General features: G+C 39.4%; 1 protein-coding gene across 1 annotated transcript; it reads right to left on the bottom strand.

The window, feature by feature from the left end:
- Nucleotides 1-46,693: 46,693 nt before the first annotated feature.
- Nucleotides 46,694-99,549, bottom strand: LOC140793736 (centromere/kinetochore protein zw10 homolog). The gene is made up of 15 exons (XM_073145412.1): nt 98,872-99,549; nt 98,647-98,784; nt 98,315-98,488; nt 95,020-95,178; nt 91,811-92,041; nt 91,597-91,716; nt 78,474-78,566; nt 70,673-70,768; nt 66,486-66,614; nt 66,306-66,383; nt 64,342-64,500; nt 64,104-64,260; nt 63,924-64,006; nt 47,282-47,351; nt 46,694-47,178 (listed from the first exon to the last, which is right to left on the bottom strand). Exons 1-15 carry the CDS (start codon nt 99,436-99,438, stop codon nt 47,171-47,173), a joined length of 2,262 nt encoding a protein of 753 aa, XP_073001513.1. The 5' UTR covers nt 99,439-99,549; the 3' UTR covers nt 46,694-47,170.
- Between the last annotated feature and the right edge of the window lie 32,420 nt (nt 99,550-131,969).

Here is a 131,969-nt window from a genome sequence, read left to right on the forward strand (position 1 = left end):
TTGAATTGTTATTGAAATCTAATTATATTAAAACTCATCTGAAGTATTTTATGCCTTCTAACATATATATGAAAAATAAAGTTTATGCAATTCAAAAATAAGTACATTTATTCTACTAATTTGCAGAATGATAAGTCATGTCATATGATTTTTTCTATTGGGTTGATCCTCCTCAAAGTAATGAAAGTCACAAGAATAAAGCTACTAAGAAGACGGAGAATGATCTAATAGATTTGATTAAAATCTACAATAAGAGAAGCAAGAATTGAAAGCAAACCTATCTAGGTTGGAGGAAGCTAATTATAACATTCTCAAGAGGAATGAAGAATTACAAGTTTATATTAGAAACAAACAAAAAAAGCACATGAGAGTTTATATCTTTGATTGTTGTATGATTATTGCTTTATGTTTACTTATTTATTTTTGTAAGCAATCAAACACTGTATTTAACCTTTGTAAGCAGTAAAACACTAAAAATCTTTACTTACTTTGAATAGAAATCAATTAAATATTATAAATCTTTGTAAGCACTTAAGCACTTAAACCTTTGTAACAACATATCTAGAACTTTGAAAGTAGTCAACCTATTCACCATTCTAAGTTATAGATCTTTGTAAGCAGTCAAGTAACAAACATGTCTAGAACTTTGTAAAAATCCAGAACATGTCTAACCCAAAACTATTTAAACATACAAATAATATGTCTAAAATATCTGGTCAGTATCAACTTAAATATACAAACAACATCTAAATACAACAAAACACATCTAAAACATGTCCAACCGAGATTGCTATTAATATGAACATCAACATCCAAGACATTGTCTTAAACACATCTAGAACATCTGGTCAATGTCAATCTAAGTCATATTTTTAAATTGTAATGATCTCCTTTACCATTGTAACGATCACCTTCCTAAACCCCAAAATCACCTTCCTAACCTCACAATCGCTGCAAGTCTAAGTCTGAAGACTAAACTAGATTCTGACTCATGTAGAGAAAGTTAGGGTTACCGTGGATCTCCAAAGTTAAGAGTGAACTAGAGATCCAACGGTTGGATGGTAGAATACTTTTTTGGTATTGAGATAGATTCAGGATGGAGAACGAATCTATTAGGATGGATTGTGGAAAGGGGAGGCCGAGGAGGCATGGTGGTGAATGACCTAGATTTATGGTAAGAAGATGGACATGACAATGGTGAAAGTCAAGGTAATCGGTAGAGAAGGGATAGAGAAGAAGTAGGGCCATTCCTTATGGTCAAGAGGGTGTGGCCAAATAAAGAGGAAGGCAGCAATAAAGATCGTCAATGGTAGCTAGGGTTCCAAAGCTTGGAGGTAGTTGAATAAGGAGGAAGGAGACGATCTTGCAAATTAACTTCAATATTTCAAGATGACTAACTAGGTGCATACCACATATATTTATAGGTGGCTCCCTAGCTTGGCTAGACTTGCCAATATAATTGAACAGGCTAATGTCCTACTGCCCAACATAAGCAAAAACTCATAAAAAAATCTCCTAGACTTGGGCTTCTCGTCGTCGAGAGTTCGAATGGCCTTGAGGGCGTTCGAACCGCCTAATTAATTTTTTAACTCTCAAGTGAATGCATTTGAATGATCTTGAGGGCATTTGAATGTCTAATTAATATTTTGACTATCATGTAATTGCATTTATACAACTTTGAGGGCGTTCGGACGCCCAATCTCGAGACTTGCTCCTTTGACTGATTGGAGCCTTTATTTCTTCTACAAACAAACTAATAGATAATTGTTACATTCCATCATCATTTAAAGCTCCCATGTCCTCATTAGCATCTTCATGGCCATCTATAGCATCATGCTTCCCATTATCTTTGCCATCAGTGGCTAGGTGTGAAGCGCTCGTCATAGCAAAAGCATATACTCTTTGCTCGTCGCTCCTCTACCTGCACAGGTGTGAGAGTACAGACAATAGATAGATGGCTTCCTTTCATATGAGCTAAAGGCTTAAGTAGAGCCTTAGGGCCTAGAATACCTACTGCTGGTCTCGATGTTGTAGCCTACTCACTTGTAGTCACTGATGGCCCAGCAGATTCATTGTCATCCAATCTAGGCCATGTTTCTTGGTTATTACTCCATAATTCTTTGTGCTTCCTCTCCATTAATATAGCATACTAAAAAGCATTATCTAAGGTGGCTGGACACGTTGGTTGAATGCGCTTCCTCTCCATTCAACCAAGTTAGGTTGCATCTATCACTGATATTCTCAAACTCCTCTTGCTAAGAACTAACTATAGTTCGTTGAACAAGCTCGTAGTGGAGGGCATCAAAATCCTCATATCCTTCGGCGCTAAAACGTCAAGAAATTCCAACACTAAATTCCTCCCAATGCTCCAATTTGTCATTAGATCGACTTGTACCAATAAACGATAGACCCTTCTAAACAAAAACTTGCTAGCAATATCTTAGTGTCTTCCTCCGTCCATTGGAAGACAAAAAGTTGCTCAACATGGTACAACCACTCTACCAGATCTCTGCCCATAAATTTGGGAAAGTCGATGCTTGTCATTTGGGTGCGGATGTGTAACACCCCCGATCGGCATGGCCACGTGCACGTCCACATGCCCACACGGCACATGCGGCGCATGCGATAGGTCGGGCAGGATCTGTCACACACAGATACACCCCTGTGCTCAAATAATCCATCACCAAATAAATTATACTATCAATCCAAATAACCTTATTACCATATGAATATCCAAGTCCACAATAATATATGCTAGACCACAAAATAAATCATGACATCATCAAGTTAAACCTATTAACAAATCCAAATCTATATCCACAACAACCATACTAAACAGCTACATAATCTGGCAGGACCCACACATGCTATGACAAACCATCAAGATACAACTTATAACCATTGACACATGAGTATAATATAATCTGACTTGTATTATACAAAACATCGTCTAATATAATGGAGTACAAATATCAAATAATTGTACAACTCAATTTCTATATAAACTATCATCTATACCATCTTGCATCTATAGCTTACCTCATCATTGCTCTTGGGAAGGGGGGGAGTTAGAAAAAAAATAAAGAGAGTCATGAGCTAAAGGCTCGGTGAATAGATATTACCCCGAATCAGTGATGCCAAATAGAGAGTAAATCATGTACTGAATAGTATGAATTAGAAAGAAACATGATGTCATGTATGAGCATGTATATATGTATCCTCGATGGCATAAATATAAATGAAATTAAAATTATCTTATGAATGAGAATATTATATCCTCAACTAAAAACATATCTCATGATGAAATTATAATATAACATCACCAAATGTAACAACATATGATATATAACAATTATGATCTAGTGATACTTGTCACATCAATGATGATGCATGATGCATGCCAACTACTAGATAATCATATATATTAGAGCTAGATATAATCCACATATCTCTTAGTATCATAACCATCCGTCTTAACTCTGCATATCAACCACCAAGCTAGACCACGGTACTTAGACCCAAACTCGAACTGGTTCAGTTTTTCTTCTATGGCCTAAGACTCGAACTGGTTCAGTTTTTGTAATGCCCCCGCCAGGCACGGGCACGTGCATGCCCACGTGCCCACACAGCATGTGCGGTGCACGCGACAAGTCGGGCGGGGCTCGTCACGCACAGATACTCTCTTGTGCACACATAATCATGACATCATCAAATAAAACCTACTAACCTATCCATGATCACATAATCCATCACTAGATAAATCATACTATTAACCAAATAAACCTGTTTACATATGAATGTCCCCGTCCACAATAATATAAATTAAACCATTACATAATCTGGCAGTACCCACATAGGCCACAACAAACTATCAAGATACAACTAAAACGACTAATACAAGGGTACGCCATGATTCGACCTGTATCATACAGATCATCGTCTAATACAAAAGAGTACAAGGCGATATCACGTACCATAATATCTGTGGAGGTTAAAAAGAAAGAAATAAAGAGAGTCATGAGCAAAAGGCTCAGTGAATAGATCTTACCCCGAATCAGTGATGTCAAATAAAGAGTAAAATATGTACTAGATAATATAAATCAGCAAGTGCATCATGTCATTAATGAGTATATAAATGTATCCTCAATAATATATAAATAAAAAGTAGATAACATGTCATACCTGATAAAAGTATATAATCCTCGACAATGAGTAAAAACATCTCCATGTCATACTATCATCATCACTTTCTCTCAAATATGACACATGATGCATGGCGACTATGACCATGCTATGATATCAAATGCAACCATATATGATGTATATTGACCATTCGATAATCAAGTAATCAAATGATAATGAAATCATATGCATTTCTCAACATCACAATCATCACTGACATCTTGGTATAATATCATCATACTAGACCATTTCTCAACACCCGGTACCCGGTCTCAACATCATGTCCAAAGGCTCAAAGCATACTCTGCGACCTGCAAGAGTTTCTCAAATATAATCATACCCTGCCACCTGATAGAGTATCAAAATCCATCCAGACTGGGCACCTACAGTTGATAGAAACCTCGTGAGGATAACTCGCTACATATGCCCTGGCAAATGGCATGTGTCTGATTGTCTGTGCGCACAGACTCAATTGACCTCAGACATGGGCCACGAGATATCGCATATCAGCGACCATAATCATCACTCCAAGCACCCCTAACCCTAGCGCCTACTCGGGTATCCCCACGCTTTTTATCAACTATCCTACCAATCACATTTCATGTTTTACTTCAAAATGCCAAATCACATTCATATATCCAGTACGATAACGAGTCAATGCATAATGAGAATTTAGGTGGAATAGGAATCAAGAGAAAAATGATGCAATGTAGACTCCAACCATGTATCTAACACATGCATACTCCTGCTAGTCTATCACATGCACACTCATACTAGAAATCACTCCAACACAAAATCATAACAGTATAATCATCTCTAATCATTTGTATTTATCATCATCATACTCATATCCAAGATCAGTCTAATTCTATGCATGATAAAAATATGCTCGACAGTAATCATCTTTAGATAAAGTCATATAATCCTGCTAGAGGCCAAAACATGCATGTACATAATATATAATATAACCTAATTTTATAAAGGCATCTAGGGAATAAGACTACTCACTACCACTGCAAATACCAAACAACCACCCGTCCACGTTACTACGACAATGATCAAGCCTCGATAGCTAAGTCCACGGGATCTTGAATAGGGGGGTCAGAATCTGAAATTATTTAAGTAGTATGATGTTAGCCGTTTATTTGATTAAAATCCGTTCATGTAATATATGATGATTTAGAAGGTTTTAGAATTTCTACTTATCTTTATAACTAGCTAGATTTTTAATTACAAATAAAAATAAAAATAAAAATATAGATGAAAACCTAACTATAATTATATCTTGATTAATTAGAGATTACTTTATAAAATAATAAATACATACATAAGCCTAGTATATTATTTGTTACAAAAATAATAATATATAATAAATTAATAGAATTACTTAAAATGTATATCATAAGAATATTAGAATATAAATCTAATAATTATAATTTACAAATGTATCTATTAATCTAATATACATATAAGTAAATAAATAAATAAATATAAGTATTACGTATATTTATGTGTAATAGTTTATAACTTAATTAATCATCAATAAACTTTAATTAATAATAATGATAATGATGAATATGTATTATTATTAAAATAAATAATGTCTAAATCTATTTGTATTAATTAAGACAAAAATACCTAAATAAATCAATAATAAAATTAAAAAGAATAATGGATCACTATTGCAGAAAAATAAGAAGAGAAGAAGCAGTTGAGGAAGAAGAAGAAGAAAAGAAGAAGGAAGAAGGAAGAAGAAGAAGAGAAGAGAAGAAGGGAAGGAAGAGGAGCGAGGTGCGGACCCGGGCCGGCAGGAAGGGCACCGGCAGCTGGTGGCTAGCCAGCTGCTGGCCTCTCGCTGGCGGCTCGGCTCTGACGGGCCTGAGCCCAAAGTAAGAAAAAGAGAAAGAGAGAGAGAGAGAGAGATAGTGAGAGAAGAAGAGAGAAGAAGAGAGAAGAAAAGAGAGAAGGAGCTCACCGACGCTCGTGGAGGTGGCGGCGGCGGTGATAGGCCACCTTGGCAAGAGAGAGAGAAAGGGAGAGAGAGACAGAGAGAGACAGAGAGAGAGAGAGAGACCAAAAGAAAGAGACATTTAGAGGGAGAAGAGAGGCGGTGGGGGGGGGGGGGTTTGGCGGCGGCTACGACTGCTGGGGCCCACCGCAACCAACTGGGCACCCCCATGCTATGCCCAGCTACATAGGCACGACGTGGCCGGCCTCCATTGGTTGTTACAGAACTGCGCCCATAAAGCGCCTGAAAGGGGTCATGCCGATGCTAGAGTGATGAGCTGTATTGTATGACCACTCGGCCGATGGAAGGAATTTGACCCAATCCCTTGGTCGGTCCACTGCGTTGGTTTGGCCATCCGTCTCGGGCTGATAAGCTGAACTAAGGTTGACTCAAGTCCCTTGCAATCTAAAGAACTCGAACCAAAACTCACTGATGAAGATGCGATCTTGGTTTGACACGATCGTCCTAGGCATCCCATGCAAGCGTGCCACTTCCCGAACAAAAATTTCAGCAACCTTTTTCGTTGAAAATGGATGCGTCAATGTTATGAAATGAGCATATTTGCTCAGCCTATCCACTACAACGAACACCACCAATTGTCCTCGAACCTTCAGCAGCCCCTCGATGAAGTCCATAGAGATGTCCTCCCAAATATGCTCCGGTATAGGCAGTGGTTACAACAGCCCGCTGGGTTTGAGCGTCTCCGATTTGACTCGTTGGCAGATTTAGCATTCACATACAAATTTCTTCACATCCGACTTCATCGCTGTCCAAGTACAGTTTTGGGCCAACCACTTGTAGGTCCATAAGACCCCTTCATGGCCTCCTATAGGAGTATCATGGAAGTGTGACATCAATAGTCTCCGTAGCTCTTCGTCCGTGGGTACGTTGATTCGCCTGCGCTCAAGTACCAACCCATCGCGCTCCTCATGCTTTGGGTGGCTCGATGGGTTCTCTCTCAGCTCCTCCATGAGTCAGACCAGATCACTATCCTTTGCGCTAGCTCTCCGCATATTTGAGAAAAAGAGGAAAGTGGGTGCTGAAAAATAAGCGAGCTCACTTGCGTCCCCTATGCTTGGAAGTTCAAACATCGATTGCAACGCTGGTTATCGCCACGGTTGATTTCCATCCAACAACACTCTTCGGTCATTCCTCCAAAATGTTAGTGTGAAGTTTGTAAAGTCAAATATCACGGATCCCAAGTTTCTAAGCCATTGAGTCCCCAAGACAATGTTGGCATCTCGTAAGGCCAACAGATAAAGATCTAATGTGAAAATTTGGCCTTGCACCTTCAACTCTACACCACCACAAATAAAATCTGCCCGCAAGGTGGTGCCATCTCCAATCGTCACATCGAACCCATCCGTAGGTTTCGACTCGAGCCCAATCTTCTTAAGAAGCCTATTGTCAATGAAGTTGTGGGTGGACCCAGTGTCGATCAAGATTCTCACTGTGGTTTTCTTGACTACACCGTTCACTTGCAAAGTCTTTGGTGCGGCTGTCCTAGAATACTCATGGCATGGAGGGAGATCTCGATCATCATGTCCTCCACAGGTTTCTCCTCAGCTACTCCGCCTTGTTTTCCAGCCACGCCCTCATCTTCATCTGCAATCTCATCGTCAGCCTCCTCCAATTCGTCTATTAGCATCACCGATCCCATCGGTTTAGCGCAGCGATATCTGAGTACAAACTTCTCATCATAGCGAAAGCATCGGCCTTTGGCTCTTCATTCCTCCACTTGAGCTAGTGTGAGTGCTCGACTCGAACCTCTAGGTGCATACTTCACATCTTGAGAGGGCTTAAGAGGTGCTCGCAGAGGCACCATTGCAGCAGTAGTTCTTGGTATGCCATAACATTTACTACTATTATGGTAGGACGAACCGAATTGCGACTTTCTTGGCTCGTCCAGGTGTAACTTCATGGCTCGATGTTTGTCTTCCATGAGTACTACATCTTCAAAGGCCTTCATTAAGGTTCTAGGCCTTAAAGCTCTCACTTCGGCTTGTATGTCTCCCCGTAGTCCGGATATGAAAGTGCTGCAAAGTTGTTGATCCATCCCTAGAGGTTGGCATCGGCTACTTATCCTCTCAAATTTTTCTTGGTATGCCCCAACCGTGGTCCTTTGCACCGTCTTTGAGAGGAGAGCATCGAAGTATTCATACCCTGACGCTCTGAATCGCCGCGTGATATCGGTGTAGAAATTGGCCCAAGTTTCAATCATCTCATGGGTATTGGCTACTCCAAACCATTGAAGTGCCGCATCTTTAAGGTGGAAGCTCGCAACTGTCACCTTAAATTTTTCCGTTGTACCCTAGTATGTGAAGAATTATTCCGCCCTATACAACCAATCGATCGGATCACCACCTTTGAACTTGGGAAATTCGAGATGCACAATTAGTCCATGGATACCGTTGTCTCGATCCGGATCATATCCATGTCCTTGTCTAACCGGAGGAGAATGCACCATGAATGGTTGATGATCCCTCCTTCAGTTTTGGTTAATTCGACACGGCTCCAGTTTGTATTTGCCCGTCCAAGGATCTAGATCTCCAAGACGATCCTCATTTTGGTTCGCTCGTCGGATGAGCTCACCTGCAATTGGGCCTGGTGGAACCATCCTTGCTTGCCCTTGCCCATAGGGTTGTGGCAATAGAGGTTCTTGGTGGCGCAAATTCTGAATCGGTGGTTCATCGGGGTTGACTCGCGTCGTGGGGTCGTTGGTGCATTTTCGTTCACCATGGTGTTCGCCGTGGCTTCCCTTGCTCAGAAAGAGACCCAATTATGGCTTGAACACTAGGCTCTTTCGTATTCAAGTTTGGTTGGGCTATGGGACATCCTCCTTGCATTAGTACAGCTCCTATGCCAACTCTCGATGCATCACACTCCACAATGAACTCTTTGGTAAAGCCTGGTGGCGCTAAAACGGGCACCATCGTCATTGCTGTTTTTATTTTTTCAAAGGCTGTAGTGGCTTCATCCATCCATCTAAAAGAGTCATTCTTCAACGAAGAAGTGAGAGGAGCAGCGATCTTGCCATACTAGGCGATGAAGCGGCGATAATATCCGGTTCAACCCCAAAATCCTCTCAATCCGGTGGTGATAGTAGGAATAGGCCAAGCGATCAAGCATGCTACCTTTTGAGGATCCGCTGCTACACCTTCCGCTGAGATGATGTGGCCTAAATACTCCATTTGTGGTACTCCCCATAGGCACTTTCTAACAATCTGGAACTAAAAAAAAATTCTTATGGGCATGACGTGGCCGGCCACAGTGTGGCCGGCCTCGTGCCCATGCAATAGGGGAGCTGTCTAGGGGAGCCACGCACCCCCTAGCGTCGTCGTATCCATCCGACTGTGGCCAGCTGACCGTAGTGGGCCCCAGCGCTGCCACCAACCCCCAACCGCCTCTCTCTCTTCCTCTAAATCTCTCTCTCTCTCTTTTTTAGTCTCTCTCTCTCTCCCCCCCACTCGTTTGCACTCCTGGGCTTAGGCTCGAGCTCGCCGGAGCCGAGCCGCCGGCTGCGGGCTGGCCACCAGTGGCCGGTGCCCTTCCCGCCGGTGCCAAGTCTTCCTCCTCTCTTCCTTTCTTCCTCTCCTCTTCTTCTTCCTTCTTTCTTCTTTCTCTTTCTTCTTTTTCTTTCTTCCTTCTTCTTCCATTCTTCTTCTCTCTTAGCTCCTTCCTTTGCTTCTCGGATAGTGCTGGGCTCAGCCCAGCACTGTAGCAAGCAAGGCTGAGCCGAGCCCAACACTGGTGACATTGTTTTATTATCTACTTTATTTTATGTTTGTTTATTTATTTAATTCGGTATTACTTTATTAATTAATGCAGATAAATTATTTAGACAATAATTATTTTAATAATAATGTCTATTCTTCAATACGATGATTATTAATTATAATTATTATAATTAATGATTAACTAGGTTATAAACTATTATGCATAAATATAGGTAATACTTATTTTTATTTAATTATGTATTTATATTTCTATTAGATTAATAGATAGTGTTGTAAATTATAATTATTAGACTTATGTACTGATATTCATAATATATGCAATTTAAGTAATCTTAACAATTTATTATATACTACCGTGTGTAGAATAAGATACTAGTCTTATTAATCAATTAATTATTTTGCATAATTAAGTAAATACTATATAACTTCTAATTAATCAAAATAGACTAAGAATTATAAATTTATTGTAAATCGATCTTATCTATACTTATATCTCATTTATAATTATTTAGATTTTACTTTATAATTATATATTTAGAATATTATAAATAAAAAGAAACAAACCTTTCTCCTTATGTTATAACTAGCATTTTATGATAATAGTATGTTATAGAATTTGAATCGTACCTATAATGTGAATCTAGTTATGTACAAAATAAAAGAAGTAATTTTAAACCTAAATAAACCTTTATATTCTGCTTGAACTAATTCTAACTGGATAAACGACTAACTCATATTACTTGAATATTTTCAGATCCCGAACCCCCCATGGACTTTGCTAGCAATGAGTTGTCACTCGGTTGATTAGACTGTGAGTAGTCTCATCCGCTAGACGCCTTTCTTAAATTAGGTTATATTATATATTATGTATCTGTATGTTTTGGCCTCCAACATGATTATATGACTTTATCTAGAGATGATTATAGTCGAGCATATTTTATCATGCATTTGATTAGGTTGATCTAGGATATGAGTACATTGGTGATATATAGAGATGATGAGAGATGACTATACTGTTATAATGTTATGTCTAGTTGATCTGTAGCATGAGTATGCTATTGATAGATTAGCATGAGTATGCATGTGTTGACTATATGGTTAGAGACTACATTGCATCATTTTTCTCTTGATTTCTGTTCCACTTAAATTCTTGTTATGCATTGACTTATTATCATACTGGATATATGCATATGATCTGTCATTTAGAAGGAAAGTATGAAATGTGATTGATAGGATAGTTGATAGAAAACGTGAGGATACTAGAGTGGGCGCGAGGGTTAGGAAGCGCTTAATGGATGATTGATCGCTCGACATAGTCGCAATCGTGTTGGCCTTACGTCCCAGGTCGTTAGTCTGTGTGCGCAGCAGACATTTGGACACATGCTGTTTGCTAGGGCATATGTGGCAAGTTATCCTCACGAGATTTCTATCAGCAAGAAGGGTGCCCGGTCTGGATGGATGTTGATACCCTTAGTGGATGACAAGGTATGATTATATTTAAGATACTCCTTGCGGATGGTATGCTCTGAGCCTTCGAGCATGATGTTGAGACTGGGTACTGGGTGTTGACTGTGCACAGTGGTCTAGTATGATGATGATATATAGAGCGGACATTGATGACTGAGATGTTGAGAAATGCATATGATTTTATTATCATCTGATTATCTGATTATCTGATTATCGAGTAGTCAATATACATCATATATGGTTGCATTTGATATCATAGCATCGTTATGGTCGGCATGCATTATGTGTCATATTTGAGAGAGAATTATGATTATAATATGACATGGAGATTTGCTTATTCATTATCTATGATTATACAATTTATTAGTTATGACATATTATCTACCTTTTATTTATGTATTATTGAGGATACATTCATATATTCATTCATGACATGAAGCTATTTTTGATTCATATTATCCAGTATATGATTTACTCTCTGTTTGGCATCACTGATTCGGGGTAAGGTCTATTCACTGAGTTTTTTGCTCATGACTCTATTTATTTTTCTTTTCTAACCCCTCTTAGATATGTGGTACATGATAGCGACTTGAGATATCTTGAGAAGATATTTTAGAGTAGTGATGAAGTGAGTTATAAGATGCGAGATGGTATAGATAATAGTTTATATAGAAATTGAGTTGTACTAGTATTTGATATTTGTACTCTTTTGTATTAGACGATGATTTGTATAATACAGGTTGAGTCATAGTGTACTCTTGTATTAGTTATTTTAGTTGTATCTTGCTGGTTTGTTGTGGCCTGTGTGGGTCATATTAGATTATGTAGTTGTCTAGTGTATATTATTGCGGATTTGGATATTCTTATGTTAACAGGTTTATTTGGTTAATAATATGATTTATTTGGTGATAGATTATATGATCACAGATAGGTTTGCAGGTTTTATTTGATAATGTCATGATTATATGTGCATAGGATTATGGTACACTTAGTTAAGATCTTTTCTTATTACATTAGGTGTTTATTTTCATTAAAATAAAATTCATGTAGGTCACAATCGAACGCAAGTGGAGTCGCGTTTGAATGCTTGTGAACCCTTGTGAACACCTTGTGAACACTTGTGAACGTCTTGTGAACGCTTGTGATCGCCTTGTGAACGCATTGTGAACGCCCGCATTTGTGAACGCCTTGTGAACGTGTTTGTGAACACACGCATTCAAACGACTTGTGAACACCTGTGTTGCGTTTGCAAATCTAGAGAAGGGGCTTTTTGAGTGCGTTCGAACGTGATCGAGCGCGTTCAAACTCGATTGATGGGAATCCTCTAGAATTACAATTTCATATTGTTTTAGGACTTGTTGCCTAGCCTCTATAAATATGTGGATGGCAACCAATTTCATAATGGAATTGGATTCTTGATTTCTTGCCTCCTATCTTCTCTCTAGACTCCTCCCTCCTCCCTCTTCACCATCCTTCCACCTCTACAAGGTTTCTCCCCGCTTCTAATCTCCCTCGTCTATCGAATCAACCCTCTTCTTTGGGATTTCAACCACTTTGTTCCCTTCGTCTACTTCCCTTAATCATTTCCACAATCCACCCTCATCTCCATACACATCCATAACCCTAACATCCACTCCACCCGTCACCATCACCATCATCCACGTTATTCCGTATTTTCGTCCCTTCTACAGTTCGAATCTGTGAAGGGCATAAATACAAAAGTTGTAGATTACGAAGTCATGGATCCAACCCAATTTGTTTCATAATTTTCGAAATACTGGAGAATATCTGATGAATATTTTTTCTCAACTGCATGGACTGATTTCTGTAATAAATTCAGATCTTGAAGAAATCCTAGCGTAGTCTATCTTTGGTTCCAGATCTTATCAAATTAGTATCAGAGCCTAACAATTGGTATCAGAGCTTAACAATTAGTATTAGAGCAGACAAATCAAATCTCAAACCTCCATTAATGGTTGAAACAAGAAAGATGACATCAACAAGGAGACCTATGGAGAACACACCTACAAGGGAGGACTCAATGCACGATGATCCTAACCGTGAGGCCGATTCCTTTGGAGCGCGGGAATGCGATCGACAGGAATCCTCTAGAATTAGGATTTCATATTATTTTAGGACTTGTTGCCTAGCCTCTATAAATATTTGGATGGCAACCAACTTCACAATGGAATTGGATTCTTAATTTCTTGCCTCCTATCTTCTCTCTAGACTCCTCTCTCCTCCCTCTTCACCTTCCTTCCACCTCTACCATTGGCAAGATTTCTCCTTGCTTCTAATCTCCCTCGTCTATCGAATCACCCCTCTTCTTAGGGATCTCGACCACTTTGTTCCCTTCATCTACTTCCCTTAATCAATTCCACAATCCACCCTCATCTCCATATCCATCCATAATCCTAACATCCACTCCACCCGTCACCACCACCATCACCCATGTTTTTCCGTGTTTTCATCCCTGCTGCAATTCGAATCTGTGAAGAGCAAAAATACGAAAGTTGTAGATTAGGAAGTTACGGATCCAACCCAATTAGTTTCATAATTTGCTGACTACCTGAGAATATCTGACGAATATGTTTCCTCGATTGCGCGGACTAATTTCTGTAATAAATTCATATCTTATCTTATCAAATTGGTAACATAGCCTAACAATTGATATCAGAGTTTAACAGAGTATCTGTGCGTGACGGGCCTCGCCCGACCTGTCGCGTGCGCCGCACGTGCCGTGTGGGAGCGTGGGCGTGCATGCCGGGTAGGGGCATTTCACACTTGGACTTCTTGATCTTCAATTGGTTTTGCTTCAACAAATTCAGCACATCCTCCAAATGCCGCCAATGCTACAATTCAGTCCTGCTATATACCAAAATGTCATCAAAGATTACTAAGACATACTTTCGCAATAGAGGCCAAAATATATCATTCATGAGGCCTTGAAAGGTAGCTGGAGCATTGGTGAGACCAAAAGGCATCACTCGAAACTCATAATGCCCGTCCGGAGTCTGAAATGCAGTTTTGTGGACATCCACCGAGTGAACTCTAATTTGATGATACCCGGCCCTCGAGTCAAGCTTGCTGAATATGGTCGCCCATACAAACTCGTCCAGTAGCTCCTCTATAAATGGAATAGGTTACTGGTCCTTGATGGTAATACGTTTAGTGCCCGATAGTCAACACAAAAATGCCAAGTCCCATCCTTTTTTTCGCACCAATAGCACGGGGGATGAGTATGAGCTATGACTTGGTTGAATGAGGCATTGCTCCAACATCTCGGCTACCATCTTAGAGATAACTCCCTTTTGCACATATAGATACCGATATGGCGTCACATTCGCTGGTGTAGCCCCGGGCATAATCTCTATGCTGTGATCCACCGTTCTTCTTGGTGGCAACTCCTTTAGTTCCTCAAACAGTCCAACAAATTTGTCTAATAAATTAGAAAACTTGATGGTAATATCTAGACTCATTTGAGGCTCATCTCCTGCTGGTCCTAACTAAAGAAGATAGGCCAAATTACTCGCACATGGCAGCCCCACCATCGACTGTATCGTAGGAATCGGCGGAGATTGAACACCATCAAGCCATACATCTTTGTTTTCTTGCTTAAATTTTATCAACATGCTCTAGAAATCAAAAGTGACGGGTCCTAAGCTTTGTAACCACTAAGTGCCTAGTACAATGTCCGCTACTCGCAACGCCAACGGATACAAGTCCATAATGATGTCGTGTCCTTGCACCTGAATACCGACCCGGCAACACAAACCCCGTGGTCAGTTTAGCATCCAAACCCAATCTCCTCACTAACCTCTCATCTAGAAAGTTGTGTGTACTCCCGAAATCGATGAGAATGTGCACATAATGCTTTCTAATGAGTCCATCTACCCGTAACGTCCTCAGCGTGGAAGTACCCAAATATGCATGCGTCGATATTTCAGCTTGGATATCTTCCTCCACACCCTCCTCAACGACCTCTTCATGGATCTCCTATGGACACTCTCCATCATCAACAACCTCATCATCCTCCTCAAGACTATCGATGAGCATCACACTTCCGATTGGTTTGGAACGTTGATGACCGAGGGTGAAACGTTCATTGCATCGAAAGCAAAGACCCTTCACTCTTCGCTCCTCCACCTGGACAGGTGTGAGAGCTCGAACGAGGGGTCTTGTGCCTCCTCTAACACCAGAAGAAGGTCTCAAAGGTGGTTGTGTTTTAGTGCTCGCAGCCGCTATTTTTGAACCCGCATAATTTCCAACGAGCGTTCTAGGTGCAAACCGCCTATCTCGGTTGCCCCAACTTATTTTTGCTACCATCTTAAGAGCCTTATGTTTCTGCTCCATCCTCACGGCCTTCTCAAAGGCCTCCTCATGATTAGTACATAATATATAACATAACATAATTTGAGAAAGGCATCTAGAGGATAAGACTACTCACAGCATGATTATATAACTTTATCTAGAGATGATTACAATCGAGCATTTTTTTATTATGCATAGAATTAGGTTGATCTTGGATATGAGTATGATAATGATAAATAGAAATGATTAGAGATGATTATACTATTATGACTTTGTGTCGCAGTGATTTCTAGTATGAGTGTGCATGTGATAGACTAGTAGGAGTATGCATGTATTAGATACATGGTTGGAGTCTATATTGCATTATTTTTCTCTTGATTCTTGTTCCACCTAAATTCCTATTATGCATTGACTCATTACCGTACAGGATATATACATGTGATCTGGCATTTAGAAGGAAAACATGAAATATGATTGATAGGATAGTTGATAGAAAGCGTGGGGATACCCGAGTAGGCGCCAAGGTTAGGGGTGCCTAGAGTGATGATTATGGTCGCTGATATGCAATATCTCGTGGCCCATGTCTGAAGGTCGTTGAGTCTATGTGCACAGATAATCGGACACATACCGTTCGCTAGGGCATATGTGGCGAGTTATCCTCACGAGTTTTCTATCAACTATGTGGGTGCCCGGTCTGGATGGATATTAATACCTTAGCGGGTGGCGGGGTATGATTATATTTGAGATACTCTTGCGGGTCGCGGAGTATGCTCTGAGCCTTTGGACATGATATTGAGATCGGGTATTGGGTGTTGACTATGCACAGTGGTCTAGTATGATGATATTATACCGAGATGTCGGTGATGATCGTAATGTTGAGAAATGCATATGATTTAATTATCAACTGTTATACCTTATTATTGAATGGTCAATATGCATCATAGGTGGTTACATTTGATATCGCAGCATGATCATGATCGGCATGCATCATTTGTGTTATATTTGAGAGAGAGTTATGATGATGGTATGACATGGAGATTTATTTATACATTGTCGAGGATTATATATTTTATCAGTTATGACATAACATGTTATCTATTTTTTATTTATGTATTATTGAGGAACATTCATATACTCATTCATGACATGATGCTCTTTCTGATTCCTATTATCCAATACATGATTTACTCTCTGTTTGGCATCACTGATTCGGGGTAAGGTCTATTCACTAAGCCTTTTGCTGATGACTCTCTTTATTTCTTTTCTAACACCCTCAGATATGTGGTATGTGATAGCGACTTGAGATATCTTGAGAAGATATTTTAGAGCGATGATGATGTGAGCTATAGATGCGAGACGGTATAGATGATAGTTTATATAGGAAATGAGTTGTACTAGTATTTGATCTTTGTACTCTTTTGTATTAGATGATGAATTGTATAATACAGGTCGAATCATAGTGTACTCTTGTATTAGCCGTTTTAGTTATATCTTGATAGTTTGTTGTGGCCTGTGTGGGTCCTACCAGATTTTGTAGTGGTTTAATATATATTATTGTTGATTGGGATATTCATATGTTGTTAGGTTTTTATTTGTTGGCAATTGTGTACAAAATATTCTAACTATATTTATTCATGTATATGAGCTTTACACAAGTCTAGAATATCTCTGGTTTGAAGAATTGCAAGATTATTGGAGAAAAGCCGCCGAGTTCACACCGCGTTCACAAACGCGTTCGAACGCGGATACTGCGTTCACACAGACAGAGAGCCGCGTTCACAAACGCGTTCGAACACGGGTACTGCGTTCACACAGACCGAGAGCTGCGTTCACAAACGCGTTCGAACGCAACCTGAAGAATTCAAACTATCGCGTTCGAACGCACTCGAGCCCGTTCGAATGCACCAACAAAGTTTAAGAATATTGTACTTTCGTGAGTACGGATAAGATTAGGATTTGGCTCTATCTTGTACTTTTATGAGTGCGGATAAGATTTGGATTTGACTCTATCTTGTAATTTCGTGAGTACAGATAAGATTAGGATTTGGCTCTATCTTGTACTTTCGTGAGTATGGATAAGATTTGGATTTGGCTCTATCTTGTATTTTCGTGAGTACGGATAAGACTTGGATTTGGCTCTATCTTGGAGATCATATATAAGGATTGTGAAACCCTATCTCTAGTGGGGTTGAAGAAGCATTATTGAAGGAGACTTCTTGAGGCTACATCGATTCTTCAACTATCAAGGTTCCACTCATCTACAAAAGTTAATATTTTGTCTTAAGGGCTATTTAGACGAAAGATCAATATCGAGGGTTACTGCGATTGGACTTCAATCACGAGAAGCGGTGAATCGTGGGTTCTAGCGAGCAAGACTGAGAGGAACAAAGTCGTTTGGATCGACGAGTTGTTTTGTGAGTCAGTCTTGTAACTGCTACTATTCTAGTGATTGAGTTTTGATCCGAGTTTGGATCCGTGGTTTTTTCCCGCTTGGGTTTTTCCACGTTAAAATCTTGGTGTTCATCTCTACTTTCATTTTTAATGTTTCTTCCGACTTTTATTTAAGCGAACGAGCGAGATCATTGCCTAGTGTTTAGATACATACTTGTGTCTAGTGGTTTTTCAATTGGTATAAGAGCAGGTTCTCTCACCCTTTGAGAGAGATCAGATAGGCATGGATTTTCATAAAGATGGACCATCATCTATTAGACCTCCTATCCTAGATGGATCAAATTATGGATATTGGAAAGCTAGGATGAGAGCTTACTTGAAGTCTATAGATGAACGAGTATGGTTTGCCGTTGTGAACGGTTGGAGTCCACCAATGTACACGGTGGATAATAAACTTGCTGATAAACCAATAGAGTTATGGGATAGGTCAGACTATGAAAAAGTTGGATGGAATAGCAAGGCAATAAATACAATTTTTAGTTGTGTTTCCTCGGAAGAATTTAAAAGAATTTCTACTTGTGAGATAGCAAAAGAAGCTTAGACGATCTTAGAAACAACTCATGAAAGAACTATGGCTGTAAAACTTTCAAAACTTCAAAGGTTGGCTACTAGTTTTGAAACTCTACGTATGGAGGAGAATGAGACATTTGATGAGTTCTATGCAAAGTTGAGTGATATAGTCAACTCCAGTTTCAACCTAGGAGAGAAAATTCTTGAAAATAGAATTGTTCGTAAGATCCTTAGGTCTCTTCCAGAAAAGTTTCAGGCAAAAGTTACAGCTATTGAGGAAAGTAAGGACATCAATTCTATAAAAGTTGAACAATTGGTAGAAAATCTACAAACATTTGAGTCCAGCCTTTTAAAACCGAGGAAGTCCAAAGGGATGGCCCTATCCACAGTTGAACAAAATTTAGAGGAGCCTGATGATGAAGTTGATTTAGATGTTGAGATGTTGACTATATTTGTCAAAAAGTTTAATAAATTCTTTCGGAAGCCAAACAAGTTGAATACTGAAAATTTTGAAAAAAGCAAAGCCTTTGTGAAAAAGAAGAATACTGTGAGTTCGAATACAGGTGGTAGCAACAATAATGTCAAACAGAAAAATAAGAATTCTGAGAATAAAGTTCAATGTTTTGAATGTTCTGGTTTTGGACACATCGCACAAGAATGCCCTAATCGTCTTAAGAGAAAGGGTAAAGCTATGAAAGTTACTTGGGATGACTCAGATGAATCTGATGATAATTCTAAAAAAGACGAAGAAAACTTTGTAGCTTTTGCCTCTTCTCTACTTAATACTGACTCTGTTGTTGATACTGATAGTACAGATGATTTTGATATGTTACCAGCTGAGGAAGATGAATCTGAAATTCAAAAGGCATATAATGACTTGTACCTGGAGTCGTTTAAACTCAAGAAAAGCAATCTTAGACTACTTCAACGACTCAAGGTAATCGAATCAGAAAGAAATCAATTTGAGGAGAAGTACAAATTGGAACTTGAACGTGTTAAAGACCTTTCTGAACAACTTGACAATGCGAAAAATAAAATGAAGGCTGATGAAATTGAACTAGAGCAATTGAATAAGGAAGTGACATTTCTAAAAGGGAAGAACAAACTTGATGAGATTCTAAAAGCTCAGATCTTTGGAAAAGACAGGTATAGTGTTGGATACACTGGTAATTCAAATAATAATAAAACTGTCTTTGTTTTCGCAGGTATACAAAAGGAAGAATACCTGAAGCCATCAACCGCATTTACAAAGCAATCCTGGATGAATGCTTCTAAACTGAAGTTGAATCTACAAACTAGTGAAACTTCGACGGTACCAAAGGTAAACTCTAGTCACACTCCTCGACAAAAGGTGAGTAGAAAAAGGTTTGTTCCGACATGCTATCATTGCGGCATTCTAGGACATATTCGACCTCATTGCAAATTTTGCAAAAACTTAGAAGTGCTTTTATTTATGGGATGAAAACAAAGGCCATATGGGTCAAGAAAAGTGATTTGAAATGTTATGTTGTACATAATGCCTTGAAAGCTTTAAATTCTAACTTGTGGTATTTAGACAGTGATTGTTCAAGACATATGTCAGGCGACAAATCGTTATTTTCTAATCTTGAAGAATATGAAGGGGGAGTTGTGACATTTGGAGATGGTAACTCATCCAAGGTAATAGGTAAAGGAAAGGTAAGTACTCCAGGTATTCCTAGTCTCAAAAATGTTATTTATGTTAATGGCTTGAAAGCAAATTTATTAAGCATCATTCAATTTTGTGATGAAGGTTATGAGATAAAATTCTCTAAAAATGATTGTACTATTCTAGATCATGATGGTAATGTTATATGTTTTGGATCTAGAACATCTGATAATTGCTATGTTGTTAGAACTTCACATAATCTGAAATGTAACAAGACAAAACAATAGCACTAGAACATGTTGAGACGGAGAAACAGTTGGGTGATTTGTTTACAAAATCTTTGGATTTACAAAGATTTTAGTATCTTCGTACTTCTTTAGGGATTTGTGCTTTGGATTGATTTGTGTTTTAGTTTGCGAGTTTCTTATTATTTCGTTTCATTTTTTTAGGTTTTATTTTACTATGAAATTTTCTTTGGATTTAGTTTCAGATTTGTCGAGAGTTTTTGCTAAAAAAAAAATTGATGCACTCATAGATTTGATAATATACTCTTGACATAAAAATATGATTTTTCTCTTGATTATGAGTTATTATAGTCAATTTTGTCATCTTGTAGTATATTGTTTCAATTTTGATTTTGTCACTCCCTCGACTTCTATAATAATAAAAATTTTAATGCACTCATAACGTATGTGTATTATTGTGTGAGCATGATATCATGAATATTTTTTTTTAAATAGCTCACTATTAACTTTGATTTGCACAGTTTGACCTCATGCTTAGTCATAAAAAATATGTTCATAAAAGATCAATGAAAATGGCTACAATGAGTTAGTGTGAAAGCCATCTTGTTTCGAGTCCAGTTTGACTTAGTACATTATATGCAAATTCAAAAAAATATATGTGAATTTCTTCTTGCACTTTGTTTGATTTGAATTACAAGAAAAGTGCTACCTACTCATGTGTGAAAGCCATCATTGCACCTATTTTTTTTATAAAAAAAATACAGGAAAATTCCTGTTATGTTATGGAGAATAAGTCGAAAAGTGAAAAATTTCAATACTAAGTCGGTTTGACTACTGTGTTGCATCATTGTTTATATAGGAAAATTTGTTTAAGAAGATTGGTTCATGTTATCTATGCTCATCTTGCATATGCATATCGTTATGATCAATCAAGATTAATTTAATTTTGAGTGATGCATTAGAATTGATTATAATATGCTCTTGATGATTTGAATGATCTGTGTATGACTTTTTCATTTGATTGTCATATTCTATGTCTTGAATCTATTTTGAATTTTCTAGAACTGCATATCCAAAAAGATTTTTGATTTGTTTTAGTTTAAATTTAAAAAAAATCCAAATCCTCAAGATCTTCATCTTTTTCATCAAAATTTTCACTTCAAACCCTTTTAAAGTCTTTTGGCCGAAACTTCAAGATTTTCTTCACTTTTTGCGAGGTATGATCATTCATCAATTTTCTTATTTTTTATTCAATTAAGTCTCATGATCTTGATTGATTTCGTGCGGTTTCGAGTTTTGATCACGTTAAAGTTAATATCTTGATGTTTCTTGTGCGATTGAATGTGATATCTTAGCGTTTTCAAGTGAAAGATGGGTTTCATTTAGGGCCTTCATGGTTTCTTCATCGTTAGTTCCCTCCGAGTTCCTAGTCTTTGGCATTTGTGTCAAAAAGGGGGAGAGTGTCTAGTGTGTCGTGTGTGGTACGAGTTTAAAGTTTTAGAGTTTACGTGTGTAGGGGAGCATGGCAATAGGGGGAGTTTATTAGAGTCGTTCTGTCTTTCTAATCTTGCTTATAACTTTGCTTGGAGAAATTGTGAACTTTGTCTGTTTAAGTACTTTTGAACTTATGCTCCATGGATAACTTGTGGTTGGATTGTTTATTCATTTCAAGTTATTTTCACTTGATCTTGGATTGGTATATGTTTATTTGCAGGAATTGATGTGTTACGATCACACCTCTAGGGCTAAGGCTCTGATACCAGATTGATACAATCTTCTCTTTGGGGCTAAGGCTCTGATACCAGCTTGTTACGATTAGGCACGGAACTTTGAAACTAGATCTCGAAATATGCTGTCGTCGGATCGACGTGAGATTTCGATATATTGTAGCCTCGTAAAAGAGCTTTCCAACAAATCTAGTTACAGGCGAATCGGAGTTGAGGATCTCGAGATATCGTTTGTTTAGTGGATGAACGTCAGGATGCTCTATTTTGGATTCGTGGATGGAGGCACGAGATCCTAGGTAATGGTGGATGGTGGTGGACCGGCGTTAATGTGGTGGCACCGGTGAAAAGTGATGGTGGAACGGTTGTGGTTGATGGAAGGATTAGGGCAAGTGTTGGATAGATTGGACGAAGGGGGAGAAGAGGGCCATCCCTAAGGGACTAGGGTGATTAGCCGGACGAGGGAGGTTAGAAGCGGCGTCGCCGGGGATTGAGAGAACGGGAGTGAAGAAGACGAAGGAGGCAAGGCAAAACTCAATCTCAATAATCAATGATAATTTTGGTTGCCCTACACATCCTTTTATAGGCTAACCAACAACTCACATTAACCCTGAAACACAATTTTCGCCGACCGCGTTCGAACGCACCGAATTAGCTCTTCTGGACTTGCGAACGCGATGCAGGCGTTCGAACGCGTGATCGAACGCGCTGTCGGTATTTGCGAACGCGATGCGGGGCGTTCACGGTGCGTTCGAACGCACAAGCATTCTCTTCACCACGTTCACAACCCCGTTCACAAACCGCGTTCGAACTCACTCCACCCGCGTTCGAACGCGACTTACGTAAAACTTATTTTAATGGAAATTAAACACTAAAACATGAAATAAAAACACTCCTAAAGTGAATCCATGCTCGAGACGACGTCGGTGAAGTCCGAATCGTATCAATCCACCACGCTTCCGCAACCTTGTCCTCAAGGTTTGAAGTTTGGAAAGCGATCCATGATATCGACTCTAGCTCCCGTGGTAGACTCGTCGCAGATTTGCCCAGCCACTCAATTAGCACTTCCGTCTCTAATCTGGTCCCATGGCGTCTTCTCCTACGGTCTAATACTCGGACCGGTTCGGTGGGGCCATCCTCCTTCATTAGTTCGGGTAGGCCGAACCCACCACCCGGTTAGGCCCGATCCGGGCCTTCAATGCCGATACATGGAAGACCGGATGTATCCTGGTTCCTTCAGGTAGGTCCAACCGGTAAGCTACTGGACCGATTCGTTGTAGCACTCGGTACGGACCGTAGTACTTGTAACCCAACTTTTGGTTCAAAATTGGTCTCAATGTGGATTGCCGATACGGTTGAGCTCGAACGAACACCAATTGATCCACCTCAAATTCTCGCTCACGTCGGCCTTTGTCATGAGTTTGCTTCATGCGGTTTTGGGCTGTGGCTAGGTGAGTCTTGAGCAGTCTCAATGTTTCATCTCGATTAGCAAGCTCCAAGTCAAGCTCGGTCCTATCCGCCGCCGCGAGTCTATCATAGGCACGCAAGACAGGGGGAGTGCGCCCATAAACCGCCTCAAAGGGGGTCATGCCGATGCTAGAGTGATGAGCCGTATTGTATGACCACTCAGCCCATGGAAGGAATTTGACCCAATCCCTTGGTCGTTCTGCCACAAAGCACCGCAAGTATTGCTCCAGTCCGCGATTCACCACCTCGGTTTGGCCATCTGTCTCGGGGTGATAAGTTGAACTCAGGTTGATTTGAGTCCCTTGCAATTTGAAGAACTCGGACCAAAACTCACTGATAAAGATGCGATCCCGATCTGACACGATCGTCCTAGGCATCCCATGCAAGCTTGCCACTTCCCGAACAAAAATTTCAGCAACCCTTTTTGCTGAAAACGGGTGAGACAATGTTATGAAATGAGCATATTTGCTCAGTCTATCCACCACAACCAACACCACCGATTGTCCCCGAACCTCCGGCAGCCCCTCGATGAAGTCCATGGAGATATCCTCCCAAATACGCTCTGGTATAGGTAGTGGTTGTAGCAGCCCGCTAGGCTTGAGTGCCTCCGATTTGACTCGTTGGCAGATTTGACATTCACGCACATACTTCTTCACGTCCGTCTTCATCGCTGTCCATGTACGCTTTTGGGCCAGCCGCTTGTAGGTACGTAATACCCCTTCATGCCCTGCTATAGGAGTATCATGGAAGTGTGCCATCAATAGTCTCCGTAGCTCTTCGTTCCGGGGTACCTTGATTCGCCCGCACTCTAGTACTAACCCATCGCGCTCCTCGTGCTCGGGGTGGCTTGAGGGGTTCTCTCTCAACTCCTCCATGAGTTGGACCAGCTCACTATCATCTGCACTAGCTCTCCGCAGATCTGAGAAGAAAGGAAAGGTGGGCGCCGAGAAAGAAGCGAGCTCCCTTGCGACCCCTTCATTTGGAAGTTCAAGTAGCGGTTGGCTTCCATCTAGCAGCATTCTCTTGTCTTTTCTCCAAACGTCAATGTGAGGCTTGTAAAATCAAATGTCACGGGCCCCAAGCTTCGAAGCCATTGGGTCTCCAAAACAATATCGACACCTTGCAAGGCCAACGGATAAAGATTCAATATGAAAGTTTGGCCTTGCACCTTCAATTCTGCACCTCCACAAATAGAATCCGCTCGCAATGTGGTGCCATCTCCGATCGTCACATCGAACCCTTCCGTGGGTTCCGACTCGAGCCCAATCTTCCTAAGGAGCCTCTTGTCAATGAAGTTGTGGGTGGATCCGGTGTCAATCAAGATTCTCACTGTGGTTTTCTTGACTACCCCATTTACCCGCAAGGTTTTTGGCGCAGCTGTCCCCGAATAGGCGTGGAGGGAGATTTCGGCTATTATGTCCTCCACGGGTTGCTCCTCAGTTTCTTCTCCTTGATGTCCAGCCACATCTGTACCTTCAGCTGCAAACTCATCCTCCGCTTCCTCCAATCCATCGATTAGCATCACCGATCCCATCGGTTTAGCGCAGCAATGCCCGGGTACAAACTTCTCATCACAACGGAAGCATAGGCCCTTGGCTCTTCTTTCTTCTACTTGGGCTGGTGTGAGTGCTCGTCCCGGACCTCTAGGTGCATACTTCACATCTTGGGATGGCTTCAAGGGTGCTCGAGGAGGTACCACTGTAGCAGCAACCCTTGGTACTCCGGTAGTATTTCCCGCCGCTATGTTTGGTTGAGCTTGATTGCGGCTTCCTTGGCTCATCCAACTCTGTTTCAAGTGTATCTTCATGGCCCTATGCTTGTCTTCCATAAGCACCGCATCTTCGAAGGCCTCCTTTAAAGTTCTAGGCCTTAAAGCCCTCACATCGGCTTGTATGTCACCTCGCAACCCGGAGATGAAGGTGCTGCGAAGTTGCTGATCCGTCCATGGTGGATGACATCGGCTACTAATTTTCTCAAATTCTTCTTGGTATGACCCAACCGTGGTCTTTTGCACCGTCTTTGAGAGGAGAGCATCAAAGTCTTATTCCGATGCTCCAAATCGCCGTGTGATATCGGCGCAAAATTCAGCCCAAGTTTCGATAGCCTCAGTGGCATTGGCTGCTCGAAACCAATGAAGCGCTGCATCCTCAAGGTGGAAGCTCGCAAGCGTCACCTTGTACTCTTCCGCCGTTCCTTGGTATGCAAAGAATTGCTCCGCCCTATACAACCAATCGATCGGGTCGCCACCTCTGAACTTGGGGAATTCGAGACGCATGACTTGTCCACGGATGCCATTGTCTCATTCCGGATCATGTCCTTGTCTAACCGGGGGAGGATGCACCATGAAGGGTTGATGATCCCTCCTTCGGTTTTGATTAACTTGTTGTGGTTCCGGATCGTATTGACCCGCCCACGGATCTTGATCTCCAAGGCGGTCTCCATAGTGGTTCACCCGTCGGATGGGTTCACCTGCAACTGGACCTGGTGTAACCATCCTTGCTTGCCTCTGCCCATAGGGTGGTGGTAGCAGCGGCTCTTGTGGTTGCAAAGGCTGAACCGGTGGCGGTGGGTTCAAGGGGGTGGACTCGCGTCGTGGGGTCGATGGTGCTTTCCCGTTCGCCCATAGTTCCCACATCATCTCCATCATCATCTGGTTGTTGATGGCCAATTGCTCTGAAATAGAACCCAACATGGCTTGAACGCTAGGTTCTTCCGTATTCTGATTAGATCGGGCGGTTCCACGGGTGGAAGTCCTTGCAATCGTTTCTCCCTCCTCTATTGGGAGAATCTCTTCTTCATCATCTCGCCGTGCAGCCATGGATCTGGTTGTCGTCATTGGAAGCGCTTGTCTAAGGAAAGTTGGCTCTGATACCAGCTTGTTACGATTACACCTCTGGGGCTAAGGCTCTGATACCAGATTGATACGATCTTCTCTTTGGGGCTAAGGCTCTGATACCAGCTTGTTACGATCAGGCACGGAACTTTGAAATTAGATCCCGAAATATGCTGTCGTCGGATCGACATGAGATTTTGATATGTTGTAGCCTCGTAAAAGAGCTTTCCAACAAATCTAGTTACAGGCGAATCGGAGTTGGGGATCTCGAGATATCGTTCGTTTAGTGGACGAACGTCAGGATGTTCTGTTTTGGATTCGTGGATGGAGGCATGAGATCCTAGATAATGGTGGATGGTGGTGGACCGGCGTTAATGTGGTGGCACCGGTGCAAAGTGATGGTGGAACGGTTGTGGTTGATGGAAGGATTAGGGCAAGTGTTGGATAGATTGGACGAAGGGGGAGAAGAGGGCCACCCCTAAGGGACTAGGGTGATTAGACGGACGAGGGAGGTTAGAAGCGGCGTCGCCGGGGATTGAGAGAACGGGAGCGAAGAAGACGAAGGAGGCAAGGCAAAACTCAATCTCAATAATCAAAGATAATTTTGGTTGCCCTACACATCCTTTTATAGGCTAACCAACAACTCACATTAACCCTAAAACACAATTTTCGCCGACCGAGTTCGAACTCGCCCGACCGCGTTCGAACGCACCGAATTAGCTCTTCTGGACTTGCGAACGCGATGCAGGCGTTCAAACGCGTGATCGAACGCGCCTGTCGGTATTTGCGAACGCGATGCAGGCGTTCACAATGCGTTCGAACGCACCGCGTTCGAACGCACAGTACATTCTCTTCACCACGTTCACAACCCCGTTCACAAACCGCGTTCGAACTCACTCCACCCGCGTTCGAACGCGACTTACAAAAAACTTATTTTAATGGAAATTAAACACTAAAACATGAAATAAAAACACTCCTAAAGTGAATCCATGCTCGAGACGACGTCGGTGAAGTCCGAATCGTATCATGATGTGCAAAATATTCTAGTCTTGTTGATTGCTCATTTGAAGTCTATGTAATATCTTGTAACCTAGGTGTTTTGTCACAAATTGCCAAAGGGGGAGATTGTTAGGTTTTATTTGTTGGCAATTGTGTACAAAATATTCTACGTATATTTTTTCATGTATATGAGCTTTACACAAGTCTAGAATATCTCTTATTTGAAGAATTGCAAGATTATTGGAGAAAAGCCGTCGAGTTCACACCGCGTTCACAAATGCGTTCGAACGCGGATACTGCATTCACACAGACAGAGAGCCGCGTTCACAAACACGTTCGAACACGGGTACTGCGTTCACACAGACCGAGAGCTGCGTTCACAAACGCGTTCTAACGCAACCTGAAGAATTCAAACTATCGCGTTCGAACGCACTCGAGCCCGTTCGAATGCACCAACAAAGTTTAAGAATATTGTACTTTCGTGAGTACAGATAAGATTAGGATTTGGCTCTATCTTGTACTTTCATGAGTGCGGATAAGATTTGGATTTGGCTCTATCTTGTAATTTCGTGAGTACGGATAAGATTAGGATTTGGCTCTATCTTGTACTTTCGTGAGTATGGATAAGATTTGGATTTGGCTCTATCTTGTATTTTCGTGAGTACGGATAAGACTTGGATTTGGCTCTATCTTGGAGATCATATATAAGGATTGTGAAACCCTATCTCTAGTGGGGTTGAAGAAGCATTATTAAAGGAGACTTCTTGAGGCTACATCGATTCTTCAACTATCAATGTTCCACTCATCTACAAAAGTTAATCTTTCGTCTTAAGGGCTATCTAGACGAAAGATCAATCTCGAGCGTTACTGAGATTGGACTTCAATCACGAGAAGCGGTGAATCGTGGGTTCTAGCGAGCAAGACTGAGAGGAACAAAGTCGTTTGGATCGACGGGTTGTTTTGTGAGTCAGTCTTGTAACTGCTACTATTCTAGTGATTGGGTTTTGATCCGAGTTTGGATCCGTGGTTTTTTCCCGCTTGGGTTTTTCCACGTTAAAATCTTGGTGTTCATCTCTACTTTCATTTTTAATGTTTCTTCTGACTTTTACTTAAGCGAACGAGCGAGATCATTGCCTAGTGTTTAGATACATACTTGTGTCTAGGGGTTTTTCATATGTTAACAAATTTATTTGGTTAATAGTATGATTTATCTAGTGATGGATTATGTGATCATGGATAGGTTAGCAGGTTTTATTTGATGATGTCATGATTATATGTGCACAGGAGAATATCTGTGCATGATGGGCCCCGCTCGACTTATCGCGTGCGCTGCGTATGCCGTGTGGGCACGTGGGCGTGCACGTGCCCGTGCCGGTGGGAGCATTACAATAAGAGGGGATCATTGACACTCACATGTCGCCCTTGGACCTGTGGGGTATCGATTTGATGAGGTCCCACCGTTAGTCCTTCATGAGGCACCAATCGTCGTCGAGGAGATGACGAAGCCGATCGGTTCATGACATATTCCTTTAAATCATTGTGATCCTTTTGCATTGCGTCGACTCTATGCAGCAATGTTTGGAACATGCCCCTAAGTTCATCCGCCAAGCCCATATTCACACTCATGGATGTTGGTTGACTCGGTCCTGCCGTGGTCGCTCCAAAGGAATTGGCCTCATAGTTAGGGTTATTATGGGTTGCGTCTTCCCTTGTCAGTGTGCTCTCTATTCGTCTCCTTGTTGATATCATCTTCCTTATTTCCATTATTAATAGAGTTCTGACATTTCCTAACTTTGATACCAAATTGATGGGTTACAGTACCAAAGATCGGCTACAGAACGATTCTTTGTATGTGCGAACGCGATGTAGGCGTTCGAACACGTTCGAATGCACTTTTCGCATCCTCTGTATTTGTGAACCTGATGTAGGTATTAGCAAGGGCGTTCGAACGCGACCTACAGGAATTTTATTTTATTGAAACTAAACAACTAATGCAATAAGAAAAGATCCTAACTAAATGTATCATCTTGCCCAGCACGGGCACGTCCACGTCCATGCGCAGCACATGCGATTGGTCAGGCATGATCCGTCACGCACAGATACATCCCTATGCTCAAATAATTTATTACCAAATAAATTGTAATATTAATCCAAATAACCATGTTAACATATGAATATCTAAGTCCATAATAATATACAGTAGTCCACAAAATAAATTATGACATCATCAAGTTAAACCTGTTAACAAATCCATATCTATACCCACAACAACCATACTAGATAGCTACATAATCTGATAGGGCCCACACAGGCTATGACAAACCATCAAGATATAATTTAGAACCACTAACACACGAGTATAATATAATTCGACCTGTATTATACAAAATATCGTCTAATATAATGGAGTACAAATATGAAATAATTGTACAACTCAATTTCTATATAAACTATCATCTATACAGTCTCGCACCTAATGTATAGTCATCTCCAATCATCTCTATATATCACCAATGTACTCATATCCTATATCAGCCTAGTCAAATGCATGATAAAATATGCTTGAATAAAATCATCTCTAGATAGAGTCATATAATTATGCTGGAGACCAAAACATGCATATACATAATTATATAATATATCCTAATTTGAGAAAGGCATTTAGGGGATAAAACTACTCACATATAATCAAAAGACGCAAACCACGTATTCCTCACATCTGATTAGAAAACATGATAATTTGTTAGGTTTAGAATTTCTTCTTTTGTTTTTATTAAATGATTTGATTTATATCATATATTTAATTACAATAACATTAATATGTTATTATTCTAATTGTAGATTTATTTATAAAATCATAGTTTGCTAATTATATATTATGTATATAATAGTCAATCGTTTTTTATAAACAACGTAAAAGAGCTACATATACAATAATATAATTTAAAATACAAATACATATATTATATAATTATACTTTAATTATTTTTTGACCACTACTCTTACTAAACCAATGAAGAGTTGCATATAAAATAATCTTTACTTAATCATGTAATATAAATATTAAGTAAGCCTGCTATTTTATTACATGCATAATAATGTATAATAAGTTGTATATATATATATATAGACCTAATTATAAAGACATGCATTAATCTAATAAAAATATATGAAGTTAAAAATATATTAATGTACAGATATTTATAACTATGATTAACTAAAATTACACTAATTAGACTTATCTAATAAGTATGTTATGAAATATATGTATTCTTGAAAAATTAAACTAAAAATCTAATTTAGTTTAATTAAAGAAAATAAGTGATTTAGATAGGTGTCTTATAGTCAGAGAAGAAGTTAGATCGACGAGGGCAAGAAGTAGAGGAAAAGAAGAAGAAGAGAAACGAAGGGAGGGAGGCTCACCTCGACGATGGTGGTGGTGGCGGTAAAAATGACGACAGCGGTAAGCCGGTGTCGGTAAGAGAAGGAAAAGAGAGAGAGAGAGAGAGAGGAGGGTGAGAGAGAGAGAGAGAGTGAGAGAGAGCATGAGAGAGAGAGAGAGCTATAGGGAGAGAAGCGGTGAGGAGGGTGCGGTGACGGTGATGGCGATGGCGACAGCGGCAAGCCAACGTCGGTAAGAGAAGGAGAGAAAGAGAGAGCTCGAAAGAGAGAGGTGATTGAGGGAGAGAGAGGACGGTGAGAGAGAGCATGAGAGAGTTAGAGAAAGGGAGTTATAAGGAGAGAGAGGCGGTGAGGGGGGGTGCGGCGGTAGTGGCAGCAACGGCGGCGATAGGTCAGGTCGGAGAGAGAGAGAGAGAGACCACAAGAGAGAGAGACAGAGAGACGGTGAGGACATCGGCGCTGCGGCTGCGTGCCAGCCGGCCCATCGGAGCAAGATGGCCCGGCCTAGTTGGTCGGGGCGGCGGCTAGGGGTGCATGCCATTCGCAACCCACGCCACCCCAATAATGTGGTCGGCCATGTCGTGGCATCCTTTCTGTGATGCCCTCGTTGTTTCATATTTCCCCCACCACTCCCTCCTCATCTCTTCCAACATATGAAGGAGTAGCATGTTCGTGGAGGCATGTCTACGCTCCGATATAACATGGCCAACCGTGTGTGGTTCCGATTGGCTAGAATCGATTAAAGTATCCCCCAATCTTTCTTCATGGTTCACGGTGATCAGATCACTCTCCATGTTCACTATTTCTTCTAAAGACTTTCGAGATCTTGTATTCACCATTAATGGAGCTTCAAGTGTTATGAACTGGCCTTAGCTACTAGATCAAGCTCGGATGTAAGTAAGGATAGAGGAAGAAGAAAGGATAACACAATATTCATTGATAATCCCAATAAGGTTGCCTTCCACATATTAAGATGCTAACCTAATAAACAAAATAAACAAATGATAAACCTTGAAATAGTGCATTCTCACCAAGCCGCGTTCGAATAAGATCGAGCACGTTCGAATAGGCAATACGCATTTTGAAGAGATCATTCCGTAACCTATCACATCTATATGTGTGAACATATGTAGGCATTCAAATGCTCCATTTGAACGTGACCTCCCTACATTTGAATGGAAAATTCGTGTTCTCTGTATGTGCAAATGTATACAGGCATTCGAATAGGTCATTCGAACGCGATAGCCAAAATCCTTGTTCTTCAAGAAAACTAAGAAACCAAAATAAGAAAAGGGTCCATAGGTTCTATCCATGCACGAGATGATTCAGTGTGGTTTGAATCACATCACTCCACCATGCTTTCGCTCACTTTATCCTCAAAGTGCAAATCTAAGATAACGATCCATCAATGTGACCTTCGGTTCCCATGTGGCTTGATCTTGTGTCTAACCAACCCAAGTCACCAACACCTCTATGACTATTCTTCCATTGTGTTTGACCCTCCTTTGTGCTAGGACCTTCTATTGAGTGATCTTAGTTGCCTCCGATTTGGGCTCGGGTAGTTCTGTCGCAACCTGCTCAACTAGACCAACACGTGCTCTCAAGCTAGATACATGGAAGACCGTGTGAACTCAAGACGACTCGAGTAAGTCCAGCTTATATGTGACCACTCCCACCTTCCCTAGAATCTGAAATGGACTAAAGACGTGATGGGCTAATTTTTGGTTCTGAATGGGTCGTACTGAGATTTGCCGATATGATTGTAGTCGAACATAGACCCAATCACCAACTTCGTAGTTTCTATCCTGGTGTTTGTGATCATGCACTTACGTCATTCTGTTCTGTGCCATTGCTACGTGAAGCTTGAGTCACTTGCGCACTTCATCTCATTTTGACAGCACCTTATCTATGTCGAAATAGTCCGATGCGCACTTCATCTCATAGGATCACAATGTGGGAGGGCGGGGGGGGACATGCATCCATAGACTGCGTCGAAGGGTGCCATCCCAATAGCTGTGTGGTGAGTTGTGTTTTATGAGTACTCTTCCTAGGGTAGGTAAGCTAGCCATCTCTTGGGTTGCTCTCCAGTGAAACACCACAAATCTTACTCAAGGCAGCGATTAACCACTTTGGTTTGCTCGTCAGTTTGTGGATAATAGCTGAGCTCTTTTTGAGTTGAATACATTGCTACTTGAATCACTCTTGCCAAAAATGAACCATAAAGATTGGATCATAGTCTAAAACTATAGATCTAGGCATGTCATGCAACCAGGCTCTTTCTTTCACAAAACTTTCTACTACCTTCTTTGCGATGTACGAGTGCTCTAGAGATCAAAAGTGCGCACTCTTTGTTAACCGGTCGACCACCACCATTATCACTGTATGCCCTTTGACTTGGGGAAGTCCTTCAATGAAATCCATTGCCACATCTTCCTAAATCTAGTCCGGAATGGGTAGGGGTTGCAGCGGCCCTATTGGTTTTGTTGAGTCTGCCTCAGTGCATTGAACATAAAATAACACTTCTTTTCTCACCCCTGCCCATACACAATTTTGTGTTACCCTCTTATAGGTCCTGAATGTTCCTTCACGCCTCGCCATTGGAGTGTTGTGGATGTGGCGAATTAAAGTCACCCGCAGCTTGGGCTTGCTTGGTACCCGCACTCGCCCTCGATCTAGTAGTAGACCGTTCTTCACTTTTAACCTAGGATGGCTTGCTAGTTTTTTCTCTACTTTCTTCATGAGTTCCTTCATCTCAATATCTTCTAAACATGCATCCCTAATCTCTGAAAGAAAGGGAAAAATTAGGATTGAAATCATAGCTAAATCAGCCAGTTCGGGTTGCCGTGATAGCGTATCGACGACCTAATTCTCAGTTCCCTCCTTGTACACCAATTCATAGTCGTATCCCAGCAACTTTGTCGCCCATCGCTGTTGTGCTAGAGTGTGAATCCATTGTCCAAGGAAATAAGGAAGACTCCACTGGTCAATACGCACCACAACTTGCCGCTCAATGAGATATGGTCTCCATTTAGTGACGGTATGGATAATGACCAACATCTCTCACTTATATGTAGATATCATCTGATTCTTCATCGATCACGCCTTGCTTATGTATGCCACTGGCCTCCTTTCTTGCATGAGGACAGCCCCAACTCCATCCCCTGATGCATCACATCCCACCACAAAAGGCTTGGTAAAATTGGATAATGCCAAGACCGGTGCTATGGTCATTGCTTTTGTTGATGCCTTGATCCACTAGAACTCCCCCTTCTTCAGTAGTGATGTTAAGGGGGCAGCGATCTTGTTATAGTTGGCAACAAACCAGCAGTAATATCCCACTCCACTCTCTGCTTGCCCATAAACACTTGGACTCCTTCACCTTCAACCCATTGTCTTTCAAATTCTACAACATTTCGCAGAGGTGGAAAGATGCTTCTTCCATGAGCAGCTAGTTGTACACAAGGATGTCGTCAAAGAAGACAAGTATACCGCCTCAATAACATCCTAAAGACGTTGTACATCAACCCTATGAAGGTTTGGGGGAGAGAGGGCGTGTCATTAGTGAGTCCAAAAGACATGACCTTGAACTCATAATGCCTGTCATGTGTGCAGAATGCAGTCTTGTGCACATCCTCGAGTCTCAGAATGCGGTCTTGTGCACATCTTCCTTTTGCACAAATGGGTACCAATAGGATTGTACATTAGCCAATTCAGCTTCAAGATTAATCTCAATGTAGTGGTCTTGGGGTCGAGTCGTTGGCATGCCGCGTGGTTATTCAAACACCTCACTAAATTCCTTCAACAAGCTGGTCAGGTCAGCGAGTACTTCTTCTTCCTTTATTTGGTCCACTTAGCTTTACATCAGTTGCATTACAAGGCCATGGCAACCAGCCATTGGTAGGCCCACCATCGGCCGAAGTTGGGCTCCAAGTCGTAGTCGAATTCTGTCCAATTGCACACTTTTTCCACTTCGCTTGAAATCTATCCACATCTCTAAAAAGCCATAGGTCACGAGCTCAAACATTGCATCCATTGAGTCCCCAATACAATGTCAACCCCTCGTAAGGCCAAGGGGTGAAGATCCAAGGTGAAGGAATGCTAACTTCTGGTTTCGCATCAGACGCAAGGTCACCTGTCGATACTGTTGCACCCTCACAAACACCCAACTACCAATATTGAACTCCTGCTCCCCATGGCTATGATCATAAACTTGCTTCATGTAGTTTTGAGCAAGTTTAAGTTGAGGATGCAACCTCCTCAATGTGGCATCTCTGTCCATCAAAACTAAGTCCACCTCCATCCGATCTGTAGATGCCACTTGATCATAAGCGCGTAACGTCGGAGCTGTGCGCCCATACACCACCTCAAATGGAGTCATGCCAATGCTGCTATGGTAGGCGGTGTTGTAGGACCACTCTGCCCATGGTAAGAACTCCAACCATCGTCTCGGCATCTCTCCAACAAAGCATCCCAAGTACTGCTCAATGCCTCGATTGATCACCTCGGTTTGGCCGTTCGTCTGTGGATGGTAGGCCGAACTGAAGTTCAATCGATTACCCTGCAATCTGAAAAACTCCGTCCAAAAGTCACTCATAAATACACGATCACAATTCGAGACAATCGTGCGTGGCATGCCATGTAGCCGAGCAACATCTCTAACAAAAATTTCAGCCACTGACTTGACTAAAAATGGATGAGACAATGCTGAAAAGTGTACATACTTGCTCAATCTGTCAACCACCACAAAGATAACGGAATAACCACGTACCAGTGGAAGACCCTTTATGAAAAATATAGAAATGTCTCCTGATATAGAAATGCCCACATTCGAATGTCTACATCGCGTTCGCACATACAGAGAACGTCTTTTGTGTGTTCAAACGCGATCGGGCGCATTGGAATGCGATTGGCGGAAATCCTCTTGAATTAGGGTTACTTGTTCTTTATGGACCTGTTAGCTAGCCTCTATATATATGTGGATGGCAGCCAAATTTATAATGTTATTGGAATATTGACTTTTTGCCTATTTATCATCTTTCTACCCTAATCTCCCTTCTCCCTCTTTACCATCCTTTCACCTCTACCGTTGGCAAGGTTTCTCCTAACTTCTAATCTCCCTCGTCTATCGAGCCACCCCTCTTCTTTGGGATCTCAACCACTTCATTCCTTTCGTCTATATCCCTTAATCCCATCCAAAATCTATCTTCATCTCCATACCCATCCATAACCCTAACATCCACTCCACTAGTCACCATCACCATTACCCATGTTATTCCGTATTTTCGTCCCCGTTATAGTTCGAATCTACGAAGGGCATAAATACGAAAGTTGTAGATCAGGAAGTTACGAATCTAATGCAATTAGTTTCATAATTTTCTAACTATATGAGAATATCATGACAAATATTTTCCAACGGTATCCTATTTCGGTTATAGAGGAGCTGCTGGACGAGCTTGCAAGGGTGACCATATTCAGTAAGCTTGACTTGAGGGTTGGGTATCATCAAATTAGAGTACACCTATCAGATGTGCACAAAACTGTATTTCGGACTCCGGACGGGCATTACAAGTTCCGGGTGATGCCTTTTTGTCTCACCAATGCTCTAGCTACCTTACAAGGCCTCATGAATAATATATTTCAGCGTCTATTGCAAAAGTATATCTTGGTATTATTTAATGATATTTTGGTGTATAGTAGGACTGAATTGGAGCATTGGAGGTATTTAGAGGATATGCTGAATTTGTTGAACTAAAACCAATTGAAGATCAAGAAGTCCAAGTGCCTATGGGGAGTACCACAAGTGGAGTATTTAGGCCACATTATCTCAATAGATGGTGTAGCGGCGGATCCTCAAAAGGTTGCATGCATGACCACTTGGCCTATTTCTACTACTACTATCGGATTGCTAGAATTTTTTAGGCTGACCGGATATTATTGCCGCTTCATCACCGAATATGGCAAGATCACTGCTCCTCTCACTTCTTTGTTGAAGAAGGACCCTTTTAGATGGATGGATAAAGCCACTATAGTCTTTGGAAAACTAAAAACAATAATGATGACGGCGCCTGTTCTAGCGCTACTGGTCTTCACCCAAGAATTCATTGTGGAATGTGATGCATCGGGTGTTGGCAAAGAGCTGTACTAATGTAGGGAGGATGCCCCATAGCCTTTCTTAGTAACGCTATGTCACAAAAATCTCAGTAATTATCGACTTATGAGACAGAGATGTTGACAATTCTGCATACGGTAACAAAGTGGAGACATTATTTGATCGATAAGCGATTCATTATCTGAACCGATCAAAAGAGCCTTCCATACTTTATGGGACAGCATATACATACTCCGGCACAGCAGAGATGGGTCACAAAATTGCTGGGGTATGATTATGAAATCCAATACAAGAAGAGAACGAGAAATAGAGCGGTGGATGCATTATCGCGCCAACCCGATACCACCAAGCTTGTAGTCTATTCTTCTCCTACCTTTACCTTCCTTGATGAGTTGAGGTATGCATGTACATCTGAGGTTATTGTAGGAGGTGTTGGATAATACAAAGCGCTATCCAGAGTTGGAAAATCGAAGCGGTTTGCTGCTGGACCGCAGATGCATTCGAGTGCCCGCAAATGATGAATTACAATAGAAATTGTTGGAGCATTTCCATCAAACTCTAGAGGCTAGACATGAGGGTGTCTTGAGGACTTATAGGAGGATATCTCAGAGTTACACTTGGCCAGGATTGAGATGAGATGTAAGGAGTTTTGTCCGTGCTTGCGAAGTCTATCAAAGGGCTAAGGCCTTTACCTATACCGAACGTGTTTGGGAAGAAATTTCTATCGATTTCATAGAGGGTCTTTCATTGGTATGTGGTTATTCCGTTACCTTTGTGGTGGTTGACAGATTGAAGAAGTATACGCACTTTTCGGCATTGTCACATTCATTTTTAGCCAAATCGGTGGCTAAAAGTTTTGTTAGAGATATTGCTCGGTTATATGACATGCCACGCACGATTGTCTTGGATCGTGATCGTGTATTTATGAGTGACTTTTGGACGGAGATTTCTAGATTACAGGGGACTCGATTGAACTTTAGTTCGGCCTACCATCCACAAACGAACAGCCAAACCAAGGTGGTCAATCAAAGCATTGAGCAGTACTTGAGGTGCTTTGCTGGAGAGATGCCGAGACGATGGTTGGAGTTTTTACTAATGGTGAAGTGGTCTTACAACACCGCCTACCATAGAAGCAATGATATGACTCCATTTGAGGTGGTGTATGGACGTAGGCTCCGACATTATGCGCTTATGATCAAGTGGCATCTACAGATCGGACAAAGGTGGAGATAGCTTTGATGGATAGAGATGCCACATTGAGGAGGTTGCGTGCCCATCTTAAACTTGCTCAAAACCGCATGAAGCAAGTTTATGATGGTAGCCATCGGGAGCAGGAGTTCGACATCAGCAGTTGGGTGTTTGTGAGGATACAGTTGTATCGACAGGTGACCTTGCGTCCGATATGTAACCAAAAGTTAGCACATCGCTACTTTGGTCCATTTCGGGTATTAGAGCATATTGGTCCGGTTGCATAGCCGGAGGGGGTAGAGAGTGCATCTTGTCTTCTATGTTTCATTGCTAAGTAAGTACATTGGAGATCATGAGGTCGTTGGATCAGCTCTACCGGAGCCATTGAAGGAGATAGAGATCGTAAAGCCAGTTTAAGTACCTGCTAGGCGACGACAACGACATGGTACCAGGTTAGAGATGGAGATTCTAGTCAAGTGGCTTGGCAAGCCATCCGATGAGGCGATATGGGAGTTGGAGACTGATATTTTAGAGCATTTTCTCGACTTTTCACCTTAAGGGCAAGGTGGGGGAAGCGTGGTGCGCTAATACACTTTGTTAGAATATTTTCTTATTGCATTAGTTGTTTATTTTTATTAAAATAAAATTCTTGTAGGTCACGTTCGAACGCGGAAGGGGTCGCGTTCGAACGTCTTTGCGAACACCTGCATTAGGTTCGCAAATACAGAGAATGCGAAAAGTGCGTTCGAACGCGGTCAGGCGAGTTCGAATGCTTGCAGCACGTTCGCACATACAGAGAACATCTTTTGTGCATTCGAACGCGATCGGTGGGATCTTATCCAGATCCTGTCCAGATCTAAAATTCGGATAGATTGTGTGACACCCAACTCTAAACACGTGCATGACACGAGCCCACACGGCACGTGCGTAGCACCTGACCACTTGGTTAGATACCAACAATCAAATAAACCTGTAGCAACATCATAATTTTATCTACAACCTCTAAATTAAGAATAACTAAGTCTAACTGTCAATAGCATACAAATAACCATACATGGGCTCTACACAGGCCACAACACATCATCAAGAGCTTTTCACAACTATATATACACAACAGTAGTATATACATAATTATACAAGTACAATGTCACCTGCTAAAATATAAGACACGGATACAGATACACTTTAGAGGATGTCCATTAGTACATTGGATAAGATAACCCAACTAGCAGAAAATACTAACCACCCTCTACTCCTCACTCACCGGCAATACCTCTAAGGGAAATCAAATCTCATGAATGACCATATTATATCCTCAACCGAAATTATATAACATGATAAAATTACCATATAACATCACCAAATATAACACCATATCATGTATAATAATTATGATCCAATGATACTAGTCACATCAATGATGATGCATGATGCATGCCAACCACTAGATAATCGTATATGTTAGAGCCAGATATAATCCACATATCTCTCACTATCATAATCATCCGTCTCAACTCTGAATATCATCCACCATGCTGGACTAAGGTACCCGGCCCCAAACTCGATACACATCATGTCACAAGCTCAGAGCATACCCTGTCATATGCTAAGAGTATCTCTGATAAATCATACCCTACCATACGCTAAGGGTATCTCAGAAGAAAGTAATCATACCCTGCCATACGCTAAAGGTATATCAATGATAGTTGTACCCTGTCATACGCTAAGAGTACAATTATCAGCAATCACCATACTCTGCCATACGCTAAGAGTATGTCTAGTACCAGTCCGGACCAGATACCGTTCCAGCCATCACATCACATCACATCACATACACATGTACTTTTATGATTTCCTATACATGATAAATCATATTCATATATCCAGTACGACAATAGATCATGCAACTCAGGAATTTAGGTGGTAAAGAAGCCGAGAGAAAAATCATATAATCATGCTGGAGGCCAAATTATATAAGTATTGGTAATGTTTCGCCATCCACGAGTATAGAGTAACTTCAAATTTGCTAAAAGAAAAAGAAATTTAAATTGCACAAAATTATTAATTTAGACAACAATTCTTTTAGATGCGTATATAACATCTTGTGTGACATCAATATGAATTAGAAGTTATCTACTCTGATAAATAATTATGTTTGCGGCTCATCTATTTAAATACTATTATTATTTAAAAGATTATGAGACTTAGGCTGACCGTAGCTTAGACAAAGGTGTTAGACTTCCCTTATATATATATTAGTCAAATAAAAAATCTATATAAACTCTAATGTCTATGGGAGAAATTTGCATTATCTTGTTGGTTGATAGTTTTTCTGTTCATCACATAGCAGAGGTGGGCATAGCATTCATTATTCGGGTAAAATAAATTCTGCCAAACAAGTGTTTGATTTCATGCGGCAATGCCTCGTTATTTTATGCACCCACTTCCCAGTGTTCAATTATTGGCCTACAACCTGGCGAAAGATTAGTGGTCAGGCTAGTGGGGTGGTGGTGGAACTACACACTGGATCTGCCAGTAGTGCCACGTGGACAGATCAACAGTCCGTGTAACTATAACCATACCAATGAGAGAGATTTCATCCTTCTTTGAACCTCACATCTAACGATGATCTGGATTTTGGTCTCATGATTGTTATAAGAAAAGTTGGGTCTGAAAAGGAGAGATGTCGATGTGCAGTGCTCACCATGAGTACTAAATAGTACCTATGAAGGACCCTAAATTTTCTCATGAACTTTGATCTTTTTTTACCGATAATAGTAATCTGACACGAACTACCTTTCAAATAGGTATGATTTTAATATAATTGGATTTGGATAATAGATGGTTGGTCTACCTAAATAAGTTGTGTTTATGTTTATTTCTCTAATTTGTTTATGATCTAATAACTCAATTATAACTTGAACTAATTGATTATTACTCATATAACCTATTCATAACTTGTCTCGTTTGGCAACCTAGGATAAGAAGATTATTCGTGATAAACATCCTTTCTATCCCATAAATTGAGTGCCAAATTTATTTTATCATGCTGGGATAAAATAAATAAATAAAACAAAGAAGATAAACATAGTTTATCTAGTTATCTTTATCTCAATTTGTGGTTTCTCAATTTATGGTTGGGATAAAAAGAACCAAATTATCTAATTCGACTTGGTCATATTGGTTCCACTCACAATATTGGGTTCATTGGGATAAGCAAATTTATCTAATTTGATTTTTGCTTAACGAAATAAAAGATTTTTGTCGAGGGGTGTTTGAATGCAAGGACCGCGTTCGAACAAACCACGCGAACGCTTGCACGCGTTCACAAAAATAGAGGAGGTAATATCCGCATTCGAACAGCCTCGAGCCCATTCAAACGCGACCTTTCAAACGCCTACTCACGTTCGCAACAATAAAGAATGATATTTGCGCGCTCTAAGGCGATCGGGCCCATTCGAACGCACCGCAGCGAAAATTGTTGGTTTATTAGGGTTTATTTTGAATTGTTTGGTTAGCCTCTCATGGATGTGGATGGCAACCATAGAGTCATTATTGAAGAATTGAGTTTTGTCTTGCCTCCTTCGTCTTCTTCGCTCTCGTTCTCTCAATCCCCGGTGACCCGCTTCTAACCTCCCTCAACCGGCCAATCACCCTAGTCCCTTAGGGGTGGCCCTCTCCTCCCTCTTCTTTCAATCTACCCGACACTTGCCCTAACCCTTCCATCAACCATAACCCTTCCACCACCACTTTTCACCGGTGCCACCTCATTAACGTTGGTCCACCTCCAACGACCATTATTTAGGATCTCGTGCCTCCATCCACGGATCCTGATCAAACCCTCTGATATTTGTCTACTAATCGGACGATATCTCGAGATCCCCACATCCGATCCTAAAACTTGATTTGTTGGAAAGCTTTTTTTCGGGGCTACAACTATCTAATTTTCATGTTGATCCGACGGTGGTATCTTTTGGGATCTATTTACAAAGTTCCGTGCCATAGTCAGTCCGGATCTAAGAATTGAAAGAGATCGAACCTTAGCCAAAAAGGGAGATCATATCATTTGGGTCCTAAATGTGAGCATCTATAAATATGTGAAGGAAATCCTAATTAGAGTTTATCTGATAATTGAAACGACATTATGCCTTTATCTCCTTCTTTTTTGCTCTAGCCATCGGCACCCTCTCCCACCTCCTTCCTTCCACTGCTCAAGTCCTTGGTTGGTTTCCTCTAATTCCTAATCCCCCTCTTCTACAACAACTTCTCCCCCTTCATTCCGAAGAAATTAACCTAGCACCTATCTAGCTATTGAAGGGCTAACAAGCTAGGGTTCATCCAATCTTTGGCCACTATTCGGCCGCTATCTTACGATCTAGCCATCCAAATCTTGCGATTTTGGATTCGTTACAAAATCTCTTCAAGGGCAACAACATATCCAAAATTTAGCAAGATCCAACGGCTAAATCACCCGCAGTTATCTTCGAAAGACACGTTCTCAAACTAGTCCAAAATCGTTACGCATCGGATCGAGCAGGTTCATAACAACCGGTATCAATGCCAACATTCCTTAGACCATCATGGCTACCATAAGATCGAAGGCAGCAAAGTAAAACAGTGACCAAGGCTTGGAGACAAATCACATGGCTTAGTCAAGGTTGCCATCTCCACCTCGTCCACAAGATCCTATAGAGTACCTAGCCGATCTACCTCAAGCCTTGTGGACATGAATCAACAATGTCCAAGGCATACATCATACCCTACCACCAGCAGGGTAGATGGACAAGGCAGCCACCTAGAACCAATGCAGCCACCAATCCAGATCCACTGGTGCCCACAAAAGAACTGATGATTGCTACTGCTTTTGCGGCTCCTTCGCAAGCACCGATACAACCAGTTCGACACCCATTCCCTCATGATCATTATTGAAGACAAGAGGATCGTCCCTTACCACAAGATCGGGTCAAGCAAGGACCAATCCTGGTGGCAGCACCATGGCAGCAATGCGATGAACCGCAAGGGTGCCACACCGATTTGCCACCCTTGCACCCAAGGGCTCCTATGGCCCCATACTCGGAGGAGGAAGCTTGGCAGGAGTGGGAGAAGCCCTCATATCAACCAAGGGTCCAGCAACATGAGCCACTTTACTGAGGATGCGAGAACGGACGCGATCAAATGCTACAACTCTGAACCGCTCGAGTTGATTTTCCTAAATTCGGCGGGGGTGACCTGTTGGATTGGATCTATAGGGCGAAGTAATTCTTCACCTATCAAGGGACACCTGACCACCAAAAGGTGCTTCTGGCGTCAGTCCACCTTGAAGACGTAGCGATGAGATGGTGTCAGGCAGCACATCGCGCACGAGCCTTCATTACTTGGGAGGAGTTCTCTGATGCGCTGTGTACGTTTCGAACCCTCCTACTATGAAGACTTCCAAGCCACCTAGACGAAGCTAACCCAAAAGACCTTTGTAAGAGCCTACCAAGAGGAGTTCGAAAGAATTAGCAATTGAGTCCACGGGTGGTCGGACTCTGCTCTTAAAAGCATCTTCGTCTCCAGGCTTCGTCGAGATATCCAAGCGGAAGTCAAGGTGACTCCTCCTATCACCTTGTTGGAAGCTTTCTCAGCGGCTCAAATGATAGAAGAGAAGATAAGGGAGTTAAAGGCGACATATCATCCAGCTTGGAGAACTAGCGACCTGCGCTCTAACCTAGAAACGTCGGTCTTGGGTGTGGCACGTATGGGGTGGGTTCAGCCAAACCCCAATCGGCCACCCCCACCATGGACAGCCCCTGACCCTAGGGGATAGCCACGGATGATGGGTCGACGCCTCACACCAGTGGAGATTGAAGATCAGCGCTCAAAGCCTATGCTTTTATTGTGACAAGTGCTTTGTATCGAGCCACAAATGCTCCAAGCAGCCCGCTGCCATCATGCTCATGGAGGAGATGAGCAAGGATGATCCTATTGAAGATCTTGAGGTGCAGCAAGAGAAGGAAGGTAGATAGACTGAACAAGACAACCCGCTTAATCTCCAAGCTGAGCTCTCCCTTCATTCTTTTACCGGCAAGTCGGCTCTGAAAATTCTTTGGGTCGAAGGTATGATCAAGAAGAATAAAGTCCAAATTCTTATTGATTCATCAGGAAGCACTCATAATTTTATGGATTCTTAGATAGTGAGGCATTTCGGATTGGAGTCGGATCCTTCCAACGCCTTCGACGTGGCTATCGATGATGTCACCATGTTGAGAATGGAGGGCATATGCCGCAAGGCCAGCTGCAAATTTAGGGCCATGTCTTTCGAATTGATGTATATCTGTTGGCTCTACGAGGAGCCGACTTAGTGCTTGGGATGCAATGGCTTTGGGATCTTGGACTGTTCACCTTCAACTTCACCACCATGGCGATGGAGTTTAGTCATGAAGGCCAACCGATCCAGCTACTAGCCACATCAAGTAAGAAAGCCAAGGGAGCACTACAGTCCCTAGAAGGGTTGCCAAAACCAGGGTGCCGTGAGTTCCTCATGCAATTCATCGAAGAGGCTAAGGACGTGGACGATCCAACGCACTTACCGACTGACTTGAAGGCTAGTTTGTAGGAATTTGAAGATGTATTTCAACAGCTACATGGATTGCCTCCACCTAGGATGCAAGACCATCGTATCGAGATCATGCCTAGGGGGGTCCAGCAAATGTGAGGCTATACCGTTATCCCTTCATTTAAAAGGAGGCTATAACGAAGATGGTCCAAGAGATGTTGTCCAGCGGGGTGATAAGACTATGTCGAAGCACCTATTCTTCATTGGTCTTGAGAAGGACGAATCGTGGCAATTTTACGTGGACTATCGAGCTCTCAATTCCATCATTGTCAAAGACTAGCATCCCCTACCGGTGATCGAAGAGTTGTTGGATGAATCGATGGGTGCATGCTACTTCTCAAAGCTAGATTTGACGGCGGGGTTCTAGCAAATCAGAGTAGAATCCTTCGATATGCACAAGACGGCGTTTAGAACTCATGATGGGCACTATGAGTTCCTTGTTATGCATTTTGGTCTTACCAATGCTCTTGCCACCTTTCAGAGCTTAATGAATGATATTTTTAGGCCTCATTTGAGGCAATATGTGGTGATATTCTTTGATGACATATTGGTATACAGCCACACATGGGAGGAGCACTTGCGACATTTTCGGACAGTATTGGCCTATTACGGCAACACAAATTGAAGGCCAAGGACTCCAAGTGTTCATTAGGGCAGCGAAGGGTCGACTACTTGGGCCACATCATATCTAAAGATGAGGTGGAAGGTGACCTTAAGAATATCCAAAGCATGGTGGAATGGCCACTGCCCAAGACTACTAAGGAGCTACGCGGCTTCCTCAGCTTAACCGGCTACTACCGTCGGTTTGTGGTGAAAGGCAAGGTTGCGGCTCCCCTCACGGCCTTGTTGCAGAATGGTGCATTCACATGGACGGACAAAGCAAGGAAAGCATTTAAAGCTATAAAGAAGGCGATGATCTCAGCCCTGGTCCTTGCTTTAGCAGATCTTTCAAACCCTAGTCATCATTTTCCACCAACAGTCCACCACCACCTTTGACCGTCCGCCACCCTACGACGACTGCCGCAACGTCAATTAATTATCATTATGCCCTATTTGACCTTGCTCCACTATTTACTTAATATCTTTTCATTCAGACGTTGGATTCTCATAAAACTAGATTCATTAAAAGTCTTCTGAGGCTGCCTCCATTTAAATTTTCACAATTTTCTTACGTCCAAATTGTTCTAGATCTAGTTCATAACATATTTCTAATCTTATCCCAACTAATTTTGGCATATATTTTGCATTGTTGGGAGTAAATTCATAATCTATTTAAACATGAATGCAATCTATTCATTAAACTAGTTACATACATTACTCAGGTTTATATGAACTACTTGGGGCCATTTGATTGCTGGATAAAGAAAAATTAGGTAACTGTATAGAAGTTCAAGAGCATTTTATTGGAGTCACGGGCATTCGGTCGATGGCCTAAGTTGTTAATGAGGTCAAGGGTTTTTCAAGTTATTTTTCTTGCCGTTCTAAACTTGGTCTCCTCTGGAAATGCTCTTTAAAGGTATTGAGATGCTACCCAAATATCTCTAATATTAAAAGAAATAAAACCCAGAGACAAAGGAACAATAAGATCATATGTATTCGGGATAATTTACTTTACGGGAGCACTTTTCTTTTTCTTTTGAGAAAAATTCATTGTAGCAAAAATATTGCGAGATTTTAGTAGAGCTTCATTTATGTTTTCTATACCAATGAATACAACATCTCAATGTAGTGGGGCATGGGCGATACAAGTCGTATGACGTCAACCGGAGACAATATATATGTGTAAGTGTAATTTATTGCTCTCATGCGAGCAAGAGAAAGACTTCCGTCAATACTGAAGAAAGGGTAAAACCTAATTATATTAGAAGAAAAAATATACAAGAGGAAGGCGTTAGGAAGCATTAGAGATTACAAATGCTAGTGACATTCTTAAAAGAGAACACTCTTTCGCTAGGAATATCATTTCCCACTTCCTCCAAAAAAAAGCTACCTCAGGACCAAAGCTGGCTCGACTGACAAAGTTTAATACATTTATATGAAATTTGTGGTATTATACGATTGCTATTATATTGCACGCTTCTTAGAGCTACAATATGATCAGAACCCTTAAACACTAGTTGGTGCTGACTTGAGACAATAGTTGCTGTTGTATGAAAGAACAATAGTTGCTGTTTTTTTTTCTTTGTTCTTCTATGAAAGCACGTCTCTTAAATACTTGGTGCTGACTTGAGACACCTAACTATAATTTCTCAACAAAACCACCACCAAAGCACGGAATGTACATTTGATCTGCACAAATGCAGCCTACCACATTACTGACCTAAGGGTAGAATACACTTATACATGTCAGTATCTTAAAACAATAATGATACCCATCTTTAATATAGATGCAGCACTAACCCATGTCATCTATGAATATGTACCTCCAATCCTCCGTAAACACTCCTTCCTGAGAGGTGAGTCCGCAAAAGTTGCTTTGATGAAATTCTCTACCTGCATAAAGAAGCAGATCAGACTTGCAACAGGCAGCAAGAACCCCCATGCCAGACATGATTCAACTACAAGCAATAGCTTTTCAAGAACTTAAGTAATCAGAAAATGAGAGAACTTAATAGCAAATCTTTCCAGAGTCTAACAAATCAATTAAAACTACTATCATACTTCAAATTATGGCCACCTAATTCTCAATAAATGGGCAACTCAACTTGGTACAAGATATACTAATAATTGTATAGAACACACCCATTTCAAGAGAATTAGTTGCAAAGGAATTATTCCCTCATATGTCTAAGCAGTGACATCCCATCTTTTTTGGTACCATTAGAGTACAATTTGTTCTACAACATACAAATCATTCATATAAAGAACAAGTCGCTAACTAATATGAATGAATTCATGAGTTTACGTAAACTGGCAGTTACACTCTAAATTGCCAAAGTGGTTTACATTATCTTCATCAACAACGGCAAAGATAACATAATGTCACTAATTTCATGCTAGCAACAAAGCTCAGAATAATATACTGCTACTTTTGATATCATATCTATTCATTATTATTACTGTTGAGATATCTTCATGAAGCTTCAGTAAATTAACTAGTTTTATCATCTTATCATCGGCTTTCTCTCCCTTCAATTCATATTCATATATCATTATAAAGCTTATACCAAATAAAATGAGTATGTTAATTTTATGCAAAAAGTATACTTAAATGACTATTGAGAATCATTTTGTGGATGTAGCTGAGTGGAGAATCAAAATAAAGATATTGAACTATGAACTTTATATGTAATATGCTTGGCCAAGTTTGTACCAAATCTTTTTAAAGATAAATGCTCATTCATGATACAAAAACACCAACCCAGCTAACCTTCAACTCTCAATTTGAGAACCATAACTGATCCATAGGTTCTAGTTATCAGATATGGATTAGGTCTAAAGCAAGTTGAACATGGATGGACAATGGATTAGGTACAAATCAAAACTCTACTATGTCAAGAAAACGATCAGGAAGTATTCGTGCGGCAGCCATCATCCTGACCATCTTAGACATAGTAAATTTCTACAAATAGGTTAATAGCTAGGAGGAAGTGAGAGCACACAACAGAAAAAAGTAGGGAATACAATTTTGTTTTCACCCACCCATCATCTAATTTTTTTCATTGGTTCCGGGTGAAGAAGACCAAAGGTATTAATTTTTGTCCAATTGGTTTCTATCTTGATAAAGCTTACCGAGAAGTAAGCTCCAAAGACAATCAAATACCCAATAAAAACGGAAGTACTAATAGAGATCAAGCGTCAGATCTTGATTGCGTATTTGTCATCTGAAGAAATATCCAAGCCTTTGGATATGTTATGATGCATATTTTAATATTGAGTGGAGGTAAAAATGCAAGGATTTGATTTGTGTTGATCAATTCAATCCAATTGAGTCAAGAATTATTATATTAGGCTTAATTTCAACATTGGGTCAAGTTGGGTTTTGATTCGATTTAGAATTTGGGTTTGATTTAGAGTTTATTTAGGTTCATTCAAGTCAACTATAATTTTAATAGGAGTTGTTTGGTTTATTTGTAATACCCCCAGAATTGTTGCCCATTTCCATATAGACCTCCTAGTTTTTTTTTCCCGACACATTGACCTACTTAACTATGGGATCCTCCGTGATGCTCTTTTATTAGTCATCCGTTAGATTTTTTCTACTAAATATAATATACGAGTGTCAAGTGATAAATGTTAGGCTCTCTAGGGGCCTTTTTACCCTTATTTTAGAGGAAAGTAAATTGATCCTTTGACGTTTTTCCATTAACATCAGCAGAGGGGTGAGGTTTCCTATAGTTTAGGGGGTAAATGTTACTGAAATAAAATAAGATGCATTGGGAAATGAGCAATAATTTAGAGGGTCTTAGTGTAATTATCCCTTTGTAATAAAGATATTAGTTGAGGGCAAATTGATCATCAAAGAGATACTATATCCTATCAAATCCTATATATATGTATAGATCTACTTGTTATCTTTCTCTATATCAGGAATTGTAGACCATTATAAGTCTACACACCAAATACTGTACCAAATAAGTGATTTACAAAATTATTTCCCCAAATAAGTGACCTAGTCCATGTGGATGCCACATAAGTATGTCAAGGAGAATAGCTTTAAGAGATAGTGATTTATTTCAATAAAAATTAAATGATTGGTATAGAAATCACTAATCCATTACTTGATTTATTGCATACAAATGTTCTCATAAATCTATGCGTACCCAAAATCACTAGAGAAAGTGAATTATATTTTAAAAAATCACTAACTCAGACAATTTTTTAGACGTGTACTCATTATCTTGCACGGATTTATGTAGATCAAAACTCAATGTCAAGTAAATAAGTTTGTATCTAATCTAGTTAGGTACATTGTTTGGTGTGCAGATTAGACCAGTCAAAAACTCAAATATCGGCATGTTTTCTATAGGCTATGCCACATCAATTTGGTAGCAGAGCAAGTTCAGATCCATTGAACTTGAGTCCCATTATTTAGGAAATCCAATTATCAAATATGAAGATGGCTGAAAGTGATCACTTCTGATGCATAACTTGGAAAGAACAATGATGCAGATTGTGAACATATTGTCACTACAAGATTTGTACAGAGGAAGCAAGTGAAGAGAATTATTATTTAATTTATTTTTATTTTTGGATGTACTTTTAGCTACATATTTTATTTAATTTTTGAGCATCTTATTTGGTCAAAACTCGTCATATCTAGGAGATTCGGTGCTTAGTTTGCTTTAATATAAGTTTTCTTAGGATTTGGTTGGTTACTTTTAACTTTTAAGGGTCCTAATTTGGTTATAGATTAGATTAGGATAGGTTTTGATTAGTTCATATTGTGACTTGATGCTATCTCCTTGCCTCTTCATGTGGGGCTGAGAGTAGGCCCAAAAATAAGCAACTTAATCATGGAAAATTAAGTTTAATTTTGTGGAGGATTCAACATGCATCTTTTCTCCCCCGTCTCCTCTTTCTCTCAAGGTGAATTCCATGTTTTTCCTTCTTTTGTCCCCATAATATAAGTGGGCTTTCCTTTTTCCCCACAAGCCAGACGGGTAGATTTTCTTTCCCCTACATTGGTTATCTTCCCTCTTTTATATCTGCTAGTATATAAAAGATATACTCAAGACAGAAAAATAGATTCGTTGGTCTTATCTTTCTCCATGTGTCTAAATAAAGGGTTATTTGGATTTCAGTACTATAGCAGTTCTACTGGGGAGATGCCTCATGTCTATCAACTTCAGGACCAAACAATTCACCATGTCGATATGGACATCTCCTTTGTCAATGATACTACAAGGTTCACCACCCCCAAGAAAGATATGTCCAGTCACCTTTCATGGAATTGCTGAAAATGTCCTAAGACGTTGCACGGAAAGAGGCTCTTGAATTTATTACCCATGATTCAGTCTGTCCATCCAAAGACAATCAATGTCTGTGTTAGGTTTTTAATTGTTGGCAATTGTGTACAAAATATTCTAAGTGTATTTTTACATGTATATGAGTTTTATACAAGTCTAGAATATCTCTGGTTTGAAGAATTGCAAAATTATTAGAGAAAATCAGTTGAGTTCACACTGCGTTCACAAACGCGTTCGAACGCGATTACCTGCGTTCATACAGACCGAGAGTTGCGTTCACAAACACATTCGAATGCGGGTACTGCGTTCACACAAACCGAGAGCTGTATTCAAAAACGCGTTCGAACGCGGGTACTACATTCGAACACGGGTACTGCGTTCACACAGACCGAGAGCTACGTTCACGAACGCAACGTGAAGAATTCAAGCTGTCACGTTCGAATGCACTCGGGCCCGTTCGAACGCATCTGAGATCAAGTCATGCTGTTCGAACGCACCCGAGTCGCATTCGAACGCACCAACGAAGTTTGAAAATCTTAGACTTTCGTGAGTACGGATAAGATTTGGATTTGGCTCTATCTTGGAGATCATATATATGAATTGTGATGCCCTATCTCTAAGAGGTTGAAAAAGCATTATTGAAGGAGACTTCTTAAGGCTACATCGGTTCTTCAACTAACAAGATTCTACTCATCTAAAAAAGTTAATCTTTCGTCTTAAAAGCTATCTAGACGAAAGATCAATCTCGAAGGTTACTAAGGTTGGACCTCAATCACGAAAAGCAGTGAATCGTTGGTTTTAGCGAGCAAGACTAAGAGGAATAAAGTCGTTTGGATCGACGAGTTGTTTTGTGAGTCAGTCTTATAACAGCTACTATTCTAGTGATTGGTTTTGATCCGAGTTTGGATCCGTGGTTTTTTCCCGTTTGGATTTTTCTACGTTAAAATCTTGGCATTCATCTCTGCTTTCGTTCTTAATATTTCTACGGACTTTTACTTAAGCGAACGAGTAATATCATTGCCTAGTATTTAGATACATACTTGTTGTGTCTAGGGGTTTTTCAATTAGTATCACAGCAGGTTCTCTCACCCTTTGAGAGAGATCAGATAGGCATAGATTTTCATAGAGATTCACTATCATCTATTAGACCTCCTATCCTAGATGGATCAAATTATGAATATTGGAAAGCTAGGATGAGAGCTTACTTGAAGTCTATAGATTAACGAGTATGGTTTGCCATTGTGAACGGTTGGAGTCCACCAATGTACATAGTGGATGATAAACTTGCTGATAAACTGATAGAGTCATGGGATAGATCAGATTATGAAAAAAGTTGGATGGAATAGCAAGGCAATAAATGGAATTTTTAGTTATGTTTCCTCGGAAGAATTTAGAAGAATTTCTACTTGCGAGATAGCAAAATATGCTTGGACGATCTTAGAAACTACTCACGAATGAACTATGGCTGTAAAACTTTCTAAACTTCAGAGGTTGACTACTAGGTTTGAAACTCTACGTATGGAGAAGAATGAGACATTTGATGAGTTCTATACAAAGCTGAGTGATATAGTCAACTCTAATTTCAACCTAAGAGAGAAAAATTAATGAAAATAGAATTGTGCGTAAGATCCTTAGGTCTCTTCCAGAGAGGTTTCAGGGGAAAGTTATAGCTATTGAGGAAAGTAAGAATATCGATTCTATGAAAGTTGAATAATTGGTAGAAAATCTACGAACATTTGAGTCCAATATTTCAAAACCGAGGAAGTCCAAAGGGATTGCCCTATCCACAGTTGAACAAAATATAGAAGAGTTTGATGATGAAGGTGATTTAGATGTTGAGATGTTGGCCATGTTCGTCAAAAAGTTTAATAAATTCATTCGGAAGCCAAACAAGTTGAATGCTGAAAACTTGAGAAAAACAAAGCCTTTGTGAAAAAGAAAAATACTGCGAGTTCGAATACAGGTGTGAGCAACAACAGTGTCAAACAGAAAAATAAGAATTCTGAGAATAAAGTTTGTTGTTTTGAATGTTCTGGTTTTGGACATATAATACAAGAATGCCCTAATCGCCTTAAGAAGAAGGGTAAAGCTATGAAAGTTACTTGGAATAACTCAGATGAATCTGATGATGATTTTGAAAAAGACGAAGAAAACTTTATAGTTTTTGCCTCTTCTCTACTTAATATTGATTCTGTTGTTCATACTGATAGTACAGATGATTAGGATATGTTACCAGCTGAGGAAGATGAATCTGAAATTCAAAAGGCATATAATGACCTATACCTGGAGTTGTTTAAACTCAAGAAAAGCAATCTTAGACTACTTCAACGACTCAAGGTAATTGAACCAGAAAGAATTCAATTTGAGAAGAAGTACAAATTATAACTTGAACGTGTCAAAGATCTTTCTGAACAACTTGACAATGCATAAAATAAAATAAAGGCTGATAAAATTGAACTAGACCGACTGAATAAATGACATTTCTAAAAGAGAAGAACAAACTTGATGAGATTCTAAAGGATCAGATCTCTGGAAAAGACAGGTATGGTGTTGGAGACACTAGTAATTTAAATAAATATAAAACTGTCTTCGTTTCTGCAAGTATACAAAAGGAAGAATTACTGAAGTCATCAACCGCATTTACAAAGCAATCATAGATGAATGCTTTTAAACTGAAGTTGAATCTACAAACTGGTGAATCTTCAATGGCACCAAAGGTAAACTTTAGTCACACTCCTCGACAAAAGCTAAGTAGAAAAGGATTTGTTCCGACATGCTATCATTACGGCATTCTAGGGCATATTCGACTTCATTGCAAATTTTTGCAAAAATCTAAAAGTGCTTTCATTTATGGGATAAAAACAAAGGCCATATGGGTCAAGAAAAGTGATTTGAAATGTTATGTTGTGCATACAGCTTTGAAAGTTTTAAATTCTAATTTGTGGTATTTAAACAGTGGCTGTTTAAGACATATGTCGGGTGACAATTCGTTATTTTCTAATCTCGAAAAACATGAAGGGGGAGTTGTGACATTCGAAGATGGTAATTCATCCAAGGTAATAGGTAAAGGAAAGGTAAGTTCTCCGGGGGTTCCTATTCTTGAAAATGTTATTTATGTTAAGGGCTTGAAAGCAAATCTTCTAAGCATCAGCCAATTTTGTGATGAAGATTATGAGGTAAAATTCTCTAAAAATGATTGTAATATTCTACGTCATGATAGCAATTTTCTAGGAATGATGTTTGGTATTTAGTTCGTAGACCTAAGAATGTGAACGTCATTGGAACAAAATAGATTTACAAGAATAAAAGTGATGAACATGGCAATATAGTTTGAAATGAAGCTAGACTCGTAGCACAGAGATATACTCAGGTTGAGGGTATAGATTTTAATAAGACATTTGCTCCTGTTGCTAGATTAGAATCTATTCATATACTGCTTGCTATTGCTTGTCACTTAAAATTTAAAATTATTTCAAATGGATGTGAAAAGTGCTTTCTTAAATGGTACTCTGAATGAAGATGTTTATGTGGAACAACCGAAAGGGTTCGAAGATCAAAAATTTTCTTCTCATGTGTTTAAACTGAAAAAAGCCTTCTACGGGCTAAAACAAGCTCCAAGAGCTTGGTATAAGAAGTTGACCACTTTTTTAGTGGATGCGGGGTTCACTCAAGGGGGAGTGGATAAGACATTGTTCATTAGACGGTCAAACAAGTGTTTAGTTGTGGCACAAATATATGTGGATGACATTGTCTTCGGGGCAACGAGTCAATCATTAGCTAAGGAGTTCGCAAATCTTATGCATAGTCATTTTGAGATGAGCATGATGGGTGAGTTGAAGTTCTTTTTGGGACTTCAAATTACTCAGTTGGAAAGAGAGATATTTATCGCTCAAACCAAGTACGCTAAGGATCTTGTGACTAAATTCAATTTAGAAAATGCAAAATATGCTAGAACTCCTATGAGTACAACTACCAAACTAGGTAAGGATATTTCAAGAAAAAGTGTTGATCAGACACTATATAGGAGCATGATTGGTAGTCTTTTGTACTTAACTGCTAGTAGACCTGACATTGCATTTAGTGTCGATGTGTGTGCTAGGTTTCAGTCTGAACCTAAGGAGACACATTTGTTTTCTATGAAACGTATCATAAAATATGCCGGTGACACAGTTGACTTAGGTATCTAGTTTACGTATGATTCGAGAGCTATCATATCTGGATACACGGATTCTGATTGGGCAGGTTCATGTGATGATAGAAAAAGTACCTCAGGTGGATGTCTTTATATTGGAAATAATCTGGTTGCTTGGCACAGTAAGAAACAAAACTCGATATATTTATCTACTGCGGAGGCCGAGTACATTGCAGCGGGAAGTTGTTCTCAGTTACTATGGATGAAACAGATGGTCAAAGATTACGACATTGAACAAGATACTATAGTGCTTTATTGTGACAACATGAGTGCTATTAATATATCGAAAAATCCTATTCAACACTCGCGTACAAAACATATTGATATCCGACATCATTTTATACGCAAATTAGTTGAAGACAAAATAATAGCATTAGAATATGTTGAGACGGAGAAACAGTTGGGTGATCTATTTACAAAACCGTTGGATTTACAGAGATTTGAGTATCTTCGTACTTCTTTAGGGATTCGTGCTTTGGATTGATTTTTTTTATTTTCGTTTGCGTGTTTCTTTTTTATTATTTTTTTTCTTTTTTTTTTAGGTTTTCTTTACTCTGAACTTTTCTTTGGTTTTAGTTTCAAATTTGTCAAGAGTTTTTGTCGTAAAAAAAAATTGATTATGATATACTCTTGACATATAAATAATATACTCTTGACATATAAATATGATTTTTCTCTTGATTATGAGTTATTATAGTCAATTTTGTCATCTTGTAGTATATCGTATCATTTCTGATTTATTCACTCTCTCGACTTCTATGATAATTAAACTAAATTTAATACACTCATAACGTGTGTATATTCTTGAGGGAGCATGACATCATGAAATTTTTTTTTAAATAGCTCACTATTGACTTTGATTTGTATAGTTTAACCTCATGCTTAGTCATCACAAATGTGTTCATAAAAGATTAATGAAAAGGGCTACAATGAGTTAGTGTGAAAGCCATCTTGTTTAGGGTCCAATTTGACTCAGTACATTGCTTGCAAATTAAATAATTTTTTTTTGATATTTGTGAATATCTTCTTGCACATTGGTTAATATGTATTACAAGAAAAAGGTTACCTACTCATGTGTGAAAGCCAGCATTGCACCTATATGGTTTATGTATAAAAAAAATATAGGAAAAATTCTTGTTCGGTTATGGAGAATAAGTCGAAAAGTGCAAATTTAAATACTAAGTCGGTTTGACTACTGTGTTGTATGGAGAATACCTCGACATTTCTGATGACAGTTCGGACGATGACTCATCTCACATTGAGGGGGAGTTACCACAGTTCTCTGACCATTTCGATCAGCTTAGCACTCAGGTGCAGGACCTCCATTCGGTTGTGAATGATTTACGAGCTGAGCAAGCTCGTCAGGGAACCGTACTCAACTCCGTGTTGTCGATTCTTCGTCGTCAGTTCCCTCCGAGTTCCTAGTCTTTGGCATTTGTGTCAAAAAGGGGGAGAGTGAGTGTGAGTTTAGACGTGTTTGGAGTTTAGGAGTTTACTGGTGTAGGGGGTGTAATGGCATAGGGGGAGTTTACTAGTTTATGTTTACTGCATAATAACTTTGCGTGAATACCTGTGAACTTTGTTTGCTTGAGTACTTGTGAACTGCTTGCTTGATAACTTGTGTTGGATTGTTATTCATTTCAAATTATTTTCACTTGATATTGATTTGGTATATTTTTATTTGCAAGGATTGATGTGCTAAAAGTACTAGACTTGTTGAATGCTCATTTTGAATTCTTTGTAATATCTTGTAAACTAGATGTTTTGTCACAAATTACCAAAGGGGGAGATTGTTAGGTTTTTAATTGTTGGCAATTGTGTACAAAATATTTTATGTGTATTTTTACATGTATATGAGCTTTATATAAGTCTAGAATATCTCTGGTTTGAAGAATTGCAAAATTATTGAAGAAAAGTTGTTGAGTTCACATCGCGTTCACCAACACGTTTGAACGCGGTGCGTTCACAAACGCGTTCGAACGCGACTACCTGCGTTCACACAGACGAGAGCCTGCGTTCACAAACGCATTCGAACGCGGGTATTGCGTTCACACAGACCGAGAGTTGCGTTCACAAACGCGTTCGAACGCGGGTACTGCGTTCACACAGACCGAGAGCTGCGTTCACAAACGCGTTCGAACGCAACCTAAAAAATTCAAGCTGTCGCGTTTGAACGCACTCGGGCCGTTCGAACGCACCTAAGATCAAGTCATGTCGTTCGAACGCACCCGGGCCGTGTTCGAATGCACCAACGAAGTTTAAAAATCTTAGACTTTCGTGAGTACGGATAAGACTTGGATTTGGCTCTATCTTAGAGATCATATATAAGGATTGTGATGCCCTATCTCTAAGGGGGTTGAAGAAGCATTATTGAAAGAGACTTCTTGAGGCTACATCGGTTCTTCAACTAACAAGATTCTACTCATCTAAAAAAGTTAATCTTTCATCTTAAGGGTTATTTAGACGGAAGATCAATCTCGAGGGTTACTGAGGTTGAACCTCAATCACGAGAAGCAGCGAATCGTGGGTTCTAGCGAGCAAGACTGAGAGGAACAAAGTCGTTTGGATCGACGGGTTGTTTTGTGAGTCAGTCTTGTAACTGCTACTATTCTAGTGATTGGTTTTGATCCAAGTTTGGATCCGTAGTTTTTTCCTATTTGAGTTTTTCCACATTAAAATCTTGGTGTTCATCTCTGCTTTCGTTCTTAATATTTCTACGGACTTTTACTTAAGCGAACGAGTAATATAATTGCCTAGTATTTAGATACATACTTGTGTTTAGAGATTTTTCAGTCTGCATCAGAATTTTTTAGAGATACTTATGAAATGACTTGCAATGTCCTACGCAATGCCATTCATATGAATTGTGTAGGATTTGTACTTCACCTAATATGGACCTTCTTGCTACAATGTCAACAACTATCTCATTTGTTTTTGGCCGATTTGAACTTGATACTCTTTAATTTTGGATCTTTCACGAATTTTTAATCTGCTCCATGATCAACTACTGCTTTCGAAATTAAGAGGCATTCTTGCTACTTTGCTGGATGTCTTCCTCCAAATTTCTCACTAAGTAGAATACCTACTATATCATCATACTGATACGATTCGGACTTCACCGACATCGTCTCGAGCATGGATTCACTTTAGGAGTGTTTTTATTTCATATTTTAGTGTTTAATTTCCATTAAAATAAGTTTTCTGTAAGTCGCGTTCGAACGCGGATGGAGTGAGTTCGAACGCGGTTTGTGAACGGGGTTGTGAACGTGGTGAAGAGAATGTACTGTGCGTTTGAACGCACTGTGAACGCCTGCATCGCGTTTGCAAATACCGACAGGCGCATTCGATCGCGCGTTCGAACGCCTCCATCGCGTTCGCAAATCCAGAAGAGCGAACTCGGTGCGTTCGAACGCGGTCGGGCGAGTTCGAACGCGGTCGACGAAAATTGTGTTTTTAGAGTTAATTTGAGTTGTTGGTTAGCCTATAGAAGGATGTGGTAGGCAACCAAATTGATTATTGAGATTGAGTTTTGCCTTGCCTCCTTCGTCTTCTTCGTTCCCGTTCTCTCAATCCCCGGCGACGCCGCTTCTAACCTCCCTCGTCCGGCTAATCACCCTAGTCCCTTAGGGGTGGCCCTCTTCTCCCCCTTCGTCTAATCTATCCAACACTTGCCCTAATCCTTCCATCAACCACAACCCTTCCACCATCACTTTTCACCGGTGCCACCACATTAACGCCGGTCTTCCACCAACCATCATTACCTAGGATCTCGTGCCTCCATCCACGGATCCAAAATAGACCATCTGACCCTTGTCCACAAATCGGACGATATCTCGAGATCCCCACATTCGATTCGCCTGAAATTTGATTTGTTGGAAAGCTCCTTTCTAGGGCTACAACATATCAAAATTTCACATCGATCCAACGGCGGAATATTTTGGGATCTAATTTCAAAGTTCCGTGTCAGATCTAGTCCAGATCAAGAATTGGAAGAGATCGACCCTTTACCAAAAAGGCGTGATCGTATCACATACTTTAAGTAGATGATTCCGAGGAATTTCTGTAGGCCATAACTAGGTTGTTCCAACTATCCAGCAAGGATGAAAAAATCAGCAATGCCAAATCTCATCATCAAAGTTGATGTCGACTGAGTTCAACTGATTGGTAATAGTATTGAACTTGTTCAAATGATTAGCTATGGTCCCACCTTCAGCCATGTTCATGTTGAATAGCTTTTTCATTAAGAAGACTGTTTGATGCCGACGGTTTCTCATGCATCTTGGCCAATGCACTCATCAAACCTGCAGTTATCATCTCGGAAATATTGATGGCCATCAATGCCACCAAGGAAAGGACGCACCATTCAAGGGTTATTCGATCTAGAACTTTCCAATCTTTGTTACTTATGCCGTTCAGCTTTTTGGCTTTTCTTCTAGGAGGCAGATAAAAATTCCTCTGATAAAGATGATCTTCAATCTACATCTTCCATAATCCGAAGTTCATCCTGCTAAACTTCTCAATTCTCACATTTTCATCCTCAATGTTTCCCATTCAATCTATAAACTGAGTCTAGTATTAGTGGTTGGTATCATGTGACCTTTAGCTCTCATACCAATTGTTGGGGATGCAGGGAGTCCCAATCTAGGTAAAATAGAGTTTGGCACAAATATTGAAATCCAATTCAACTTAAAAGCTTTAAATGAGGGTCCAATAGTCTATATAAACACTTCCACATTCTTTCTCACTTTTCGATCTGAAACTAACCCGTCACATATAATAATACTCAATAATCTCCCCCTTTACATATAACTTAAGAACAAAGATTCAATCTTTAGTCCAATCTACTATTCTTAACCAAGCTTTATAGCCAATTTCTCTTCTAATCATCCACCAGTATCAAGAGTCAACTTTTTAACACAATTAACCAAAGTTCAAAATATCAAAATTAGGATGGGGATTAGCTGTCGACAAAATAATATGTATTAGCGTTATCGGCGATATCGGCTTATATTTTAATAATTTTTTAAATACAAAAAAATTTTAAAATTTTTACAAATAATAATAATAATATATAAATATAAATTATTCATATATAAAGTCTAAAAATAAAAAATATATATTTTTCTCAATCTCTCTCTCCCTTTCTACTACTCACACTAACACAAATAAAAAAGTCTTACCCACTCTCTCTAAAAATCTCCCCCTCCCTCGCTCCCTTATCTCTCTCCTTAGCATTCTCACTCTTTCTCTCCCATTCTATCTCTCTCCCAAGTCGATACCAAGGTTCGTCGGATCAACCGATCCAGATCAAGATCGGCCAGACCCGATACCGATCCCTGGCCAGGATCAGCTTGGATCGGCCTGTTTTAGTAAAATCGTGTCCCCAAGCCAAGCCAGCCAACTTTACCTTTTTTGTTTAAATTTACCTTTTTTTTCTCTCTCTTTCTCTCTTTCACTCCTTTCTCGTTTTCCTCAAACTACTCTATCTAAATTCCAAGAAGATCTAGCTCCAACGAAAACTCCCGCGAACTCCGACGAACTCCGGTATATAATTTTATTAAATTTTTTTCTCAGTTTTTTAATTTCTTTTATTCTCTCTCTTTTTTTTCTTCTATCTTTCTTCTCCTTCACTTCATCATAATTTTTTATTTTTTTTTGTTTTATTTCTCTAGCTCTCTCTCTAATATCTTCTTCTTTTTCATAATTTCTCTCTCTCTAATCTCTTTTTCTTTTTCTTCTCTTTACTGATTTTTTTCCACATAATAACTCTCTAAAATCCAAATTATTCTTTGCTGAATTTACTAAATTATAATTAAATATTTACTAAATTATTTAATTTGCTGAAATTATGATTAAATATTTGCTGAATTATTTAATTTGCTGAAATTAAAATTAAATATCTGCTGAATTATTTATTTTGCTGAAATTGAGATTAAATATTTGCTGAATTATTTAATTTGCTGAAATTGAGATTAAATATTTGCTGAACTTGAAATTAAATATCTGTTAAATTATTTAATTTGCTGAAATTGAGATTAAATATTTTCTGAATTATTTAATTTGCTGAAATTGAGATTAAATATTTTCTGAATTATTTAATTTGCTAAAATTGAGATTAAATATTTGCTGAATTATTTAATTTGCTGAAATTGAGATTAAATATTTTCTGAAATTGAAATTAAATATCTGCTGAATTATGTAATTTGTTGAAATTGTGATTAAATATTTGCTAAATTATTTAATTTGCTGAAATTGAGATTAAATATTTGCTGAAATTGAAACTAAATATCTGCTTAATTATTTAATTTGCTGAAATTGTGATTAAATATTTGCTGAATTCTTTAATTTACTGAAATTGAGATTAAATATTTGCTGAAGAAACTAAATATCTGCTTAATTATTTAATTTGCTGAAATTGTGATTAAATATTTGCATTTGCTGAGACTAAGATTAAATATTTGCTGAATTAGTTAATTTGCTGAAATTGAGATTAAATATTTGCTGAATTATATTTTTAATTTACTCTCTGTTTAGATGTTTACATTAAAATTAAAATAGCTCTAAAAGAAAGTCATAAGATACAGGCATTGGCTAACAATATTGCATTGTTCTTAGCCAAGATAAAAAGCGTGTCAAATTCAACTGGTATGGAAAGGAAATGAGTGACGGTATCAACCGTCTGAAAGAACATTTGACTGGAAGACAAGAAAATATAGCAGCTTGCACTCAAGTTAGTTTGGAAGTCAAAAAGAAAAATATTAGCTCATCTAATAGGCAAAAAGAAGGATAAATAAACTGCACAAAGAAGAGAGTCAATGATTCGTCAAGAATTGTTGCATGATCATGAAAATATTGATGATGATAGCAGTGAGCAGAATAGAGAGGATGATGAGGAGAGACAGATGAGGAGGGCAATGAAAGAAAAAATAAATACACAAAGAGAGGAGAAGATGAGAAGAAACAATGGTGGACTTGGTGATAGCTTTCAAAAATCTAGATTAGTTCATATGCAGGGAGAAAGAAAATATAGGGGCAGTAGTTCTAGAACTCCTAGTGTTACGGGTTTTAAAGCAGAGTCTGGAAATATTGGACCGATGGATACATATTATTAGAGAAAAAGAGGTCGTACACAGACCACTCTCAAAATAGCTCTCAAAGGGATAAAAAATGCAAAGAAACATATTGGTAGGGCTATTTCTAAATTTTTCTTCTACAATCATATTTCTTTCAATGTAGCCGATAACCCTTATTATCACACTATGGTGGATGCTATAAAGTCAGTAGGGCCTGGTGTTTCGCCTCCTAGTTCAAAAGATATTACTACTAAATATCTTGGTCGATACTTCTCTGACATAGTTCCGGCCTCCATCAACATCTAGCGAATTCTTCCACTGCAAATCTAGCTCCGTCGATTTCTAACAACCTCAAATATGCTACTTTTTTCCTTTATTCTCTCTCTGTGTCCAATGAGCCCCTTACCCTCTCTTGCTCTCACTTTCCTCTCTCTTCCAATTTCGGTCCATTTTGGTCGATACGGCCAATCCCACTCGAGATCTGCCAAAACTGGCTTCCATGCAATTAACTGCTCTTCATGAGTCATCTTTAACCCACTCGTCCAAGCCCAGGCTTCAACAACGCACACCCTTGTCCTACCCAAGACTCTTGCTCATCGGGTCTAATTGAATTTGCACACCAATCCCATGTGCCTGCTGCTAATCCCAAGGCTTAGCTTAATTAGTCGAACCACATACAACTACCACCTTACAATGATTCATCCATAAGAGTCTACATATCTATTGGAGCCACCAAATTAGTTGCACCAAACTGCTTCAAAGTAATTTAGGATTATCGACTCACAACTTTGATATCAATTATTGGGAATACTATGGGAGTCTAAGAGAATGAACACGACAAAAACATAAAAGTAATCACAAAATATACAAGATCTTTACATCGTTCACCCAATATTAGCTATGTCCACAGAGATCCGATTGATTTCTCTATGTAGATCACAGAAGATTATACAATAGCGGAATCACCCTCAACCAAACCCAAGAACTCACTCATTCTTCTCTCTACTAGACTCATGTCTCTATATTAGCACCACAGCCTTTTACTAGATCTCTCACAAGGTGTTGCTTTTCTAAGCTCTTGTTGTCATGTATGTTAACCTTCCTAGCCTCCTCTCATATTTATAGGCTCTCATAGATAAGGAACAGTCCAATATTAACAACATAAGGTAGTTTTCCCTTCCTAATGGATAAGGACAACTCTCCGTAGGAAAATCCTCAAAGGAAAGTAATTGTGATAGGAAAGCCTTAAAATAAGAATCCTAAATAAAATAGGTATCCCAGATATTCCTAATGCATCTAGGAATCATTGCAACAACTTTGGCAGGGTCAAGTTCTAGTTCGGTCTCCATTTCACAAGAAGTCCTACTCTAGGTTGTCCTATATCAAAAACCTTATTGTTTTAAAGTAGAATCAATTAACAATTTTATTGCAATATCTAATTTATCTCTTATTTACTATTTAAGAACTCTTACCAAGATGTCAACTAGCAGTTAGTTTCTTACCATCATACCCACAATAAAGGCAAGATTAATAGAATATTTGAGAAACCATTTGCCAACTAGATTTCTTTTTTGCTACTGCTTTAACAAAAGCTCCAAACACAATCCAATGCTCAAATCTCAACTAGAAAGAGAAGCATGTTATTGTTTCCATGCTGAAATCAGCTAGCAATTCTATTGCAATATCAAAAATATCTCCAATTTACTATTCAAAGTCTCCTTGTATCAATATGTCATGAGAATCAAACCAAGAAAGATCCATTTCTTTTCACAAGCATTTGTTCAATATCTGACCAAAAATAGTGGAAGAATTAAACAATCCTGCATAGAGATATAAAGATGAAAAAATGTACAATAATCATATAAAGGCTGAGGGGAGAAAACTAATGCACCTCAGATGAAGTAAAGCCACAATTAATTAATTCTCCAGTCTCCCAAGTTGTTGTGATGGATTTCAAAGGCATATCAAACAAGTCTGCATAGTAAGACAAGAACTCATATCAAAAAGTTATCAAAAACCCCAAGACAGAAGTCTTAAAAAAGTATACTTCGGGCCACAGGAGAAAACATGCCTGCTAGCTTTCGGAACTTCTGTAAAGATGGTAATATCCCATCTAGTTGAACCCATAAATTATAATTCAAGATCTTCTCTTTCTCATCCACATCAGCAATAAGGGATTTAAACAACAGAGATAGGTTTTCTAATGTCAAGTGGATAAGTCTTTGTAGCTGTAAACATAGTAAAAGCTAGTAATAATGATAAATTTATAATTTAAGGCCCAAAATGGCGAAAAGAGGGCATTAGATAACCTGTAGAGTTTCTTCAGCTGCCATATCATCTAACATGAGCATATCTCTTGTAATTCTAGAGAAGACAAAATCCAATATGACACACATTGTTCTCTTGTAAGCAGCTGCCGGCATATATGATTCCCACATAATATGCACTTTCTCTAAAATGAAAACAACCTGAAGAAAATATAAGAATATATGGAGAACATAAGATACTCATCATATTATTATTAACTGTCTTCAAGATAATGGTCAAAGAAATTGAAAGAAACAGAAAGGTCACAAAAGCACATTGATCATTAGTATATTGTTCAAGAATTTTTTTCTATTAAATTTAGCAATAATCCATTTTGATAGCAGTTGTATGACATTGAAGTTGACAATATGAGTTTTTACGAAATTGAAGTGGTGTAAGAAACTGTAAAAAATTAAGGCTGTACAATGTGACTTGCAGCTGAATGTGGCTGATACTGTTTAACAATAGTCATTCTAGCCTTAAAAGCAAAGATTATTCAGAACAAAGCTTGGTCACAATTCTAAGATAGTTTAAAGATAATATAGAAATAGAAGAGTTTACAAAGTTGGAACCTTATGAGGAGAATGGAAAGGAAAATGAGGCTGCACAGGGTTATTTGCAGATTCTCATGATTACCAGTCCTTATTTGGCCTTAAAAGTGATTGCACTTCTCTGGAAAAGAACTTTTGAAGTGAATAATAAGGTAAGAAAATTTATGCAGAAGGTAGGTATACAACTTTCCTTCTGTGAAGTTGCTAACCTATTTTTAATATAACAAGTGTGTCCCACCTAAAGACCAATAATGGATCTCTACTGGCCATCCGATAACAGTGTGATGATAATTGTGATGATCATACCACCAGTGGTGGGAGTGACTGTGGAGACAACACATGCATTCCTGCTCCCCATTGTTCCTAGAGGTATAGTTTTTACTGAGAAGGATTTTACTCATGCCATTCAGCACACAGATCATGGAGCTAGCCCCTCAGCAAGCTCACGGTAGAGTTTACAAAACATAGGAGAGGAAAAACCTCAATAGAGACATAAGATGGATTTAAAGAGATAATGGAAATGTACAAGATGAGTTCAATTTCGGCCGCACCCAACCATCATAACAGCACAGTTTTACTTCTGATAGATACAATACGCACCTCAAACGAGACGAGTTAACATATCTCACTGGACCACTCCAGACATTTACTGCCTGAGTGGGTATCCCCATAGACCACAACTTGTACCTTAAGTCCTTGTTCCTATTTCCATTGCTGTCCATGTACTTACTATGCAAGTGATACACAAAGTCCATACCCCACATTTGTATGGATATTATGTGTGACACTATAACGAGCAATACTAATAATGGATGAGCTTCAAGGACCATTGACAGTACATCAACATTATAATTTCAACCTAGTGGGAATAGATGAATGTTTCAAGCAACCATGTCATTCTATGTGGGCATAGTCAAGAGCTAAGTGATTTTGCTTATGCTATACGCTCTTATATGCAGTTGACAAATTCTATTGTAGTCATATCATGCTATGACTTGTATCATATGATGTCACTTGTGCAGTTATATGGATGATGGTGCACTACAATTAATGGATGAGCTTCAATGACCATTGACAGTACATCAACACTATAATTTCAACCTAGTGAAAATAGATGAATGTTTCAAGCAACCACGTATTTCTATGCAGGCATAATCAAGAGCAAAGTGATTTTGCTTATGCTATATGTTCTTATATGCAGTTGATGAACTCTATTGTAGTTGTATCACACTATGACTTGTATCATGTGATGTCACTTGTGCGGTTGTATGGATGATGGTGCACTACAATTATCTTATTGCCAAATTTATTGGATGAAAAACAATCTATGGCTTAAATATATTGAATATTCACTTTAGAGGTCTAATAAATAGATCAAAGTGGACAAAAAGATTATGCCAATGGGAGAAAAATACCTGCTCTATACTGAACTTTGCTGATTCATAGTTCTGAGATTGATGTGTGTTCTGAAACCCATCGGCACCATCTATTGCCTAAGGAAGCATAAGAAACCAAAGGGAAATGAAAAGGTAACTAGCAAAAAAAAATGTTTCACGAAAAGATGAGAACAATGCAAGAAAATTACAAAGATATACCTCTTTCAGGCTACTCAAAACAAGTTGAATCTGTTCTCCTAGTATGTCCTCGGCCATCTGATAGAAATTTGGTGCCATATCCACAAACAATGCATGCTTCTGTAAGTCACTTGGCAAATCTGCACGGTACTGAACAAAAGGAGAGCATCTCACAGATGTAAAAGTACAATAAGCATAAAATGGAGTAAAAGATGGAACCATAGAAGGTCAATAGAACACCAAATGAGAGGTGTACAATGTAACTAGGTCAATATCCTTTGATGCACGCATACTTTACTGAAAATTAGCACCATGATGTAATTACAAATAACTGCAATGATTAACTAGTGCATTAACAGATACATATCAATCGATATTTTCTGCCACACTACTACAACAGTTTGATACGATCTCCCTCGAAAATGTTTGATTCGTCTCGCAACCGGTTCTGAACAGAAATTTGTACCAAAATTTTGAGAGATTTTATGGCGGATCTAGTCGTTGGATCGACGTAAAATTTTGATATATTGTAGCCCTCGGAGAGAGCTTTCGGAAAAATCTGATTTCACGCCAATCGAATGGCTAGATTGGAAGATATCTTTAGAGGCGTGGATGAAGATCAGAGGGTGATACAACCCGATTAATCAAGGATCGTATCTACTTGAATCTGTTGCACCTTGGTTGCCCTTAACGACTAGATTAGTGCAGAGATTAACTCTCTTTAATGGATATTAGGGAATATATATTGAAGGAGAATTAAAGGATAAGAAGAGGGAGACTAGGGGCTAGGAGAGACCGATCCAACCAAAAATAGTGGTGCAATTGGCAACGAGGGAGGAGGACGATAGTGGCCAGCGGCCTAGAGAGAGGGAGGGAGATAGGAGGCAGCAAACAAACAATCTTTCATTAATCGACACCTCAGATACAAAACATAAGGCTCTATTTATAGATATTAAATCAAAACGCCCTAAACAAACATAACTAAAGTAGTTTTTCTTATCTTCTTGGATTAGTCCTTCATTTCACCGCAGATAGATTCTAAATCTAGAGAACTATTGGATATGAAAGTTGTAAATCTTGAGATTGTCGATCTTATCCAAATAATTTCATAATATTTAGATACCTGATAAATATCTTCTGAATATTTTTCCGAAACTGTACAAAATTAGATTTAGCTAATTAAATAAAATTCTAACCTACTAAGACTCTAACTAAATTATTAAAACAAATAAGATAAATAGACTCAACCTATTGACCCCAGTGCCCCCGTGATGTGATCTAAGCTAACGCGATTCGCATCACAGTTAAAATGGTAAATTGGTGATAATCGTACAGAACTTATAAACTTACAAATGGACTTTAAAGAATCATATAGCTGCCAACACCACCACCATGTAATATGTGTAACAGTTATACAGCTTAGAAGTCTCAACCAAAGAGTATATATATTTCCACAACTTCATCGCCAATATTTTTTATCTATACTCTTAATTTCTCAGAAATGAAACATATACCTCCAAGTTTCAATATTTTTTTATATATAATTATCCAAAAAGTCTTACTTAGCCCCTCTATAAAAATTATATATCCCGTGTCAAGAAAATCATCTATGTATAAGCCATATGCAGTTTCCTTCTTTTGATTAGGACCTTGCCAAGGATGTATATGCAAAAACTCCTTTGAATGAAAGCAATGTCCTCCTATGAAGAAGAATATAAAGGAAAATTTTCGAGTATAGCACTGTACACCATGAAATATTCCGTTTCCTCAAGAAATTCAGCCAACTTGACATTGGACACTAGTATAGAATGACGTGATCCAGACTAGATCGGATCACCTTGAAAGACATTAGGCTTAATGATCGAGTCTAGTTATCTTATTTATTATGCTTATGTCGTTTACTCAAAGTCTTAGTAGGTTAGAATTTTATTTAATTAATTGAATCCAGCTCTACGTAGTTTTAAAAAAATATTCTCAGGATATTCCAAAGATGTTTGAATAATATCAGACCAGCTGGAGAAGATCGGCAACTTCCTCATCTATAACTTTAATATTTGGAGTTTCCTAGATTTGGCATCTATCTATGGCAAAATAAAGGATTAATCCGAGAAGATAAGGAAGACTAGTTTAGTTAAGTTGTTTAGGACTGCTTAAATTAAATCTCTATAAATAAGGCCTTATGGCTTGTATCTTAGGTATGCATGAATAAAAGATTAATTGGCTATTGACTTACTTCCTATTATCTTCCTTCTCAACTTGGCTGTCGATCTCAATCTCCCTCCTCTCTCTTTACCAAACAACACCGCCTATCTTGTCGGAATAGTATCGTCTAGCTTATAATCTCTCTCATTCGCTGATCCCCTTAGTCCCATAGGGCAGGCCTACTTCTCCCCCTTTCATCTCTCTATCTTAACCGTCTCTACTTCCCGTACGGTTTTCATCATTACCTGCTACCATAGTTGTAGGCCAATTATAATCTTCAACCATCTATCGCATCCGCATCCGCATCCGCAAGCCGGTTCCTACCACTTTTTTTTTGTCAAAAAATTACGAAACTAGATAGGATCATTCCGTATCTTCTTGACCGGAGGTTCTCTTTATGTGCAAACATTTGCAAGAGTTCGAACGGGGGCATTTGAACGAGATCTCCACGCGTTCGAATGCGCAATTCGCATTCTCTGTATATGCAAACGTATGCAGGCATTCAAACACGATGCTAGAATTCTTATTTTTGAAGAAAACCAAAAAACCAAAATAAGAAAAAGGTTCATAGGCCGTATCCATGCACAAGATGACAGTGTGGTCCAAATCATGTCGAGATCCTCCCACGTCGGTTAGGAAGATACAAAACGATCCTATCTAGTTTCGTAATTTCTAACTAAAAAAAAAACTTCTTATGAATTGGCATGCGAATGCGAATGCAGATGCGATAGATGGTTGAAGGCTATGATTGGCATACAACTGCGGCAACAAGCAAAGATGAAAATCGTACGGGAAGTAGAGACGGTTAAAATAGAGAGATGAAGGGGGGAGAAGTAGGTCTACCCTACGAGACTAGAGGGGATTGGCGAATGAGAGAGATTAAAAGCTAGACGATATCATTCCAACAAGAAAGGCGGTGTTGGTTGGTAAAGAGAGAGAAGGCAGATTGAGGCCAAGTTGAGAGGAAAGATACTAGGATCCAAAACAAAAATCAATTAATTTTTCATTCATGCATACCTAAGATACAAGTCATAAGATCTTATTTATAAAGATTAAATCTAAACAGTCATAAACAACTGAACTAATCCGTCTTCCTTATCTTCTCGGAATAACACTTTATTTCGCCATAGATAGATGCCGAATCTGGGAAAACTTTGAATATTAAAGTTATAAATGAGGAAGTTGTCGATCTTTTCCAACTGATTCGATATTATTCAGACATCTTTGGAATATCCTAAAGATATTTTTCTGAAACTGCGTAGAGCTGAATTTAGCTAATTAAATAAAATCCCAACTTACTAAGACTTTAACTAAACGACGTAAGCATAATAAATAAGATAACTAGACTCGATATATCGAGCCCAATGTCTTTCAAGGTGATCCGATCTGGTCTAAATCACATCACAGAAGACCTCACTTCTAATCAGCAATTATTAGAACAACATGACATGTATGCAATACAACATTCCACCAAGTATAATAGATATAGAAGACCTCACTTCTAATCAGCATCAGCTTCTAAAATTTTAGAACTGACCTTCTAACCAAATCTTTCTGAATTGGCTGGTTTTAGATGGATCAAGAGCATAACATAGCAAAGGTGGCTTACCATGAGTAAGACCATAACCCACTGGTAAGGAAACTTCATATACAAAATGCATTTAACAGTCAAGGAAACAAAGGAGATATTGCTCAATCTAGAAACAAAAAGTAGAAGGCAATCTCCTATATACTACTTCGCATAAGACATGTACTGATGCACTTGTCATAACTAATGGAAGTAAGCAAGTACTTTACAGTGTTAGTCAGTATAAAAAATGCTAGATATATTGATTAATTTTGGAAATATCCTCATAATTAAGGAACAAATCTTAAAGTAACTCCTGGAAAAGTAAAAAAACATTGAATATTATTAGATATTGCAATAATGGAATGTTTAACCTCTAAACACAGAACACAAGAAATAAATCTACTTAAATTTTATCAGGCTATATATTGGTACATACCTCAAAAGAAAGTCCAATTATCTCTTCCGACAAATAGTAGAAGTCATTGTGGACCATGATGGCCACTTGGCTGATAGAACGGAAATGCTTCCCTAGCTTTATTACAAAGGAGGCAAAAGCACAATTCAAACACAAGTGATATAAAAAAATAATGCAAACCATCAGATTAGTACTTTAGCAGTATCAATGCATCAATAGAGCAAGTGAGTGTGAAACTATAAAATACAACTCCTATATTAACTTAAATAAGCAAGACGTGTTCATTTCATGGTTCGCCGTATCGACCGATCCGGATCAGGATTAGCCGAATCCGATCCCGATCTGAACTCTTTCTCTCTCTCACTCTTTCTTTTCACTCTCTCTTACTCTTTTCTTTCTTTTTACTCTTTCTTTCTTTTTATTTCTCTCCTTACATATAATCATTGTTTTTCTTACGGAGAGATCTAGCTCCAGTGAACTCCGACGAACTTCAGTGAACAACAAACTCCGATATATAATTTTTTAACTAATTTATTTATTTCTCTCTCATTTTTTTCATTTATACCACGCTCTCCCTTTTTCTTCTCTTTTCTTATTTTTCTTCTTATTTTTCTTCTTCTTTTTCTTCTTTACTGCATCGTGGATTTGTTTTGTTTGATTTTCTTCCACTCCCACTCTTTCTAATCTCTTCTTTTTTTTCAATTTTTATTGCACCATAGTTTTCTTTTTTCTTTTCTTATTTTTGGTAAGCTTTTTTCTAAATTTTAAGAAGTTTTCCTGCATTTTTAGAATTTTACGTAATTAAAAAGTCCGATCCGATTCAAGCGACCGATACGGCCGATCCGGCCAATAAGTGTTGTTTTTTCGGAAGGCCGATCCCGATTCCAATCCTGATTTTTCGAACCTTAGTTCATTTGCTTGAAAATTTTCTTTTATCTTTTAAGAAGTTCACTGAAGGTATAAATGGATGACCTTGGGAATCTAAGACAAAGAAACATGTGATTAAAATATAGTAAAAAGAGGTGACCTATACTATCCAATCTTAAGAATAAATGTGGAACCATTATCACCCAAACCATGGATTGTGGGGCCTATAGATTGCATGGGGGTGTTATCAGCACCTCACCCTAAGATCACCTACTAGGTTGTCACACATGAAGAGAGAGAGAGAGAGAGAGAGAGAGAGAGAGAGAGAGAGAGAGAGAGGGGAGGCAGAGAATATGCCCCCCCTTTGATGGTGACAATTATGATATGCATTGAACACTTGCAACTTATCTAGCATGCTCTTCTTATCAGGCCGCCTTGCAACAACGTCATTGGCCTTGGTGGGGCAGCTAGTTAAACTGATAAGTATGTCATATTATCTATTTAATAAGTACTCTGACTCATAGCAACATTGCACTACTAGTCACCATTGAGATGTTCCTCGAGACTATTCAAGATAGTTGATCCGAATAGGTTCACAATATAATGTTGCAGCGCTCTACTGACTTTTCTTATAACTGTGAAGTAAGATTAGAGTCACCACAGACAAAATTCCAAGATTCTTTTTCCTAATCTTACTAGTCACTTAGTGGTATGTTGTGGCATTACATTCCAAGAACCTTTTCGTGAGAGTCATCTCTCAAATTGGGTTACAAATATCTCACCAATATAATTTATACTAAGTCATTCCATAATCATGTCATGATCATTTAACATCTAGATTCTTAATTTTACAAAAAAATTCATTATGAATAAATTTAAATAATGTCTAGATGTAAATACCTTTTGAATAAAAAAATTTGGAACTAATAAAATACTTTCATATCATGATTATCTTCTATAATTATTTGCTGAAAATAAAATAAAGTAAATATTTAATGGACAGATTTGTCTAATTATCTAAAAGAAATTACTCTAATATAAAATTTCTAATTTTCAATAATTAATACTAATAGCAAATAAATAAATCATTTCATATGTGAGTCATGATATCACTATATTGTCAAAACAAGCAAAATCACATATAGAAATTTAAGCATTCTTCATAAGTTAATCTAACATATTTGATCTAATTAAAAAAGTTTAACTACTAATTTTTGGATTAAGAGAAAATATAAAAAAGAAAACTTGCCTCACCCGCTAATTCCCCTGATTCCATGTTTTCATCATCATCATCATCATCATCATCATCATTACTATTAACTATTATTATTAAAATAATAAATGTTTTTATTTATTAATTTTTGGTTATTACATTTTTTGCTACACCCGTATTTATACATAGACTATCTATCACACCGAAGCATATGGATACCTACTTAGATGTATCCACACCAATAGGAAGTACCATGGCTCGCCGACTCGATCCGAACTCTTTCTCTCTTTCACTTTTTGTTCACTCTCTCTTACTCTTTTTCTTTCTTTTACTCTTTCTTTCTTTTTTTTCTCTCCTTACATATAATCATTGTTTCTCTTACTGAGAGATCTAGCTCCAATAAACTCCGACAAACTCCTGTATATAATTTCTTAATTAATTTTTTATTTCTCTCTCACTTTTTCATTTCTTCCACTCTCTCCCTTTTTCTTCTCTTTTCTTCTTATTTTTCTTCTTTTTCTTCTTCTTCTTTAATGCATCATGGTTTTTTTTTGTTTGATTTTCTTCCACTCACGCTCTTTCTAATCTCTTCTTTTTTTCAATTTTTATTGCACTATAGTTTTCTTTTTCTTTCTTATTTTTGGTAAGCTTTTTCTTTTCTTATTTTTTTCATGTATATAATTAATTTTATGTAATTAAAAAGTCCGATCCGATCCAGGCGACCGATACAGCCGATATGGCCGATCCGTATCATTTTTTCGAAAGGTCGATTCTGATCCCGATTTTTCGAACCTTGGAAAATACTATATGTTTAAAGTATGTATGCAAATCCTACATGGTAGAATTTGAGGGCAAGATCCTTCTGGTGGATCTTATATCTCTAGAGATGCATGATTTTAATGTCATCCTTGGTATGGATTTGTTGGCTGCACATCATGCAACAATTGACTATAGGCAGAAAAAAAAATTATTTTTACTATACTTGGACAACCTAAACTTTTCTTTCAGGGAAAGAAAAAGTTCCCTCGAACTAGCATCATATCTGCACTTTATGCTAATGAATTATTGAAGAAAGGCTATAGGGTTACATAGCATCTATTATAGACATGCAATAATCAACACCAAAACTAGAAGAACTTTCAATTGTGAGGGTCGTTCTTAAAAATCTTCCTATATTATCCCTGAATCGTGAGATTGAGTTCACAATAGATTTGACTATTAGCACTATACCAATATCTAAACCCCCATGGTACGGGACTAGCAAAACTGCAAGAGTTGGAGACTCAATTTCAAAGAGTTATTAGACCTAGGTTTAATGTACTTATTTTGAGAAAATGTTATATATGAGTTTATGTCTATTGATGCACTATATCACTATTTTGAAAAGCGGTTTTGGTTGCCGCCCCACAAAGTAGCAATGCGGCCTACCAAAAACAGGCAGGTTGCATTGGCGCTCGGGACGGACCGCTTTGGCGCTTGGCAACCCGCTAATTTGGTAGACGCAAATCGGGTTGGTAGACCCAAGTTGAGTCGGTAGATGCGGATCGAGTTTTGGCTAACTTTAAAAAAAGATTGTAATTGATTCCCTTAATCTTCTCTCACTCGATACTACTATTCTACCCTAAATCCATCTCTCTCGATCCTCCTCTCTCAAGCGGCGACTAGGGATTGGCAAAAATTAACCAGACCCGGTAACTCGACACGATAACCCGACTCTTAATCGGGTTTAGGTTTACTATAATCGGGTTCGGGTCGTAAACGGGTCAACCCGCCTAAACCATTTAATAAATCAGGTCGTGTTTAAGTTTATACCACTGACCCGTTTCGACCCATTTGACCTGTTTAAGTATATGAGTCATATCGGTTCAACCCGCTAACCCAATATATATATATATATATATAACCTAATATCTAAACATAATCCTTACCTCACTCATCCACTCTCTCTTTCTGCAGCAGCCGCCTCATGTTTTCGATTATATTGTTTAGGGTTTAGTCTTCCAGGGTTTATGGCTTAACTCATGAATCGTGGATCTTGTGATTATGATAGCAGTCCCTCAACTTTAATGATCATGTGAAGCTGTGGTGCTAAAATAGTGCCATTCATATTTAATAACTTATTTGGAATATTTGGAATGGAATCCTTTCATGTAATTCGGTGAATGCTGTCTTTTACTGGCATTACTGTAAAGCTATTGTTGTAACATTAATCCCTCTTTTGACGGATAATCAATTATTGGTTGATTTGGTTTGACCAATGATCGTGTTGATATATAAATCAGTTTGTTTATTATTATCAATTATCGCAAATAATTCCTTCTAGTCGTGATTCATTTTGTGGTATTGTAGTTTGATGTACTTACTGATTTTTGTCATTTCTTGTTGTAATATCAAGATGGGTGGGAGAATCGGTGGGTTAAATCTGACTGGAAGAAAGATGAGAACACAGCAGGTGAATGGAACTATACATCCGGTAAATGGAATGGAGATCCCGAGAATAGAGATAATCATTTTCTTACTTCAGTAATTTACAATTGTGCATAAAGCAACTTCCATTGAGTTTACCTGTTTGTTAATGCTATTCTTTTTGAACATTGGTCGGCAGGTATCCATTGGATACCAATTGTAATAGTGCCTATAGTGGTAGTCTTTATCTTAGCAACTTGCAGCTTTCTATGGTGGAAGTACAGAAAGCAAATCAAGGGTAAAGATTTAGCACTACCCTAATCAATGAGAGTTAAATTATGATGGAATATTTCTTAATTTCAACTCCAAATTTGATTTAAAATTTTGTGATTGGATTAAAACAGATTTGCTGCAAAATGGTGGGTAGAAAGAATCCTTGTTTTCTGGTAATCATTCTCAAATTAAGGCCACAATAGAAATCTCGGGGCCAAGTCGGTATGGAGAAGAAGGGGATGAAAGAAAAGGCTTATATATCTACCTAATTTATACTTCTCTCGTTTTGCTTAATGAGCATTTAATTTGGTTTCTGTAGATCCTATCAAGCAAGCATCACTAGATTGGAAGATGCGTTTCAACATTATAGAGAGGATCGCTCGAGGGCTCCTATATCTTCATAGGGATTCGAGGCTATGCATAGTTCACCGTGATTTTAAAGCTAGCAATATTTTGCTGGACAAAGAAATGAACCTTATTGTATGGATTGTTAGATTGTTATAGGATTGTCATGGGATTGTTAGATTTGTTCTAATTGTCATAGGATTGTTAGATTTGAGAGTTAGAACTAAAACTTGTTGTACGAATTTGTTGTAAATTTTGTTCTAAATTTTGCTCCATACAATTTGTCGTATGGATTTTGGCTTAAAAGTTAAAACTTTGTTCTAAACTCCAAACTTTATTGTATGGACTTTTGTTCTGGTAAATTATTAGAATTGTAATTTTAATGTTGTATGAGTTTTGAGTAGGAAATAAATTATTTTATTTGTATTTAAATATTAAATTTTATATAGGATTTATTAAATGAGTTAGACAGGTCATATTAACGTGTCAGGTGAATCTGACCTATTTATTAAACGAGTTAGACTGGTCGTGTTAACGTGTCGGGTTAACCCAACCCATTTATTAAATAGGTTAGACAGGTCGTGTTGTGTTACCCATTTAATAATCGGGTCGTGTTTGTGTCTACTAAATGCAACTTATTTATTAATTGGGTCGTGTTCATGTCATGATGAAGTTGACCCGATCCGAACCCACTTAACTCAACCTGATTGCACCCCTAGCGGCGACGACAGCAAGAGCAGCAACGGCAACGGCAAGCTGCAAGGAAGTTTTCCCTATTTCTCCTATTTCTTCTTCTCTTCTTTCCTTTCACTCTCGAGGCCGCCGGTTCCCTCTCTCTTTCTTCCCTATTCAGCTAATCTCTCTAATCTATAGTAATATTTTGAAATTTCAATAATTAGTTTGCTAATTATTTATTAACTATCTATAATAATTTGTTAAGCAAAAGAAGAAAGAGATCGCAGTCACGACTATCATAAGTATCGGTTTATTAATGTTTTGCTAATTCTTTATTAATTTAAACATGTTATTTATTAATGCTAATTTTCTCACTGTCCTAAAAATTTTGCTAATTAGTTTTCTAATTAATCTTAATCTATTAATTTGATAATGTTGGTCATATTATTTGTCTTCGTTATTTGGTTGTGATTCTATATTTTTAGTACTAATATAGTATATATATTGACAATTCACATCCATAACAAGTGATATATATATATATATGAAAATGCTAAACCGCCTTGTCACCCGCCTTGTTGCCCGCCTTCCACCTAGGTGCTAGGCGGTGGGATGACCGCCCGCCACCGACGGCCGCCTTTCAAAATATTACACTATATTATATATATCCCATGTTGATTTTTCTGTCATTAGACATATTCATAAATATAGTGGAATACTTGCTAAGAGTCGAGCTCGTTAAAAATATTGTTTTTTAGGAGCAAGTTAGAATAAATTAAGGTTGGACTCTGGAGACCAAGCTCAAAAATGAAATCCTCCACATAAGGACCTAAGGATTAGTTTTAGCTTATTTAACTTGTTTTATTATGGCCAAATTATTGGTTCTTAAACCTTATGAATGATTTGGATATTGTTTGTCAGATTATTACTTGAATTATAATTGTTGACTTTAGTCATGACAAGATTTTTTATCAATGGCTTCATGTCTCTTGAGATTATTTTCTCGAATTACACAACATGTCTTGTCTCTAAGCAAAGTGTGACAGCAATGAAGGGAAGAGACCCATCAATCATGATATCTTTTTGTACCTAATACTCCATTAGCATCAATTCTTTCTTCTACCTTACAATAATTGCTTACATGTTCCTGCATCTTCGTAGATGAACTTCTAGGAAAAAAGTATTGTCTATCTCGAATATCATATTGGATCCAATATACAATCAGATAATTAATATAATTTTTAGTACCTACCTTTTAAGATAAAAAATAAAAATGTGAACACATGTTGTATGCTTCTCAGATAATTTTTACGTATATTTTTGGAGTCCTAAGAAAATAAGTTACATTGAAGAAGGCCATAACTCTTCCTAATCAGGTCAGAAAGTTCTTTCTTTGATACATGTTGATCTTAGTTGCTACCATGGCTCATATAAGGGTTTCAACCACAAGTGAAACCTTATAGAGCAAATTTTCTTAGTTAACTTTTAGTAACTAGATCTGCCATAATATTTTGGACTACTAAAAATATCAGAACTTTTTGTCAATGAATGAGTGCTTTATTTGGCACCGACCAACGTATTAAATAGAGATAATGGTGGAAAGGATCCATATCCATATCCATATAGCTGACGCAAAATAGCTAGGAGCCTGGGACTAAAGTCTAACACAAATACATGTATATAATTATATATAGCATGTAACTTTGGCATATGTGCCTGAATTGGCACACCCATAACATGCCATATCCATATCTTACCCATGTCAATGATCGATACAGAACTTTAAAAATAAACATGTCAATAAAAGTGCATTGGATTTCTGCAGCAAGAAAGCAATACCTTAGCATTTCCCTTTGTTATTAGAGAAACAACTACATTAGTCTGTATTACTAATAAGAAAATTTTAACGCCACCTTACCATGTCCCTACAATGGTTAGGGGCTAAATGCTGCCAATATAATAACCATTTAAAGTTATAAAATCATATGGAAATGAATGAATAAACTTTGAAAGTTTTATATTTGCAGTTGATTGACCACAAACCTTGACTGGTACAACAGCCTTGTATAAAAGTAAGGCATCCCTAGCAGCATGATAGAACTCCTTTGCCACTCTTGCGGATGACACACTAGCATCCTGCACTGATTTTATCAATTCAAATTAATGCCCAACAAAACTCTTATGGATCAGGAAAAGGTCAGAACTCAGAAGCATTACATGGAAAACATATATTTCAGTGAAGTGACAAGGAGATAAAAGTTAGTGACTTACTAGACCAAACAAATAATTCTTATAAAGTTATAAGTTTTAAGTTATAATTACTTAATTACCAAATAAAGTACAAATCTTAAGTAAAGTTAGAGGAGAATATTATGATGCTGTGGTGTTGCATCCAGAGCCCTTGTTTCTAACTTTTAGCAGCACTATGTTTCCATCTTCACTAACTGTAGAACTTATTTAATAGGATATCTCATCCCTAGCTTAAGGCATATGGTTATTCAAAAAGCAACTTTATTGAGAATAATTATATTCACATCACTAAAAATTCTCTACAATTCTTTCCGAGTTGAACCGATGTGGACATCACTGATAGGACTCGACGGCGTATGTACTAGCGCAGGAGGCGCCGATAGTTGATGATCACTTCTATAGGAATTTGATTATGATTTTTATTTATTTAGGGTATCTTTTGTTTATTTCCTATGTAGGGTGTTTTTTGCTTAATTTTATTGTAGATCTATATATAGAGCCGTTAACTTTTTTTGGAGGTTAATGAAAGTTTATATGATTTTGCTCTCTAGAAAATTTTGGTATAAAACCGTTTCTTAGAGTGGAGGTGTGAAACTCCATTCATTTCTTTCTTACTTTCCTCTCTCATCTCTCTCCACCACGTTTTGCATCATTTTTGGTATCAAAGGAAAGGATCCTAGTTTATGGACGTCCCTCCTCCCGAGTTTTACGCTGCTTCACATTTGTTCTTCGCACGACTAATCGCTCCACGAACACCGGAACGTCAAGAAATCTGACGCACGACGAGCAAGGAAATTACCATCGACGAGGAACAAAAAAAGTTTGTTGTCATAGCGGAATCACCACCACATAAGATTCCAAGTCCTTCAAAAGTCTGTTGTTACATTATTCAGTGATCTACTGCCTAGGTCCATCTTTATTTTCATTATAGATTGAAAAAAAAAATCAAAAATCAAATTGAATTTTCAGTGTTTTAAAATTTCGAAATTTCTATTTTTGGCTCTTAATTTATGTTAGAATCCCAACAAATTCCTTCTTTCCCTAAACTTCCTACCAACTTTCCTTTTTCTTCTCAACATCCCAACAAATCCCATCTTTCCTAAACCTCTACCAAACTGCCTTTTTTATTCTCCCTCCAATATTCCCAATTTTCAAAAATTTTCCTCCCTAAATTGAAACCAACCCATTCAAATCAGCTCCAAGTTCAAACCCATTAGCCACCCAACCCAAACTCACTCACATCCATTAACCCAAATACTTCCAACCCAACCCAACCCCAAAACCCATCAAACTTGAACCCAAAACCCATTAATCCAAAACCCAAAACCTATTAATCTAACTTCTCAACTCGTTAGTCATCTTCATCTCAACCCGTTAGCCATCTTCAGCCCCAACCTCCCCTCACCTCACACCGAGCCCTAGCCTAATTCCCCATCGCTGCTGCCCCGACGCCGTCAAGTCCCTGACGACGACGCCTCGACAATGCCGCCCTAATTCTGCCCCGCCCTGACGACGCCGCCCCGACACCGTCGTTCCATCCAACGACACCGCCTCGGCACCATTGCTCAACGCCGACGCTACCTCGACCCATTTCCTCCACCCGACGACGGCGACACCGCATTGACGCCTTCCACCGATGACGCCGCTACCAAGGCTTCTCGTGATGCCCTCCTTCTCCGCCGCCAACGACTTTATTCTTCACCGGTGATGCCGTCCCTCTTGACGCCTGCAGCCATCGCTGACAACACCGACACCGACGCTCGTGCCTTGATCTCTCGTCACCTTCACTGAGATTGATCGCTACTGCCGAAGGGAGTGATCGTTGTGCCTTGTTCCCTACCGTAGCTGACTGTGACCATCACCGCCGGACCATCCGATCTCTCCACTATCTCAGGCATTGCAGCCGACGCCGCTGGCATTGTTGTTGTGCCAGTCATGGTTGCTGACAGAAGGGACCTGCACCACTAGATACCTTAGCTCAACAAGTCAGAGATACTTAGGATACTTTGTTTGGGTATCAACGGGTGACCAATGAATGACTACATAAGGTAGAAAGACCCCATGAGCACACCACTCCTCAAAATAATTACCGTCTTGATCTTGAACATGGTGAATCTCCCACTCCTTTACCTCGTCAACACTTTCAAGGGAATGAGCGAGATCTTGATAAACGGTACCTTCGAAGCATTAAAGTCGATGCTCCGATGTTTGATGGTCGTTTAGATCCGCAATACTTCTTGGACTGGATCAAAGACATGGATCGTTATTTTAAATGGTATGATATGTCAAAAATCCGAAAGGTCAAGTTTGCTGCCATAAAAATGACTGGGCAAGCAAATCAATATTGGACCAACGTCGAGACTCTTCGTGAGATTAGGGGTGAGCTTCCAATTGAAAGTTGGGTCGATATGAAAAATGAGTTAAAACGTAAATATCTCACACCTTATTACCCTAAACTTATAGACAGATAGAATCAACTTACCTAAGGGAGTAAGTCCGCTAAGGATTACGTTGCGGCTTTTGATGAACTGCTAGTTCGGTGTAGCGTGATCGAATCGAAAACCCCGATGCAATCTTGTTCAGATTTAGGGCTGGCCGGCGCGAAGATTTGAGAAGTGAACTCTTTGCCCGTAACATTGATATTTTGAAAAAAGCCTACAGCTTAGTTCAAGACTTAGAGGAGTCTAGACCTAACCACATCTGAAGGAATTACGAAACAAGACCTCAAATTCATAAATCCTTTACGGGTCCTCATCAAACCAAATCTACCAATCAATCTTTTAATCGATCTACCCGTAGCCGCCTTTCACAATCCAAGGTAGAATACAAGGGTAAGAGCATCGAGAAAGACTTTTCTAAAATTAATCTCTGGGTCAAATGCTATAAGTGTCAAGGCAATTGACATGTTGCTGCAAATTATGTAAGCCCGTATAAAATAAGCTTAATTGAGGAACCCTTCGAAGAAGACTCTGACCAAGACTTTGATAGATACGTTCACATGTAGACGGTGAAGAAGGAGATTTTGAAGACGAAGAGGAAGAAACTACTCTAGGGTGCCTGAGGCACATAGACTCCACAAGGTTACATGTCGTTAGATGTGCTCTCTCTCAACCTAAAGTCAATGATGATTGGAGGCGTAGCTCCATCTTCCACACATTCACAAAAATTGGAGACAAAAATTGCAAAGTAATTGTGGATAGTAGGAGCTGTATAAATGTCGTGTCCTCCACCAATATTTCAAAACTAAACCTGAGAGCAGTTTCCCATCCTAATCCTTACAAGGTTTCGTGGATTAATTCAACCACGGTTGAGATAAAAGAGCGTTGTTTGGTTCCAATTGAATTCACAACTTATAAGGATAGAATCTGGTGCGATGTATTGACCATGGATGTGGGTCAAATTATCCTTGGAAGACCTTGGCTATTTGATAATGATGTGTATAGTTATGGTCGTTCAAATATCTGCATGTTTAAACACGAGGGTAAGAAGATCAAAATTCTTCCATCGCAGCCTAGAAATTGTAAGGTGGAAAAGAAGTCTGATCCCATCCACTCGGATAGTAAAGTCAGCTTGATTAGTGTGCGAAGCATTGAACGCGAGATGAGTAAAGAAACTCCTATTATGATTCTTGTTGCTCGAGAAACTCCTATTGAGGAATTCTCGGATGCCTTTCCAAAGGATCTCCTAGAAAAATTGCCACCAATGAGAGATATTCAACATGCTATCGATTTCATTCCGGGTGCATCTCTTCTTAACTTGCCTCATTACAGACTTAACCCAACTGAATATGTTGAACTCAAACGACAAGTTAACGAGTTATTGAGAAAAGGCTTTTTGAAGGAAAGCCTAAATCCTTGCACAGATCCTGCATTGTTAACGCCAAATAAAGATGAAACTTGGCACATGTGCGTCGATACCCGCGCCATTAATCGAATAACGGTAAAATACCGTTTTCTCATTCCTAGTTTGGATGACATGCTGGATGATGACAGGGGCCACGATCTTTTCAAAGATAGATTTAGAAAGTGACTATCACCAAATTCGTATACGCCCTAGCGATGAATGGAAGACTGCATTTAAAACAAAAGAAGGGTTATATAAATGGATGGTTATGCCTTTTGGCTTGATTAATGCTCCGAGTACTTTTATGAGAGTGATGACTCAAATATTATAACCTTTTATGGGACAATTTTTAGTCGTATACTTTGATGGCATCCTTATCTATAGTCGATCTCGGGAGCAACATATAGATCATCTTCGTCAAATCTGTGCTGTCTTGAGGAAAGAGCAACTGTATGCAAACCCTAAGAAATGTACCTTTCTGACAAATAAAGTTGTTTTCTTGGGTTTCGTTGTTTCATCCGAAGGAGTGTCTACTAACCCTAATAAAGTCAAAGCTATTAATGAATAGCCTGAATCCCGTACCATAAGAAATGTGAGAAGTTTTCATGGGTTCGCTACCTTCTATCGTCGGTTCATCAGGGGGTTTAGTACAATTATGGCTCCGATAACAGAATGTCTCAAGAAAGGTGAATTTGAGTGATTAGCAAGTGCCACTAAAGCTTTCACTGAAATCAAGAAGAAAATGGTGGAAGCTCATGTCATATGACTCCCCGATTTTACTAAAGTTTCTGAGGTCACTTGTGATGCTTCTAGAGTTAGTATAGGAGGAATCCTGAGCCAAGATGGTCATCCGATTGCCTACTTTAGTGAAAATCTGAATGAAACTAGACAACGGTATACCGCTTATGATAAGAAATTTTATGTTGTGGTTCAATCTCTTCGCCACTAGAGACATTATTTGCTCCCTCAAGAATTCGTAATCTTCTCTGACCATGAAGCTCTTCGTTATCTTAACTCCTAGAAGAAGCTTAACGCTAGACACGGCAGGTGGGTTGAATTTCTTCAGGACTATTACGTACACCTTACGACACAAGTCTGGAGCAGACAACAAAGCGGCTGATGCACTGAGTCGTCGCATGATTCTTCTTTCAGGGATGAATGCAAAAGTAATAGGGTTTATAAAATCAAAACTGATTAAGAATCATGTCCGGATTTTCATGAAGTTTACAATTTATTAAGCGATGGAGCAACTCAAGAAATAGATGGTTTCATCTTACAAGATGGCTATCTATTTAAGTCCCGAAAGTTATGCATTCCCAACACCTCGTTAAGAGAATTTTTAATTTGGGAATTACATGCTCAGTTTTAGCTGGACATTTTAGGCATGCGAAAACTATTGAAGCTACGGAACATCGATTTTTCTAGCCAAGCCTAAAGAGAGATGTTATGAAACTTGTTAGTCGATGTCACGCATGTCAACTCGCTAAGCAGTGAAAGCAAAATACGAGATTGTACACGCCTCTACCTATTCCTAATTGTCCTTGGCAAGATGTTAGTATGGACTTCGTACTTGGACTTCCAAAGACCATCCGAAAGCATGATTCCATTCTTGTGGTGGTGGATCGATTTTCAAAGATGGCCCACTTTATACCTTGTTCTCAAACTTTTGACGCCTCTCAAGTTGCTAAAATCTATTTTGATGAAATCGTTAAGCTGCACAGGCTTCCAAAAACTATTGTATCAGATATGGATGTGAAATTCACTAGCTATTTTTGGAAAACCCTATGGCATAAGATGGGAACCATGCTTCAGTATTCAACCGTTTTCCACCCACAAACTGACGGGCAAACTGAAGTAGTCAATAGGAGTTTAGGAAACCTACTGAGAATTTTTGTCAGCGAGAATCTAAGAGACTGGGATCAAAAACTGTCAATTGCTGAATTTGCATATAATAATTCTGTTAATAGATCAATAGGTATATGTCCAACTAAGGTAGTATATGGTTACAAACCTAGACAACCTATAGATCTCATTCTTATGTCCCATTATCATAGGTTGTCTAAGTCTGCATCTGCATTCGCATCACATATTCATAACTTGCATAAAGAAATCAGTAACAGAATTGCTCAAAATAATACTAATTATAAATTTCGAGGTGATCTAAGAAGGAGATTCAAAGAATTTAATATTGGAGACTATGTGATGGTCCGGATTATCCGGAACGATTCCCACCTAGAATTGTCAAAAAGTTGCATGCACAAAGTGCTAGACCTTTTAAAATTCTCAAACAAATTAATGATAATGCTTATGTTCTAGATCTCCCCAATGATTTCGGCATCAATTCTACTTTTAATATTGAGGATCTAGTAGCTTATAAAGATCCAGATTTTACCCCAGATTTTACCTCCACTTCCTAATATCTACCTAACACAGCAGACGAAATTGATAAAATTTTAAATGATGAGATTATTTCAACTAGAGAAAGTGGAACCCAACGGTATCTAGTACGTTGGAAAGAACAACCTACATCTGATGATATGTGGCTTGATCGCCACAATTTAGAGATGCATCACCTTGATACCTTAGAACAGTATGAGAGCGACAGAACAGCACACTCAACGGAGTCGAATTCTCTTCCACTCGGGGAAAATGATACGGACATCACTGATAGGATTCGATGGCGTGTGTACCAGCGCAGGAGGCGCCGACAGTTGATGATCCTTATAGAAATTTGGTTATAATTTTTATTATTTATGGTATCTTTTGTTTATTTCCTATGTAGGATGTTTTTTACTTAATTCCATTGTAGGTTTATATATAGACCCATTATATTACATGTTGGAAGGCACTACTTTTCCTATGTAGTGCCTTCCAACATGTGCAATGTTATTTGCTCACTCATTAAAACATCCACAACTATGCTCCATATCAACTAATGACTATCATTAAAACATCCACAACTATGCTCCATATCAACTAATGACCAAACCACCCATGCTCTGTACATCTAAAGAAGTGATCTTTCCAGATCTAATGCATTGATGCATAAAGAATACCGACATGATGAATTAGTTTGCATATTAAAGAGAAGCTACATGGTGAAAGTCTCCTAGAAACAATGGCAATTGTGGACTGTCTTTGCAAATGAATGAGGTCATGATTCCCGATCAAGATACAAAAAGTGGCGAAAGGTTACTTCTTGACTCACCATCAAGTGAGATAAAACAGGACTGATGGCAAGTTGGCAACAAGCAAGGTTCCCAGTTTCGGCCGATCCCGAATGGGATCGACCGAAACCCGATCCGTTAATATACGAGGAGAGAGAGAATATGAAGGCAGCAGTTCTACCCATAGGACTCCTGGTGTTATAGCAGAGTCTGAAAATATTGGACCAATGGATACATATCTTCCGAAATAAAGGGGTCGTACATAGACTTCCATCAAGACAGCTCTCAAAAGAATTAAAAATGTAAAAAAACACATTGGTAGAGCTATCTCTAATATTTTCTTCTACAACCATATTCTTTTTAATGTAGCTGATAGCCCTTACTATCACTATGGTGGATGCTATACAATCAGTAGGGCCTGGTGTTCCCCGTCCTAGTTCAAATGATATTGTTACTAAATATCTTGACTCAGAGGTAGATGAACTTCATACTTATATTGAGACATTTAAATGGTATTAGGATGAATTTGGTTGTATACGATGTGTGTGATGGGTGGAGTACACAAAACAGAAGAAATATAATTAATTTATTAGTGTACTTTGGCATTGGGATAATATTTTTGAAGTCTGTGAATGCTACTGCTCATTTCAAAAATGCAAATTATATGTGCTAGTTGATGAATGAGGTGGTACAAGAAATCGGTGAAAAAAGAGTAGTCCAATTGGTTACTAATAATGGGGCAAATTATAAAGCTGCTGAAAATTTACTGATGATTAAAAGACCTTATTTATATTGGACGCCATATGCTGCACATTGTATTGATTTGATGTTAGAGAATATTACAAAAGAGCCTGAAATTGACATGGTCATATGTGAAAGTCAGAGGTTAAATAAATTTTATACATAACCATGATTGGGTTCTTAATTTACTCAGGCAGATGACTGGTGGTAGGAAGATCATCAGACCCGGCGTCACTAGATTTGCCACTCACTTTTTAGCCTTGGAGAGCATCATGCGCTACAATGATAATATTATGTGAATATTTACATCACAGGAGTGGTCTATGAAAATTAAGAATACGAAACCTAAAGATAAATTTTTAGGTGAAATTTTAAAAAATATGGCTCTTGGAAATATATTTTGGGATAATATTACAATTGCCACCGCAATATTTGAGCCTCTTATCAAAGTATTAAGACTTGTAGACAGTGATGACAAGTCTGAGATGGGTTTCTTATATGAGGCAATGGACATAGCTAAAGAATCAATAAAAAAAATGTGGGCCAAAGTTATAAGAAGTGGTGGAAAATGATTGATTCTAGATGGAACAAACAACTACATAGAGATATACACGCTGCTGGTAAAACGCTGCTGGTAAACATGCTTTTAAGTTTTAAGTTTTAATTTACTTTTATTTATGAATATTTAAAAATTTGAATACTTACAAATTTTAAATTTCTATAGGGTATTTTCTTAATCCAAGATTTTAATTCTCTAAAAATGTCAATAATGATAGTGAAGTCTTGTTGGGGGTTAGAAAGGTAATCAGCAAGCTTGAGCCCGATATTCATAAACAAATCATGTGCAATAAAAAAATGAGTTATGATTCAATTAAATAATTTTATTATTATTTGTTTCAAGTTTTAACTTTCAATATAATCAATAAGCTAATAATATATTTCTGATTTCAGATAGAGAGATATAGATTGAGAGCTAGGCAATTCAGTACGCTAAAGTTGTTACAGCTATATCTCATAACACTCCAACTGAATGGTGGTCTATTTATGAATGGGAGAAGGCACCAAATTTGACGCCAATAGCAAAAAAAATTTTAAGTCAAACTGTGTCTTCATCACAGTGTGAAAGAAATTGGATTACTTTTTTCTTAATCCACACAAAAACACACACCCGATTTACAATGGAAAGATTGGAGAAATTAATTTTTTGTCATTATAATATGAGATTGAGGGAGAGAAATTTAAGAAGAAAGGTAGAAAATGAACTGATTGATTTAAATTATGTTTTTGATGAAGAAGACCCCTTGACTCCATGGATCAGAGAAATAGAGGACAGGTTATTAGATGACAGATGTAACTCATGGTTAGATGAAATATTGGGAGAGACCACGACGAGGACAAAGGCTAGTACGAGTCATTCAACAGTGAGAGATAGTATACCTATTAGTACTAGTCATAGTCCTGATGATACATATGGTGGTGAGATCGTTCAATCTACATTTGTTGAGAAAAGTTAAGAAGGCATAAATAGTGAAGACAGAGAAACTAAGGATATATATACATATCAGCGACGTCGTCATGAGATGCATTTTAGTTCCTATGATTATGGTACATCGAATATTTATTGTTTGGAGTCATCACAAGATCCATATGCTAGTTATTATCCTCAGTATCCTCAGTATTCTCAGGCACAAGATCCAAATGCTGGTTATTATCCTCCTCAAACGCAAGTCACACAACAAGATCCATACAATATAACTAGTATGATGGAATCATTTTTTGGAGCATCAGGTCCCAGATATCAATATTTACAAACTTATGGTGATTATGATGATGAAGACTATAGAAATTTACGAGAACCAACTCGGTATTCAACAAAGTTTTAAATTTTAAGTAAGTTAATACATTTTTTTAAGTTTTTAGACTTCATATGTGAGTAATTTTTGTTTTCTTATTTTTTGTCATTTTTTCTAAATTTTTCTGCATTTTTAAATAATATTTAGAATTTTATATAATTAAAAAATAATCTGATCCGATACGAACGGCCGATACGGCTGATACGTATCGTTTTTCTGGACGGCCGATACCGATCCTGATCCCGATACTGGGAACCTTGGCAACAAGCAAGACAAACTTCCTACCCTTGATTAATATGGTGCTATAGTATAAGCCTGGCCTTCTAAATAATGCATATCTAATACAGGGAATAATTTGAAGTATTCCTTGTATTTCCTACTTAAGAGCAACATGAGCCTCCCAAAATGACCATTTTGAGACTTCAAACATGTAATACTCATCTCCTTTAGTAGGTTTCATCTGATAAATTTCCTACTCTCAATCTCACAGAAATATTCTTCAACCTTTCATTTTGAAGGTAATTGTCCTTAAATCTACAGATATCTCTCTAACACCCGCCCACATTATTCCAATAAGGGACTCTAATTTCTTACAACCAGTATTCTAACAAATGAAAATTTTGGCAAAAAACTAGCTAATCATCTCTGAAGATTTTTCCAGACACTTTATCATGTGGTCTTTTGTGTCTAACTTTTTTCCTTATATAAGCTTATTTCACTTGCTTTATTTCTTGCACTGTCTTACATGATCACTGGTACACCATCCATTATCTTCTAATTTAAAAAATGAATCACCTTCATATCACCATATCATGAAACCTCTATGGCTCTATCAGATTGCAAAAAACTTTTGACAGAATCTATATTACTTCTTATTAGACATGAGCTCACTTCCAATAAGATAATACCTAGCCAAAGGCAAATCTCATAGACAGAATCTACAATACTTCTTATTAGACATGAGCTCACTTCCAATAAGATAGTAACCTAGCCATAGGCAAATCTCATACATAAGATAAATTAGCTTTCAAAGACAAACAGTAGATATTCAGACTTTATTTTCTTATTGCAGAAAAAGCACTAATAGTTGAACCACTGCCTTTTAAGAAGGTTAATACTTAATAATCTGTGAAAACCTTTCCCAGAGGCACTCAGAAAGGCATGTGAGAATACCTGAAATTCACCTAACAGCTTAAGTTTAACATGATTTGAGCAAAAGGAAAGTTAACCAATCTTAGACAGGTAAGTGAAGTTCTTTCACAAAGAATAAAAAGGATGTCACAGAAAAAGAGTAGTAAAAATTATGTAATTCAACATCTGAGACTACATCCAGCTGCAAGATGGAAACCAGTAAATCTACATATATATCAAGCTTCTTAAAATAGTTTAATAGCATCAGATACAATTTGCTGATAAAAAGGAACTAGCATTTCTTCTTTATGCAAATGTTGAGCAAATGGTATACAACATATCTACTTGAAATGAATCAGCGAGATGCTATTACCTAAGGTTTCGAAAATCAGCATTGGGATCGGGATCGGGATCGGGATCGGCCATTCGAAAAAACCATAGTTTCCAGTTTCAGCCGATCCCGAATGGAATCGGCCGTACAAGTGGCTGCTGACAGCAGTAGCTAGAGAGAGAGGGAGAGAGAGAGGGAAAGAGAGAGAGAGTGAGGGAGAGAGAAAGGGAGAAAGGAAGAGAGTGAGGAAGAGAGGAACAGCTGCTGTTGATAGCAGCAGCTAGAGAGAGAGGGGGAGAGAGAGAGAGAGAGAGAGAGAGAGAAGAAAAAGGGAAGTGGAGAACTCGTATCAATAATTGATATGGGTTGGATACGAGTCGGATCATTCTTAGGTCCGACACATATCAATTGAAAATTACTCATATTGGGCTACATCGTCCGTATCGACCAATCCCTGATATGGATCGAGTATCAGCTTATATGGCCGATACTAGGCCAAAACTAGTCAGTAAACTGGTTTCGCCCATGAATGGCCGATCCTAATCTGACTCGACATCAATCGAAACTTGGATCTATATTATTATCAATTAGGCTCAACCTGTTGGCAAGGATCGGGATCGGCTGATTTTGATTAAACCAGGCTAGATCCATTATGGATCTAACCCGGATCCGACCGGAGGACATCAATTATTGATGTCCCCAAGCTTTTTCTCTTTCTCTCTTTACTCTTTTCTTCTCTTTCTCTCTCTATTCTTTTCTTCTCTCTCTATTTCAGTCTTTTCTCCTTTTTTTCTCACTCTCACTTTCTAACGGAAAGATCTAGCTCCAACAAAATCCGGTGATGCAAATCTCACTCCAACAAACTATGTTTCATCAAGTATTCATGTTTAGAACCATCACATGATATATATTATTATCCTCAGTATCCTCACATAATGTTGCGTTGTGTGTTGTGTGTTGTATAAAACCCTAGAACCCTCCTAGTATTCTCTCATATTTATAGGCTCTTACAAAGGGGGAGATGAGAGTTCAAATAGGCTTAGGATTAAGAACATAAGATAGTTTTCCTTTCCCTATGGTCATACAGAAGGACAATCTCAAAGGGTGTGTTTGGTTGATGAAGGAAAAAAAGTAATAACTTTTTGAAAGTCTACAACTTTATGGTATTTGGATGAGAAAAATAAAGTGGGAAGTGAGTTCTCCACTTCTCTAAGCTTACCCAACTTCCCTCGTTTCACTTCATATTCTAAAGGGAGAGTGTCACTTCCCACCTTTGTATATACTGCATGTCATCATTACTTACAATAATTACTCATTTTCACTAAACATTTTCTATTTTTACTAAACAATAATAAGTCATGATTACTTACTAAAGGTGACTTCACTAGAAACGAGAAACTTCCACTATCTTCTTCCATCCAATTATCAACCAAGCACACCCAAAAGAGGAAATTCCTCAAAAGGGAAGTCCTCAAAAAGAAAGACCTCAAAGGAAACTAACAGCAATAAGAAAGCCTCAAGTAGAAATCCAAATATTTCTAATGCCTTTAGTAATCATGCAACAACTTTGGTAGAGTCCAGTCCTATTCAGTACCACTTCATAAGACAACCAATAAGATACTTTGTAATTACCAAATCAACAGTATGGTACAAAATGCTTTTAATATTCAGGATAGGACAGCAAGCAAATAACAGAACATGAATACTCGAGTTACTGGGATACAGAATTTACTGGTGAAACCTACATAAACTCATCAATATTGCAGTTATTAATATAACACCCTAAACATTCTCCATCAAATTTTCCAAAAAGATAAAAAGCAATGTTTATATATGCACCTCAGAGATACCTTAAGAGCCTCATGAACCAGTTTCATTATTTGAGAAGCCGAATTAGACACAAAACACCTTTCTGGCTCAAAAAGCAAATCAGCAACATTCTCAGAGGAATTTCCAGCAACACCAGTAACCTGCTTAAACATTCCAATCTTATTCCTCAAACAAGATATCTTCTTCAAGTAACACTTCTATCTTTTTTGACATTTAGGAAAATCATAAACTCACATGAGAATTCGGATAATCAAATCTTAAAAGTATATTTCTAGCCTTTGCCAAGATTTCACTCCTTTTCTTAGAAGCAAAATGAACCTCAACGTCATTGACAAACTGGCTCAAGTTCTCTTCCTTCATATCAGCTGAGATGAACATCATTTTCCTCAGGGTGGCCTCAAAGTCAGTAGTAACTCTCATAATAGCTTGGAAATCAACCAACTTTGAAGCAATATCAGGAACAGCCTGAACGATAAATTCTTCAGTTGTTATTTTAATAACAATTGTTTCAAAAGATACTAAACAAATTAAAATTACAAGCAGATATGTTAGAAAATAACAAAAGGCAGTGCAAAATTGAAAAAACATCTGACTTAGAAATCGAAGGACATACTGAGTTACTAACAGAATGTTAAGAAAGATAATGTGAGAATCTCTGCAATAAAAGATACAGAACTTCTAGTAGCCAACAGCAAAGAACAAATATTGCCACTAAGATATATGAAGTTTGCTAGGCACAAGATTGATATCTAGACACAATTAAAATTGCAAAATCATGAGAAAATAGAAAATAAACAAATAAATAACAAAAACAAAGTTATACTACAGCTAAATATATGCAGAATATGTCCATTAGAAGTATAAAAGGATTCATGCTTTTGTACAAGGAGATCTGCTATTTCTTCCCCACAATCACTCCCCAACCCCACAAACACAAACAACCTCAAATATATATTGAAATGAGAAATAACCAGCTTACTAGTCAATCAATCTCTCATACATAGTATGAAACAGCATGATCATTATACAATTAATTGATGATGTCAACAACAATATTTCTAGCATAATAGTTAACAATTACCTATTCTCTTTGATTTCCTGAACAAGAAACAGACTAATCAGTTGGTTATTCATCCTACCAACCCTTATACAAATTTCAAACAAACTATCAGCTGGTTAGCTATCATCCATTTTATTTTATTTTTCCTTTCTTATCTTCTAATACTTTTCTTTTTAAATAAGGACTTTTATTACAAAGAAAGGTTGTAAATTTTGTCAGCTAGCACTGTGACCAGCACACCAAGTGCATAGCACATAGCGGCTTCGAGCGCCTTGTGTCAAGGTTTTCAGTGTCCCAGCAGCCCTGTCCACTCAGTATACACCAATCAACAGGATACAATGTCAATACATGGTAAAAGGCACAGCCTAGCAAGCCTTGTGTAATGACAGGTTGTGTCAATTCTTATACATCAGCACCTTGCTGATACAACACATGCTGGGTTGTACCAGTTACTAAAAGTCTTAAAGTCATGCCTCGTGTAATGTCAATCCATCCATCTTTTTCTATTTGATGCGGGCATTTTGCTGACATGGTACATACCAACCAGCATGGATTCTGAAAATCCACCTGCTACTTCAATCCATCTCCTTATAAGATCATAGAATATTTTTTTGGATGTAAAGTGTGGCACTTACATTTGTTTATAAGTATTTAAACAGCTCAAAATAGCCTTTGATAACTAAAAACTAGCTTACATACTGGTTTAAACGATTCACTGGCATACATTTTGATTTTTGAACCTATTCACTCCACACATAAAGTAAATTAAACACGAGAAATTGTGTAGAATCTTGTAGCTATTGTAACACATAAAAAATGATTGCTTCAAGGATCCTTCTATTTTCAATAATGAACATCTATTCTGGAAATGAGGAGGTTTCTTAGCAAGAAAATTTCAAAGAAATGTGTAACAGATGGGAAGCTCCTGCAATTTCTTGCTTAAAATCATAACCCATAAGATTTTTCCAATTTGCTTTAAAATACTCTTTATGAAGGTATTTGGCTGTTTGCTCTCTGGATATGTAGATGTTACTAATGTATCCCACTAATCTATTCCTATTATTCACCATTCAGAAAAATTAGGTTGCAGGTGACAGAATTTATTGAAGAAATAAATACCTTGAAAAACACAAGCAGACCTAATAGGTGATCAGATGGATACGATATTCTACCAGTTTTGTCCGTTTGAACCAAGCCAGCGGAGAGACTAGTTCCAAAAGCAAATATAATGGCAGAGATGTACTTCAAAATGAAGGAAAATGAAGTAACATATATTAAAAACTAAGACTGATCAAATGACCATGATGATTGGCATTTTTTCCTAAAGGATTATCAGTAAACCAAAGGATAGTGAAAGAAAATTTTCACCAAAACAAAGGATTGAAAGGATTGTTGCACGTTATGTTTCTATAGTAAATTAATTAATGACAAAAGAGATTTGCAGAACTCAAGACTGAAGCAAGGGTTGGAATACTCCCCAAGCCTGCCAACATGTAACTTCTATATAAAGAAAGCAGCCCAAGATATCAAAATTCAAAAACAAGTATGAATTTTTTGATGTTTTGTTTTCTTTTGCAGTGTTCATGTTCAAGCATTAGAAAAAATAGCATTAAATATAGATGCCAGACACTAAGAATACAACTTACTATGTTGGATTTCCACTAGGTGGTGTTCGCGCAGGACATACCAGATGCAGTGCAACAATGACAAATTACACCAATAGCATGCCATTGGAATGGAGCACAGTGAATTGCCATGCTATAGTAAGCATGGGTACAATATCATGTTTTTCCCTAGCACAGTAATTTCTTCAATCATGTCTCTGAAACTCAGGCATGGGACTCCAGCCAATGCAAAGTGTGGGGAGGGCAAGAGGTACACAGCCTTAACGTCATTACTAGTGTTCACAGGGTGCACGGTTGTAAGCTTTATTGTCACACTAAGTGATGTCCTCCAAGAAAGGACTAGAGAAAATGAAAAGAAAAAAAAATGGGTGGCTAGGTGGGGAGTTTGAAGCAAACGCTTCCGCTCTCTTACTTTAAACTCTCATCATGAGAAAGCAACCAAGCCATGACAGAACAAAAAAATGTTACTGTACAATTTCATATTATGTGCCAGTTTGAGCTGATAAATAATAAAACATCAAAATCTCATATGTTAGTAACTGGGACAAATCAAAATGTCAGACCACCAACAGACCCTACATATCATGAGTATGTAAGGATTATTGCATTTTCCTACATTCTTTTGAATTAGTATGATTATGTAATGTTGGCAGTCATTTACATGCTTATATGACTCTTCAGATTCATTTTGCATCATAATGCAGTTAAAGGTTAAAATAATAACCGAGTGCCCAGGAGCTATAAAATCTAAAGCACACCTTAGAAAGAAAGAAAGTGATAATCAGGTCAGAAATTCTTGGCCAGGTCAATTTGCCAAAAATCCTCATCCATGTACCATTCTCCAGGCACACAAACTTTTGAACAAACTTTATAATCTCGATAAGCCTCAAGTACAGAGTTGAACCATCTTGATAGTCCTACACAAAAAAAAAAAAAATATTGAGATGTTATTATTATTGAGAAGATAAATATGTGCACCAAACTTAAAGCACAATCAATATTCAATAGTTGTATTTTGTAGAATAATTAAAGAAGTGCTCATAAGTTGTGACATTCTGAAGAGAACTATCTAACAAAAAGTATTATGCACTAGCATAGAAGTACACATGAAAAGAAATCTCACCTAAAACAGTCCTGGGTAGGCTATCTGAACTTAAATATATTTACAATACCATTTTATATGAGTACATTGTAATGAAAAGTAAGGCCTGCTTCTGTGCTTATGTCGAACTTTTATGCATGGAAAAAATAAAAAGAAGAAAAAAATTAAATTATACAAGAAAAATGGGACTAATAAGATCTTTTCTAAAAAGATCTCTCCTCATAAAGTATACTGCAAATGGTTTCCTCCCTAGATAATTACTTGAAACTTTGCACTCAACACCCTATCCTTTTATGTATTTGCAATTTATGCTCTGTATTTTTAATATTTGCAAATTGTACCCCACATTTTATCAAATATTTGCAAAACGCACCATGCAGTTAGATCTATTAATTAAACTTAATCAAACTCCTAGATTAAGCTAACTATAATAATGATATTACCAAAATACCCTTACCCAGCCTAAATGCCACTTTCACACCAAGAAACTTTCTTTACAACCTAAAACACAATAATTTTTAATCAATAAATACCAAATAAATGAAACAGAATATGAATTAGCACATGAGTTTTATCTAATCAACTTTTACAGAATTAAAATATGATCCTAAAGAATTAGGAATGAGATATAGCTTCCTAATAAAAAATGGAGGAGAAGAAAGGGTGAAAAAGTGACAGTTGATAGTGCCCTTAATTTTCTTCCTCTACTAGCTTTGAGATCTTAGCCAAAGGAGAATAAGAGGTATCATCATGCTCTAGAAGAAGAACAAGACAAGGGCAATTTAGACATTTTAATCAATAAAAAATTTGAACTAGAGGGAATATTCATTTTTATGACATAAGCTCAAATAGTATCAGTGTTAATCTAACTCGAGTTGTGATTTTAATATTTGGTAAAAAATAGGGTCGTTGTGATTTGCAAATTAAAAATGCAAGGCATAAACCACGAATATATAAAAGGTAGGGTGTTAAATGCAAATTTTCCTAATTACTTATTCAAACACTTATTAGAGGGTTAAAGTTGGAAACAACAAATATAACAGTAGCTAGAGAGACCTCAACATAGGAATAAATGTAGCAAATACAGATTCAATATCCAAACAATTTTTCAAAATTGAGTGAACCTTGCATAATAAAATGAATAACACAATTCAAATTTGATTTCATTTAAATCCATTGAACCAATGTTATGATCCGATCACATGGGTTAAGCCGATCAAGTCGGTTGAGTCGAGTCGAGCCAACTTGAGTTAGTTAGTTAGTTAGCTTTATCTTATTGATTTGAATTTTAAATAAATTGGATATCCGCATATTGATCTGATTCACTAGGATTTTACTCCTATAAATAGGAGTGGACATGTATTGATAATTATCATTGAACCGATTATTGAATGAATCTAAGTTTAGCCAAATCATTATTTTTCTCTTTATCTTTTACCATAGTCGTTAGATCGTTTTTATCTTTTAGATCATAGCCGTAGAAGCATCCTGATCTTCCAAACTCTAGCCATCTACCTCCACCAGCAGCCGCCCTATCTTACAGCCGTTTACCACCACCCTTAGCCATCCGCCACCCTCTGACGACCGCCGCAACGTCGGTTATTTACCGTTCTGCCCTATTTTGACCTTGATCCATTATTTTATTTATTACTTTTCATTCCGATATCAAATTCTCGTGAAACTAGAACCATTGCAATCCTAACTCACGAGGCTACCACCATATAAAATATCACAATTTTCTTACGTCTAGATCAGTCCAGATCTAGTGACGACGTTCGTCAAACGATGATTAACACGTGATCCAAGACGAACGAGGAAGAAGCAACCATGGAAGGTCAGGAACTCATCTCCGTTCCTATGGGAGTATTTCTAGCGCCCCCTCCACCACCAACAATCGCTGGCAATGAGCCACCGGCGTGCGCGACGGTGATATTTAAAGAATTTTCAGCCGAATTAAAGGAGAAATCAAATGAGATCCAAACCGCCCTCAAGAACTCGATCCAAGCCTTGACTAAGGCCCTACTGGCTACCCTCCACTAACCTGCACCACTACTGACCTCCAATTACTACGCGAGGCACTTAATGAAAACCATTAAGAATCATAATAATGATTTCCTCATCATTTCACTACAAATTTCCAAGTGTGATCCTTCATCATCTTATGCATTTCGGTTTGAAAGTGATGGTTTCAACACTTCTCAAAATATTGAATTCATATGTCAATGACACTTCCATGAAATATTAGATCGTACTCAGTAAATTTGACATATATGTTATATCAACTTGAAAAGGAGTTATTTTGCAATTGTTAGTTGAATAAGTCCCTCTTATAGCTCTTATAGCCCTTAGTCATATGCACTTTTTCCTCAACTAACTATGGTTAGGATTTAGTGCAAGCTGACCTCACTCAAGTTGATTCAGACACACCATTAGATGTGCACCTAACGCATCAAACTTGTGCATCTAAAAAACTCTGTCATGCTCACTCAAATCCTACATGCCCATGTATTTCCCTTTGATCATGATTAAATTGTAGGATACAAAAAATTGATATGGCAGCGCACATCCCACAATGCAAACGGACTAACCCACCCATATTAGCGCACACTATGTATCCTTTATTCGTCAATCCTACATGCTCAACTATGTATTCTTTATCTAAGATCACTAATCCACAAATTAGTATTCAACATAAAAGAAGTTTTGATTGAATATTTAATCCATGATTTCGGAAGCCATAATCTATTCTCTTTCCAATGGACTTGCAATAAGTGGAAACAGAAAATCATGTTCAGTAGCAGTCCCAGAATACTTCATTTCTCTTTATTTACTTCATTTTTTTTCCTTATTTACTAGTTAAGTTTTTATGTTGCAGCTGCTATCTACAAGCAAAGCTAATGAGTGTCAAGCAATTGTGGTTTAAAATTCTTGACTGCACTGTAACATTTTACCTGAAATTCATATGATTCAAATAGGGTAAGAATTGCCTCAGGCTCTTCAAGGGCATCATCATTAAGCACTTCTATTGCAACGGTGATGGATTTGTTACTTATCACAGGAACCATGACATGTTTGATCATCAAATCTGCTACCTTCGCCAGCCCATAATCTAAAATGTCGACTATCTGCATATGAGAAATGCAGGAATAAATACAAACAGAAAGTATATAATTGAGTAGAACGATCAAGAAAATCAATTCCTAGTATTCCTGATACAGCTTACTGGGACTCAATGCAGTAGCTAATAGGAGCAGAAAAATGCATGTAGTCTGAGGTTACTTACCTCCATCGCGTGTAATGCTTGATGGAGCTCAACTCTACTCATATCTCTGCCACTCGACCTAGATCTCACAATCATTTTGCCTTTCTCCGGCTCAAACTGAACAGAATCTTCCACATTCTTCGCAAGAACCCCTTGCAGCTACCATCAAACAAAAAACAAAACCACATTAAGTTAACAAGTTATGAACGCATATCCACAGTTGCAGTCAAAAAGTTATCCAGCAACCTCGTCAAAGCACTCCGTCCATTCCTTCCTCAAGAACCCAAAAACAACAGGCTCTGCTGCAGAAGCACCTTCCTCCCCCTCGACAACTGGCAATGCGGCCTTCAACTTCTTCACCACCTCCGCCGCTTCGACCACCTTCCCCGCCCGGAGATCCTCCTTCGCCGCACGCAAGCGCTCGGCCAAAACCGAAATGGATTTCACGACCACGAGCGCCTCCATACGCTCCCCGAGCTCCTTACGGGCGTCACGGATCTGGCCAGCGAGGGTGCGGATCTCGAGGTCGATGGGACGGTCGGAGAGGAGGCGGAGGGCGTCGGAGATTGACGAGGAAAGGGAGGTGGACGCGGCGGAGGCAAGGGAGCAGCGAGAGAATACGGCTACGAGGTCGCGGCGGTGCGAGAGGACGTAGTCGCGGGCTTGGGATTTGATGTGGAGGGACCGGACGTTGAGACGGTCGATGAGGAGGCGGAGGTCAGGGGCAGAGAGTGGGGAGGAGGGATCGGAGTCGAGAAGATCTGGATTCGATAGGAGATCGCGGATGTCGATGGAGCCCCGCAGGACGTCCATCTCTCCGTCTCTCTCTCTCTCTCTCGTCTCTCCGATGTGTCTTCTCTCCGTGTCGTCTCGTTGGGGTCCCAAAACTCGCAACTCTACCGTGCCGAGAGAAACAAGCAGTGACTAGTCGGGAAAATAATTTGCAATAAAAGAGGTGGCAAAGTTTGACCCGACCTGACACAATTTAATATAATTAAATTTGGGTAATAGATAGGTTAATCCGTCTAATCCGTTTAATAATCGAATCATATTCGGATTTATAATGGGTCACATTTTGATCTGTTTGACCCGTTTAAGTATACAGGCTAGGTTGGGTCAACTCGCAAACCCGTCAACTTATTATATATATATAAGGTAACTAAAAACCCTACCGGAAATCCCTAAATGCTAACCCACCCTCTGAATCTCTCCAGCTGCCTCATCCTTTTGAAAAGGGAAAAAGATTTGCCCCCATTTCTCTCCAATCTCTCTAGTCACGATCATCTCTGCCGGTCGCGGTGCCTCCGTCCACGTCTCTGCTTGTCATTGCCTCCACTATCTCTTACTCTCCTCTCCGGCGGTTCATCAGGGGCAACCTCCTCTCCAACGACATCCTCATCCTCCCCTCCTCCCTCTGATATCAATATTCCAATAGCATTCTAATTTTAGCCGCCATCCACACCTTTTATAAAGGCTATACAGCAAGCCAAAATAATAATAATTAACCCTAATTCTAGTGGACTCCCGCTGATCGCGTTCGAATGCGCTCAATCGCGTTCAAATGCACAAAAGCGTTCTTTGTCAATGCGAACGCGATGCAGGCATTCGAACGCATTCGACTGCGTTCAAACGTGCATTTCACATTCTCTGTTTTTGCGAACTTAATGCAAGCGTTCGCAAGGGCGTTCGAACGCAACCTACAAAAACTTTATTTTAATGAAAATAAATAACTAATGCAATAAGAAAAAACTCTAACAAGGTGTATTAGTCGACCACGCTTCCCCACCTTGCCCTCAAGGTGTAAAGTTGGGAAAACGCTCTAAGATGTCCGTTTCCAACTCCCATGTCGCCTCATCGGATGGTTTGCCAAGCTACTCAACTAGAATCTCTATCTCTAATCTGTTACCATGACGTTGTCGGCACCTAGCAAGTACGCGAACTGGCTCTACGATCTCTGTCTTCTCCAATGGCTCCTATAGAGTTGATCTAACGATCTCATGATCACCAATCCGCTCCCTCAGCAATGAAACATGGAAGACAAGATGCACTCTCGACCCCTCCGGTAGTTCCAAACGATATACAACCGGACCGATACGCTCTAACACCCGAAACGGACCAAAGTAGCGATGTGCTAACTTTTTGTTATGCATCGGATGCAAGGTCACCTGTCGATACGGTTATACTCTCACAAACACTCAACTGCCGATGTCGAATACTTGCTCCCAATGGCTACGATCATAAACTTACTTCATGCGGTTTTGAGCAAGTTTAAGATGGGCACGTAACCTCCTCAATGTGGCATCTCTATCCATCAATGCTAAGTCCACCTCCATCCGATCTATAGATGCTACTCGATCATAAGCGCGTAATGTCGGAACTATGCACCCATACACCACCTCAAACGGAGTCATGTCAATGCTGCTATGGTAGGCAGTGTTGTAAGACTACTCTGCCCACGGTAAGAACTCTAATCTCAAAGGTATCATTCAAGGCCTCATGAATGATATATTTCGGCCTCTATTGCGAAGGTATGTCTTAATATTTTTTTATGATATTTTAGTGTATAATAAGACTGAATTGGAGCATTGGCGGCATTTAGAGGATGTGCTGAATTTGTTGAAGCAAAGCCAATTGAAGATCAAAAAGTCCAAGTGCCTATGGGGAGTGCCACAAGTGGAGTATTTAGGCCACATAATTTTAGCAGAAGGTGTAGCGGCGGATCCTCAAAAAGTAGCATGCATGACCACTTGGCCGATTCCTATTACTACCACAGAATTACGAGGATTTTTGGGGCTGACTAGATAGTATCACCGCTTCATTGCCAGGTATGGCAAGATTGTTGCTCCTCTCACTTCTTTGTTAAAAAAGGACTATTTTAGATGGACTGATGAAGCCACTACAACCTTTGAAAAACTGAAAACAATAACGATGGCGCTCGCTTTAGCGCTACCACACTTCACCAAAGAGTTCATTGTAGAATGTGATGCGTCGGGAGTTGGCATAGGAGCTGTATATAGGGAGGACGTCCCATTGCCTTTCTTAGTAAGGCTTTATCACAAAAATCTTAGCAATTATTGACTTATGAGAGAGAGATGTTGGCAATTCTGTATGCGGTGACAAAGTGGAGACCTTATTTGATCAGTAGATGATTCATTATACGAACCGATCAAAAGAGTCTTCCATACTTTATGGGACATCGCATATACACTCCGGCACAACAGAGATGGGTCACAAATTTGCTGGGGTATGGTTATAAAATCCAATACAAGAAAGGAACGGAAAATAGAGTGGCGGATGCACTATCGCGCCAACTAGATACTGCCAAGCTCGCAGCCTATTCTTCTCCTACCTTTCCATTCCTTAACGAGCTGAGGTATGCATTTACATCTGACCCAGATGTTTTGAGATTGTTACAGGAGGTCTTCGATGATCCGAAGCACCATCTAGAGTTAGAGAGTCGAGGCGGTTTGCTGCAGGACCGTGGACACATTTGTTTGCATATACAGAGAACGTCTTTTGTGCGTTTGAATACGATCGGGCGCGTTTGAACGCGATCGGCCACTTTCGAGCGCCATCGGCAGAAATCCTCTATAATTAGGGTTACTTATTGTTATTATGACTTGTTGGCTAGCCTCTATAAATATATGGATGGCAGCCAAATTCATTATGCTATTGGAATATTAATTTATTGCCTCTCTATCATCTCTCTACCCTAATCTCCCTCCTCCATCTTTACCAACCTACCACCTCTACCGTTGGTAAGGTCTCTCATTAATCTCTCTCATTTGTCGAGTCTTCCCACTTCTTTGGGATCTCGACCACTTCTTCCCCTTCGTCTTTATTTTTTAAACAACATCACCCATCCACCCTCATCTCTATTATCATCCATAACCCTAACTTCCACTTCATTCGTCACCATCATCATCATCTGTAATATATTATATTTTCATCCTAGTTGTAGTTCGAACTTGTGAATGGCGTAAATACGAAGAACAGAGAGTAGGGAGTTACGGATCGATTCCACTTGGTTTTGTAATTTTTCGATTGTAAGAGAATATCTGTGAATTTTTTCCCTCCGTTTTTACAGACTTCTTCCTACAATAAATTCAGATATTAAAGAAATTGTTCCGTGACCCTATCAGATCCTTGCCCAAACTCCGGTGTCACGATCTAGGTCATGTCAATCGCTAGGTCGATGATACGATCACGCCTCGGGCTATGGAGCTCTGATACCAGCTTGATACGATATTCTCTTTGGGGCTAAGGCTCTGATACCAGCTTGATACGATCTTCTCTTTGGGGCTAAGGCTCTGATACCAGCTTGATACGATCTGGCACGAAACTTTGAAATTAGATCCCAAAATATGTTGTCGTCGAATCGACGTGAGATTTTGATATGTTGTAGCCTCGTAAAAGAACTTTCCAACAAATCTAGTTACAAGCGAATCGGAGTTGGAGATCTCGAGATATCATTCGTTTAGTGGCCGAACATCAGGATGCTCTATTTTGGATTCGTGGATAGAGGCACGAGATCCTAGGTAATGGTGGATGGTGGTGGACCGGCGTTAATGTGGTGGCACCGGTGAAAAGTGATGGTGGAACGGTTGTGGTTGATGGAAGGATTAGGGCAAGTGTTGGATAGATTGGACGAAGGGGGAGAAGAGGGCCACCCCTAAGGGACTAGGGTGATTAGCCGGACGAGGGAGGTTAGAAGCGGCGTCGTCGGGGATTGAGAGAACGGGAGCGAAGAAGACGAAGGAGGCAAGGCAAAACTCAATCTCAATAATCAATGATAATTTTGGTTGCCCTACACATCCTTTTATAGGCTAACCAACAACTCACATTAACCCTAAAAACATAATTTTCGTCGACTGCGTTCGAACGCACCGAGTTCGCTCTTTTGGATTTACGAACGCGATGCAGGCGTTCGAACGCGCGATCGAACGCGCTTGTCGGTATTTGCGAACGCGATGCAGGCGTTCATAGTGCGTTCGAACGCACAGTACATTCTCTTCACCACGTTCACAACCCCGTTCACAAACCGCGTTCGAACTCACTCCACCTGCGTTCGAACGCGACTTACAGAAAACTTATTTTAATGGAAATTAAACACTAAAACATGAAATAAAAACACTCCTAAAGTGAATCCATGCTCGAGACGACGTCGGTGAAGTCCGAATCGTATCAGTCGGAGAGGAGGTGTAACATCCCATACCATCTTTAATAATAATAATAATAATAAATTTATGAAATAAAGAGGATCATTGACATTAACATGTCGTACTTGGACCTATGGGGTATCGGTTCAGTGTGGTCCCACCGTTGGTCCTTCTTGAGGCACTGATCTTTGTCGAGGAGATGACGAAGCTGATCAGTTCATGACATATTCCTTCAAAGCATTATGATCATTCTACATTGCGTCCACCCTATGCAGCAATATTTGGAACATGCCCCTAAGTTCATCCTCCAAGCCTATGTTCACACCCATGGACATTGGTTGATTCGGTCCTACCGTGGCCACCTCAAAAGAATCGGCCTCATGATTATGGTTATCGTGGATTAAGTCTTCCCTTGTCAGTGTGTTCCCCATTGATCTCCTTGTTAATTACATCTTCCTTGTCTCCACCATTAATGGAGGTCCGAGATTCACCGAGCTTTGATACCATTGATAGGCTACGGAACGATCCCTTCAAGATTTGGATTGATTGTAGAAAACAGCCCACGCAACCAAGGGAAATATTCTCTTGTAGTTGAAAATTTATGAAACTATGTTTAATCAATCTATAACTTCTCGATCTATGATTTTCATATTTATGGCCTTCTTAGATTTGAACTGAAATTGGGACGCAAACATGATAGAATGGGGTGAAGGTGGTGGTGATGGGTGGAGTGGATGTTAGGGTTATGGATAATAATAGAGATGAGGGTGGATGGTTGATGTTGTTTAAGGGATAAGGACGAAGGGGAAGAAGTGGTCGAGATCCCAAGAACGAGGGAGGACTTAATGGACGAGGGAGATTAGAAGTTAGATGAGACCTTGCCAACGGTAGAGGTGGCTGGTTGGTGAAGAGGGAGGAGGGAGATTATGGTAGAGAGATTAGAGAGAGGATAGAGGAGGTAAGAAACCAATATTCATTAAGCATAATAATTTTGGCTGCCATCGACACCTTTATAGAGGCTAGCCAACAAGCCAAAATAATAATTATTAACCCTAATTCTAGTGGACTCCCGCAGATCGCGTTCGAACGCGCCCGATAGTGTTCGAATGCACAAAAGACATTCACTGTCGATGCAAACCTGATGCAAACGTTCGAACGCGCTCAACGGCGTTCGAGCACGCTCGATCGCGCTCGAACGCATATTTTGCGTTCTCTATTTTTGCGAACCTGAATACGGTGCTCGCAAAGGTGTTCGAACGCGACCCCTTCCGCATTCAAATGCAACCTACAGAAAAATAATTTTAATGAAAATAAATAACTAATGCAATAAGACTCTAACAAGGTGTATCAGTCGCATGTGCTCCTCCCACATGTGGTTGTAAACCAAGATGTCATCAAAGAATATCAGTGCATATTGCCTTAATTAAGGCCTAAAGATGTCATTCATTAAGCTCTAAAATGTGGCGGGAGCATTGGTAAGACCAAAGGGCATAAAGAAACTCGTAATGCCCGTCGTGTGTTCGAAATGCCATCTTGTGCACATCGGATGGTTCCACTCTTATTCGATGGTACTCTGCCCTTAAATCAAGCTTTGAGAAGTAGCATGCACCCGCCAATTCATCCAACAACTCTTCGATCACCGGTATGGGATACCGGTCCTTGATAGTAATAGAATTAAGAGCTCGGTAGTCCACGTAAAACTGCCACGAATCATCCTTCTTCTGCACGAGCAAGACCGGTGAAGAGTAGGCGCTTCGACTTGTCTTATCCACTGGACAACATCTCTTTGTCCATCTTCGTTATACCCTCATTTTGAATGAAAGGGTAACGATACGGTCTAACATTTGCTGGACCCGCCCCATGCATAATCTTGATATGATGGTCCTGGATCCTAAGTGGAGCCAATCCATGTGGCTGCTGGAATACATCTTCAAATTTTTGCAAATAGCCTTTAAATCAGTGGGTAAATGCATTGGATCATCCATATCTTTAGCCCTTCGATGAGTTGCATGAGGTACCCGCCACACCCAGGTTTTAGCAACCCTCTAAAGACTACAAGGAGCCTTTGGCCTCCTTGCTTGGCGTGGCTAGAAGCTAGACCAGTTGGCCTTCATGGCTAAACTCCATCAGCATGGTAGAGAGAAGCTAGACCGCGGCGGGCCCCACCCTGCCGCCACTACCGACTTCTCTCTCCCCACTACCTCTCTTGCTCTCTTTTACTTCTCTCCACCCTCTTCCTTTCGGTCTCTCTCTCACTCCCCTCTCCTCTCTCTCTCTCAAACTCTCTTTCTCCCTCTCTCTAACTACTACCGTCGCCGCCTCGCCCCCTTGCCGGCTGGCGCTATCTCCTTTGGAACCGCCGCCGCTACCGGTGAGGTCTCTCACTTCCCCTCTTTTCTTTTCCCTCCCTCCCCCCCTTCTCTCTTGTGCGCTAATACCCGAGCTCAGGCTCGTTGGAGCCGAGCCATCGGTCGTTGGCTTGCTAGCATCGGCTAGTGCCCTTTCCGCCGGCTCGGGTCTGTAACCCCCTCTATCCTCTCCTCCCTTCTCTTCTTCTTCTTCTTCTTCTTCTTCTTCTTCTTCTTCGGCTTCTTCTCCTTCTCTTTTTGCATAGTGCTGGGCTCGGCCCAGCACTGTAGGAGGTAGTGCTGGGCCAAGCCCAGCACTGATGGCAATGTCTTAATTAATTAATTAATTAATTATTTATTTATTTTATTGATATTATTTATTTAGACTTTTCCTTCTTAATTAATGCAAATGGATTATTTAGACATTAATTATTTTAATAACAATATATATTCTTCAATATGTTTATTATTAATTATAATTTGTATAAATAATGATTAATTAGGTATAAATATAGGTAATACTTATAATTATTTATTTATATCTCTATTAGATTAATAGATAGATTTTTAAATTATAATTATCAAATTTGTAGAATAAAATACATGTTAAGTAATTCTAATAGTTTAGTATACATTATTATTTTGTAACAAATAAAATACTATGCTTACGTATTTATTTATTAATTATTTTATAAAGTAATGACTACATAGTCCCTTATTAATCAAGATATAATTTAATTATAATTAGCTTTTTATCTAAATTTATATTTTTATTTATAATTAAAAATATAGCTAGTTATAAAGATAAGTAGATATTCTAAAGCCTAATAAATTATCATATATTACATGAATGGATTTTAATTAGGTGAACGTCTAACTTCATGCTACTTAAATATTTTTAGATCCCGAACCCCTTATTTGAAGCCCCGTGAATCCTATTAGGATGAATTGTCGCTCGGTTGCCGGATGTGACGGATACATAAGTTATGTCTTTTGATCAGATGTGAGTAGTCTTATCCCCTAGACGCCTTTCTCAAATTAGGTTATATTATATATTATGTACATGCATATTTTGGCCTCCAGCATGATTATATGACTTTGTCTAGAGATGATTACAGTCGAGCATATTTTTATCATTCATATAATTAGGCTGATATTAGATATGAGTATGATGATAATAAATAGAGATGATGAGAGATAATTATACTGTTGTAAGATTATGTTCGGTTGATATATAGCATGAGTATGCATGTAATAGATTAGCATGAGTATGTATATGTTGACTACATAGTTGGAGACTACATTGCATCATTTTTCTCTTGATTCCTATTCCACCTAAATTCCTGTTATGTAGTGACTTATTATCATACTTGATATATGCATCTGATCTATTATTTAGAAAGAAAATATGAAATGTGATTGATAGGATAGCTGATAGAAAGCATGAGTATACCCGAGTGGGCGCGAGGGTTAGGGCGTGCCTAGAGATGATTGATCGTTCGACATAGTCGCGATCCTATTAGCCTTACATCCGAGGTTGTTAGTCTGTGTGCGCAGCAGACATTAGGACACATGTCGTTCACTAGAGCATATATGACAAGTTATCCTCACAAGGTTTTTATCAGCTAGGAGGGTGCCCGGTTTGGATGGATGTTGATACCCTTGCGGGTGGCGGGGTATGATTATATTTGGGATACTCTTGCGAGTGGCGGAGTATGCTTTGAGACTTCGGACATGATGTTGAGACCGGGTACCAGGTGTTGACTATGCACAGTAGTCTACTATGATGATGACATATAGAGCTGACATTGATGACTGAGATGTTGAGAAATACATATGATTTCATTATCATTTGATTACCTGATTATCAAGTGATCAATATACATCATATATGGTTGCATTCGATATCATAGCATGGTCATGATTGGCATGCATCATGTGTCATATTTGAGAGAGAATTGTGATGATAGTATGACATGAAGATCTGTTTACTCATTGTCAAGGATTATATACTTTTATCAATTATGACATGTTATCTACTTTTCATTTATATATTATTGAGGATACATTCATATACTCATTCATGACATGATACATGATTTACTATCTGTTTGACATCACTGATTTATGATAAGGTCTATTCAGTAAGCCTTTTTCTCATGACTCTCTTATTTCTTTTCTAACCCCCTTAGATATGTGGTATGTGATAGCGATTTGAAATATCTTGAGGAGATATTTTAGAGCGAGGATGAGGTGAGCTATAGATGTGAAATGGTATAAAAAATAGTTTAACCAGATATTGAGTTGTACCATTATTTGATATTTATATTTTATTGTATCAGACGGTGATTTGTATAATACATATCAGATTATAGTGTACCACTGTATTAGTTATTTAGTTATATCTTGATGGTTTGTTGTGACTTGTGTGGGTCCTGGTAGATTATGTAGTGGTCTAGTGTATATTGTGGACTTGAATATTCATATGTTAATAGATTTATTTGGTTGATAGTATGATTTATTTGGTGTTGGATTATGTGAGCATTGATATGTTAGCAGGTAGTATTTGATGATGTCATGATTATATGTGGATAGGAGTGTATCTGTGCGTGATGAGCCCCGCCCGTCCTATCGTGTGCGCTGCACATGCCTTGTGGGCGCATGGGCATGCACGTGCCAGTGCTGGGCGGGGGCATTACAGGTGAAGTCGAAGGTGACCGGTCCGAGAGCCTGAAGCCATTGCACCTCCAGTACCAAGTCAGCCCCTCGTAGAGCCAACGGATGGAGATCAATTTAGAAGACATGGCCCTGAATTTGCAGCTGGACCTTGCGGCATATGTCCTCCGTTCTCAACATTATGTCATCACCAATAGCCACATCGAAGCCGTTGGAAGGCTCCGAATCCAATCCCAAATGCCTCTATATCCGAGAAACCACAAAGTTGTGGGTACATTCTGAATCAATAAGGATTAGGACTTTATTCTTCTTGATCATACCTTCAACCCGAAGAGTTTTCGGAGTCGTCCCACTGGTGTAAGTATGAAGGGAGAGCTTGGCTTGGACATCAAGTGGGTTGTCCTCTTCGGCTTGGCCACCTTCCTCCTCTTGCTGGCCTTCTAGATCTTCCAAAGAATCATCCTCGATCGTCTTGGAATATCATCATCATATCAGACCACACTATGCACAGTCAACATCCAGTACCCGATCTCAACATCATGCCTGACGGCTTAGAACATACTCTGCCATTCGCAAAGAGTATCTCAATTATAACATACCATGCTATCCATTAAGGGTATCAACATCTATTCAGATCGGGTACCCTTTTAGCTGATAGAAATACGTGAGAATAACTTGCCACATATGTCGAGCGATCAATATCCACCAAGCACGTCCTAACCTTCGCGCCCGCTCGGGTATCCTCACATTTTCTATCAACTATCTTATCAATAAAATTTTATGCTTTCCTTCTAAATGACAAATCATATACATATATCTAGTACGATAATAAGTCAATGCATATCAGGAATTTAGGTAGAACAAGAGTCAATAGAAATATATGATGCGATGAAATCACATGCATATTCAGGTTAGTCTATTACATGTATACTCATGCTACATATCATCTCAACATGATGTCATAATAATATAATTATTTTCAGTCATCTCTATATATCAGCAATGTATTCATATCCCAAATTAGTCTACTCAAATGAATGATAAAATATGCTCGACTGAAATCATCTTTAGATTAGATCATATAAACATGCTAGAGGTCAAAATATGTATATACATAATTATATAATATATCGTAATTTGAGAAATGCATCTAGGGGATAAGACTACTCACATCTGATCAGATAACACGAATCACGTAACCCTCACATCTGTCAACCGAGTGTCAACTCATCGCTAACAGGGTTCACGGGGTCTCAAATAAGGGGTTTGAAATTTGAAAATGTTTAAGTAACATGAAATTAGCCATTTATCTAATTAAAATCTATTTGTGTAAAATATGATAATTTATTAAGTTTTAGAGTTTCTACTTATCCTTTAAACTTTTAATATTAAGATTATACAATCATTATAAAAAGTCAGTTATAAAATGAGAATAAAAGGGTTGCTCCTTTTTAGATAAAAAAGTAGTCTAGGTATGATGTTATAAAATAAAATAAAATAAAAGGCTCAATATATGAATACATATATATATATATATAATTATAAATAAGCATATAAATGTAGATAAAAATATAATTATAAATAAATTATGGTTCTCACTCTATTTTGATTAATTAGGAACTATGTAATTGTTACCTTATAAAAATAAATAAATAAAATAAATAACCTAGTATCTTATTTGTTACAAAATAATATATAATAAATTATTAGAATTGTTTAAAATGTATATCATATGAATATTAGTATACATGTATAAACCTAATGATTATGATTTACGAATCTATCTATTAATCTAATAGAAACATAAATAAATAAATAATAAATATAAGTATTACCAATATTTATGTCTAATAGTTTATAATAGTATAACCATTAATTATAGTAATTATAATTAATAATAATCATACTAAAGAATTTATATTAATATTACAATAATTAATATCTAAATAATATATTTGCATTAATTAAGAAAGAAATACCTAAATAAATAAATAAATAAATAATGCAATAAAATAAAATAAAAGAGTTGCCACTAGTGCTGGGCTTAGCCCAACACTAGCCTACTACAGTGTTGGGCCGAGCCCAGCATTGTTGTAGAAAGAAGGGGAGAAGCTGAGGAAGAAGAAAGAAGAAGAAAGGAAGAAGAAAGAAGAAGAAAGAAGAAAGAAGAAGAAGAAGAAGAGAAGAGAAGAAGAGAAGAAGAGAAGAAAGAGAGGAGGGGAGGGAGCAGAGCCAGGCCGGCGGGGAGGGGCTCGGCCGCTACTGGCCAGCTAGCGGCTGGCCTCTCGCTGGCAGCTCGATTTCGGCAAATCCAAGAGAGAAAGAGAGAGAGAGAGAGAGAGAGAGAGAGAGAGAGAGAGTGTGCTCACCAGTGCTCGGTGAAGGTGGCAACGGCGGCGACAATCTGACGGGGTTCCAAGGATCGTGGCAGTAGGGCGGTGCTAGTAAGAAGTGGGAAAAAGAGAGAGTGAGAGAGAGAAAATAAAAAGGAAGGAAGAGAGAGAGATGGGGGGAGATCGGTGGTGGCGGCGAGGTGGGGCCCACCGTGGCGCGCTTGCGATGCATGGTGCCCCCATGCAACGCCAAGCTGCTTGGGTGGCATTGCACGTCATGTCCAAATTCAAATTTTTTTGGGGGTTATTACATTTTCCTTCGCCTTTTATGAAAATTTCGACCCCGAAATTTAAATCACACTGGATTTGAAAGAAACTCAACATGCATAGTTCCAGCACCTTTTAATCGAATCAACAATTGTCTAACGTCACTTTTTCAGATCCATAACTCAAATTTTGTTTACTAATTTACTTATTAATCCTAACATTACACAACCAGAAGTAACTCCCATACAACAATTTAAGCTCTAGATCTAGGTCAGCTAGATAATCATACTATATCCATAGACATCGATAATACCACTAGTCTACAAGAAAGAACGTACATTGATTCTACAATATAGAAAGTGTTGTAATCTATTAATTGCATCATGTTCTACTCCGAAATATCTCAACCTATCCAAATCTATCACTTCTTCTGCTAACTGTAACCATATAATAATAAAATGACATCATTACCTGTGGTAAAACAATACAATTTATTTAAATAAATTATCACCAAGATCTACAGAATGTATAATCTAATCCTAGACATACTTAAATGATCATCCCTCAATACTATCACCAATACTGGGTAGGACGGTAAATACATATTATTTCAAAAACATCCGAAATACTTAACTCATGCTTATCTTTCTAGACAAATTATGTCGCTAACCTAAACTTACTCACCATCATCTGATATCATCATAGAATTTAGGCAATAGTACAAACTCTCTTATCCAAAGATACACTACTCATACTTGAACCATTATGCACTTTATTAAACAAATCCGAATGAGAGATCATAACTATTCGTATAAGACTACAATATCAACTTGTATTCATAATACATTCTTCAAAATCATACAACTCATCAAATCCAACCTATCATTTTAATGTTAATCATATTGCAATATCAAATAAAATTTATAGAGCCTTCTAATTCCCTATATTATCTTCCTTCTTAACCTGCAATACCTAAATGATTAAATTCAAACTACCTCCAGCAACATACATGACAAAAAAAAATTATAATGATCCCTCTATCAATTGTTTTCTGCATCTAAATTATCTACTCATTAATTCATATAATTCCAATCCAATCATGATCAACTAAATCACCATTGTAAAAGCAATAACTTCCTAGTAAATTATGTCAAATAATCCAACAATCTTTTCCAATGATTCGACAATATAATACTCAACTCATAAAACAAATGCATATCCAACAACTGTTAACATATACACAATAACATCAACATAGTATCATATAACTAATAAAGTTCAAAGTATTTCCTAACCCAACATACTTAATTAATTTTTAAGAGTATATACACATAATTCAGATAAACCCATAAAAGTACTATCTATTAAATAATAAGCTACTAAGATCAATCTCCTGAGTTATTCATGCTACTATGATCCGATCTATCAATAAAGCAATTGAAATTAATTTATTCATATGGATAACATAACGCCCATATAATTATTAACCTCAGTAACATATATTTTCTCTTTTATTTTAAATAAACTAACATTCTTAATTTTGTAATTCAATACAAATAAATAAAAAATTCACAAATTATAACAGAACTATCAATCCTATAATCATAATCTCCCAATCAGATATCTTTATCTTAAAACTCATATGCAAACTTGTAAGTCATTACAATTATTAAAATCAATCTCATCATTCCAAAAAGCTCGCTTAATAAGTTATGGTAATAATTTAGGGATAATTCACTTTTCACCCCCCTAAACTATCACCCATTTTCACATTGACCCCATGAACTTTTTTTGGTACACATTGACCCCTAAACTATCAAAAATACCTCACTTAACCCCTTCCGTTAGGATTTTTGATACGATTTAGACTTCACCGATGTCGTCTCGAGCATGGATTCACTTTAGGAGTGTCTTTGTTTCTTATTTTAATATTTAATTTTTAAGAAAATAAGTTTTCTGTAAGTCGCGTTCGAATGCGGGTGGAGTGAGTTCGAATGCGGTTGTGAACGCGGTTGTGAACGGGTTGTGAGAGTGTGCATTGTGCGTTCGAACGCCCCGTTCAAACGCATTATGAACTCCTCCTACATCACATTCGCAAATCCAGAGAAGTGGGAAACAGGCGTGTTCGATCGTGTGTTCGAACGCCTACATCGCATTCACATATCTAGAGAAGAGCGAACTCGGTGCGTTTGAACGCGGTCGGACGCGTTCGAACGCGGTCGGCGAAATTGTATTGTTTAGGATTAATTTTGAGTTGTATTGAAGAATTGAGTTTTGCCTTGCCTCTTTCATCTTCTTCACTCTCGTTCTCTCAATCCCCGACGACGCCGCTTCTAACCTCTCTCGACCGGCCAATCACCCTAGACCCTTAGGGGCGGCCCTCTCCTTCCCCTTCTTCCAATCTATCCAACACTTGCCCTAACCCTTCCATCAACCATAACCTTTTCATCACCACTTTTCACTGGTGCCACCCCACAAATACCGGTCTACCTCCAACCACCATCATCTTAGGATCTCGTGCCTCCATCTACGGATCTTAATCAAACCACCCTGATGTTCGTCCACTAATCGGACGATATCTCGAGATCCCCACATCTGATTCGCTTCAAATTTGATTTGTTGGAAAGATCTTTTCTAGCTACAACATACCCAAATTTCACATCGATTTGACGATGGCATCTTTCGGGATCATATTTCAATTTTCTATGCCAAATCTACTCCAAATGAGAGAATTGGAAGAGATCGAACCTTAGCCGAAGGGAAGATTGTATCAAGCTGGTATCAGAGCCACCGTTCCTTGGACAAGCGCTTCTCTCAATAGAGGAGGGAGAAATGGTTGCGGGGACTTTCACCCGCGAAACTACCCGATCTTATCGGAATATGGAAGAACCTAGTGTTCAAGCCATGTTGGGGTCTCTTTCTGAACAAATGGCCATCAACAACCAGATGATGATGGAGATGATTCGGGAAATATGGCCGTGGTCAAAACCTTCTCCAACAAGCATGGCAATCGCAAGACAGCATGGGGAGCCCTGCGCAGCATACCCAACATTCTCCACAGCCTTCCCGTTCCCCACAAAAATAAGGGAGAGTTCGTCTATACAGCAAGATCGAGCATCTACACCCCGACCCATGGTCAGCCGCAATGAACCGCCATCGGCTACAATGGGATCCTTAACCATTGTAGCAGCCCTCGAAACCTCCACATCTTCCCATGCAACGAAGACCTCGTCGACAAACCGCGAAGGGCTGGCTGCACCATTCCCAATCCCTGCAGAAATAGCGAAGAGTCTAGCTTCAAGGCAGCAATTTCCTTCGGCGAGCTCAACAGTTGGAAATGTTTTTTTGACGTCAGAACAGAGTTCTTCGACGAGTCGACAACCGTGCGAACCACTATTGAATGGAGGAAGACCACACATGGCCGCTGGATATCCCTCGTCAGGAATCATCATCAGTGGTGAGGGAGATGATCCGAAACTGCGAGTTCCAACACTTTGGCCGCCTTACACCACCTCCCTTTGCAACTACAGCGAGTCGGCAACTAGGAAGAAATCGCATATGGCCTCCAGCGACCTTCCACCAATCTCCTCGGTCAATCAACAGTCGACCGCGACAGCGTCGTCACCGGCAATGACATTGCAGCTCCCCGTCAAGCTACAAACTCAAAGGAGAAGGTCGCGATCTTCCACCCATGCCAGCACCGACTACTGACAGCCCCGTAAAGACCTCGCGGGCTGTTGTTTTTCTCACCCAGACAGTCGAAAGCTTCCTGCCATGGCTGCGATAGGACAGAGAAGGAGATAAAGATTTCATTTTTTGTGCCAACTTCGGCCTTCCATCACCGCCGACTGTCGCCACACCATCGGGAACCCTGCTAAAGCAACTACTGGAGGTGGTCACTACTCAACCAAGGCTGACACGTGCCAAGGCAACTCCTATGGCAATGGCTGGTAGAGATGAAATTATAGGAGAAATATTAGGGGTTTCAATTTTTTTGAAAACCCTAAGTGGTTAGAATTTCAAGATGGCTTTATCGTTGGGCTTGACCAGGTGGAATTGCTAGACATGAGCTGGGTTGGACCTATGAGCCAAAGGGTCAGGTCGAGCGTGAGTCATCTCTGGACTTCGGGACTCAGTTAAGTCAACTAAGGAACATGATCAGAAACCCTATACTTGACTTAAGATGAGTTTGCTTATACCAGGATATATTTGACTTGGATCCTAATCCATGGAGTCGGCAGAACGAATATGAGCACAACCAACAATCAGTTCGGCTATTTGAACCTAACTTGAGTCACTAGGAGGACCTATCTGGATCCACCAACTACATCTAACTTGACTTCCCGAGTGCAATTGGATACACCAGATTTCTATTGCTGAACTGACATTGAATCAATTGGTTCGACCACCTGGGACCAAGTGGACTTAATGTAGACGGACCCAAATTCCACTTTTGGCCAATAGGAGTACAAGTATCCAAGCTCGACTGAGGATGACCCACTTTGAGGCGGTTTATTGTCGCACTTCACCTATCTTGCATGCCTACGATAGACTTGCGACGACGGATAGGACTAAGCTTGACTTGGAACTTGCTGATAGAGATGAAACCTTGAGACGGCTCAAGATGCACTTAGCAATAGCCCAACAACGGTGGGCCATAAAACTCCTTGGGTATGGCTATGAATTACTCTACAAAAAAGGGAACGAGAATCGAGCGGCAAATGCCCTTTCGTGCCAATCAGACACAAGTGAGCTTGCCTCCTTTTCAGCACTAACATTTTCTCTATTTTTAGATATGTGGGGAACCAATGCAGAAAGAAGATCATACCATGGAGGAGTTGGAGTCAGAGATCAAAGATCGCTTCCCAAATTTCAAACCTTGAGGACAAGGTTGCGGAAGCGTGGTGGATTGATACGATTCAGACTTCACAGATGTCATCTCGAGCATGGATTCACATTAGGAGTGTCTTTGTTTATTGTTTTAGTATTTAATTTCCATGAAAATAAGTTTTCTATATCTCGCATTCGAATGCGAGTGGAGTGAGTTCGAACGCGATTGTAAACGCGGTCGAGAACGTGGGTGAAGAGTGTGCATTGTGCGTTTGAATGCCCTGTTCGAACGCACTGTGAACGCCTGCATCGCGTTCGCAATTCTAGAGAAGAGCGAACTCGGTGCGTTCGAACGCGGTCAGCGAAATTGTATTATTTAGGGTTAATTTTGAGTTGATGGTTAGCCTCTAAAGGGATGTGGATGGCAACCAGAGGTCATTATTGATTATTGAAGAATTGAGTTTTGTTATACCTCCTTCGCCTTCTTCTCTCTCGTTCTCTCAATCCCCGGCGATGCCGCTTTTAACCTCCCTCAACCGGCCAATCACCCTAGACCCTTAGGGGCGGCCCTCTCCTTCCCCTTCTTCCAATCTATCCAACACTTGCCCTAACCCTTCCATCAACCATAACCTTTTCATCACCACTTTTCACTGGTGCCACCCCACAAACACCGGTCCACCTCCAACCACCATCATCCTAGGATCTCGTGCCTCCATCTGCGGATCCTAATCAAACCACCCTGATGTTCGTCCACTAATCGGACGATATCTCGAGATCCCCACATCTGATTCACTTCAAATTTGATTTTTTGGAAAGCTCTTTTCTAGGGCTACAACATATCCAAATTTCATTCGACAGCAGCATCTTTCGAGATCTTATTTCAAAGTTCTATGCCAGATTCAGTCCAGATCAGAGAATTGGAAGTGATCGAACCTTAGCCTAAGGGGAGATTGTATCATTGTCACATCCATTTTTAGCCAAGTCAGTGGCTGAAATTTTTGTGAAAGATGTTGCTCGGTTACATGGCATGTCACACACAATTGTTTTGGATTATGATCGTGTATTTATGAGCAACTTTTGGACGGAGTTTTCAGATTACAAGGGACTCAATTGAACTTTAGTTCGGCCTATCATCCATAGGCGAATAGCCAAACCGAGGTGGGCAGTACTTGAGGTGCGTTGTTGGAGAGATGCCAGGACGATGGTGGGAGTTCTTACCGTGGGCGGAGTGGTCTTACAACACCGCATACTACAGCAGTATTGGCATAACTCTATTTGAGGTGGTATATGGGCACACAACTCCGACATTATGCTCTTATGATCTAGTGGCATCTACAGATTGGACAAAGGTGGACTTAGCTTTGAGGGATAGAGACACCATTTTGAGGAGGTTGCCTGCCCATATTAAACTTACTAAAAACCGCATAAAACAAGTTTATAATCATAGCCATCGGGAGCAGGAGTTCGACATCGACAGTTGGGTGTTTGTGAGAGAATAACCATATCGAGAGGTGATCTTGCGTCCGATCTATAACCAAAAGTTAGCACATCACTACTTTGGTCCATTTTGGGTGTTAGAGCGTATCGGTCCGGTTGCATATCGTTTGGAGTTGCTGGAGGGGTCGAGAGTGCATCATGTCTTCCATGTTTCATTGCTGAGGAAGCGGATTGGTGATCATGAGGTCGTTAGATCAGCTCTACTAGAGCATTGGAGGAGATAGAGATCGTAGAGCCAGTTCGCGTACTTGCTAGGCGCCAACGACGTCATGGTTCTAGATTAGAGTTGGAGATTCTAGTTGAGTGGCTTGGCAAGCCATCCGATGAGGCGACATAGGAGTTGAAGACAGACATCTTGGAGTATTTTTCTGACTTTACACCTTGAGGGCAAGGTGGGGGAAGTGTGGTGGGCAACACCTTGTTAGAGTCTATTCTTATTGCATTAGTTATTTATTTTCATTAAAATAAAATTTTTGTAGGTCGCATTCGAACGTCCTTGCAAATGCCTGCATCAAGTTCGCAAAAACGGAGAACACGAAATGCGCATTCAAACGCGGTCAGGTGCGTTCGAATGCCGCATTCGACCTCTTGCATCGTGTTCACATCGACAAATAACATTTTTTGTGCGTTCAAATGTGATTGGGTACGTTCGAATGCGGTCGGCGGGATTCCAATAGGATTAGAGTTAATTATTATTATTAGGGCTTGTTGGCTGGCCTCTATAAAGGTGTGGATGGCAGCCAAAATCATTATGCTATTGGAATATTGGTTTGTTGCCTCTCTATCTTCTCTCTACCCTAATCTCCCTCCTCCCTCTTCACCAACATACCACCTCTATCATTGGCAAGGTCTCTCATAACTTCTAATATCCCTCGTCTATCAAGTCCTCCCTCTTCTTTAGGATCTCAACCACTTCTTCCTCTTCATCTTTATCCATTAAACAACATCCACCATCCACCCTTATCTCCATTATCATCCATAACACTAACATCCACTCCACCCGTCACCACCACCATCATCCATAATATATCATATTTTCATCCCAGTTTCAGTTCGAATATACTAATAGCATAACCACAAAACATGTAGATTAGAGAGTTATGGATCAATTCCACTTGGTTGCATAATTTTCTGACTACGGGATAATATCTAGTGAATATTTTCCCTCGATTGTGCGGACTGTTTCCTGCAATAAATTCAGATCTTAAAGGAATTGTTCCGTGACCTATCGGTTCCGGCAAACCCGAGAGAGAAAGAGAAAGAAAGGGAGAATAAGAGAGAGGGTGGGAGAGAGAGAGAGGATAAGGGAAGAGGCTCAACGGTGTTAGTACATGTGGCAGTAGGCCGGCGGGACAACGGCGATAGTAGAGAGAGAGAATGTTTGTGAGAGAGAGAGAGAGGAGAGTGAGAGAGAGACCAAAAGAGAGAGTGAGAGAGAGACCAAAAGAGAGAGAGGGAAGAGAAGAAAGAGAGAGAGAGAGGCGATGCTAGGGGAGGAAGGCAACAGTGCCGAGGCCCACCACAACTAGCTGGTCGTAGCTGGTTGGCTGCGGTAGCAGCAGTGGGCTGAGTGGGGCCCCTCCTGCAGCAGCTGCATGGGCACGAGTTTGGCCATGTCGTGCCCCTAAATAATTTTTTTAAGGTTGGGTTGTTACAAATCCTATGGTAAGGGACGCTCATCTGGTTTTTGATGACGATCACAAGGGAATAGCATCAATCTTGTTGAACCCTTGTCGGTGGAGGAGCCGCAAAAGCTGCAGCCATTGCCGGTTCTTCTGTGAGTGGAACCGGATCGGTGCTTGCGCTGGTTCTAGCTAGCATGCCGCTGATACGATCTTCTCTTTGGGGCTAAGGCTCTGATACCAGCTTGATACGATCTGGCACGGAACTTTGAAATTAGATCCCAAAATATGTTGTCGTCGGATCGATGTGAGATTTTGATATGTTGTAGCCTCGTAAAAGAACTTTCCAACAAATCTAGTTATAGGCGAATCGGAGTTGGGGATCTCGAGATATCGTTTGTTTAGTGGACGAACGTCAGGATGCTCTGTTTTGGATTCGTGGATGGAGGCACGAGATCCTGGGTAATGGTGGATGGTGGTGGACCGGCGTTAATGTGGTGGCACCGGTGAAAAGTGATGGTGGAACGGTTGTGGTTGATGGAAGGATTAGGGCAAGTGTTGGATAGATTGGACGAAGGGGGAGAAGAGGGTCATCCCTAAGGGACTAGGGTGATTAGCCGGACGAGGGAGGTTAGAAGCGGCGTCGCCGGGGATTGAAAGAACGGGAGCGAAGAAGACGAAGGAGGCAAAGCAAAACTCAATCTCAATAATCAATGATCAATTTTGGTTGCCCTACACATCCTTTTATAGGCTAACCAACAACTCACATTAACCCTAAAACACAATTTTCGCCGACCGCGTTCGAACTCGCCCGACCGCGTTCGAACGCACCGAATTAGCTCTTCTGGATTTGCGAACGCGATGCAGGCGTTCACAGTGCGTTCGAACGCACCGCGTTCAAACGCACAGTACATTCTCTTCTCCACGTTCACAACCCCGTTCACAAACCGCGTTCGAACTCACTCCACCCACGTTCGAACGCGACTTATAGAAAACTTATTTTAATGGAAATTAAACACTAAAACATGAAATAAAAACACTCCTAAAGTGAATCCATGCTCGAGACGACGTCGGTGAAGTCCAAATCGTATCAATCCACCACGCTTCTGCAACCTTGTCCTCAAGGTTTGAAGTTTGGAAAGCAATCCATGATATCTGACTCTAGCTCCCAGGTAGACTCGTTAGTAGATTTGCCCAGCCACTCAATTAGCACTTCCGTCTCTAATCTGGTCCCATGGCGTCTTCTCCTACGGTCTAATACTCGGACCGGTTCAGTGGGGCCATCCTCCTTCATTAGTTCGGGTAAGGCCGAACCCACCACCTAGTTAGGCCCGATCTGGGCCTTCAATGCTGATACATGGAAGACCGGATGTATCCTCGTTCCTTCAGGTAGGTTCAACCGGTAAGCTACTGGACCGATTCATTGCAGCACTCGGTACAGACCGTAGTACTTGTAACCCAATTTTTGGTTCAAAATTGGTCTCAATGTGGATTGCTGATACGGTTGAGCTCGAACGAACACCAATTGATCCACCTCAAATTCTCGCTCACGTCGGCCTTTGTCATGAGTTTGCTTCATGCGGTTTTGGGCTGTGGCTAGGTGAGTCTTGAGCGGTCTCAATGTTTCATCTCGATCAGCAAGCTCCAAGTCAAGCTCGGTCCTATCCGCCGCCGCGAGTCTATCATAGGCACGCAAGACGGGGGAGTGCGCCCATAAACCGCCTCAAAGGGGTCATGCCGATGCTAGAGTGATGAGCCGTATTGTATGACCACTCAGCCCATGGAAGGAATTTGACCCAATCCCTTGGTCGTTCGCCACAAAGCATCGCAAGTATTGCTCCAGTCCGCGATTCACCACCTCGGTTTGGCCATCTGTCTCGGGGTGATAAGCTGAACTCGGGTTGATTTGAGTCCCTTACAATCAAGAACTCGGACCAAAACTCACCGATGAAGATGCGATCCCGGTCGACACGATCGTCCTAGGCATCCCATGCAAGCGTGCCACTTCCCGAACAAAAATTTCAGCAACCCTTTTTGCTGAAAACGGGTGAGACAATGTTATAAAATGAGCATATTTGCTCGGTCTATCCACCACAACCAACACCACCGATTGTCCCCGAACCTCCGGCAGCCCTCGATGAAGTCCATGGAGATATCCTCCCAAATATGCTCTGGTATAGGTAGTGGTTGTAGCAGCCCGCTAGGCTTGAGTGCCTCCGATTTGACTCGTTGGCAGATTTGACATTCACGCACATACTTCTTCACGTCCGTCTTCATCGCTGTCCATGTACGTTTGGGCCAGCCGCTTGTAGGTATGTAATACCCCTTCATGCCCCTGCTATAGGAGTATCATGGAAGTGTGCCATCAATAGTCTCCGTAGCTCTTCGTTCCGGGGTACCTTGATTCGCCCGCACTCTAGTACTAACCCATCGCGCTCCTCGTGCTTGGGGTGGCTTGAGGGGTTCTCTCTCAACTCCTCCATGAGTTGGACCAGCTCACTATCCTCTGCACTAGCTCTCCCCAGATCTGAGAAGAAAGGAAAGGTGGGCGCCGAGAAAGAAGCGAGCTCCCTTGCGACCCCTTCATTTGGAAGTTCAAGTAGCGGTTGGCTTCCATCTAGCAGCACTCTCTTGTCTTTTCTCCAAAACGTCAATGTGAGGCTTGTAAAATCAAATGTCACGGGCCCCAAGCTTCGAAGCCATTGGGTCCCCAAAACAATATCGGCACCTTGCAAGGCCAACGGTTAAAGATCCAATGTGAAAGTTTGGCCTTGCACCTTCAATTCCGCACCTCCACAAATAGAATCCGCTCGCAATGTGGTGCCATCTCCGATCGTCACATCGAACCCTTCCGTGGGTTCCGACTCGAGCCCAATCTTCCTAAGGAGCCTCTTGTCAATGAAGTTGTGGGTGGATCCGGTGTCAATCAAGATTCTCACTGTGGTTTTCTTGACTACCCCGTTTACCCGCAAGGTTTTTGGCGCAGCTGTCCCCGAATAGGCGTGGAGGGAGATTTCGGCTATCATGTCCTCCACGGGTTGCTCCTCAGTTTCTTCTCCTTGATGTCCAGCCACATCTGCACCTTCGGCTGCAAACTCGTCCTCCGCTTCCTCCAATCCATCGATTAGCATCACCGATCCCATCGGTTTAGCGCAGCGATGCCCGGGTACAAACTTCTCATCACAACGGAAGCATAGGCCCTTGGCTCTTCTTTCTTCTACTTGGGCTGGTGTGAGTGCTCGTCCCGGACCTCTAGGTGCATACTTCACATCTTGGGATGGCTTCAAGGGTGTTCGATGAGGTACCACTGTAGCAGCAACCCTTGGTACTCCGATAGTATTTCCCGCCACTATGTTTGGTTGAGCTTGATTGCGGCTTCCTTGGCTCATCCAACTCTGTTTCAAGTGTATCTTCATGGCCCTATGTTTGTCTTCCATAAGCACCGCATCTTCGAAGGCCTCCTTTAAAGTTCTAGGCCTTAAAGCCCTCACATCGGCTTGTATGTCACCCCGCACCCGAGAGATGAAGGTGCCGCGGTTGCCGATCCGTCCATGGTGGATGACATCGGCTACTAATCCTCTCAAATTCTTCTTGGTATGACCCAACCGTGGTCTTTTGCACCGTCTTTGAGAGGAGAGCATCAAAGTCTTCATATCCCGATGCTCCAAATCGCCGTGTGATATCGGCGCAAAATTCAGCCCAAGTTTCGATAGCCTCAGTGGCATTGGCTGCTCGAAACCAATGAAGCGCCGCATCCTCAAGGTGGAAGCTCGCAAGCGTCACCTTGTACTCTTCCGCCGTTCCGTGGTATGCAAAGAATTGCTCCGCCCTATACAACCAATCGATCGGGTCGCCACCTTTGAACTTGGGGAATTCGAGACGCACGACTTGCCCACGGATGCCATTGTCTCATTCCGGATCATGTCCTTGTCTAACCGGGGGAGGATGCACCATGAAGGGTTGATGATCCCTCCTTCGGTTTTGATTAACTAGTTGTGGTTTCGGATCGTATTGACCCGCCCACGGATCTTGATCTCCAAGGCGGTCTCCAAAGTGGTTCACCCGTCGGATGGGTTCACCTGCAACTGGACCTGGTGTAACCATCCTTGCTTGTCTCTGCCCATAGGGTGGTGGTAGCAGCGGCTCTTGTGGTTGCAAAGGCTGAACTGGTGGCGGTGGGTTCAAGGGGGTGGACTCGCGTCGTGGGGTCGATGGTGCTTTCCCGTTCGCCCGTAGTTCCTGCATCATCTCCATCATCATCTGGTTGTTGATGGCCAATTGCTCTGAAATAGACCCCAACATGGCTGGAACGCACCGCGTTCAAACGCACAGTACATTCTCTTCTCCACGTTCACAACCCCGTTCACAAACCGCGTTCGAACTCACTCCACCCGCGTTCGAACGCGACTTATAGAAAACTTATTTTAATGGAAATTAAACACTAAAACATGAAATAAAAACACTCCTAAAGTGAATCCATGATCGAGACGACGTCAGTGAAATCCGAATCGTATCAGCCGCCTTGTTGGTTCATCCTAGAGGTGGTAGGATCTGGTATATTTGCTGGTAGGTGATGATTTATGTCAGCGAGAGTTGGTTGCATGTTGCTATCGTCCGCGCATGGAAGCCATGGCTTGTGGTAGACTAGTAAGGCTCTTCATGGGATCTCGCGGACACGTTGGAGATGGTGACCTTGGGGGTGTTGTGTGCTCCATCTCCATGGTTTGCTCTATTGCTTGCGATGTTTGTTTCACTTGTTTAGCCACTCTCAATTTCGTGGTAGTCATGATGGTCCAAAGAACGGTGGCTCTAATGCTAAGTTGATACAAACCGGTTTGATCCTCTTCGTAATGGTTCTAGATAGAGTTTTGTATGGAACTTTCAAAGGTTATTACAATCGATCTAACCGTTGGATCCTACTAAAATTTGGGTATGTTGTTGCTTTTAAAGAGAGCTTTCCCACAAATTTAAGATCTTATGGATTAGATGGCTAGATCTAGAGATATCAACCAATCAGTGATTGAAGGTCAGGATGAATCTTGGCTAGTTAGTGATACAATTCGAGCTTCATCGAGTCATCTCGAGCATGGATACACCTTACGGGTGTCTTTTCTTATTGTGTTAGTATTTTATTCAGAGAAAAATAAGATTTCTATAGGTTGCGTTGGAATGTGAATGTGTGCGTTCGAATGCGCTTGCAAATGCCTGTAGGCATTCACATCGACAGAGAACGCGAATTGTGTGTTCGAATGCGCTTGACCCTGTTCGAACGCCTGCATACATTCACATCGACAGATAATGCAATTTGTGCGTTCGAACGCGTTCGACCCCGTTCGAACACGGTCGACGAAAATCCACTGTTTCTAGGGTTAATAATTGTCAATTTTGATTTGTTTGGTTAGCCTCTTAAGGTGTGGGTGGCAACCAAAAAGATTATGATCAATGAATTAAGTTTCTTGCCCTAATCTTCTTCCTCCCCTTCCCCCTCGTTCTCTCATCCCATGGCTCCGCCGCCTCTAGCCTCCCTCGATAGGCCACTCACCCTACTCCCTTAGGGGTGGCGGCCCACTCCTCCCTCTTCTTCAAATCTCTCTCTACCTTCGCCCTGACCCTTTCTATCATTCATAATCCTTCCCTACTCCTCCATATTCCACCTAGGATTCCATGCCCCCATCCATGGATTCTAAAACCACGTTCTAATCTTAATCTTGCAAATCAAACTCCCTGACATTTGCCCACTTATTCGAAAATATCTCTAGATCTTGCCGTCCAAATCACCTGATTTTAAATTTGTTCGAAAGCTCTTTTCCAAGGTATGACCTATCAAAATTCACGTTGATTTGACAGTTATATCTTCAGGAATCTCCTCCTAAAGTTACGTGCCAGGTCTTGTCTAGATTTAATAACTATATAGATCAAACCTAATCCGGGGAAGATCATACCAATTAGCCCTTTAATGGCTAGATATGTGTCAAGAGAACTCCTCTTTTAGAGTGAAGGGGGAGAAGTTACTACAGAAGATAAGGATTTATTTGTTAGAGAAAGCCGATCAAGAACTTAGGCAGTGGAAGGAAGGAAGTGGGAGAGGGCACCGCAACTAGAGCAAGGAGGAGGGAGGTAGGGGGCAAGACCAATGCAATTTTTAGATAAATATTAAATTAGGATTTTCTCCACATATTTATAGAGGCTCACCCTAGACTGACTTTGATCAGGACTTGATCAACCAACTCAACTTGACTGGCCCGAGTCAAACTCAGGTTCACCATACATCTCGTGACTCAGGTAAAACAATTTATTGACTAGTCTAGACTCAATTAACTAATTAATAAGTTGAGTCCATATTTGGCAGGTGCTCGAGTTAATAGCTCAACTCACAGGGCAACCGCCAAAAAGAAAAGCAAGAAATTAAACTAGATAAATAAGCTCATCCCAATGAACCCAATGTGTCGCAAATAGATCCAATTCGACCAAGTCGTATCATATCATTATACTATAGAAAGCATTAAAGATAGTTAGACTTTATTTGTAGCATATAGACATGAAAATGTTTACATTGTTAATCTTAAAAATGTTTCTTCTATTAGTGTTAAATAGTTTCCGACTATAAATGATAATAGTTTCTTATGGTATAGAAGACTTATTCATGCTAGTATGGATTTAATTTTATAACTTTCAAAACAAGATTTAGTTATTGGTCTTCCGAAAATTAAATTTGAAAAGGATATGCTTTGTGATGCATGTCAAAATGAAAAATCAAACGAGATCATCTTTCAAAGCTAAAACTATTGTTTCTACTTCAAACCTTTACAATTATTGCATATTGATTTATTTGGTACCACAAGGACTCCTTAGTTTTGGTTAGAGATGGTATGGGTTTGTTACGATGGAGTTTTTAATGCTTTTGTAAGATTTTGTTGAAAAATCAAAATTAACAAGGTTTTCTTACTTTTAGTCTTAAAAGTGATCATAGTATAGAATTTGAAAATAAAGATTTTAAAAAGTTTTTGTAATGAGCATGGAATAGACCCTAACTTTTCAGTTCCTAGAACTCAACAAAATTGTGTAGTTGAGAGAAAAAAATTGGATTCTTTTAGAAATGGCTAGAACTATGCTTTTTAAAAATGATTACCAAAATAATTTTTGGGCCTAAATCGGTTAACACAGCTTGTTGTGGCATAAATCGAGCTATGCTAAGACCTATATTTAAGAAAACTCTTTATGATCTTTATAAGGAAGAAAACCAAATATTAGTTACTTTCATGCATTTGGTTGTAAATATTATGTTAGGTTTTTATTGTTGGCAATTGTGAACAAAATATTCTGAGTATTTTTATACATGTATATGAGAATTTATACAAGTCTAAAAAGTATTCATTTTGAAGAATTGCAAGATTAATGGAGAAGAGTTTATGCATTCACAAGCGCGTTCAAATGAAAGCGCAGGCGTTCGCACAGATAGTAACACTGCGTTCACAAGCACGTTCGAACGCGAGCGCACGCGCTCGCATAGACAGTAACACCGCATTCACAAGCGCGTTCTAACGCGAGCGTAGGCGTTCGCACAGACAGCAAGTGTTGTTTCTGTGCAGGTTCGAACGCAGCCTTGGCCGTTCGAACGCAACCTATGAAAATTAAGCCGCCGCGTTCGAACGCACTTGGGCCCGTTCGAACGCACCTGAGATCAAGTCAGGCCGTTCGAACACACCCGGGTCGCGTTCGAACGCACCTATGAAGTTTGTAATTTTTGGACTTTCATGAGTTCGAATAAGACTTGGATTTGGCTCTATCTTAGAGATCTTATATAAGTATTGTGATGCCCTAACTCTAGGGTAGTTGATGAAGCAATTTGAAAGTGAACTCTTGATGCTACATTGTTTCTTCAACCAATAAGGTCCTACTCTTCTACAAAGCTTAATCTTTCGTCTTAAGGGCTATCTAGACGAAGGATCAATCTCATGGGCTATTGTGGATATCAATCACGAGAAGCGGTGAATCGTGGGTTCTAACAAGCAAGACTGAGAGGAACAAAGTCATTTGGATCGACAGGTTATTTTGTGAGTCAGTCTTGTAACTGCTACTATTCTAGTGATTGGTTTTGATCCGAGTTTGAATTCGTGGTTTTTTCCCATTTTAGTTTTTCCATATTAAAATCTTGGCGTTCATCTCTGCTTTTATTTTTTAATATTTTTTTCAATTTTTATTTAAGCAAACGAGCGATATCATTGCCTAGGGTTTAGATACATACGTATGTCTAGGTATTTTTTTAATTGGTATCAGAGCAGGTTCTCTCACCTTTAGAGAGAGATCAAATAGGCATGAATTTTCATAAAGATGGACAATCGTCTATTAGACCTCCTATTCTAGATGGATCAAATTATGGATATTGGAAAGCTAGGATGAGAGCTTACTTGAAGTCTATAGATGAGCGAGTATGGATTGCCATAGTGAACGGTTAGAGTGCATCAATGTACATGGTGAATAATAAGCTTGTTGAAAAACCGATAGAGTCGTGGGATAGGGCAGATTATAAAAAAGTTGGATGGAATAGCAAGACAATAAATGAGACATTTGATGCTTGGACGATCTTAGAAAAAGAATTTAGAAGAATTTCGGAAGATATTTGATGTTTGGACGATCCACGGAAGAATTTAGAAGAATTTCTACTTGTGAGATAGCAAAAGAAGCTTGGACAATCTTAGAAACTACTCACGAAGGAACCATGGCTATAAAACTTTCAAAATTTTAGAGGTTGACTACTAGTTTTGAAACACTACGTATGGAAAAGAATGAGACATTTGATGAGTTCTATGCAAAGCTGAGTCATATAGGCAACTCCAGTTTCAACTTAGGAGAGAAAATTTCTAAAAAATGAATTATTTGTAAGATCCTTAGGGCTCTCCCAGAAAGGTTTCAGGCGAAAGTTATAGCTATTGAGAAAAGTAAGAACATTAATTCTATGAAGGTTGAACAATTGGTAGAAAATCTATAAACATTTGAGTCCAGCCTTTCAAAACCGAGGAAGTCCAAAGGGATGGCCCTATCCACTGTTGAACAAAATTTAGAGGAGTTAGATAATGAAGGTGATTTAGATGTTGAGATGTTGGCCATATTTGTCAAAAAGTTCAATAAATTTTTTCGAAAGCCAAACAAGTTCAATGTTGAAAAACTTGAGAAAAACAAAGTCTTTTGTAAAAAAGAAGAATGCTGTGAGTTTGAATACTATGGTGAGCAACAACAATGTGAAACAGAAAAATAAGAATTCCTCTCTTAGGCATTTGACATGAAGGATCTTGGTGACTTGCCATATATTTTGGGCATTGAGGTTGGTCGTAGTTCTCAGGGCTATGTTCTTTCTTAGATCATATACGCCTTTGATATTATTTATATTCCTCCTCATTCTGCTGGTAAAGTGTATAACATTCCACTTGCTATCAATGTCAAACTTTAACCTACAGATGGTACTCCTCTACTGCCAACTAGTTGGCATGCTTACATAGTTAATTATCACTAGGCCTAACATTGCTTAGCATAGGGGTGTAGACAAGCCGAGCCTGAGCAAGCTAGCTCTAGCTCAGGTTCAACTCAAAATTTCAAGGCCTACTTTGATATTTAGGCTTCGCTCAGCTCAACTCGAGCTGAGCCGAGCTCTAGCTGAGCCAGACCAAGCCTGAGCGGAGTCCAAGTCGAGGAGGAGGAGGTAGCGGTGGGGATAGTGACTTGCCGAAGGAAGAGGAGGCGGTAATGCCTTGTGGAAGGAGGATAAAGAGGAGCCAGTGGTGACTTATCGATGGAGGAGGATGAGGAGGAGGCCGACTGAGAGGAGGAGGCGGTAGCAATCCCTTCTCAAAGTTGTAGCAAGAAGGGCAATAAGCAAGAAATTAGATCGAAACCATACCTATAAACAATGACCCACTCTTCCTCGCCAATCTCTCCGATGGGCAAGCAATTGCTTCTCATTTCTAACCATGCCACCTCCCTCGGCAGTGACAACAAGATCAACGCCCTCGACTGCATCATCCCCTCCACCGGTGAAGCTTTCTCTTTCTCCTCACCTCCACCCCCACTCTTCCCCGACGACCACCAACTTCCACTCCTAGGGCTCTGCTGTTCAAGTGTTCCATTTTCACTGGATGCACCGAAATTAGACCTAGTTTTGATAAGAGACGGCGAAGAGAAAGAGGTAGCTCTTAGCCGGTGGAGGAGGAGAAGGCCTAGAGTTTTAGAAAGACTCTGATGAGGCAACCGGGAGGTCAAGGAGGGACCAAGGGAGAAGTCGTGGCGGTCATTGAGAGAGAGGCCATGGCTTCGCTTGGGGGTGGCGAAGCGATGGGAAAGGGTAGGAGAGATGAGGCCGCTAAGTAAGAGGGAGGTTCAGGGTTTGGGGTTCGCTCTATGGTGGCGGTGGTGCTTATCTTCTTCGCCCTTCTTTGGATTCAAATGATGGAAGCAATGCGTTCAAATCTTCGGTGGGTAATTAATAGTGAAGCCCCAGAAAAAGGAATGTAAACGAGCCTATTGAACCAAGCTTGAGCAAGTCGGCTCTAGCTCAGGCTCGACTTAAAATTCAAATCGATCCTCGAAATAAGCTTAGGCTCAACTTAGCTTGAGCTGAGTCTAGTCGAGCCCGAGCTTTAGCCGAGCTGAGCCGCTCGTTTATTTTGACACCCTTACTTATGCAGTTCATATTGTCTCCCAATTCATCGTGTCTCCTCGCACTGATCACTACTCTGCAGTTCTTCGGATTGGTTGTTATCTTCAGGGTACCCTATATTGTGGTCTTTACTCTCTTCCTTATCCTGTACAACTCTATGTGCCTATTCAGATGCCAACTAGGTTGACATGACTGAGCACAAGTCTACTACAAAGTTCCTTGTATTTCTTAGCGACTCTCTCATTTTCTAGAAGAACAAAAAGTAGTGTTGTTTCCCACTCTAGTATGGAATTTGAGTATCGTACTATTGCTAACACCACTGTTGAGATTGTGTCGCTTCGCTAGCTTCTTGCAAATCTTGGTGTTTCGCAGACGCACCACCAATACACATTTCTCAAAATTATGTTTTCCATGAATGCACTAAACACGTTGAGGTTGACTATCATCTCACTTGACATCATTATCAACATCGGACCATATCTCTTCCATATATTTCGGCTGAGCTGCTACTTGCTAATCTCCTGACAAAATCTGTCTGTTTACCTTTCTATCATCCAAACTTCAGCTGTTGCCCTTACTAGCACCTAACGTTTGAGGTGGAGTGTTTGTGATATATGCTTTGATTCAAGGGATTGACTTGTCATTCTTTGGCAAGTTCATTTAAACGTTGGTTAGTATATATTTGATTAGACTATATTTAGACTATCATATTATATATTATATGTTTGCGGTAACAATCTGATTCCAAAGTCTCACAAAAATTTGATCAAAATAAATAAATTAAATAAACTTATAGATTACAAAATATAAAATTCTAAATAGTCGAGTCTAGTATTGGACACTATCTCCTTAAGACCAATTCGCCCTCCACCGATTGCTTCTAGAACAGTGGATGTCGGTTTCCCAGGATACAATGACTGTCTTGCACTCAAAAGGAAGCAACTTTCGAATGCCTTGTTAAACCTGAACCGTGTTGTGCTCTCTCTTAAATGCAGACTCAAACTTAAGACTCGACTCTAGAAGGAATGAACCAAATTTCTATATGAAATTATGCAGACTAACAGCCTATTTATAAATTAAACAGGCTCGACGAAAAGATGAAAAAGGTCACCGAATGGATGCACCATTTTCGGGTCTGAAACCAATTAATAGTTACACTGTGAAAAGATGCACCATTTTGGGTCGGGTTTAACAAACTAACCAACTAATTAACTGTTAATCGAAGGGACACACCACTTCGACCTCGAACCAAACCAGATTTGAACCCTTATCAAGCAAAAAATTAAAATTGGACTTGACCCGTGCGTACGAACCGAGCCGAGCCCGGCTGGGCGGCGCACATGTGTGAGTTAAGTTGCAAAGTAACATTTACCCACAAAATAGGTACCCCTTTTAGGGCCCAAAGCCCATAAGAAGTTTGTTAGTTATATACCATACTAACATTTCTCAAATATCCAATATAGTACTAAACTCACTTTTCTTTATTTTCCATTGCCTTGATATCCACTTTAGAGCCAATTTTCATTCACTTCTTTTCATGGATTTGACTAAGTGAATATATGATAATAAAGTACTATTTGAGCTAAATTAATTCCATATTAAACCATCATTAATAATGTGTGGGCCTGATACGATCACGCCTCTGGCTATGGAGCTCTGATACTAGCTTGTTATGATCTCGCCTTTTTGGTGAAGGGTCGATCTCTTCCAATTCTTGATCTGGACTAGATCTGGTATGGAACTTTGAAATAAGATCCCGAAATATGCCGCAGTCAGATCGACATAAAACTTTGATGTAGCCCCAGAAAAGAGCTTTCCAATAAATCTAGTTGCAGGCTAATCGGATATGGGGATCTCGAGATATCGTCCGATTCGTGGACAAAGGTCAGATGGTCTGTTTTGGATTCGTGGATGGAGGCACGTGATCCTAGGTAATGGTGGTTGAAGGTGGACCGGCGTTA

The sequence above is a fragment of the Typha latifolia genome, chromosome 8 (genome assembly GCF_019914945.1).
Source record: "Typha latifolia isolate L0001 chromosome 8, TyphaL0001v2, whole genome shotgun sequence".
NCBI lineage: Eukaryota > Viridiplantae > Streptophyta > Magnoliopsida > Poales > Typhaceae > Typha > Typha latifolia.

Coding starts and splice junctions, on each gene's coding strand:
- LOC140793736 (XM_073145412.1), bottom strand. CDS start 99,438: ATGGACGTCCTGCGGGGCTCCATCGACATCCGCGATCTCCTATCGAAT. Junction 98,489..98,646: donor AAGCATTACACGCGATGGAG/GTAAGTAACCTC, acceptor TCTCATATGCAG/ATAGTCGACATTTTAGATTA. Junction 70,769..78,473: donor AGGCTGTTGTACCAGTCAAG/GTTTGTGGTCAA, acceptor TTTGTAATAAAG/CTAGGGAAGCATTTCCGTTC.